This window comes from Asterias amurensis, chromosome 20 (genome assembly GCF_032118995.1).
Source record: "Asterias amurensis chromosome 20, ASM3211899v1".
NCBI classification, from domain to species: Eukaryota; Metazoa; Echinodermata; class Asteroidea; order Forcipulatida; family Asteriidae; genus Asterias; species Asterias amurensis.
The window spans coordinates 13,486,337-13,629,297 of NC_092667.1; the positions used below are offsets into that span (position 1 = coordinate 13,486,337).

The window sequence follows — 142,961 nt, forward strand, 5'->3', positions numbered from 1 at the left end:
ACAAGTCAATGGGAAACTACACAACCATACACAAGTCAATGGGAAACTACACAACCATACACAAGTCAATGGGAAACTACACAACCATACACAAGTCAATGGGAAACTACACAACCATACACAAGTCAATGGGAAACTACACAACCATACACAAGTCAATGGGAACCTACACAACCATACACAAGTCAATGGGAAACTACACAACCATACACAAGTCAATGGGAAACTACACAACCATACACAAGTCAATGGGAAACTACACAACCATACACAAGTCAAAGGGAAACTACACAACCATACACAAGTCAATGGGGAACTACACAACCATACACACGTCAATGGGAAACTACACAACCATACACAAGTCAATGGGAAACTACACAACCATACACAAGTCAATGAGAAACTACACAACCATACACAAGTCAATGGGAAACTACACAACCATACACAAGTCAATGGGAAACTACACAACCATACACAAGTCAATGGGAAACTACACAACCATACACAAGTCAATGGGAAACTACACAACCATACACAAGTCAATGGGAAACTACACAACCATACACAAGTCAATGGGAAACTACACAACCATACACAATGCAATGGGAAACTACACAACCATATACAAGTCAATGGGAAACTACACAACCATACACAAGTCAATGGGAAACATACACAACCATACACAAGTCAATGGGAACTACACAACCATACACAAGTCAATGGGAAACTACACAACCATACACAAGTCAATGGGAAACTACACAACCATGCACAAGTCAATGGGAAACTACACAACCATACACAAGTCAATGGGAAACTACACAACCATACACAAGTCAATGGGACACTTCACAACCATACACAAGTCAAAGGGAAACTACACAACCATACACAAGTCAATGGGAAACTACACAACCATACACAAGTCAATGGGAAACTACACAACCATACACAAGTCAATGGGAAACTACACAACCATACACAAGTCAATGGGAAACTACACAACCATACACAAGTCAATGGGAAACTACACAACCCTACACAAGTCAATGGGAAACTACACAACCATACACAAGTCAATGGGAAACTACACAACCATACACAAGTCAATGGGAAACTACACAACCATACACACGTCAATGGGAAACTACACAACCATACACAAGTCAATGGGACACTTCACAACCATACACAAGTCAATGGGAAACTACACAGCCATCCACAAGTCAACGGGAAACTACACAACCATACACAAGTCAATGGGAACTATAAAAATACACAATTCAATTAAAAACCTGAATACATACATTCAAAGAAAGTAGGTTTGTATCATAAAATAGCTTAAAAAGAGAATTACAACTATAAACTAAAACAAAACAAATATTTGCCACAGCCACTCATCTCATAATTTCTAAATGATTTTATTAATTTCAACTAAGTATGTATTTCCTTTTTGTATTCTTTCATTTGCCTGTTCCATTGGATACAAACAGATGGGTGTTCAAGATAGAAGGCCAAGTTGCAGAGCAGATGATTTCATCCTTCCAACGCATCAAAGTTCAGCTTTCATTAATGGCTCAAGACAATTTTGTGTGGTATTATCGTTTCTATTTGTGGAAAAAGGGAACAGTTAAAGAAGCTTGGTTGTTTTTAAAGCAGTTTCTGTAGTATCATTTACATGAACCTTTACATATTAAAATAATGTGCAATTTCTTCTAGATTATACAAGTTGGACATGGACAATGTTGTACTGCTATGTATTGTTGTAAAAACGAATTGTACAAATGCATACATTTTCTTCTCATGTTTAGATTAAAGTTCCATACTTTTATGATGTATGTATGTACTTTGAATTGTTGAAATAACCTTTGGTGGAAAAAAATTCGTCGAGGGAGATTGGTACCACTTTTACTTTTTTTAAACTTCTTTTAACAAATAAAACAACTCGTCATCAAAGATATGTCAGCAATATGGTTTTATAATCCTCGTTATAATCAAATTTCAACATTACAGAAATAATAGTTAAAATGGCTGCAACCACAACTTTGAAAAGGGATTGTTTCTTTGCATCATTTTAACCTTTTGTACAACGTATTTCCAACTGCAAATTAACAATGTTTTTTATAAACAACAATGGAAAAATACGGTATTTGCCTATCATTAAAGAAATAAAGATTGTGCGAATAGACGCACCAAATGCAATATTAGCTTCCTCTAATTTATTTTCAACTTTGTGTGTGAATCTTCATTTCATTCACATTCTAGAGTTAAGTTTTTGAGGCAAAAGTTATTGTCAACGGTGGAGGAAGGGAGACAGTTTGTTACATCAAAGTTTTTAATGAAATTTTTCGATGCAAATTGTCAACCAATGGATCTCCATGTTCAGTGTACTTTTGTTTGTTTTATACAGCACTCATTAAGTTGACTGATATTTGGAAGGGCAAAGGAACTCCGCATATGTAACACGGAGGCAGGAAATATTGTATTTTCCTTCATCCAGAACATGTTGCTGCGTTTATGCGCATGTATATGTTTGTGTTTATTATTAGATTTCGGTTCCTTTTTCATTGGAAAATGCAACTTCTGTTATGACAAACAAGAGAGGAAAGCCTAAAACCATTCGAACCGTAAAAGGCCTGTAACTTTAACGCTTTTCTGCATTTGAAGACAACTTGATATTCAAAGATTCAAAATATTTATTGTCATGGTAACAGCATGAAATTTGTTTTCCCTGTGTTGGGCCTATAAGGAGAATCTAATACAAGTAGAGGCATAAAAACAATAGACAACAAGAATATATTTATAAAATAAAAGTAATAGAAAGGGGGATAATACAGATCATAAAATACACAATAATCAACAAATTTTAAAAATGCACCACGTTATCTCGACCAACTATTGTTACAAAGGTTAATATTGCGCTAAGTAGAAAACGAATTCTTAAAACTGTTGGTCTTGAGACATAGTTGTCGGACCCTGCCTGAGTGGTTCTGAAAAAATTGATGGTTAAAACTTATTAAACTGAGTCATAATGTAATCTTCCATGGTTTCTTGCATGCTCTTATAGTGTCTGCTCCAATAATCCTGCTGGCCTTTTTGGTGATGCGCTGGAGTTTCTTACAATTTGCCTGGGAGAGTGAATTATACCAACAAATACAACAGAAACTTAAGATAGATTGAAGATATTCAACATACACGATACATTCCTTACTGTCGAGATTATTATGGATCGGTAAGAATGTCAATGTCACGGTAAATAGTTGCGTGGTTTCAATGAAATTGCTTCACTGACAACTTTTCAAAAGTTTCCACTAGTCACAAACTTTCAAACCAATATTGATATAAACTCAATTTATTTATGGATTTAAGTTAGCCAGTAAAGTAAAGTTTAATTCATGCCGTGTCATTTTTAATTTGTATACATTTACCTAAGACGACTCTTCTAACTGAAAAGCGCATCGAGTTGAAAATGCTTTTAAAACATTATCCAGTGTGGTGATTTAAAAGTTGAGTTGACTTATATTATTAAAAACAGGTAAGCCCTATCTATTTCCTTTCATCTATTACACCGAAGCCCTGCTTAAAGTGGCAATTGAGTTATTGCTTGACATGACAACACTTTGCTAGAGGTTAAACACTGTACAAACGGTTTTTAATTATCAGGAAAGAAAGAAACTGTAATTCAACGTAACAATAATTACTACCAAAGCCTACATCTTATAAATATTCAAGTAAAAGTCACAATAATGACTTACATTTCATTTAAACTATAGCCCCCCCTAATACAACTATCATGACTTATTATCTATCATAGCAGTTATTCGTAAATGAGATATACCGGTTCGTAATAATTATTACGATTAATACTTACTCGGTAGTGATATTCCTGGTAATTATTATAACTTTGTGTTCCCGTATTCTCCTGTCTTTTCAAAGCCCCTACGTATTTTATTGTCAGTGCTAAAAAGTATTGGTATATTTTGAAATTGCTCGCGCCCGAACACTAAAACAAATTATTTAGATCTAAAAAGAACACAATTAGAAGGGCGTGGCCGGAACGGACCAAATATTAATAAATGACTTTGTGTCTCGGTTTCTGTTTACAGTATTTGGGCTTATTATTGTTGCTTTCTTCTGAAAAGAAAAAGGTTTTTAAAAAGGGGGAATTTATATTATTGTTTATGCTTGTTCGTGTTCTGTTTTAGCTACATTATCTTTGATGGAATATATTTTTACAATAGCCAAGAGGTGACGAGAGACGAATAAGCCCCATTAGTTGTCAGGGTGCCAATATAGGCCAAAAGTCATGCGCAAAACAGGGTTATCATTCCATGCCCTCAAATTCTGTTTAATAATATTGTTTTGGGGTCATGCAATCAATTGTGTCGCTAGGGGCCTATAACAATTTATCACAACCTGGGTGCTATGTGCTTCAGCTTTTGAGGAGATGTGATAAATGTAGGCTTTGAGGTTGGTCCTATTTGGCTTGGGAAGTGAAAAAGTGATCATACTTGCAGCGGTTTAGGAAAAAACAGGAATCTATGAGCACCTTTTAGAGCTTTTTGGCGCCCTCCCGTGTTAACAAACTGAGATGCAACACACTGGGTTGAGCTTCTGCCTAAATGCATATTCATGAATATGCAAATCACACTGTTTATTTGGGAAATAGTGCGAACACAGGGTAAGAAAACCTCCATTCATGATCCAACCATTAAAAGGTGTCAGTTCAGTAGACAGTTTACCCAAGGCAGTTACGTTACAAAATATGACGGGGTTGAACTTTAGATGGTTTAATACAGAAAATAGTATTGGCTCAAAAATAAACTCAACATTACGACTGCAAGAGACTAATCACAACTTGCGCATGCGTATTTTAATCACAACCATCCGCGGTTTAGCTTCATACGTCGTGTTGGTTATAATTATATTATGCCTCCAAAGAAATGTGTCGTGCCTTAAAAACATTGTCTACGTGTAGTTGATTATGGCGTGTCAAACGTTGCATTATTCGATAATGTACAATATATGTGCGATGTTTCTCATATATATGCGATAATTGTCACATATGTGCGATATTCATTTGATGTATGCAATAAATGTAATATATATGCAATAAATGTAATATATATGCAATAAATATAATATATATGCAATAAATTGTAATATATGTGCGATAAATTGTAATATATGTGCGATAAATTGTAATATATGTGCGATAAATTGTAATATATGTGCGATAAATTGTAATATATGTGCGATAAATTGTAATATATGTGCGATAAATTGTAATATATGTGCGATAAATTGTAATATATGTGCGATAAATTGTAATATATGTGCAATAATTTGCAATATATGTGCGATAATTTGCAATAGAGATGCGATAAGTTTTAATATATGTTTGATAATTTTGTAGTATATTATATGCGATCATTTGTATGCGATGTTTTGTGACGGTATACATATGCGATAATTTAATATACATGTGCGATGTTCATTCTTATATATGTGCGAAAACGGAATTGTGGGTTATAGTATGGCTTCCTGTCCACTTGATCCCCGTATCCGTAATGTTTTAGATCGGGCCAGACTATACTCTGGACGGTATAGTATGGTTCCTATGGTTCAATGAGATTGGCGTAGGGTTTATAGTGATGGTCAGGGTACGAGACTCGAGCAGCGTATTTCCGAAACAGCCAGCCAGCCGCGTATTCGGATAATAGAACACATACAGTACAGGGAGGTGACAAAATGTTGCATTTTGCTCAAATCTGAAGGTGAAGATCTGTTTTACTCGAACGAATTCTGCAATATTAGCATAATTTAGAATTTGTAATTGATAATATGTCAATTTCATAGCTTCACATGATTAAAAAATAATTTTTAAAAAGTGAAAAACATTAACAAAACGTCAAAAAATGACCCGCAAACGAAAAGGCAAACATTTTTATTTTGTATTTTTTGCATTTTTTAATATGTCAAAAAAACATCACTGTGAAATACAAAACCATACCTTGAAAAGAATTTATACCCTTCGTTAAAACAAAACATTTAATTTGTAATCCAGAACTTTCAAGACTAATATAGTGGGCGTATCAAATTTTGGAGCTGGGTAAATTTGGTTCACTATCTAGTGGTTAATTAACCACAGTTATTCTGACGCCATTGTCAATGTACATTCCGCCCAATTACATAGACGGTGCACTTAAACACAATTTGAAAAGAATTTGAACCCTTCGTTAAGACAAAAAGTTGCTTTCTTGTTCCAGAACCTTGAAGGAAGATAGACTGGACGTATCAAATTTTGAGCTGGCTAAATTGGTCAACTATTATTGATTCTGCAATAAAAAGAAAATGTTTAAAGAAAATGTTTAAAGAAATTGTTTGTCTTATCGAAGGGTGTCACCACTTTTTGCTCGCGGCTGACATAACTATAAATGTGGTGACTAAGATTCAAAAAATTTGAAAAATGATTTTGCAAACAAGACACAGTTGAATTTTTATAGCACAAGAACTTTTAAATTTTATTGACAACAATTAAAAATAATCAATCATGAGTGTTTCAGATATAGCTCGGTAATTTACTAACTTTAACTGTTCTACGATTTAAAGTCACCTGGAAATAGAAGTGTTTTTCTTTCAAACATAAGAGTATATGCTTACGAACAATAAAACAATTTATTTAGTAATTGATAAGACAAACATTTTCTTTTTATTGCAGAATCAATAATAGTTGACCAATTTAGCCAGCTCAAAATTTGATACGTCCAGTCTAGAAAGAAGAAAGCAACTTTTTGTCTTAACGAAGGGTTCGAATTCTTTTCAAATTGTGTTTAAGTGCACCGTCTATGTAATTGGGCGGAATGTACATTGACAATGGCGTCAGAATAACTGTGGTTAATTAACCACTAGATAGTGAACCAAATTTACCCAGCTCCAAAATTTGATACGCCCACTATATTAGTCTTGAAAGTTCTGGATTACAAATTAAATGTTTTGTTTTAACGAAGGGTATAAATTCTTTTCAAGTTATGGTTTTGTATTTCACAGTGATGTTTTTTTGACATATTAAAAAATGCAAAAAATACAAAATAAAAATGTTTGCCTTTTCGTTTGCGGGTCATTTTTTGACGTTTTGTTAATGTTTTTCACTTTTTAAAAATTATTCTTTTAATCATGTGAAGCTATGAAATTGACATATTATCAATTAAAAATTCCAAATTATGCTAATATTGCAGAATTCGTTCGAGTAAAACAGATCTTCACCTTCAGATTTGAGCAAAATGCAACATTTTGTCACCTCCCTGTACTGTATGTGTTCTATTATCCGAATACGCGGCTGGCTGGCTATTTCGGAAATACGCTGCTCGAGTCTCGTACCCTGACCATCACTATAAACCCTACGACAATCTCATTGAACCATAGGAACCATACTATACCGTCCAGAGTATAGTCTGGCCCGATCTAAAACATTACGGATACGGGGATCAAGTGGACAGGAAGCGTACTATATCCCACAATTCCGTTTTCGCACATATAAGAACGAACATCGCACATGTATATTAAATTATCGCATATGTATACCGTCACAAAACATCGCATACAAATGATCGCATATAATATACTACAAAATTATCAAACATATATTAAAACTTATCGCATCTCTATTGCAAATTATCGCACATATATTGCAAATTATTGCACATATATTACAATTTATCGCACATATATTACAATTTATCGCACATATATTACAATTTATCGCACACATATTACAATTTATCGCACATATATTACAATTTATCGCACATATATTACAATTTATCGCACATATATTACAATTTATTGCATATATATTACATTTATTGCATATGTATTACATTTGTTGCATATATATTACATTTATTGCATATATATTACATTTATTGCATACATCAAATGAATATCGCACATATGTGACAATTATCGCATATATATGAGAAACATCGCACATATATTGTACATTATCGAATAATGCAACGTTTGACACGCCATAGTTGATGTGGGACGGATGGGGGTTAATAAGCCGACCGCTTTCAACTGTTGTCAACTTTCATATTAAAAGCTTGGAACAAATTATTAATCTTGAGGATTGATATAACTAATCTCATTATTTTGTGTGGTTTGATTTTGAATTGCAAAATGTTTGTGTTTTAATACATTTTTAGCAGTAAGTGTCCGTTCTAAATATGCAAATTTCAAAGAGCTCTTCTAACGGGGGCTGTGATTGGATGATTGGTCCGGACATGGCGCGCCATATTACTGAACCCCGCGAACTCAAACTGCGTTGTGTCCGTAGAGATCGTGGAAAGGCTTACGTTAAAATTCATTTTTATCATCTATTGTTCTAGAGAAATCTGAGAAGAAAATGTGGAACAACCAAGGAGGTAATTTTGTATGCCTATTATCTATCCGGTGGATAAATCACTATTTTTAATTGGAGAAAAACATGTGGGAACTTTATGGTGTTTTCAAACAACGTTTTGTTAAGTGGGCCAATTTCCGGACAATAGAGGGTATTGTTTTTAATTGAAATGTCAGTCAGACAGTACCATTGAAATGTCATTATTATCACTGTTTGTGATCATGGTAGGGTCGTTGTTTGTTTTCTGAAGTATGCTTTGTTTAATTGAAGCATGCTGGGTTGCTAAACTTCTGTGTGTGTTTTTTATTTATTTTTTTTTTTGCAAATCTTGTCTTTTTTCTTTGATTTGAATGAAAATTGGGATAACTTTCCGTATGGCGCCACCACTTTTTCACTCATTTTTACAAAAAGGGATATCTCATTGAGGTAAATTAGATACTATATTATTTCATATCGAATGAAAAAGTGGTGGCGCCATACGGAAACTTTTCCGAAAATTGAAATGATTATCTACTCTACTGTCGTCATGGCTGTGCTGAGGCCTGTGTCACTGTCATGTGTGCCTGTCATGGATGTGCCTGTGTGCTGCTGTGCTAGCTCTAAATTACAGCCTCCTTTCAGTGGACACTACTGACAGTGACAGTGACACTACTAGGCCTACTAAACAGATCGGATAACTTTCCGTATGGCGCCACCACTTTTTCACTCGTTTTTACAAAAAGGGATATGTCAATCAGGTAAATAAGTTCCTATATTATTTCATATCGAATGAAAAAGTGGTGGCGCCATACGGAAACTTTTCCAACAGATCTGTCTCACCATTTTTCACTACCATGACTTAGACTACGCCCCAACCCAATGATCTTTCCTTAGCTTAGGCTTAACTTAAGTTTAGCAAACTCTGAATAATAAATAACTACACTAGGCCTAAGTGAGTCTAAGGTGCCCAGCCATTGACTTGGCTCTGGACAATTATTTCACATTTTGGCTAAGATCAACCTAAGGCTACGCCATCGTTAGAACATGCCGTACAGGGTGACAATGACATCTTCCAAGTTCCGCGGTGGACTCGACAGCACTCGGTCAGCAGCAGAACACAATTCACTCGTCGCAAAGCAAAGACAAAGGCCCGAGTTCGTATAGGGAAGACGACTGTACTAACTAAGTCTTTTTTAGGTGTTCGGGCCAACAGCCCGGAACACCTCTTATTTTTGTTCGTTTTTTTTTTTTTATTGATACTTCTTCTTCTTCTTCTTCTTCTTCTGTACGTCCCTTGTCCCCCTACAAAAACATCTTTCCAAACATCGTATGAACTTGAAACTTCACACATAGTTAGATATTTATTAGGAGAAGAAACCGTGTGAGTTACGTCATGATGACGTCATCAATTCTTGAGTTATGAATATTCAAAGTTTATTAATTCAAAAAATCATAACTTTTGATCTACATGAGGGATTCTTACAATCGAAACATCATCGGAATCGTTATTGCAAACTCCGTAAACGCCCCACAGACATGACCCCATTTTGATGTTGTCTTCTGGCTCAAAAAAGAGGTTGGAAATTTCAAAATTCACGTCTAAAGAACAGAACGTAAATCCCCATTATGTGCATAAACATTGCACGTAGGCATACACACAACGTGTAGTGTATTAGTGGTGCAACAGAGTCACGCTCCGTTGATCATCCATAGAGCGCGAAAAAGCTTCATGAAGAATAGTCTTCCTTCAAGGCGGTTAAAACATACATGCCCATTACAATCTTTTCTACAGTCGTCAATATTTCCTAAGTTCATATTTCCAAAACTACATAAGCTATTTTGACAATCTATACATCATATGAAAGGGCTTAACGTACTTTACAGAAATTGATATGTTGGTGAACTTTCGTTGACCTTTTGACCTGTTTAAACCGGAAGTGACTGTGAAATGATTTGAAAGGGCGTTGTTTAATGCCTTTTAGGTTGAAATCATGGAGGAGTAAAGAAATATACATCCTTTGATGCTTTACCATCACAGCATACAAGTCTGGCAAAGGTCTGGTTTAAAACAAATAGTACCGATGACATCACCAAACATCTTTTACTAGAGTAATCAGGTTGTTTTGACAGTTTTTGCAATTTGAATCATTTATTACAAATCTTGAGAACAAAGCAAGGTGTAACTATTTGTTTTTTAATCCAGGCTTTTACTCCCGGTAACCGAACACCTTGAGTTTGTCCACAAACTCTCAATCTCTAGTTTTTCTTCAAATTTCCCACACAGGTGGTTTCTCTGACCAAGGTCAGAGCAGTCAGGGCGGTGGTTACTATCAATCACAAGGAGGTAACGCAGGACAGTTTAGTTCACCATCTACTGGCGGAGGAACTAAGGTACATACATGGCTTTTACTTGACAGCCGAGTCCCCCTCCCACTCTCTCCACCTTACCTTCAGCTATCCCATGTCTAAGCCTGGGCGACTAGTGAAATTTATTACTCCACTAGCCGTGCCTCAAATAGTCGCGACTTAACTGAGCTATAAAAGCACAAACCCAACTACTAATTTTGCTTACCACTACAGACTAAGGAAACCGTGCCATGTGTATACAAAGAGTTACTGCAAAGGTTTGCTAGAACCAGATCTAACTTTACGAGCCTGTGTATGGCTGCCTCCCTCTTAATTTCCCTCACAATTTGTTCCTCTGAAACAGCACTATCAAATTTGAAACTGTGACAAACAATAAATATTTCAGTGTCATTATTTATTACTTTTTTTGTAACTTTTCTTTCATTTAGGGTAAAAGAGTTCAGAATCTCATTCCTTGTACCATCGCACAAATCCTTCAAGCAACACAGATTGATGATCACTTCAAAATCGGAGAGGTGGAGATATATCAGGTAAAAGGCCATCGTTTTTTGTGTCCTTATTTTTTAACTTTCTTGACCTGCTGGCCAGCGTCCAGAGATCCTACTGTCCTGTGTTTTCCCGAAGGCAGTTTTCTAGAAACTTGAGCCCTGGACTATCCTCTGATATTTTCTCAGTTGTGCATTGTGTACCTGAACTTGACCTTTTGACCCTTGATCTTACAGGTGTCAGTCGTTGGGCTAATTCGAAGTGTGGAGATGGCGGCCACCAACATACTTTACAAAGTAGACGATAGGACAGGTCCCGTACTGGATGTCAGACAATGGGTAGAAAGTGATGTGAGTACAATGGTGTTATTGGAAGGAGGGAGGGTAGAGGACTGTAATAATCAGTCTGTATATTTTTGGTAATTACTCTGAAAATGAATGGCAATAAAAACTTACTTGATACAAAGTTCAGCAGCTTAGGCTAGTATAATGTATTTTGAGAAGCTTTTTACTTTGAAGTTCTGTCGTTAAGAAACAATGTAGCCTGTTAAATTGCTTCTCAATATCATGGCGTATGTTAAATTTGAGCGAATATTTGTGGATAACAATGTTTCTTGTTAATACTTCAAAGGAGAATGCAGAAGAACAGGTTCAGCCGAATGTACTCGGTGAGAACACCTACGTCAAAGTCATCGGAAACATCCGGACGTTCGGCGGGAAGAGGAGCATAGCACCGTTCAAGATCAAACCAATCACAGACATGAATGATCTGACACTACACATGCTGGAGACGGTTCACACACACATGCTTCTGACTAAGAGGAAACACTCGGTAAGACGGACAAGAACAAGTTCAAAATCTGAATCTGAAATATTTAGGTGTGATCCCTGGCTACACGGCAGTTAACAGTCATACGGCTTCTGACTGGCACCCCTGAACAAAGATATTGACAAAATCTGGAGATTGTCAACATAGGGCTGGATAGCTCAGTTGATAGAGCACCGGCAGAGGTCGTTGGTTCGAATCCCACTCTAGTAAAATTTTCTTTGTTCAAACCAAAACCATCTGAATTACTCAGTCCGCAAAGCATCTTAATGGAAACATCATACCAAAATTTCAAACCCTATAGAGCAATGAATTAATTGAGCCCCAGACCTAACCCAATTTTGACATCATAAATCTAAAGGTTTGTTTCGATGTTTGTTTCATAGCAGGCGAGCGGTGATTTTGGAGGCAGTATGATGACGCCGGCAAAGGGCGGAATGGGAAGTACTTCTGGTTATGTTTCTGCCGCTCCATCAAATGGACTTAATGACACACAATCACAGGTAAATAATAAATAGTAGTGACTTCTACTATAATAAAATGTAGAGTGCATATCCATCACTCAGTGACGCTTTAGGCGCTTTAACATTGAGCATTTTCCTACAAGGTATGTGGGATTGCGTTTGAATCGTGAGACCTACTCCTCTCGACCATGAAACGCTGATAATCATGGTTTCTTTTTTATGTTTAGGTTCATAAACTCATCACAGAATGTAACGACGACCAAGGAGTAAGCGTCAACTACCTAGCATCCAGTATGAAGAGAGTTTCTCAAGATAAAATCAGGTAAGTAGGACTGGAGGATAAACCTCCATAACTACATTTAGGATTTAAAAACTGTTCTTGAACAGACCGTATTGAATATGACAGCACCATTCAAAAACCTGCCCTACCACATGGCATCTGAGAGCGTGTGCGTGTGCCATAGAAATCAAACTGGGAACGCTGCGTGCTTCTTTGATGTACGCACTACGGAGGCGCACACGGTTTCGCCCTACAATATGGCGATTTTCATAGCAGCAAAGGGGTTAGTCAATACGGTCTTCATGCCAAGTGAGTTTGAAAGTGTCACAGTTTCAGGGAGTTCCAAAGGTGCATCAAAGACAAGAATGTTTGTGAGACATCAGTGACAGTCCAAGCTTATCGAAGGCAGCTCGAGTCGTATGTCTTGTATTGTGGTCCTCATCTTTTTTTTTCCTCTTGTTTTCTTGAATACAGAGAAGCACTCGAGTTTCTTAGCAACGAGGGACATATTTACTCAACGATAGATGATGATCACTATAAGTCAACGGACAGCTAAATATCTGAGTGAGCAATACGTGATGAACCTTGATGACAGGGTTGGGGAGGGGCAAAACCTTACGGAGGGGGAAACCTTGGACTAGGGAGGGGGAAAACCTTGGGGGAGGAGGGGGAACCTTGAACTAAGGGAGGAACCTTGGACTAATGAGGGGGGAAACCTTTGACCAAGGAGGGGGAAAACCTTGGACCAAGGAGGGGACCTTCGGATTGTTAGAGGGACACCCCTGGTAATGAGTTGGGAGGACCTGGGATATTTCAGTGTGACTCAAGTATTATATGCCATTTTTCCAATTGTAAATATACCTGCTTCTCTGAGCTGTTTTTAAAAGCAAAAGAATTGCTTAGAACAGAAAAATCTCAAGGGAAACTGGTTACCGGGTAATGTATACCGAATAGGACTGGTCCCACAGAGGTTTTGATTTAATAGTATAACAGGAACAGAGTAAAAAATACCGTACAAATTAAAAGGTGTACTTTCCCTTTAATAGAGTTAGAGTCAGAGTAAAAGAAATGTCCACTGTCACAAGGACTCTGTCTATTTAGGAAGATAAAGAAATAAGACCTAGTCCGAAGTTAAGTCCCTCTTTAAACTAAACTTGCCGACAGAAGTGGATTTTTTTTATGCTGGTTGGTTGAAAAGTACAGGATGGAAATATTCTCTCAAAAACAATGTTGTAATTAGCTTTTTTTATGACGTTTTCTAATCTAAGTTTTTTCTGCATTCAAGGTTTCTTTGGAAAGCTCATATAAAATCCAACGCATTTCTCTGTTGTGCACATTATGTATTTACTCAGCGTCAGCAAGGAAATTTTGTTGAAAGTATTCATACTATTAAGTTCAAACTTCACCTTATTTGTTTTTTTAAGAATCCAAAATTATAAATAAACATTTTGTTTATTTACAAGCATGTATCCAAACTATTCTCATGCATCATTGATATTCTTCCTTCTGAAGTTTGATTTCTGATTGTTTGGCCCTCAGAAACAAAACTGCAAAGTTGTTATAAAAAATGCCTATAGGCCTACCATGTAGGTTAACCTTCGTACACTATAAAAAATCCCATTTTTTTGCTCCAAATATCATGCCTGTGTTATTAATAGGCTTTTTTTATATGATCAAATCATGTAAACAGTGTATGTGCCTTATTCAGAATGAATACAGTCAGTGTTTTTTGAAACAACACTAGTTTGTTTGAGTTCTTTCGTTTTTAAGTATTTTAGGACTGATGATCAATCCTTTGGTACTATTTCCAGGCAAATGAATGTTGTAAACAAACAAAAATCATTCAATTCAACGTACAGCTCATTCAATTTTGATTAAATAAAAAGGTGCAAAATTTGATCCATATGTTAGGAGGTATATTGGAATAATGGCATTTCAACCTTTTGATAACCCCCGTGATTGATAGATACCAAGGAGCTTCGAGGAAGAGTATCCTCAGCACTAGAGAAGTAGATTAAATAGCAGGATGTATTCAAATCTGGAGAAAATAACATCAGATTGTCTTCATCATGCAGACATAAAAAGTCTGAATTCAGATAAAAGTTTGGGGTTGGGCTGGGGTTAGAATTGTGATAAGGAACACAATAGACCGATCCATTAAGCTCCGCCCCATTGCGGATTGACCAATCACAAAGCAACGAAGCTCCGACATGCGTACGCATATCTTGGCGTGCGCGGCAGAGTTGTGCAGGAAGGCAGTGCAGGAAGGCATTGTAGAGCCCCACATGTTTTTGCTCACACGTAAAATGTGGGCGGGAGCCTATTGGATCGGTCTTTTATATCATCTTACTAAGAACAAACGGTTTTTATAGTAAATTACAAGAGTTGAAAATTTATTGGTCCGTCCGATATATGAATGCTGTGTACAGAAATACATCAAATAATTACCTATGAAACTGATGCAGTGATCTTGATTAAATGATCAATAGAAAAATTACAAAATAGTAGAATACAGTGGAAGTTATAGGTTTTTGTTTTTGCATTTGAAAACAATGTAAGTTGAAAATTTCTGAGCAGTCCTAAAATTTAAGTTTAAAGATTGCACTTTGCAAACAAACTCAGTACAGAACCTTTAAAACTACAACAATGTTTGACATGTTCGGACGCACAAACAGCTTAATTGTTGTTTCTAAACGTAACTTCATTAAAGGCCTGGTCACACAGGACCCGGTAACGAAAACGAATATGAGAAGGATAAAAATGCACGCCCTCAATTGGTTGAATGCGCTTAGGCGTATTCGGCGTGGAGCTTTTCAACCATTCGAGGGCGTGCATTTTTATCATTCTCGTTTTTGTTCTCGCTATCAGGGCTTGTGTGCTGACCCGGCCTTAATTGTAAACGCTAACACTGAATGCAAACTAGTAATTCTTAACAGCTCCAAAAAAGTACACACCTTGATAAAAATAGACCCATCGCTGTTTCTGTGTAGCTAAACTATTCTGTGTTTAGCAAGTTTTTGTTCTTACAGGCTTCATTAAATATGGCTTAGGTACTTTGATTGAAAGGGGGCAAAGACAAGGTCAACAAAGGACAGACCAGGTCAACAGAGGTCATGGCGTCCGTGACCTCTCGTTCTGAACTATCAACAAACTTGAGGGGAATGTTTACACAAGTGCACGGTGGCACAAAACTTTTTAAAACTTGGAAATTGAGTTTCTCAAAGATGGGAGCCATATTTTGCTACACTTAAAGGGGCTTTGTCGTCAAGATCAAAACAGGTCTCTGGCTGTACATGGACTTATCAACTCTTACCCAGTTATTAGTAACTGGGTGAGAGTTCACAACTCCGTGTACAACAGAAAGCCTCTTTAAAAAGCTTAATTTACACAGTGGTTTATTATCAATACTATTTTTGAAAAGAGATGAAATTTGGCAGTCTTTTTAATTATGCAAACCATTAATTTATAAAGTTCATGTGGAACTTGCATTGTTGGTTAAAAAGCCTCAATTTACATGTTTTCAATACTATTTTTGTCACAAGAACTGAAACTCTCTTTTAATTATGCAAACTGCTTTACATATTCATGCGAAATTTGCGATTGATTGTGCACATTGTTGGTTAAAAAGCCTCACTAGGTATCCTCTATAAACTGCAATTACCATCTACCTCTATAAAACTAATTACCTTGCACAGTTTTATAGCAATGTATATGGTACTAAGAACGATAATCTAAGAACATAATTTACACACATTTAAAGGAACAAGTCTATTTCATAATTTTGCCCTTTTCTTCCCTCATAAGCTTATGTGTTCACTGGTTTCTGAAAAATACATAAAAATACACAAATATGTTCACATTCCAATTAATTTTTTTTAGTGAGGGAGGGGCGTGGTTTATTGCATGTCCTTGGATTTGCCCAGTGCAATTTAAGCTGCTTGATGCAAAAAATCTGCTTAGCAGAAATATGTTACCAATCACCTACTATGTGATAATAAACATGTTTGTATTAATACCGTACTAAATTACGCTTAGCAGTTAGACATAGTGGGACTCCTAATCAAAAGTCAAAAATTAACATCAGCTGGTTTTCTTTTATGAAAATCAAATGCTTCAAAATTTATACAGAAAATTCCTCAGCTCCATCGTGACACCAATTGTAACAAAAACCTTCAATCTATGTATGTTAAAATGTAGTAAGGAATGCACTTTGAAGATAACTTGTTAATTAGCAAAAACTGTAATCGGCAAAAAAACTATAATTAAAAAAAAATTACTGGGGAATTTTAACATGGTGCCACCAAACCATGGCTTTTCCAGTGAATTTGAGACTCGGTATTACTCGCTTTTACACACAGGGAGCAAGATTTGAAATATGGTGGCATTATAATAAAAGACTGTACTGTAAGGCCTATTAAGCATCTTTCTGGAAACAAAAATAATGGATAACCCCCTTGATTGATAGATTCCAGGGAGCTTCGAGGAAGAGTATCCTCAGCACTAGAGAAGTAGATTAAATAGCAGGATGTATTCAAATCTGGAGAAAATAACATCAGATTGTCTTCATCATGCAGACATAAAAAGTCTGAATTCAGATAAAGGTTTTTGAAAGTGAAGATTGGCAGTTTACATTTTGGCATCTGAAATGATATCTGTTTCTATGTCATGTTTTTATTACAATGAGAGAATGAAGAAAAGTACATAATTTCCAAGGCAACCAAATACTGTTAAGTAATAAAAGCACCATGAGTCAATACATCATAATGGTGCACATATTTTTGAAAGCCCAGTTCATAAAGTTAAAGAAACACTTGAGAAGTCTGAACAGATGAATAACGAATTGGCAAATTGCAAAAACAAGAAATTTGATGATTTCGTTACTACTTGGCAATACAAGTTGTATTCCCATGGTAACATTTTACAGTTTTTAAAGCAGACAGGAGTCCTCTGAATACAGTTTCCCAAAAAATAAAAACTTATTCTTACTAAAATAAAAAATAACATTGACTAATCCTAAAATTTATTCTAACTCATCTTTTATATAATATTTTCAAATTTCTTCAACACAACTTCCCTTGATCTAGCCCAATAAAGAACAAAACAGAGTTGACCAGTATTTTAGTATCAAGTAATAAACCACAGGGGAAACTGACTGGGTAAATTTCAAATAATTTGGGGTTGTACCAGGAGAAATTTACTAAAGTGGGGTTTGAACCAACCACCTCCGGATTAACGTGCTGGTGTGGCAGGAGATTTTGTCCACCCCCTCATACGGCAAACAGTGTTCAAACTATTCCATGTTACCATATGTGACCTGTCACCACAAAATGAGCTAAAAATCGGAATTTAAAATAAATTAGCTATTGGTATTTCTGAGTTTTGCAGATCAAGAGATTTCCAATGGTATATTACACTTGGGGTAACAATAATCATCCACTCCAACAGAGCTTGTGGAAACACGAGAGTTCTCACTTATCTATAGAGAAAGATTTGACTTTGACCAGCTGTAATGGGAAATGGCACAGTGCGACTTTTTAGCTCGTTTCGTCGAAACAGGTCACATTTGGGGGACAGAACTTCGACGGGCAGGTTCCCCCAAGCAGTGGCACTCTACCAACTGAGCTATATGTGTTGGCGGTCTCCTTATATTTTAATGTATTCGTCTAGTCCATTTTCCTTCCCCCTGCTCTACAGTACTCCATTGGGCTACCTAGAATGACTCTGCAGAATGACTTCACAGAATGACTCTACAGAATGACTCTAACAGAATGACTCTAACAGAATGACTCTAACAGAATGACTCTAACAGAATGACTCTAACAGAATGACTCTAACAGAACAACTCTGCAGAACGACTCTACAGAATGACTCTACAGAATGACTCTAACAGAATGACTAACAGAATGACTCTAACAGAATGACTCTAACAGAATGACTCAACAGAATGACTCTACAGAACAACTCTGCAGAATGACTCTACAGAATGACTCTAACAGAATGACTCTAACAGAATGACTCTAACAGAATGACTCTAACAGAATGACTCTACAGAACAATCTGGTTGTGCAATCCCGACCATTTCTCCACGTCGGGTCGATTGGCGAACAGAACCTCAACGACCGTCGAATCCGCCATGGTGCTGACGTCTCCCAGGTCGTGGTCGTTACGCGCTATCTTGCGTAGAACGCGGCGCATGATTTTCCCCGAGCGCGTCTTTGGCAAGCCCGGAGCATTCTGAAGAACGTCCGGCGCAGCGAATGGGCCGATTTTTTTACGCACTATCGAAGAAAAAAAAAACACACCAAAACAAAACCATTTAGTCACAGAGTAACACAACGTAAACAGGTATTTATATTCCAGCTATGTAAAAAAAAAAAACAGAGACAGTTTGACAAATAATTAGTACATGTTTGTTACATTGATTACCACAACTATATTAAATCTGATGAAGTGCCCTCTCCATAAGAGAGGACAGTCTATAAATGAGAGCTAGTTAAAAGCAAACAATATTTCATCTTTAAGAAGCTTACCCATATCTTTGAGTTGGTGAACAAGTTCCTCTGTGAACTCAGCTCCCTAATTAAAAAAGAAAAAGTTACATGTACTAATCAATATTTTTAAATACACATTGCGGGATATTGTTCCTACACAGCAAATTAAATATACACATGGTGTATTTTTTATTTTTATTTTTTTTGGGGTGGGCAGAAAAAAAACCCTGTAATTTTCTTCTTTTCGGGGCAAAAAAGAAAAGAAACAAAATTCTGTTAAAAAATGGAAAAATCACATCTCTTTAAACTGACCTCAATCAGGCTGATGAAGCAGTAGCAACATTCTCCTTTAGTCTTGTGTGGGTAGGCCACCACCGCAGCCTCCGCACACTTTGGATGCTCCATTAGAGACGCTTCAATCTGAGCTGTACTCAAGAGATGACCCGAGACATTGAACATGTCATCAATACGCCCAGTGATCCAGTAATAACCGTCCTCGTCACGACGGCAGCCTTAACATGACAAGATAATGGGGTTTGAGTTTTATGTACAAATATGTTGGCAACCTAAACATGACAAGAAAACCAAAGTTTGAGTTTTATGTACAGATATGTTGGCAGCCGAAACATGACAAGAAAACAGGGTTTGAGTTTTATGTTCCGATATGTTTGCAGCCTAAAACACATGACAAGAAAACATAGTTTGAGTTTTATGTACAGATATGTTGGCAGCCTAAAACACATGATAAGAAAACAAAGTTTGAGTTTTATGTACAGATATGTTGGCAGCCTAAAACACATGACAAGAAAACAAAGTTTGAGTTTTATGTACAGATATGTTGGCAGCCTAAACTTGACAAGAAAACAGGGTTTAAAACAGCGTTCTTGGTTACTTGTGTATTTGGCTAATGAAATGTTAATGTGTATTAGAAAGGCATCAAGAGAAAATGAAACCGGCCGCTTATATCATGGCTCTGCTTAACACCAATCTGCACTTACGATTACCATTCTTGGCTTACTGTGCAAGCGCCATATTACTGCCTAAGCGTAGGAGTACGCACACCAGCTGACGCACACACACGAGCACAAACTTCCTGTTCTAACCGTAAAATATGCTTGACGTAAGCGCAGAGTTCCCTGCTTCCGTAAGCTTCTTTGCTTACGGTAAGCAGAGCCTTGAAATTGGGTCCAGTTGAGTTTCTTACCGTCTCCAGTCTTGTAGTATCCAGGGAATTGTTTGAAGTAAGTTCCTTCATAGCGAGCGTGGTCTCTGTACACAGTCCTCATGACTCCGGGCCATGGTCTCTTGAAGACCTAGTGACAAATTATTTGACAATTACAGAAAAATTTGTAATAATAATAGTAAGCAGTTCTTGCATAGCTTCTGTAATTAAAAAGATGGGTTTAAGTTTAGATTTAAATTGTTCTCAACATGGTACAGTCTTTGACTATAAATCATCCTTCAAAAACGAAGCATACAGGCCTGCCTGCTTTCTAACTTACCAGATATCCTTCGCACACTCCACTGAGTTCTTCTCCATTCTCGTCAACCACAGCAGGGTCGATCCCAAAGAATGGAAAGGACTACAACGCAAAAAAAAAAAAAAATGGAGTTTTTAATTACCAATCAAGATTTCTAAAAACACTCAAATTGTTTGATCTCTTTTGTTCAGCTGATTGAGTTTTTCTACTATTATTATTTGTTTAAAGGCCAGTTTTTAAAATAAAGCACTACTTTTAATCCATCAAAGCTTGTAATGACATGAACGATCGACTGTATGTGCCAAAGCCCCTGCACTGAACGCAATGTTTATTCACACTTCTGATAATATTTATCTAATAAATAATGCAATCACCAACAAAAACACTTTGTTTTATAACGTTATACCAGACAAAATTATATTTTTTTATGATGTCAGACTTTCTCACGTCAATAGGCGTCATAATGATATAGAGTTAATGGACAAGACAAGGAAATTAGATACTTGAATAACTGAAAAAAGAAAAGTTGCTTCTTGGATAATAGTAAAAAATACTGAACATACACCAAATTTTACAAGAGTATCATGGCTGGAAAGAGTGTTTCCTCTACAAAATGATACATAACTTTTTGACATTAACATTTGAACGTACACAGCCACAACAAAATCTGAACAACTTACAGCTGATCCCGGTTTCATGGGTGTACAGCCAGGTAGCGCAGTCACAGTATGACCTCCCTGTAACGACAAATGGTAAACAAATATTTAGACCTCAAAAAATGGAAAACTCTAACGTATCATGTTTTTGAAAATAGAAAAAATAGAATTAGCTGTTTAGCCTATGGTATAAATGCAAACAATATGTAGCCGGACGTTTCGACCCTAGCCTGCTGTATAGTCTTTCTTGAGGGCTAAATGAGAAAGACTCTGCTAGGGTCAAAATGTCAGGCAAATAAGAATGTTGTGCATGTTTTGTAGTAGTGAGACATGACTGAAACTTGGGATGGAGTTATCATTCGATCATCTTACCATCTCTGTCTTGGGGTGGGGGTTGAACAAAAATGGATTTAAGGTTAAAAACGGAAGATCACATCCCTGCTTCAGTGACTAGATTCATGATTTTGGGATGGATTTATCGTTCCATCGTCTTACCGTTTCTGTCTGCCAGAAGGTGTCGCTGATTGCACATCTACTGTCTCCGATGACGTTGTAATAAAACAACCACGCCTCTGGGTTTATGGGCTCGCCGACAGTCCCAAGAACTCTCAGGGACTTGCGACTGTACCTACAGCACAAAGAGTAGAAATGTACGGTACAAAATTGATTTTAATTTCATTTTGTTTTAAGTAATTAAACCACAAGGGAAACTTGACTGGGTAAGTTGTAAATAATTTCCAGTTGAACAAAGAAAGATTTACCAGATCAGGATTAGAACGACTAACCTCCAAATTAATGTAAAACTAATTTGCTCTGACTGGCTTTAAAATTAAAGATATTGACAAAATATTTTGTTAAATAAATGACATGTATCCAAATTGTGACTCCTGGAGCAAAAAAAAGAAAGAACAAGAAAAAGAATATCCCACCGATGTTGTTACTCACTTTTTCACTGGTTCCTCCCCAAACTTCATGAGAGATCGGATGAGGGTGGGCGCCGTGTAAAAGAGATTTACATTATACTTATCGGTAATCTCCCAACAGCGCCCTGCGTCTGGGTAAGTGGGTACCCCTTCATACTGTGGACCGAACAAATAGAAAATGTGAGGAACTATATAACAAAACAGATTCTTCTTCTTAATTACAATAACAAATCAAAAATTTATAAAGCACCCAATCCATAAAAAAAACATAATCCATGGCGCTTACAGAGTAACATTAAAAAAAAACTTCAAACACAAAGTAGTTATCAGAATTACAAAACTACAAACGAAAAATGACACGCAAATCTAGGAATATTTTTAAATGCAAAGGCAAAGAAAATATGTGGTTAAAGAACTTCTGGAAAATCTCAAGTGTTAAAGAAACCAACCATAACGCTGGTGGCCCCGTTGGCCATCGGCCCGTACACCACGTAGGTGTGGCCTGTAATCCATCCAATGTCTGCCGTACACCAATAAATATCTCCCTCGTGGTAGTCAAAGGAATACTTGAAGGTTGTCGCAGCGTAGAGTAGGTACCCTGCTTGAGTGTGTACAACACCCTTCGGCTTCCCAGTTGAACCACTGCATGATAACAAATCAACTATTTTGTTATAAAAACTATCAACGCACTAAAAGACCCACAATTCTAACAAAGAGAAAGGGAGTGCCCGGTGTGTCTGGCAGTGCGTCTATCTCTAATAATGAAGGCTGCATAAGAAAGAAAGAAAGAAAAAAAAGAAGTTTTTTGTACCTTGTGTAGAGCATGAAGAGAGGTTCTTCCACTTCCAGCCACACCGGATCACATTCATCGCTAACGCCAGTCATGACATCATGCCACCAACGATCACGACCCTCAACAAAGTTAGTCTGGGAACGAAAAGAGACTTTTACTTAGTTATACATTCAGGCTTCACAAAGCAATAAACAGAAGACTGAGAAAAAGCAATCCGACAAAGAACTACCAAAAACAGAGAAATATATCTAGACCTGTGGGGTCCCACACGGTGAGATAGTTGAGTTGTGACGGTGCTATGGCTGTATGGGGAGATCACTGCTCTCACGCGAACTGCGGGTTGCAGCAGTAGTAGATTACCACGGGAATCAAGGGAGAGAGTTTGAACGCTATCACCGCGACAGAAATTAAACGACTAGTCCACAAGTCTAGAATATATCTAAAACAGCAATCGCCCTCCAAAGAGAAACATAACAACTGCACAAAATATATTTTTAAAAATGGACAAATTATATAAATTAATGGCAGAGTTCCAATCCATACTTGAATCAGGAGGACACAGTTCATATCCAACGCTCTTAAATTTTGTCTTTGTTGGACTCAAAATTGGATGAAACCGTCTTACTTTCAGGCTAAAACAGGGCCTCTTAGCGGCCCCATGATCGGCAGGAGCTTCTCTACTAGGACTGTCTGGCGACAGGTGACGTACAACCACTACAGTGTCCACAGTAAAGTTCCTACATAACAAAACAAATAGATTTCATTTATTGATTTCAACTTTTTAAAAATAAGAACGAACAAAACAAAATTGTACATTATGGATTTAAAAAAAAAGTTCTGACAGGAAATTAGATCATGTGTTTATATTTTAGAGGTTAGAGATTTCAAAACAAGGTTGAATATTGAAACGTTGGATAAATATAAAGAATTGTTTGTGAATGGAAAAGTGAAACACGAGTTTGGGTAAAACGTGCGAAAACAAAAGGAGTTAACATTGAGGATAAAAAAAAATATAAAAAAAAATTTGTTTTAATTAGTGAGGAGAGACTAGATATAAAGGATGCCACATGGGGGATCAAGTTAGCTCTATGGTTTTTCTAACCTCCCCCTCTGTGGTCCCTGACTTGGACCCTTCCACTGATTTGAGGGAACCTTTCAATGGTTTTCAGTCCCTTATTGCTTTTTTTGCTCCAAAAGGGTTTTCTTCCCACATCGAAAACTGAACAAATTTTCTTATTTTTGTTTTTCTTCGCGCTGCGCTGTTCGGTGTGTTACCATGGTAAGTGAAACAATAAACAAAATGTATTCCCATTCACATCTTAATAACTATGTAATTTTTCCCCCAGGAATTATTGAGAATATTGCTAATGGCTCACTGCACTTTTTTGTTATTGTCACCAAGGCAATACATTTGTCTACTAATAGGCTTAATTAACCATTCGTTTTAGGAGACAGCTCATAACTTTGGTACATGTATGTAGATTATCAGCACCACTGAACGTCTCCATAGTTATAAGCTTACAGGTCAATGCTAAAGGTCTATATTAAAGAGACACGTAACACACGTTGCATTGGATAGGTCGAGCTTGTCTGTGAAAAGTGTTTGAAACCATTTCAAATGCAATAGATGTTAACATTAACATTTCAAATGCATTTGGTTAGAATGGATGTTTTAAAAGTAGAATAAATAGGTCCTAGCGTGTCACACAAAAAAAATTATCTGCTTTTACTTCAAGTACTAACACGGTCTGCCAGTTAGTGCAGAGTAAAAAAAATTATTTTACTCAAAAGATTGGCATACCATGTTGGTTCACAACTTAGGAAAACCGTGCAATTTCCAGGCATGTTTGTGTGGATTATTAATTCTACTTTTAAAAACATCTTTCTAACCATAACATAAAGGCATTATTTTTACAAAACACATTTTCCAACTCTTTTCGTAGAAAAACTTGATCCAAGGCAACGTGTCCTTTTTAACTGTCACAAGCATAAATGAAACTGAATTTTTTTTTTATCCATTGCTAATTTTGCATCACCATGGTAACATTCATTTGTTCATGCACCATGTACTTTTTTTTTACCAACAATGAACAAAAAAGTGCAGTGAGATTATCTTTATAGGTCGACATGAGCAGCCTCCCTCACCCCCCCCCCCCCCCAATGAAAGGTAAATTACGCATAGTTCTGGCTGGTGATCAATTTGGTTGTGCAGAGTAAACTACTCAATGCACAAGGGCCTTTTTCCAAACATGTACCCGTTCAAGGTAACTCAACAAGCAATTTACCCGCATCCGATTAATTTCTTAAGAGAAAACCCGTTAGAAACATCAATACTTAATAGGGGCAGCGTGGATGAGCTGAATAAAGAGGGGAAACAATGCAGCGTTTACCAACGACTTTGAGGGGGACACCGACCAATCAGAATCAAGCGTGAAGCTGACATTTTGATCAGCGAGGAAAAAGAGACAAGAGCAATAAATGAAGCTGACAAGAACTGATCGAAACATTTAATTGGCTTATTTGCCTTTTTTATGGTTTAAACCATAAAAGCTACTGATGTATGTCAAATCTTCTAATCGCAATTCACCTGTTGGACTATCTCTATAGAGCTGTGTCATTGGTTGAGTGACAATACATTATCAAATATAAATGGGTGTGTTTCGTGCATGGTAATATTTTGCAAGATGTTAATGGCGAATGATCGTCAAACTTCAGTAACGACTGTTGTACTTTGTCAATAGGAAAGTAATCGAACCATTGGCTACCACTGTTGACAAATATATTGGCTTCTGATTCAAAAGGACACTTCATCTTATTTTGCCAGATTGGAGAAGTTTGTACGAGTATTGCTATCATCTGAAAGACACTTTTCAGCCTGTTTGAGAGTGAGGCTTGAAGGCAAACTAACACGGCAGCTGTGATGTGGAGAGAAAACTTTTCATACACTTGAAATAAGATCTACATTGTAGTTTTGGACGTCCGTCGACAGTAACAATCAGTGTTGTGATGGAGACAATGTAAGTTTGTCCTCAAACATCAAGAACGAAGACTTCTTTCATCTCATTTTATTTCCATTCCAACAGAGAATTAAAATAAAGATAAGAAAGAACAGTAAGCGGAGAATTGGAAATGGGGGCATAACCAGAAAAGCCAATGCTTGTGGTAGGTATGCCCAGACAAAACAAAAACACAAATGGAGTAATATAAACAGTCTTTGCTGAATGTCAAGTGCCTATGAAAGAAAGAAGAAGTTAGGGAACTAGACTTTACTTGTACTTTTCTTAGGAGTTGACGTTTGAGGAAGCTATCTTAGTAAGTAATCCAAGTGCTTAAGAAGGGAAAGCTTTTCTTTTGAGAACAGAAGGATTTGCTTCTTTCAAGAAATCAAGAGTTCAGGATGAATAACACTACAACGGAAGAATATCTGTCGCCGTATTTGATTGCTCTGCGGACTTGTTTCGTTGCCGCTGTCGTGTTCATGATCATCACAGGAAATGCGTTATCAATCACCGTTACGCGCAGTATGCCCGAACTTGCAGACAGCACAAAAGTTCTCATGATATCTCTAGCAGCTTATGACCTTCTAACCGGTGTTATTTCCCTACCGAATGTCATCGCATCGGCGTTCAACTTCTGGCCTTTCGGTGAGTTGTACTGTTCGATCAACGCTACTCTGGATGCAACCTGTTGTTGTATGTCGATCATTCTGATTGTATTGATGAATGCTGAGCGATACATCGCCGTGACGATGCCATTCCAATTCCCGAGTCTCTGCGCTAAGAATCGCGTGATCATCCTCGTCGTTCTCTTGTCGATCTTATCCTTCGCACTTCAGATAATCCTTTCGCTAATCCAGCAAGACTCGGACCAGTTCATTTTTAAAGCTGTACTTCTCTGTATCGTGGGCTTCAACGGTCCACTGTATGAAGTCTCTATTTTAGTTTTCTTCGTGATCTTACCGTTGATCGTTCTGATTCTTATTTACTGGCGGCTGATCAAGCTCAGTCGAAATCACGCCGTGATGTTGAACAAAAACAAAGACTGTAAAAACGATCCTAATTTCCTCGACAACAAGGCACTGCGGTCGTTCCTCGTTATAACTGTTCTGTTTGCCGTCTGCTGGACGCCGTTACGAGTTGCACGGATCTTTGCTGCGATAAACCAGAAACAATTGGAGAACTGGATCATTTTCATCACGAAGGGTTTCGCGATATGTAACAGCTTCTTCAATGTGTTTATATATTGTTTTTTCAACCATGCGTTTCGTTCTGCCACAAAGCGGTTGTTGAACCCTTACTTCCCGTGTTGTAAGGCGACCATTGCCCCTGCTACAGCGAATCAAACATCGCAAGAAATGGATTATAAACCTGTCAAACGTCGCGGCACAAAGGCAGCATTTATTGATGTACAGCTCTAATAGGATGCCCAAAAAAACTTTACTTTTAATTTATTACTTTATATTGCGATTCAAGAATGTTGTACATACAAAAGGCTCTGAAAACTATATTGGTAATTAATTAAAAATACATGTTAACATAAAAAGTTACTTGTGAATGAGCAATGAAGAGCTGTTAATAGTACAAAACATTGTAGAAAACTACCCCCTCTGAAGGATCATATTTTTATAAGACATGTAAAAGAGAAGGAGGTAATTTCTCAAAATCCTGGAAACTTTTATTAGGCATGTATCTGAAAGCACACAACTTGCGCAACAAGGTTGTTTTTTTCTTCCACAATTCTCTCAAAACTTTGACAACCAGTTGAGCTCAAATTTTCACAGGTTTTTTATTTTATGCATAAGTGTGATACACTAAGTGAGAAGACTGGTCGTTGACACAAGGTGTCCAGTGGCTTTTTATAATAATAATAATAATAATAACTATAACTATAATAATAATAAATAAATAGCTTTATATGCTTATTAATTGCAAAAATTAAGTGGATTTTTAAATGTTGACTTTTACAACCTCTGCAATTGGCTCACTGCACCTAGTTGAAGATTAATGTGCACAATCTTTGTCTGGTAATACTTGGATGTAATTTTGATTGTCTGGAGGATGGTTTTTAACTTTACAAGATGTAATTCTGATTGTCTGGAGGATGGTTTTAACTTTACAAGATGTAATTCTGATTGTCTGGAGGATGGTTTTAACTTTACAAGATGTAATTCAGATTGTCTGGAGGATGGTTTTAACTTTACAACATATTGAGTTCACTTTTGTGTTACCAGCAGACTTTTTAATTGTATACAAATTTTGTCTAATAAAGTTGTCAGAAATGCCCCAAGATAAACAATAATGTAAATAAAATTAAATGAACGAAGATGATCGTTGCAGTATTTCTGGAAGCCTTTTTCAAAGACGGATAATAATTTCAACACCATTTGCACCTCAGGATGAGGAAGGGGCAAATAACTGGTTTTTTGTTTGTTTGGCATAAGGCTTTGATATATATCTTGCTTGTTTTTACTACCAGTGTACTTTTTCTTAAAGCCATTGGACCCTTTCAATTCAGAAAAAAAAAAAAAAAGTTCACAGATTTACAAATAACTTACAGGGTTTACAGAAGGCAATGGTGAAAGACTTCTCTTGAAATATTATTCCATGAAATGCTTTACTTTTTGAGAAAACAGCAAAACAATATAAATTCTCGTTAACGAGAATTACGGATTTATTTTAAACACATGTCATGACACGGCGAAACGCGCGGAAACAAGGGTGTTTTTTTCCGTTGTTTTCTCCCGACTCCGATGACCGATTGAGCCTAAATTCACAGGTTTGTTATTTGATATAGAAGTTGTGGTACACAAAGTGTGGGCCTTGGACAACACTGTTTACTGACAGGGTCCAATGGCTTTAAAGGAACTTTACAGAATTGGTAAGAAACAAAAATCAAGAAGATCACAGATTCACATAAAACTTACAGTCTAAAGATGATGATAGTGTAACAAATGTCAAATTTGTCTGTAATGTCAAATTTGATGAGAAATAAAAAAATCCAACTGAGCTACCTGAGCTACGTTGCCCTTGACCGTTCAGCCATGACTCGCCAATAAATTAACCAATTTGTCAAAAATATTGCCCTGTTCAGACGTTTCTTCCAGCCAGACTACACAGGTGTAATTACACTTTGTCATCAACATTAGCGGAACTTTACGCATGTCTCACTTAAAGGAACACGTTGCCTTGGATCGGACGAGTTGGTCAAAACAAAAGCGTTTGTAACCGTTTTTTATAAAATGCATATGGTTGGAAAGATGTTTTAAAAGTAGAATACAATGATCCACACAAGTTTGCCTCGAAATTGCGTGGTTTTCCTTCTACTGTGCGAACTAACATGGTCGGCCATTTATGGGAGTCAAAATTTTGACCCCCATAAATGGCCGACGTGTTAGTCGACGAGGTAAAAGGAAAACCACGCAACTTCGAGGCATGTTTGTGTGGATCATTGTATTCTACTTTTACAACATCTTTCTACCCATATGCATTTTATAAAAAACGGTTACAAACGCTTTTCAAAGACCAACTCGACCGATCCAAGGCAACGTGTTCCTTTAACGCTGCATTACCTGCAATACATGTTTATTGGAAATTGGCTTTGGGTCGTTAAAGCTTAATTACACTTGAACCTGAAAGAGAATTTAGACAATCATTTTTGGACATAAAAACAAGCTTTTAGTTCAGCCTCAGTGGTTTTTAATTTCCACGAACGAAAAAAAATTCATTTTCATCTGCTTATAAATGTCAAGTCCCCTCCCCAAAAATAAGTTAATAAATAAGAATAAAAATAAAAACAAGAACAAACACATCAATTTAGTTGTTTTATGTTGTAATAGAAGTGATCCAATATTAATAGCGCCATAAAAAATGATTGCATTATTGATTTGTTGTGTTTAAAATTATGCAAACAAAATTTGTTACATGGCCTCGTTCAAATGTCTTGAGTACCTTTTTCCGAATAGGACAATTTTTCTGCAAGATAAAAATCCTGATACTTCAAGCCTGTATGCTTTGTTGATGAAAGGGCAAGAGCACCAAGGCATTTTCTTTTCAGTAAACTAAGGGCACCTTATGAGAAAATTGTAGATTTGCTACTGGAGTACTTCTAGGGCACCAAGGCTCTGACCAGGGGGCATGGAGGCAACCGCCTTCGTCGCCTCCATGAAGTATCACGCCTGATACTTCATTCCTCATACACTTATGAACGTTCATACTGCTTCATGTTTATTCAAAAGGTCAAATTATTTATTCCCAGACGCCTTGACCACAAACTTCTCATGAATATTTAACAGGTTGTCTGAATAATTAACTCCACGATAGCCACTAACCACACATTGTGAGAAGCTTCAATGAATAGTTCAACACATCTTGTGCAGACTTTCAAGGAAAGCATGAAAGTCAACATTAGATTTGTGACGGTTCCCTCTAGTTTTTGTGGAACACACAACTTGCAAAATAAAACTTTGAAAATATTGAAGCTCGAAATTTGTCACCAAACTGTCTAAAAAAACTTACTCTTAAATATGTGCAATCTTAATTACTTTTTACTGAAGCAATCTGTCTAATGCAGCTCAACGTCTATGCACGAACGGAAATTTATGATGAAATTATTGGATATTGACAAAATAGGGAGACCGCCAACACAAGTCTACAGGCATGTACACACATGTAGCTAAGTTGGCTAAATGATGGCATATTAATCTATACATCGCAGGTGTGCATCCTGCTCTAGTCAGTTTTTTCATTTGCTCCACCCAAAATATTTTATAGGTTGAACAATTAGTTCTAAAGAAAGCCATTGGTGTTATTTTTGTTTGCATCAAACAATTGAACCAACTGATATCACAAATACTCATTCAAATTAATATTAAATAGGCTGTATAATAATTTATTCATAAGCCATTTTTTTGCATTGATCAAGCAAATCATCTGGCGTAGGAAATAAGAATAAATTAACATTTTAGGCTGAATTATTAATTCAGGATCCATTTTTATTTTGTTTCCAGCCAACTGAATCAACTGACATATGAAATACTGAATAATGAATATTCAATAAGCTGAATAATTAATTAGAAATCCATTTTAGGTTTGTGCCCCAGCCAACTAAATTATCCAACATGTGAAATACTGAATAATGAATATGCTTATCAGCTGAATAATTCATTCATAAACTACTTACTGTTTTTTGCAGAGGTCGATTGCGTCATCTGCTATCTGTTTCAGATCAACAAGCTTGGTTCCTCGATAGACCCCATCTGTAAAATAACCATTGCTGTTTATTTATTTGCAGACATTTGCAGTTTAAAGGCAGTGGACACTTTTGGTAATTACTCAAAATAATAATCATCATAAAACCTCACTTGGTAACGAGTAATGGGGTGAGGTTGATAGTATAAAACATTGTGAGAAACGGCTCCCTCTGAAGTGACGTAGTTTTCGAGAAATAAGTAATTCTCCAATAAGTAATTCTCCATGAATTTGAATTCGAGACCTCAGATTCAGATTCAGAACTTGAGGTCTCGAAATCAAGCATCGGAAAGCACACAACTTCGTCTGACAAGGGTTTTTGTCTTTTTCATAGTTATCTCGCAACTTCGAAGACCAATTGAGCTCAAATTTTCACAGGTTTGTTATAAATTATGTTGAGATACACCAAGTGAGAAGACTGGTCTTTGACAATTACCAATAGTGTACAGTGTCTTAAAAGTAGTTAACATGGCCTTGAACTTCGCTCTTGAAGGGACACAGCAATTTTCATCTGGTAAGGTGCACTTCTAAGAGGAAAATGTAATATAATATTTTTTTTTTTTTTTTACCCATACACTGATCAATGTGTCTTAGCACTGTATACTCAGTACTTTCCCCCCCGAGTCCTGTAAAAAAATATCACAGGCATACTTACTCGTGTGGGATTCGAACCCACGACCCCTTGCAATTCTAGAGTAGTGTCTTACCAACTAGACTACCGAGATTTTCCCGGTAGCTAGAGGCAGGAAAAATGTAAGTTTGTGTTGAAACTTTGCAGAGAGCACCACAGCAAATTCAGAGAGTGTCGTGGGTTTTTTCAAGGCCTTGTATAAGAATATTTGTCAGTATAATTCAATTTCTTTAGGACCGGCACCTTGGACTTTTTTTTGAAAGCCTCACAATTGCCATCTTGTTTATTATTTATACCTAATTATTATTTCTGGTTATTTAAAAACAACGCAATGTTTAGCTTGGAGAAACAAGCCAACAAAAAACATGCTTACAGTGGTAAAATAAAACAATATAAAATAAAAACAAATTAAATGCCAAAATATATTTAACAAACATTTCAGTTTGCTTGATTGCATCACAAAGTGAATGAAAAAGCCATTATTGTTTGAAGTTATTGTCATTCCTTATCATTTACAGGGGGTGTGGACAATTGCAAACCTTATGTCCTGGCTACACATGTCGATAAAGGCCAAGGAAAGCCAGATAACAGCGTTATTTTAAAAGGCCATTGTACACGCACTCATGTACCATGGTAATACCGCTAACATTTCATTCTGCTCGGCTTAGTTGCCATAGAGATTTGTAAACAACGAACGCCCACAGAGAAAAATTATCAGACCATAAAACAGAGCTGGTAATTACTCGAAAAAAATTAACGACCGTGAAAACTAAATGTAAAGAAGCACTGCAGCTAGTGATAATGAAAAACATGTTCAATCCCTTTTAAAGTTTTAAGGATAGTGGTTGAGGAAATGTAAGTCTGAGAAACAATTCTGGATAAAAATGCTTTTCTCAGATTTTTCATTCCAATAATGGACCAAACTCCAGAGCTGCCATTATTTGCATTTTGATAAAGGGAGATTTTGTACAAAGTTCAGGAATATATTGTATGCAGAAAATTACATTCAACATAATACAGAAAAAGTTTCCATAATTGAGGAGACTTACTCTCAAATTTGTTCGCTAGAATATTGAAAGATTGGTTTGTTTTGAGGTCCTGTGGAATCAAGGAGAGTTGGCACTGTTAATACCCCTTTCACCACCCGTATAAGGATGTAGGCATGGGTATCATATCATGTTTATGAAAAAATTATAAAAATGAGAAAACTTTTGAAGTTTTTACTCACCTGCTGTGATAAGAAGAGTAGATTGAGCGTCTATCATTCGACCGGAGAGAGAGTCCGCTGAAAAACCACCAAACTATGAAAAAAAAAAACAACAGGGGATTTATTCGCATGTCCTGACCGAGTGGTTAAGAGCACCTGACTCAAGCTCTGGGGTGCGTTTAGGCGGTCGTAACCAATAACTGTTTGGTTGACTTGGCCATTGGTTAAACACTAATCAGTGACCGCAAAAACGCACCCCAGTTGTTTCTGATCAACAGAGTGTGGGTTCGAGTCCCGGTCATGAGACTTGAGCAAGATTACCATAATTGCTTATTAGCCATAGGTTCTGTGTTCCAGGATTGGTAGAGACATGTAAAAGAACCCAGAACACTTATCCTGAAAGAGTCGCTGTGTTTCTGGTTCACATACAAGTAGCAAGCACCCTTGTTCACAGGCTTGCGAGCTACAATGATTAAGTTCAATTGTGAGGCATCCCTTGTTTCATTTTGAGTACCACATGTAACAATAATATTGAAGGACGGTATCATCCAATGCAACAGAAGAAAATCAAACAGTTTGTTCTCTAAGCCATTTGCTCTAAAAGTTTGGCACTGGGACGGAGTGAGGCCTATCACGAATGCGAAACTTATTCTGCAACTCTAAAAGGGGCATGGAGGCAAAAGTTTCAGTTGCCTCTGTGAAGTTTCAGCCGTTGATTTCACCAAACTCTTCCAAACTTAGAATTAATCTTAGGACTCAGGACGAGTTCAGTTCCGTATCCAAAGACGTTAGGACGCATAGAACCCGTCCTAAGTTAGGACGGGTTACTCGTCCTAACGCGAGATAGGATTAATCCTAGCATTTCGTGAAATCGGCTGCAGGTCTCATATACCATCAAATATCAATTGTTTCCAATTTTAAGATAGTTTTTAAAATCTATGTCATTGAGTAGAATAAAAAATCAAACACAAACCACTATAGAATGGATGACTCCAAGTCGTGCACACGCCAGCATGGCCACAACAAGCTCAAAGATCATTGGCATGTAGATGGCGACTCGATCTCCTTTCTTTGCACCTGAATATAAAAAGAAGAAATGAGAATGTAGATGTCATTTTCATATAGATAAAAAGTCTTGAAGGACTTTTAATGCACTGGACACGTTTGGTAAAATATCAAAGACAAGTCTTCTCATTTGGTGTATCCCAACATATAATAAAAAATCTCTAAAAACTTGGGACTCCTTTTCCTCATCGAAGTTGCAAGAGAATAATGAAAGAAATAACACAAATTTGTTTATTGGTTTGTTTGTTGCCTTATAAAAGTCAGGCTTGAGGTCTTTTATTATTTGAGTGGTAAATTACCTCTCTCTCAAAACTATGTTACTTCAGAGGGAGCCGTTTCTCACAATTTTTTACGCTATCACGGCTCTCCATTGCTTTTTACCAAGTAGGTTTTTATGCTTTAACAATTATTTTGAGTGATTACCTTTTGAAATAGTGGTGTCCAGTACCTTTTGGTTGCTATTTGGATCTTATTATTTTGCAGCACCCATTGTTCTGAGAAAAGTGTGAACAATGGAAAGGCTGCAGTCTGCTGCCCCCAAGTGTCCTAAAAGTGTCACATTATTATAAGGAATTGTAATTTCTGTTTTTAAAACTCAAATGTGAGTTTTAAACACAGAAATTTCTGGGGGAAAACTCAAAATGAGTGATTACTTACCCATATCCTTGAGAACATTAGAGAATTTACAGACTTCTTTAAGAAGTTGTCCATAGGTGATCTTTGCTGTGTCACTTGGGTCGTTCCCTTGCCTAATCCAAAAACATAAGTTAACAAAATAAAATAGTTGATTCAGAAAAAGTTTGAGAGATGGTACAATAGAATGGACCCCCCCCCCTGCCCCATAGGAAGAAAAAGAAGGGACAAATTTCATCAACATCGTAAGTATTAATAATTACCAGTAATAATGTATGCATAGTGAATTTCCTTCATGGTAGGACTGGTATTAAAGTTGAATTGATTTGAATTGATTGAAATAAATAAATAAATGAAGAAAAAAAAAGAGTCGTATCTAAATAAGAAAATAAATAAATAAATGAAATACAAATTGTAACCCAGTGTTGTAACCAAGCCGCTCGACCACGACACTTCATACAGCCTCCTTAGTCAGGCCTACATGGCCCCCCGTTCCTGTTCAGAATTAAATATTTGCTTGAGTTCCCCATTGTTATAGTTGAATGAATTCTGAATGGGTTTTCTGCAGCACTGAATGGGTCTTCTGCAGGTCTATTGAATTCATATTCACACTAGGGCCAAGTTTCAAAGAGCTGCTGCAAAAAGGTCTGCCTTAGCTTACCAGAATAAGGTCACCAGCCAAACCATGTGCCACAAGTAGAATTTGTGACTGCTCATTTCTGCTTAGCAGAAAGTTGTTAAGCAATATTTTCTGCCTGTGCAGCTCAATGAAATTGGGCCACTGAGATCTGAATTTGTTGTGCTTTGTAGAACCATGGAGGTGTGTGTTTGGGACCGGGCGCGACCGGCCAGAGGCGCTAATGGGATTAGTGGCTGATGTTTACTCCTGCGTTTTTTACGACCGGGGCACTAGACATTGAACCTTTGATCCCTGCTTCGTTCCAACTCCTTCTATTTCTACCTCCATAGTATAACTGATACAGGTTACTTCTACTGTAAAAATGACTGCACCCCATGGGCTTGAGTGCGTTTTTACATGCTGGAACTAACCGTCTTTGCCACACAATAGTTACTGCTTCATGCATTGTTATCAAAGTGATTTGGTTCACGGCCAATTTTATACATGTATGAACTAACAGTAAGTAACACAGAGTAGAGCATTTTGTTGAAACAAATTTTGACTTGTTTGTGGCTTCAGAATGTTATGAAAAAATGAAATGATGTTACTTGTTTTTTGTGGTCACATCAAACATAAAGTTGTCCCATACCTAGATTATAGAACTATATGATATGATGACTGAGGTTCGCTTCCTCCAACCATGGAGGTAGGATTACCTCCATGCTCCAACGTGTCCAATGGTCCGGCTATTGTCAGGATAGTCTTCAACAAATTTCATATCATAGTCCTAGCTATGCATGAGAGTTTTGTTCTGTCAAAGTGCTTTTCAATGGGGAATTATTTGTTGTTGTTTCTTCTAAATCGGTTAAAAAAGGGGAAATAAATCTGGGAAAACAAATCTCGGAAAATGTTTTTTGAGGATGGAAATTCACTAGATCATAACGTCACCCCGCATCTCGACCTCCGGCTTTGCCGTCGGCAGGAGGGTTACGCTATCACAACTAACTAAAAAACAGTATTTTCTGCATAAACACTGCTCTATGAAATAATATGTGCCCAACAGACAGACATCCATCCATCACGGTGTCACTGTCAGTAGGGACATTGTTTAAGATTGATTGACTGCCCATGATCATGATGATGATGATTGCCCATGAATGTGACCTTTGGAGGACCTAATTTATTCGGATAACTTTCCGTATGGCGCCGCCACTTTTTCACACATTTTTACAAAAAGGGATATATCAATCGGGTAAATAAGATACTATATTAATTCATATCGGATAAAAAAGTGGTGGCGCCATACGAAAACTTTTCCATTTATTCCTCCATGCTGTGACAGCTGAATGAACTTAAAGAAAAATCACGCCCCCCCCCCCCAGGCCAGCCCCATTTTATATTTCTGCTGGGTAATTAATTTGACCCAACCTTAAATCAATGATGAAGGGAGATCCTCAAAGGGGTGCGGATATCGGATGCGGAATGTCAGCAGGTTCAGGGTTATACCTGTATACCTACCAATAAAAAGCAATCTTGTCACCCTTGCCATCTTTAACATGTCTGTCCAAAACATTATAGCAAACATTAGTGGTGGCGCCCTGCATCCATTTGATAAACACCGGCCCGTTGTTGACGTTGAAGTTGTACTCCAAAAATTTCCCCTCAGTCGGCGGCTTCTCGAAGTGAAATTGCTTGGCTATATCGCCCCAAAATACCTCAGGTTGTTCGATGGATTGCTTGTGCATCTCACGGTATTGTTCCATGGAGCGAACATGGGCCCCATTTTGAATGTCAGGGTTGGGGTTAAAAAGCTTTGCAGAAGTTTCCATTGAATCGCCTTTCCCATTCGACGCCATGTTGTTGGAGGATTGTATTCGGGTTTCTTTTCCTACCGCTGTTGCGGACCGTGGTCGTACTGCATTGTGTCGGTTCATTGGTCCTAACGGCGCGTGGTAAACTAAAATTTGAGGTTGTGTTTTTAGGCGGACTCAAGGGGGCGGGCTACCACCAAGGTTCTGGTAGATGGGTGTGGCATGTGCGGGTTTTTTGATTGGCCAGCCAGGGTTTGTCAAAGTACCGTGCCGCCCCCCCCCCCCCCACCACAATTTTTGTTCTGTCGAAGTGCTTTTCAATGGGGAATTATTTGTTGTTGTTTCTTCTAAATCGGTTAAAAAAGGGGAAAAAAATCTGGGAAAACAAATCTCGGAAAATGTTTTTTGAGGATGGAAATTCACTAGATCATAACGTCACCCCACATCCCGACCTCCAGCTTTACCGTCGGCAGGAGGGTTACGCTATCGCAACTAACTAAAAAACAGTATTTTCTGCATAAACACTGCTCTATGAACTAATATGTGCCCAACAGACAGACATCCATCCATCATGGTGACTGCTGCAATCTCTAAATCGCCCCCCCCCCGCCCCCGCCTATCTCCAGCTGCCGAGCACTCTGCCACCGTCTGACTCCATAAAGGCGCCAATGGTTAATTTTGACATAAAGCATCACGCAACCATAAGACTTAAAAGGGCCTATGGGAGAGTGAGTATTAATCGAGACCGATTCTGTAAACTGGTAAAGTGATACAATTTCCCGGAAATAGTTCCAGGGCTGCGAAGATCGTACAAGGATATGATTGTCGACGAAGGAGGGGTTGGAGCCAAACTATACCCTTGGTTTTTGAAACCGTTCGATCGTTGTAATAATATCCTAAATAACTCTAGTTGTATACAATAAAAATTAACATGTGGAAATTTCATTTCAAAGGGTTTTCGCATTTTGGGAAATCGCCGAAAATCCAGAGCGAATAATATTAATTGTCAATCGCAGGAGGAACAATCCCTGGTAACAAAAAGTACGATCTGAGAAGCGTTACCGCGGTAACAAACGCTTCTTATAATTGGGATAATATAAAGTCATATCTTTGTCCATAACCGCAGTGCTTCTATAGGAAAGCACACACACTGTTGTGCAACATAATAATCATGTGTTTATCTTTCATTATTCGCTTGCAACTTTGATGACCAATATTATATTGAGCAAAAAAAAAAAATCATCGATTTGTTATGCATAATGTTGTGAATAACAACTAATTTTTGACAGTTATTACCAAACCGTGGCCAGTGCCTTTAAAAACTGAATTGATTTCCAGGACTTCCCTTTTTCAATTGATCATCATTACATGTGAACTTGCTACACCGAGGTTATAAATTGCTAATGAGAAGAAGAGGCGCCATTCGATCGTGAAGTCTTCCGGGGCTAATTTCATAAAAACCTCCGAGCAGTTGCAATCTCAAAAATGTTGATTGAAAATACTTCTGCGCCACGATTTAGTTAAAAAAAAAAAAAAAAATACAAAATACAAAATACAGACATAAGTAACGAGTTTGCCAGCTTGATTGATTATTTTGGGAAGATGTAAAGACATAATGCAATCTAAAATTATTCTTGTCCAATGTTTATCTTTCACAGAACAACATACAGGCCTGATACATCACGTAGAAAATAAAGGTAAATGCCTCGATGCCCCCTGGTCATCGCCTTGGTGCCCATGAAATGTTCTAGTTTACAAATTCCTCATAGGGTGCCCTTTACCGAAGAGAAAATGACTTGGTGCTTGACCCTTTTCAACAACGAATCATACACTGCAGGCCTGAACATAAGACTAGCCTACTTTATATAAAAGTAGCGCAAAATATAGAATTTTTACGACTAAAATCTCTGGGGTAATAATTTCTTTTTTTCTATAACCTCTCAGGTATGTGTGTTATTTGGCAACTACAAAAACATTTTGTTATCTGCTTTAAAGTACTATTTAACTATTAGTAAGTTTAAAATGAATACATTTATTTGGCCTATTGTCTAGGTCTAAGCTTTGAACTCTTTGTTGTAACTCCAAGCGCCCTGTATGTGGGTTGTGGAATAAAACTTTGAATTATTATCCGGAAACGAAAAATAATGCTATTTTGTTAGACTGCGAAAGCCAAAACGACCATGATAACATTTCCAATGTCTTTTTCCTCTTCAGTTTTCTATGGCGCTGTTCTATAAAAGCCAACAAAAGGTAAATAGCTGATTATCTAAAACGTTGCATGTCTGAATACAATCAAACACGAAACAGTCGTATAAAAAAGCAACACATAGTACAAAGTAAAAAAATTTTATCACAGCATTCAACTTGAAATCTGTTTTATTAGACACACAATTATACAAACCCAAGTGACACAACAAGTACACACACTTTAAACAATCACATTACTTAATGTGTCCCAAGTACAAAGTTATCAGCAATAACATTCAGGGGAACCCAAATGACTTCAAGGAAAGTGTCTGGAGTGTAAAGGATTCTTTCAAATTTTGTAAAAGCTTCATAAATTTCACAAGTTGTTTATGTCTACTATAGTCGAAGAAAACAAAAGACAAACAAAATAAAACTACCTTTTGGTATACTAAGATCAACTTAAATTTTTACTAAAATATACACCTGACTTAACAAAATGTACATACTTATATATTTTATGTTTATATCACCGATTAAAAAAAAAAAAATTAAGGTAACAAAAGTTATGTTTTTGAATGTTTATGTAAATGAGTAAGGTCAATAGACCTCAATCAGGCTGACTCCATCTTGGTCATGTTCCCTGTATCGAATAACAATTGCATCATCATTTTGAGAAATAGGAACCAGACTATGTTGTTCTTTCAGCCTCGGTTTGATATCATTGATACCAATTTGAAACAAATTCAAGATGGCTGCACCATGATAAAGGTCTATTCCAGAGAGTTTCTACCCACACTTAAAATACAAAGAGATAACAAGTAACGTGTTTGACAAAATAGTGAGAAAATAGAATTAGCTGTTGCAAAATGCCTACCATCCAACCGAACCACAATAAATGCAAAAGAATAGTGGCCTGATGTTTTGTAACAAAAGTCTTACAAAGGCAAAATAACATTCAAGAGCTGTGGATGCTATTATTATATTTTTGTACAAATTGCATATTATTTTTTTTAGAAGGCTTTCGTCTTTGAGTATAAAGAATATAACATCAAATATCCAGACACGAATAGTCACATCTTTACATTTTACCCTTTTAACTACATAATGTTTTGTATACCTTCTATAAAGGTCAATGAGATACTGAAATATCAGAGGATCGAATAGTCTTGCGCCCCTAAACAAAATTTGAAACTATAATAATGACATAACTTTTGAATTTTACAGAAAACAGGGGTGGATTTCACAAAGAGTTAGGACTAGTCTTATCTTGAGTTAGGACCAGTTGCTCGTCCTAACTTAGGACTACCCAGGGCGTTGCATTTTTATCGTTCTTCTTTCCGTTCTCGCTATCAGTGTGTAATCGGGCCTTTACTATTCACAGACATTTTGTTTCCCACTCATGATCCTCTGACATTTACTGGGACACCTTTAACAAAAATAGAAATAAAAAATAGAAAAGCTACAAGTATCTGTATGTATTTGCTTTTAAAAAAAATGCGTCAAACTTGTCTTTGCGTAGAAAACTAACCTTTACTTGCCACTTAAGGGCATCACATGCAGACTCACAATAGAAGCGACAACAATGGAATTCTAACCACATAGCCAGCTTTTACCCAAAATATGATCGTCAATTATACAAACACCACGCTAATAATTGCGTTTGCACGTCAAATCAATTCGGCTAGATGTCAAGCTGCTTGTAGGTAGTTCCCTTTTTCTAGCTTGATTTTGGATAGTAACCAAATGTAATCCTAAAAATATGGAATGAAGGATGGGGGGGGGCGGGGGGAGGGGGTGTCAGCAGTACTTGTCATTCATCACACAGTACTTCAACCTCCTCCACAACCAGTCCATTCGCAGCAGTACATGTAGTTATCCCATTTTTATACATGTACCTCAACCTCCATCCCTATTCCTTTCACACCTGTATGATCGATTAAGTTATCAGTATCAAAAACCCTAAACTTACAGAAAATAGGACAATTAAATCTTTTGTACATGTCAAATGAGGATATGAGTTATACCAAAAAGTCATTTAAATATGAGTCAAATCAAAAAAGGATTTGGTTCAAAATTTCACCAAATTAGTTTGAAAAATCTAGCCAAGATGCTATTTTGTTTTTGTCACACATAGGTGTCCAACCCAAAAGTGGGTGTCCCAATTGAGCAAACAATATGACAATTTGCTTACAGAAGTTGGCTCCTCTGCAAAGCCCTTCAAAATGACACACAAGGTTTTCGTCCTGATGCCCCTTACAAAACCACCATCTTATTCTAAATTCTACAATCAATTACTTCCCAAAGGTTATTATCTGCATTTTTCTGCTCTGAACTCTAAAGAAAGCTACTAAAGCGTACTGCAAAACGATTCGCACTCCCAACTCAAAACACAATTGCACTAAATTTCTAAACACACTTAACACTAGCACTTTAGAGAAGAAATCTAAAAATCACACCATGAATTTATATATTTTCAAAGAACCATCACCACAAAATTAACAAAAATAGATGGTTAATATTATCATCATAATCGTAGCATTGAAAATGTGTAATATTATCCAAAAACAATTTATATTTATACAATAAAATAGAGTTTTTCTTTAATTCAGTTGCTTTCTTTGTCTTGTTTCGGGAGAGTATTTTGTATCACATTTATTTCTATCAGTTTCAGTGATAACTGACCATAGTTTCCATAATTTCAGTGGGCAGACAATCTTTATAAATTATACTTTGATTATTTCAGTCAGATTATGCACTAGAGGCCAGCACTACTGCAACATGAATAAACCACTCTCTTCATTAGTATGTTGTTTTGTAGCCACAGCCAAAAAGCCGTTTCTGGCTGCCTTCGAATTGGTGACTGCGACTAGGTCACTTTGTTCTGAAGCATAGAATGCCCATAGTAACAGACATAGCCATACATAGCAAAAGCCGCCAAATCAGACATGGCTGAAGTAGCCGGGCTTCGACACTGCTCCAACTGAAAAGTACTATTATTAGGTTACAGCTGAGATATAACTCACTCTTGACCATTATCACACTGTGTCCATCAAAGTCAAGCCCCCTGTATACACAACACAATCAGGAGGTACCATAAGCATGCACACAAATGGGAACAGACTAAACAAAATCCCTCCCAGCCTCACTTTGGTTTGTGTACATTCCTATGGGAAGCAAACAAGATGGCGGATGTATGTGGTAAAGATCTTGACTCAATAAGCTGTGAAAGTACTACTTCAAATACCGTTACGACTACAAATAAATTAGTTAATTCTTTCCATACTCACAAAAAAAAGTATACGCAATAATTTAATATCTTATACATTCTTCTCGAAAGAAAATTAACTTTGACATTATATCTCATCTAATAATCTCGAAAATATCTAAAAATACAAAGACATGGTATCCTGCTTATTAGGTGGTTCAGTGTGCGTGCTACTATTGGAAAACCAACTGTGTATAGAGTGTATGTGATTTACCGTGCCTGATTTACTTACACTGTCTGCAAATTAAATTATTTCTCTTGTGCCTAGATATGCATGCACGCTTCATCGTTCAATCAGTAGTATTAGGAGCAGAGTAGACGATAATTGATACACGTACTTGTGAACTGCACGCAGACAAACAATGCCACATTAGTCAGCAAATTTCGGATTTAAGATTTGGATTGCTCAAATCTTTTAACAAAATAGATTTCAGGTTTTTTTATTATTTTTATTTATTTGATATTTGAAGGTACTACAGAGAGTGAATTTTGCACTTAAAAACGTACTAGAGATTTTTTACATGGATTTCTCAAATCTTTTAACAAAATAGACTTCAGGGGTTTTCAGAATCTTTCGGAATTTGTCAATGGTTCTATGATATTTGAGGGTACAGTGATGTTGCATCTGTATAATTTACATTACAAATAATGCATTGACATTGTGATGTGTACACCATTTCAAAAACCATTTCGGGCGCTTTTTAAATAGAGATTTAAATTCAAAAACAAGTCACAGTTTCTGAATATTTTACGGAGCTCAGGATGTTGGGTTTAAAAGGACTTGATACAGACAATTAAAAAAAAAAGGTTCGCTCAAAAGAAAGTGCGTAGATTGTACACTATGTCAAAGGTAGAGTTGTTTGGTTTTGTCAATGTACGTAATGCTGATTTATAGACACAATACCTGCAAACAAAACTACTCTAGTATTAATAAACCAACAGACCTTGCCACAAAAATAACAACATAAAAACTAAACTGCAGACGTGATAGTTCCCGGGTATTGTGTTTGTTTTTTTCTTCTTCTATAATTAGATTTTTGTGATTTGGCCATTTAGATTACATTATTTTCCCAGGGGTAAGTAACTCCAAGAAGGCCGTCCGTTTTAAAAGACAGGGTTCAGCAAACAGCAGCATCTGTTAAAGGCAGGGGACACTATTGGTAATTACTCAAAATTATTATTAGCGTAAAATCTTACTTGGTAACGAGTAATGGGGAGTGGTTGATAGTATAAAACATTGTGAGAAACGGCTCCCTCTGAAGTGGAGTAGTTTTCGAGAAAAAAGTAATTTCAACGAATTTGATTCTGAGAGCTCAGAATTTGATTTTGAAGTCTCAAAATCAAGCATCTGAAAGCACAAAACTTCGCGTGACAAGGGTGTTTTTTTTTTTTTTCTATCATTATTATCTCGCAATTGAGTTCAAATTTTCACAGGTTTGTTATTTTTTGCATACATAGATGTTGAGATACACAAAGTGAGAAGACTTGTCTTTCCTTTGACAATAAGTTACCAATAGTGATCAGTGTCTTTAATTAAATACAGGAGTAAACCATTCATTGGGAACATTATTTCTGGAATATAGAAATAAAAATTCCGTGAAATCACTTCAACGGATTGAGAATGTCTCGCACATAGCCTGAAGGATTTAATTCATCATTATTTTTTCATGTGGAATTGGTTTGCTCTGTGTGCTTGTGTGGAATAAAGGTGATTGCGTTTGCATTAGAACTATGCATTCACTTTTTTAATGACAAATATTTATAAGTTGTGCAGTGTCCAGCCCAGGGCCAATTTTCATATCCCTGTTTGCGCAGAACATTCTGCTTAGCTAAGCAAGTTTCCACCGGGGTACCAGTCGCAGCAATGGTTACTGTGTCTTGAACACCCAGCAGGGTGGATACGTGCGCATTATAAGTCTTATTATTATATGTATGATGTTCTTGCTGGTAACCTATTTTTTGCCAAGATAAGTTTTTTAATTTTTCTATGATTTTCATTTTGTGAATCTCCACTGTAAATAAAAAACATCCCCCCCCCCCCCGTACAACTTCCTCATACTTGAGGGTAACTCAACACACTGTGACATCAATTAAAGAAATTTTTCAAATTCCGACACAAATCAAAACATGAACAGGCGTCTTGTGCACTATGTTAAATACGTACAAACAGTGGGAATCTGAAATACCTAAAATGATGAAATACATCTCCGTATTAATGTATAATGCAAGTTCAGACAACCATTATGCAGTGAAATATTTCATGATGAAAATCCCAATACCCAAAACCTCAGCAACATGAAGTAATACATCATCACCATTTTTAGGTTTTGAATAATTCGCCAGTCAACCGCGGCGAGCAGTCAAGCATAGCCTATACTCAAACAAACATGTTAATGGAACTTTGACTAATCATGGTATATGAATTCATAAGTAAAAAACGAAGCAACGACAAATGTATCTTGTCTACAAGGAACAGCTGGTGACCGCGACTGATTTCCTGCGAGACAATTTAGGGTTACTAGGCAGCCATTAGTTTCCATCCTGCAGATACAAGTTAACAGCGGTATTGCCGATAAACAAGTCAAGAGTAGAACACAAGCTAGTGAGCACACACAAAATGACTGATATCACTAAGCTTTTACTATCACAAACAGCCTTTGGCTAAAGTAAAGGAAAGTCAGTGCAACGATGTAAAGGAATAACTCCTAAACATCCATGGATGTGCCCATGGGCTAGTTTATTGCTCCATGATGTGCCCAAGTACGTAGCTGCATGAGAAATTACTTCTTTCTCAAAAACTATGTTACTTCAAAGGGAGCCGTTTCTCACAATGTACTTTTACTATCAACTGATCACCAGCTCTCCAGAGCTCGTTACCAAGTAAATTTGTATGCCAACAATTATTTTGAGTAATTACCAATAGTGTCCAATGCCTTTAAATGACATTTTCAAGGTGATAGCAAATGGGGAAAATTAACATTTCTCATTTACAAGGTTTGTCTGTCGGAGAGACTTCATGACAAAGTGTTTGATCTGACACTTATATCTAACACTAGGCAAACACCTTTGGTTAAATTTCATCGCACAACTGCCAAGTAAGAAATAGTTGGTTAACATAATTATGTGTGGATGGTGAGATGGCATAGGCGTGGAACCTCCAGTGGGGTGTCGTGTCGTGGCCGAGTGGTCTAGCGCACTAGACTTAAAGCCAGTGGACACTATTGTTAATTGTCAAAGACCAGTCTTCTTGCATATAATTACAAACCTGTGAAAATTTGAGCTTGATTGGTCGTCGGAGTTGCAAGATAACTACATGTATGAAAGAAAAATCACCCTTGTCAGCTTGTCTCACGAAGTTGTGTGCTTTCAGATGCTTGATTTGGAGACCTTAAATTCTAAACTTGAGGTGTCTCGTAATCAAATTTGTGGAAAATTACTTCTTTCTCGAAAACTACTCCACTTCAGAGGGAGCTGTTTCTCACAAAGTTTTGTACCACCAACCTCTCCCCATTACTCGTTACAAAGTAAGGTTTTATGCTAATAATTGTTTTGAGTAATTACCAATAGTGTCCACTGCCTTTAAGCTCTACAAAAAGTAGAGTCGGGAACCACCCGTTCTTTGCAGAACGAAAACTACTCAAAAGGAGATATTCACATGGTGTTCACATGGGGTTAATGCAAACCTCTCTTTCACCCTGCAAAGTTTCAAATCCTACTTAAAGAGTAGCTCAGCACAACAAAACTATGCTTACCAGATTAAGGTTACCAGCCAAACTACATTGTATCTCGCCGCGTGTACAATTTGTAACTGATATAATACTAAATTTCTCCTTAGAAAACAATTATTTTTAAAAGGAATATTTTTCGCATTTAGAAGCGATTCTATGAAACTTGGCCCTGGTGTTATTTCCGATCAGCATACTGTGAGTTCCAGTCCAGGCCTTGAAGCATTGATAAAAGCTTTGACAGTCGTATTTTAAGAACAAAAACTGTCCACATACATTGTACATTTTCACATAATTAACCATTCATTTAGAGGCTGTAGTAGTCAAAACAAAATTTCTGCAAGGTAGTATTTTGATAACGGTGATATTTGTCTTGATACAAAAAAATGTATATGACAAAACACAATTTTTTTTCCAGAGTTAGTTTTGCTGATTAGGCTAAGGCAGCCTTCTTGTCTAAATAATATGATTGGCCCGAGACAAAACACAGCTCTACGCACAACGCACGCTACGTTAGTTACAATTTTTATTTTGTAATAAAAATTGCCTGCAGGATATCTCTTATGTCCCTGTGTCATTAATTTCCCTGCATGTATGTAACTCGCTGCGTCAAAAGAATTGCACTTATTTATAAGAGTACAAGAACCTTAAAGCTTTCACTATTATATTAAACTGCGCTAGGAAATTATCATCTTGCTGACAAAATCCAACCAACATTTTTTTGTACTCTCACAACTTTAAGATTGATAGGTCTGGCCTGATGCAATGCAGTACTGCTAATGATCTCACATAATTAAATGTCAAACCAGTTGATGGGTAATTATTACAAGGACTATATGCATGACGAATGCATATTGTACATTCTACATACAGTACAATAATAACTTGAATAATACAAAAATGCCAAAATGAAAGAAAAAAATGAATTCCACAATTTCACATGTCTGCCTTCCTGCTTATTTTACTAAGCAGAGAATTGTTTTATGCTTAAAAGCATCTCTGTGCAATAAGGCCCTGGCTTTTGTTTTGTTTTCATATCAGACACGCTTAGCACAATCTTCTTGCTTACATGAAGTCAGTAGATAATGTGGAAATCATTTTCCTGTAAGCAGAAGATGTTTCATGCTTAAAAGCATCTCTTTATGAAATAATCCCCTCGCTGTTGTTTTGTTTTCAGACATGTGCTTAGCGTAATCTTTTTGCTTACATTGTGAAAACCATTTTCCCATTCAACTTGGCCAGTTTTCATTCTTCTTTTTCCCTGTCTAACCTAGCCTTAACTTTATGTCCTAATACAATAACAACGGTGAAATTAGCGACCACAAGTAGAATAAAATAACCATACACAAGTGATGGTGTGGGGGTAAAAAGACTTGAGTAGACGTTCCTCCGGTCGATGTAATCTCGATACACCGCCTCCGCTTCCGTGTACGACACCAGCGCCATGAAAATATGAAAGAGCTGATGCCCATGACCGACGATGTCAAAGTTACCAGGCGAGAACTTCTGCGGGAAGGGCGCGGCGAAGAAGAATGATCCAATCAGAAAACAGGCAACCTGGATTACGTGGTAAAACATCGCGATATCATGAAAAATCGAGAATCCCTGGAAGAGAAGACGCGTAAAGATGGGTAGAATGGCGACGATGTACCCCGCCGCGACCGACGACATTTGCCAGACTTTTCGGGCAAAGGGGTACGGACGCTTGTAGCGATACTTTGAGTAACTACAGCAGAAACAGACGAGGAACGACAGCAGCCAATGCAGCGGTACGTAAAACCCCTGGAGGAGGTTGTAGACCCAGGGCAGAGAGCAGAAATGAACTTGAGCCATCCCGGCGGCAAAACAGTAGATGCTGACTCCCATGTAGTCGATGAAGAAACACACGTGGTGGCCGATCTCGTTGATGGACTGGAACAAGTGTGCGCATGCACTGAGGAACAGGTACGTCACGCTGCTGATCAGGAACATCCGGAACATCGGAGCGTACGGATCCCTCTCCATGTCGATCATGGAGCACAAACGGATTCCTTGGAATACGATGGCGATGCAGGCGATGGCGTGGGTCCACACATTCAGGCTTTCGTTGTGAATCTGGAAGAAGCTCTTAAGGTAGAAGGTGAGAGGCTGGTAGGGCTTCCGGTAGCCGACCTCCACGTACGGCTCCCTAAACTGGAGAGGCACCTCTTCGGCGCGTAGGCCGGGCGGCTGGTTGTCATCTCGGTAACCGATGGAGATTTTCATCTTGCCACTTATCAACTGACTGTCATCTAATGAGAAACTGCAAAAAGAAAACAGATTAAAAAAAAAAAAAAAAAAAAAAAAAAAAAATTATTCATGAAGAGCTTCAATGCACTTCTGGGCCCAATTTCATAGCGCTGCTTAGCGACCGATTTTGTGCTTACTTTGCAATTTCTATTTCATAGCGCTGCTAACTGTAAGCACACGAAAAGGCATGCTAACCTTCCGGTGACGTCACAATGCAAATCCACGGTAAACACGCAATATGGCCGCCCAATTTTTTCTGCTAACCTGTGAAATCCACTAAGGCTTAAGCATTTTTTTCTGCTACAGTAAGCACGCAAATTTGCTTACCGTTAAGCAGCGCTATGAAATTGGGCCCTGATGTTTATTGAAGGCCTATTGGCTTTCCATAATTTGATCCCAAGTTGGTCCCATGTGTTGTGTAACGCATGTAAAAGAACCCAGTGCACTTATCGAAAAGAGAAGGGGTTCGTCACAGTGTTCCTGGCTGTAGCACCTTGTAAACCCTTATAAGGTGCTAAATATTTGGGTCTCAGAAATCATCACTGCAATTTAACCTATCTTTCTGAAAGTTTGTATTCTATACTCAGCGCCTTGAGTACCTTGTCTGGTAGATACGTGCGCTATAAATAAGACTTCGATGTTATTATTATTATTAACTCTAAAATCACTGCCCTCCAGTGTTAATTTCAAGCGCTGAACCCCAATTGGAAAACCCACTCAATCAGGTAGGGACTGTATGGTTGTATTATGATTGTAGGGACTCATAAGCCATAGCCTGGACCATATGCCATGTGTATTGTTTGATCAGGACACGCTGCATGAGGCCCTACAGTTTAGCTCAATACAAGTTCACTTGGTAACAGCGGACTAAACAAACAAAATCTTTCCTCATGATTGATGATTTACAAAGTAAAGCTTACTTTACATTTAAAACAATCTGTCATGTCTGTTGACAGTGACTCAATGCTATGGATGTGGTTCTTGGGGTGTTGGACAATTGACAAACATACGCTGTACAGTTCTTTTAATAGAGTCTGTGCACTAGAAACTTGGCTTGAAAATTTGCAAAGATGCACCTGTCTTCTTTATTTTTAGTTGTTGCGAAATTAAATATTAAAGATTCAAGCAAAGGTTGGGTAATATTGATTACACTTTTTTCCCCACAACAATAACCGAGACTGTAAACAGGAGTAGCCTTGGATACAACATGAAATAGACAACCTATATTATTAAAATATTAACAAGGCTTTCTCACAACACAAAATGTATCTTGCTGATTTGTGTTGCCTTGGAAAATAGTTATTTTAGTAATTATTGAGTGATAATGCCCTCTTGTGCAAGTAGGCCGACAGTATATCATTAAGTCACCGTGGTCAAGTGGTTAGACTGCAGGACTTGCAATCACAAAGTTGTGGGTTCAAATCTCCCAGCTTACCGCTGACTTCACAATGACTAGAATAAATATTGTCGTCTCGTTAATGAATCGCAATTTCTTGATTTGTGTAACTCATAATCATAGACATTAAACCATTGTTTGTAAGAGAGAGATTGGCCGTTGCCAGCTTGGTGTTTATATCCCTTGTAGGAGTTTGCCGAGTTCCCTTGATGGGAAGATCATTCAAACGAACAAACAAACAAACAAACAAACAAACAAACAACATCTATGGGTTATATAATGTACTATTGATGACACTCTTTCTGAGTACCGTACATAAAACAGATTACGATAATGGCCCTTTTGGAAAACATAAAATAGATTGAACACGTTCGACCTTGGCGCTAAATAAAAGCGTGAACAAAGGCACAGCAATTAGTGCTGGTATGTACGTGATGCGATCAGGAAAAATGATTTATTTTGATACCAGTGGAGAAACAAGCCCAAACAAGCCAATAAGGGTGGGGAAAAAAAAATGGAAAAAAATAAATTAATTAAATGCTGAAATATATTGCATTTTATTTTGGAAACTTCCTTCCTGATAAGTTACATCCGAAAGTGGTTAATCATTGAAAACAAACAACTTAACATAAAACCCAGTTTTATTTTCTTGCATTTCTTTGTGTTTTTATTGTACTTTCACAACTTTTTAACCTACCTGTAAGTTGGTAGGCCTATCAACACGCGTCTGGGAACCACAAAGAGTGTATTCCCAGACGCGTGTCCATATGTCTCTCCACGTTTTTCCTCGAAAAAAAAAAAAAAAAACGCCATGGTCGGGGACAATTGGAATTTATCATTTTTAACAATTTGTAAAACTGCGGAGTTGATTCTCTCATGGCCCCAGGGCCAATGAGAGCTCAAAGGACACATAGAGCCTATTTTTGGCAACATAAAAAAAAAAAAAAAAGAGATTTGCATTGCCAAAATCAAAAATTAGTTTATAAAAAAACCCAGAAAAAAACAGACTCGTTATTGTCGTGAGAGATGTACGTCTATGAGGTTACGGGGAGTCGATAACGGATCAAAACCACATAGTTCTAGGAGTAACTAAGCGTAGTATTATAGGCAGTAAATTGGAAATACATAAATGGAGTCAGAAATCATACAGAAAAAGCAGGGGTAAACAATGAATAGGAAGGAAAAAGGGGGGGGGGGATGAAGGGAGGGGCTGGTTTGACCACAACCACGAGAAGAAGATAGAAACACAAAGGGAGATGGGAAAGTTTACGTATGGCGCCACCACTTTTTCACTAATTTTTACAAAAAGGGATATCTCAGCAAGGTAAATTAGATACTATATTATTTTTCATCGATTTGAAATAATAATATAAAGTATCTAAATTACCTCAATGATGAGAATGAGATATCCTTTTTACATGTTTTTAAGTTTTTTGTACAAACAAATGGGTGAAAAGTGGTGGCGTGATACGGAAAGTTATCCAAAGAGAGTGCTATATGAGTATATAGAGCAGGGTCTCAGTTCATCATCCATCAATCGTACCATAGTTATCAGCAGATAGGTCAATGAACTGTCCGACTCCATTTATAAATTTAATTAAATTCTAGACAATTCACTAAGCCTTAGCTAAGCCTACTCCTAGAACTATTTCGGTTTCGTCCGGCTATCGAGACGATAGCCGGACGAAACCGAAAAAGTTCTAGGAGTAAGCTAAGCCTATCATCCTGCCTAAATAAAGGACGGTAAATGAACATTCGACATGGAAACAAAAACACCAATTGTAAACACTCATCCATGGATGTAAAAAGAATTCTACAACTTTGTATAGCGCAAAACATATCAAAATACTAGCATTAGAAATTAGCAAACAACGTTCAGTAAACACTGTAAATACATGTTGCACAGTGTGTGGTACTGAACTGAACGACCCCGCCCAAACAAAAAACAAACAGTTTCACCCGGCCGTAGTAACTACTCGAAGCACAGAAAATATTAAAATACTCTTAGAATTGGGTGGAAAAGAGAATACTACTTACATGGAACGTCGTACCGCTACACTGTCTCACAGTTACCATATCTTTGGAAGAGTAAATTGAGTTACTGGTTGTATAAATTGCACAATTTTGCGTGGAAAAACACAGGCGGTTAAAATCGTCCACGGACGGCCTGTGTGTGTGTGTGTGAGATAGAGATTCGATTCATCGAGCACAAAACTCAAGCAGCAACTAGGTACTAGTTACCGGTGATTGGTTATAGCGCCCTCCAGTGAGTCGGACTGAACAGTGCAAGCCCCCCCACCCCCCCCCCCCCCCGCCCGAATTCATGAAACCGAGAATGTTCTGAAGAATTGTAGACAATGCAAAAACAAATCTTATCAAATAATTGTCTTCCTTTCCCCCAGTTTTTCTAAATATACTTCATCTGGTTATGACTTGATTTGACACTACTATTGTGATCGTCCCGACCCGACATTATTGTTTTACCCGACTAAAAATATAACTATTATTTTGCTCATCAGCAAAGAATTAATACTATTGTGTCAAGCAGTTTTTTTGAAATTCGAGCACTCCTGACTCTCTGTTTTTAAACACAGATTGCAGCCAAAATGTCGGGTCGATTTTTGTACAATAATTGTTGTAACTTTGGCTGGTAAACTGTTTCTGCTGAGCTAGCAATAATATTCTGTGCCAAGCAAGTTTTTTGTGCATAATGAAATAATGGGCTCATTATGTTATTGCTGGTGTTTTGAACACGCTTTTTTTTTTTTTAATTCCTGCTTCGTGTTTTCAAAAGATGATCTTGGTCCTTGGCTTTAGATGTTTTTAGTCCACTTTGTGGGATCACTTGGGAACTTGCTTAGGTCAAGTGAAAAAAAAAAAAAAAAAAAAAACCAACAACAAAAAACACCAGCTGCCACGTCCGGGATTAGAGGAGTGGATGGGGGCCTTTTTATTTTTTTTAGTTCAAAGGTGGCCACCACTGTTTTTTTTTATTCAAACTGCTGGTCACCAATATTCTTCAGTTTAAAGTCATCGCTTACTTTATGTTTACAAGTTCTTCAAAGAAGTAAGTTTATTGATATATACACAGTAAATGTGTCTTTTTTAACAAACAAAAAAGTAAAATAAGTACAAAAAGGATGCGGCCTCAAAAAAAAAAGGATGAGGGAGTGGGTGGGGGGGGGGGGGGGGGGGCGATCAACTGATATTTTTTGTTTGTCTTTTAGTTTTTAATTATTGGGACAGGGTTAAGAAAACTTCATAACATACTTGTCGTCAGCAACAGCCCATTTCCTCCGCCCTCTCTTGTTTCCAAGTTAAAACTACACGTCTAATTAAAGCGCTAAATTCATGGTTTTTTTTAGCAGAGGACGAACTATGAAATTACTAATAAATAGTTATTGACATTAATGTTTCATTCATAAAAAATTCATGTTTTTATTGTAAACAAAATTGAACTTATAACAAACCATGATCAATTTCAAAAGTCAAATTGTAATTTCATTTCGCATAACTAAAATTATTTACAATATTATTTCCATGACATTATAATGCCAAGTAAATTTAAGAAGAAACATGTTTACCGCCCCCGCCCACTTCCTTCAGAGGCCACTTTCCCCCTTTTCTTTTGAGCAAAATATTTTTCTTAAAAAGGTATAATAATAAATTAAAAAAACGTTTTTTTTTTTTTTTTCTCAAACCCTGACGCTAAACATGTTTTTTTTTTTACTCGGCCTTTTATAGTATGCAAAAATAATTATTGAGTGGCTCAGAGTGGAATGGGAGGAATATCGCAAGGTAAAATTTGGACTGTTCCATTTCACGTGGCGAAGCCGAGTAAAATGGTACAGTCCGAATTTTACCGAGCGATAATAATCCTTCCACGAATTAAAGCCACTCAATATTTGTTTTATATAACTGACATAATTATAGATCCTTGTGTTTGACAATGTTAATAATTATTACATTCACACGTGCGCATCATCCACTAGACGTATACACACGCGTAATAGTATACGTTACGCCACATGAAGACCGAAAAGTGCTATCAGAATTGCCAGAAAAAGACAGATTTAACGTTGAAATGTTTGCACTTTTCTATTTTTTTGCTACCTGGAAATAAGATTGAACGTTTGTGAAAGTGCATTAACTTCCATTTTGTTTTCTGCTTTTCTGCTACCGGAAAAGCAGATTTCACTTAATTTACTCTTTCATAGTCATATAATAACCGCAAAAGTAGAATAAAAAATAATGATCTACATTACAATATGCCTCGAAATTGCATGGTTTTGCCGACCGTGTTAGTTCGCAAAGTAAAAATGAAAACAACGCAATTTTGAGCCATGTTTGTGTGTATAAAACAGCCAGTTGTAACAATGGATACAAACGCTTTTCATGGACCAACTCGACCGATCCAACGTGTCCCTCTAAAACGCTTGACTTGTACTACTCGACATGTTTTGACAATACCTTAAACTATTTAAAGGCAGTGGACACTATTGGTAATTACTAAAAATAATTATTGCCATAAAACCTTTCTTGGTAACAAGTAAATGGGGAGAGGTTGATGGTATAAAACATTGTGAAAAACGGCTCCCTCTAAAGTGCCATAGTTTTTGAGAAAGAAGTAATTTTCCACGAATTTGATTTCGAGACCTCAGATTTAGAACTTGAAGTCTCGAAATCAACCATCTAAACGCACACAACTTTGTGTGACAAGGGTGTTTTTTTCTTTCATTATTATCTAGCAAGTTCGATGACCGATTGAGCTCAAATTTTCTCAGGTTTGTTATTTTATGCACATGTTGAGATACACCAACTGTGAAGGCTAGTCTTTGACAATATTACCAATAGTGTCCACTGCCTTTAAGAATTATAAAGTATTTAAAAAATAAATTAATGGACCCCCTCACTGTGAAGTGGAGCATTTGATTTAATAGCTTGATCATGGAAATAAAAATCTGAATTATTTTAATAAATCCAATCAAATCGCCTATTTAATCCAAACTCACGTTGTCAATACGTTGCTAAGACTATCAATTCATCCGATGGGTCCATTGGATCGACAAAACGACAGATTGTCGCTATTTAAAATAGTACAAGGCATGAATGGGCTTTTTAAGGTTTTATTCTCGACAAAAAGTTCAAAATTATTGTTCGTCGAAAATGGCTGCTATCCTCCTTGAGTCCACCGAGCGTCATGGCCGCTTGAGTGGAGTAGGCCCCCTATCCACAAAGAACAAAAGGCGCCAGTCGATCTATACGGAGCGGGAAAACAAAAATAGGAAATAATGTATTTTAATTCTTATTCATGGAGATCTATTCTAAAAGGTTGCAAAACGAAAAAATTAAACCACAAGAAAAGTTTTCCTGATAAAAGTTTTCTTTTGACGCATGCAACCAAAATGTTTGCATACACTTTGAACTTGTTTAAAGAGCCTAATTAATAAGCTTATAAACGAAAACTTGATTACACGCGCCGTTATAGACTTGTGGACAAGTCGTAATGTCTGTCGCGGTCTGAAACGGCTCTTATGCAAATCTCGCGAGACTACGGGACTGCGCGGGACTGCTGCTCACACTACTGCTATCTTATGAGAACATAAAGCCTGTCAGCACGAAAACTTGCTAAGCAAAGAAAAGTATTGCTTAACACAAACAGGTTACCAGCCAAAAATTAAGTTTACATTGTTGTGGCTGGTGCCCACTCAATTTTTACTTAGCAAAGAAACTTGTCACGCAGTACTTCCTGCTATTGATGAAATTGGGCCCAGCAGTATCGCGAGTGAAAATCGTTTCTCTCGCCGCTTTCAACGAGGTGTCCACAAGTCTAGTCTACGTTACTAAAGGAGTTATACCTGCCTTGAACTTGGTCGTATGTCGACGAGTATTGTGCTATTCCTCTCACTCCCGGATTGGGTGTTCCATGGTTGGTCTTTCGGCATAGGCTGATGCATGCCCTTTCAACCGTCCAATTCTCCCGTTCTCCTGTGTTGTGTGGCTGGGGCAGAGGTGACTTTGCGGACCATCCGACCGAAACATTGAGGTAGAATCGAAGTGCCAAGGAAGCCCAAAATGGAGTTCCCACCATCACAGCTTGCTGTGGCTCAAGACAACAGCCCCATCAGATCGGTGTCTCTTCCAAAGTTTGAGTGATCATCTTTAACAGTTTACAAGAAAAGAGGCACTTCTCGACACAAACAAATTAGTAATCCAAGACAGGTTCCTATCTGTGTACGAATTGGCGACTACAGCTTTATGACTACATCATGCATTGAGGTATTGCACGTCCTTAGCATAACCCTTCTGTAACCGTAAACAGCTGTAGACGCCAACTAATTCGGATAATGGTGTTGCAGGAGATTCTGTTCCTGAAAGATTCTGTCCCCGCCCCTCCCCCAAATTGGTTAACTGTGTACACAACTACTTCTTATAGCGCCCTCTTTTGAAACATCCTCCTGTAGCCCACGTTACTTTTCAATGGGAGACTTTTGGGACGCTTGGTGGCAGCAGACTTACCAGGTAAAATCCATTGTTCTCGGTTATGTGCGCACGCGTTTAGAACTACGTAAACAATGGAAATTTACCTGGTAAGTCTGCTGCCGCCTAGCGTTCCAAAGTCTCCCATTGGGGGACAGAATCTCCAGCGGACAGATTTCCATTGGAGACAGGTGTCGCATGCAATTATGTCATCTATGCAATACTATCCGGAGGACATTATTGCATATGCAATAATGTTGCCGGACGGTTTTGCATATGCAATCGTGTCCGCCCGGACGCTGCTGCATAAAGCAATTGTGTCCGCCCGGACACATTTTGTGTGTGCATATATGCAGTTGTGTCCGCCCCATGCAAAACCGTCCTTGCAGTACTTAAACGCCCTTGGTCGACGGAACACGTTCGCAATTTTTCTACAAGCTTAGTGCATGTCATGAATGACATGGGAAATGTTCGGCTGTTGGGTATTCGCTGCAATCATAAATACGTGAATATTCATGCTGCATAATACGCGTGCATGCACGCTCGCTTACTACGCGCGCACTACACATGTACAGTCATGTGCATGTCCACCTGACGGTTTTTACATAGCCCCGGACACGATTGCATATGCAAAAGTGTCCGGAGCGGACAGTATTGCATGGCGGACACAATTGCATTTGACACCGGCCTTATTCACCCTAACATCTTACCTTCATACCGATCGTCTTCAAGATGTAACTTCCCTGTAAGAATAATCCCAAGATGATCCAGATCTTGCCGAATCACTCAGAACTGAAAACTTAAAAAAATCCCTAAAAACGCAAAAGCGGCGCATGCAAAAGAGGAATTTCACCAATCAGCGATCACCGTGTTGTTGCTACATGAACAGAAAGACAAACAGACAGACAGACAGCCCAACATATTAACGGACAAAAGGACGGTTCTTGATTTATTAACAATCTACGGATTTCCTTACAGTCCACGCTTGGGGTTACAGTTGCTAAGGCCGCTGAGGAGACCGCCGAGGGAGAAAACTGCCCAGGAGTACTTGCTGAGGATAGGACAACAGAAAAAAAACCTAAGTATTCTCGATATCGAAAGCTGTTGATAGGAGAAAACATTAATAATAGTCATTTTCCACTAAAATAACTTGAATTTGATTCCGAGACCACCATAGAATTAGATTTTGAGGTCCCGAAATCTAGCGTCTGAAAGCACACAACTTATTGTGGCAAGGGTGTTTTTTTTCTTCCATTATTAAATCTCGCAACTTCGATGACCAATTGAGTTCAAATTTTCACAGGTTTGTTATTTTATGCATATCTTGAGATACACGAAGTGAGAAGACTGGTCTTTGACCATTACCAATGGTGTCCAGTGTCTTTGTCCAGCATTTATTCAAATCCAACTTCAGCAAATGGCTTCAGAAACCCACCTGCATAGACAAGCGGATCCACGACACACAAAATTCCATGGAGACCGGTGTAACAATCGTCGTCGAGCCATTCACCACCATTAGTGACGAAAAATATGCAATCTACCTCACCGTCCCGTCCGCCCCAGAACGATGCTTCCCATTTCGGGTTGTCGAGGGCCTCCCCGTAAACACCCTTGAATTCACTGTCAACTTCCTGGTCTGTAACCCCAAGCCAGAAGTTAAGCACGCTGGGATTGGAAACAAAATATTAAAGATTAAAGCCATCGGTACAGAAAACAAAAAGTTCACAGATTTACAAATAATTTACAGGGTTTACATAAGGTAATGGTGAAAGACTTCTCTTGAAATATTAGTCCATGAAATGCTTTACTTTTTGAAAAAACGGTAAAACAATAAAAATTCTCGTTAGCGAGAATTACGGATTTGTTATAAGTACATGTCATGACACGGCGAAACGCGCGAAAACAGGAGTGGGTTTTCCCGTTATTTTCTTCCGACTCCGATGTCCGATTGAGCCTAAATTTCCACAGGATTGTTGTTTTATATACAAGTTGTGATACACGAAGTGTGGGACTTGGACAATACTGTTTACCGAAAGTGTATAATGGCTTTAAACATTGTACGTCATGATAAAAACAAATATAAAAACAAATGATTTTTTCGTGCTCCCAAAGAGGTAAGACTAGTCTTATCTCGAGTTAGGACGAGTTACTCATCCTAACTTACGTTTTTTAGTATCAATTCTTTGTGAAATCGACCCCTGTGTTTAAGGAGATTCAAAGGCAAAATAACATATAGTGGCAAAGCTAGGAAAAGCTTTATTCACATAAGCCTTCGAACCGCCCTCAATTTTACCAAGAAATGATTTCATTTTAGAAACCAACATTTTGGCTGTTTGGTCATGATATGGCCGACCAGGGGCCGATTTCTTAAAAAGCTAAGATTGATCTTAACTGAAAATCAATCGTTGTTATAATGTGTGACGTCACTGTCACAATAAAACTCACTATGGATGGTGGTACTGACAATTTGTCTTACAATGGATTTTATTACTTTGTTAAAGGCAGTGGACACTATTGGTAATTACTCAACATAATTGTTAGCATAAAACCTTTCTTGGTGACGAGTAATGGGGAGAGGTTGATGGTATAAAACATTGTGAGAAACGGCTCCCTCTGAAGTGCCATTGTTTTTCGAGAAAGAAGTGATTTTCCACGAATTTGATTTCGAGACCTCAGATTTAAAACTTGAGGTCTCGAAATCAACCATCTAAACGCACACAACTTCGTGTGACAAGGGTGTTTTTTTCTGTCATTATTATCTCGCAACTTCGACGACCAATTGAGCTCAAATGTTCACAGGTTAGTTATTTTATGCATATGTTGAGATACACCAACTGAGAAGACTGGTCTTTGACAATTACCAATAGTGTCCAAACCCAGCCCGCCCCCCCCCCCCCCCCCCCCCCGTCGTGCCGTTGACCTACCCTGACAGAAAGGCGTAGCGCGTCACAAATTCCTGCATGGTGCTCGTTGGTACTACCATCCTGCCTCCTGGTAACCCTTCACAGGTTGATCTCGCCGTGGTAAAGTTGACGCCAGCACCAGATAGAATGTGAAAATCGTAGCACTTCCCTTCGAATGGTACCATTGTTGGTGGACAACCTGAATTTCGTGCACAAAAACAGATGTTGTTAAACTAAACTGCAAACTCTCCCTGATTCTACAGAAAGTTCCTTGAAAATAATAGAGTCTTGCGCGGCGCGTATCACGTGCACGTTTCCATCCAAGATGGCGGTCAATGACGTCATGTGCAGTCGATCTTTATTACGCACTTGCATGCATCCAATAGTATTAAATTAACCACTGTTAATCACTTTTATGAAAATATGAATTTTCTAAATTACTTTGTGAAAGTTCTGTGAATTTTTCTAATTCACTATGTAAAATATTATGACTTTTCTCAAAAATTTACTATGTGAAAATTGAGAGGTTTCTAAAAGAAGCGCGGGAAAAAAGTTTGTTTCTGTTTTACCTGTGTTTGAGTCAATAGGGGAAGGTTGCATTGGGAGACGGCAGAGAACACCATAGAACTTGGATCCCGGGTGGCACTCCTCGTCTCTCCATTTGTTGTCGTTTATTTTCACGGTACCACATCTGTCGGCGTCAGACTTGGGCCTACCAGAGTCCCACTTGTCAAACGTTAAGAGCTGCCCTGTTTGAAGGGACGCGGTGAAACGTGCCGATGGAGGTACCTCCAAGTTGTGGATTCCGAGCCAATAGGCTGGGTTCCTGACGATCAATAAATAATAATAATTGTTTTTTATATCGCACTTTTCCCAGCCGAAGGGCTTCTTTGCTCCAAAGCGGCACTCCAACATCATACACATGTCACTTGGGAATTAGTTCAGTCCTTAAAGGACACTTTCTGAACAGAACAAAAATTAAAAGTTCACACAGATTTACAAATAACTTACAGGGTTTACAGAAGGTAATAGTGAAAGACTTCTCCTGAAATATTATTCCATAAAATGCTTTATTTTTTGAGAAAACATTGAAACAATATCAATTCTCGATAGCGAAAATTACAGATTCATTTTTAACACATGTCATGACACGGCGAAACGTGCTGAAACAAGAGTTTTTTCTTGTTATATTCTCCCGACTCCGATTACCGATTGAGCCTAAATTTTTACAGGTTTGTTATTTCATATTTTATCAGTTGTGATACACGAAGTGTGGGCCTTTGGACAGTGTCGTACTGTTTACCGATGTTGTGCAATGGGAGACTTTGGAACGCTAGGTGGCAGCAGACTTACCAGGTAAATTTCCACTGTTTACGTAGTTCTGAGCACGCGCAGATTACTGAGGACAATGGAATTTACCTGGTAAGTCTGCTGCCACCAAGCGTCCCAAAAGTCTCCTATTGCTTTAAACCATCCCGTCTCCCTGGGGAGAGCCTGTGCAACAATTAGATGCGCAAAGCTATATCAATCACAACATGCCCTCACTCACAGGTACCCATTCACCCATGGGGATGGGGAGAAGCAATAATAGTTAAATAACAGAAGTGTCACGAAGTGGACTCGCACCCACACTCTGCTCAACAGAAACACCAGTGCTTGAGTTCGGTGCTCTTTTACCTGTTCAACGGCCACGACAACCCCATAAGATACGTGTAGGGACTTAGACAGAAAGAGAAGTTTATACTGTCTGAAATGCTAATGACACACGTGTCTTGACCAGGATTCGAACCCACACCCTGATGAATTTGCCATCAGAACTTAAGCCGCTCGGCGACAGGCGTCCCATAATCAATGCCGTTTTGGTGAATGAACATAAATAGTTCCATTTACTAGTTCACTATTCACCATAAACCCGAAATGTGTGCTTTACTTTGAGCAAATTAATAATTCACTTACGAGGCGCCCGAAGACGAGAGAAGATTTGCCACCGTCGTGACGTCACTTTCGTCCGTTATTTCTGCCAGGTCGGCGAACGGGGACACGTCCGTGCGGCATAGTTTCCTAGCATCAAACCAGGAGTCTGTGTCGTAATGACTATCTTCGAACACTACGAAGGTGTATCCAGTGGCACTGTTATTTAGCGAAGTGAAAGACTTCACGCCTATATAAGTAAAAAATACAAATTGATATAATGTTAGTTTTGGATCTAGATAAAAGTATAATCTACTCGTGTATTGTATACTCAGTCCTTTTTCCCATATGAAAATCACTCAGATGGGATTCGAACCCAAGACATTTGGTCAAGGATCGTTGCGGAACCCGCTGCTAAATACTTCGAACTGCATCCAGCCACCTGCGTAGCTCGATGGTCTATACAAAAAATACATGTAGTTATGTGATCGAGCAGTGCAAAGGTCGTGGGTTCGAACACGAGTGATTTGCCTGAGAATCGTTTTAACAGAGTTCGGGAACGTATAATATTGAGTACTTTGTATACAGTGCTTGAACACACATCAATGTAAACAAAAATGTTGAAATACAATTGCAAAAAAACATAATTTGTGGTATAGGCGGGAAGTTCATTACCGAGTCAGGGTTTTTACAGGGAAGACGAAAGCTCGCGGAATTTTTCACCTGCCGCTGAGTCGTCACCACGCAAAACACTGTGTTGTTAAAAAAGTCACACTCTGTGAGTAAATACACGTTTTTGTTTCTTACATTTTTGTTCCGAATGAAGTGGGAAAAGACTGTATTTTAACATCCGACAGTCAATTTTGTATCATCCCATTATCTTTTCATAAATTTATGTCTTAATTTGTGGTGACACCATGCCATGTTTAGAACGGCTACGCACGGAACCGCCGCTTTGAAGTTGTTCTTCCTACCCTAAAACAAAGAAATGGAACTACCTACCTGACATAAAGAGAGAGCCGACGATAAGAAACAAACAGCAAACCAGTCTGCCCATTTTAAGCCCCGTAACAGAGGCACATTCCTGTTTCTTTGTAAGACTAAGAAATGAACAAAACCTGCGCGAAGGTTTTATTGTTGAACTATACGCTGTATCGTCAGAACATCGAATGTAGCTTTCCCGCGGCCCCAACTGTTTTTATAATAAAACTAGGAATGTCAATAAAAGCCAAGCCAGAAAATCATTATTTTTTTTATAACCAATGAACTAAAATGAAATACCGCAATCGATGGTGGAAATAATTATAGTACCATGCGAGACGACAACAGACGCCATGTGGATGTATCGTCAATTCATTAAAATTAAAGGAGTGGTGCGCATATGCCGTATATGAAATTAAGCCCACCAAATAATTGATTTAAAGGCAGTGGACACTATTGGTAATTGTCAGAGACTAGCCTTCACAGTTGGTGCATCTCAACATAATTCACAGGTTAGTTATTTTATGCATATTATGCATAAAATAACTAACCTGTGAAAATTTGAGCTCAATCGGTCATCAAAGTTGCGAGATAATAATGAAAGAAAACACCCTTGTCACACGAAGTTGTGTGCGTTCAGATGGTTGATTTCGAGACCTCAAGTTCTAAACCTGAGGTCTCGAAATCAAACTCGTGGAAAATTACTTCTTTCTTTAAAACTATGGCACTTCAGAGGGAGCTGTTTCTCACAATGTTTTATACCACTAACCTCTCCCCATTACTCGTTACCAAGTAAGGTTTTATGCTAATTATTACTTTGAGTAACTACCAATAGTGTCCACTGCCTTTAAGAACAACCAGAGTTCCGTGTTAACGAATTTTCTATGCATGATCTTTGCTCCCGCGAGTGAAAGGGCAATACACACCCATGCTGTGTTAAGCATTTATTTTTTCATAAGCTTTCTCCTTATTTAAAAACAAAATGCAAACAGACTTCAAAGAGAGGTTATCATTTCGGTTATTGTCCCTATTAAATTTGATCCAACTTTTCTACCCCCGAAAGCTACCCACCCTCACCCCCCCCAAAAAAGAACGGAATTTTAAAAATCATTCCCAATACCATTGTCATTATTATTATAATGGCGAACCCATTAAATTTCCTCCTCAACCGTTAATATTGCTCAGTGAAGATTGGTAATCAACGTAATTGCATTTGTAATTATCTTTATATTAGATTGGTAATCAACGTAATTGCATTTGGGAATTATCTTGAAATTAAATTAACATTTTCGTTTTTTTTTATTATAAATAGCCCAGAAAACAAAAAGATAACTTTTCAGACTAGCGGTAATTATCTCTCTTTGGAAATTGTGGTGGCTCTGAGAAGAGCCGTTGGGTTTGTTGGGTTGACGCATCGTCTACTTCTTGCTCGACTTTTTGGCGCCCTTGCTGGCCTTCTTTTTCCCGGCTGCCTTCTTGGCCGCTGGCTTGGCAGCTTTCTTTGCTGGCGACTTGGCGGTTTTCTTGGCAGCAGGTTTCTTTGCCGGCGACTTGGCAGTCTTCTTGGAGGATTTCGCTGCTGGTTTCTTGGCGGGTGATTTCTTGGCCTTCTTTGGGGTTTTCTTCTTTGGAGACTTTGGTTTCTTCGTGGTCTTGGCAGCTTTCTTGGCGGCTGCCTTGGCTTTCTTGGCAGCTTTCTTGGCCTTGTCCTTCTCTTTCTGGGCAACCTTCTTTGCCTTGTCGGTGGTCGACTTCTTCTTGGCGGCGGCATCGGCCTTAGCGGACTTGCTGTCCAGCTTGAAGGAGCCGCTAGCACCCTTGCCCCTAGTCTGGGACAGTTTGCCAGCGGCGACCATGTTCTTCACGCACCTCTTCACATGGATGTCGTAGTTGTCTCCAACTTTGTAGTTGGCTTTCACGTACTTCTTGATTGCCTGAAGTGAAGAGCCTTTGCGATCCTTCAGAGCAGTGACGGCCGCGGTGACCATTTGCTGTGGTGGAGGGTGAGAAGCCGGTGCCTTCGGCTTGGGGGCCTTCTTCGTCTTTACTGGGGTTTGTTCAGCCATGGCGATCAGATTTTCACTTATTCACAACAATTTCAACTTGTCGTACACGTAGTTCAGAGAGTAATGCCAGGGAAACGCAACCCTCTCCTATTATACGTTGGTTGCGGACGTGTGGGAAATCACCCAATTAGGCACTCGCACTACCCTTGAACCTGCCGCAATTTACAATGTAAAATGGCGTTTTTAGAAATTGATGTGTTAGTACCTTCTTTTGAGGCCAGATTTTCTACTAAATTAAATCGCGAAAGGGGCATTTTTTAGTGCAATTCGATAGAATAGGCTTCAATGCGTTTTCTGGTGTAAAGATTTCCAATGGATTTATTCACGTTCAATTGGAAAATTTACGTGCAACTAAAAATCAGAAAAAAAAATAATCACAACCTAAAATTAACTGAGTTTTACTACAAAATCCATAAGTTTTCATTTTATTTACGTTGACACAATTATAACTTGATATGTAATCTTCAATTTTTGAGAAATACGTCAAAAAACAACATCGACTTCAGGCGGAATTTAGAGTATAAACTTGGTGGTCAAAGTAACAAATTCTGCAGCCGACGCCATGATTTTTTTAAGTTTCGTTATTGTTTTTGTTCAACTCCAAAACATTATTCCAGAAAATCGTTGGTTTTTAGTTTACATGAACTGTTAAATGACCAAAATACTCACAAATTAGTATTTTGAAGTTGCATGACCTCAATGGATGTTTTCAAATATCGTTTAATTCATAGTTTTGAAAGTAGTTTTTGACACTAATAATATCCAGGCTCAACGAACGACGACCGGAAGGAGTCACAACCGGCGACTTGGTGCACCCGGGAAATAAAGTAATTCCCTCCCCGGTTGAAAACTCCCCGAACCATCCCAGATCACTCATACAATCCCCAAATTAGCCAGATGGAATCCAAGATTAATTTCTAATATACTTACCGATCTAAGAAATAAAATAAAAACATTTTTCTTGTTTGATTCACATTCATATTGGTTTGGACAAAGGGAAATGTGGAGGACCCAACACCTGACTTTGATTTTCTGTTTCTTTAATTTGGTCTCGGCCAACAAAGTACGTCCCGAGTTTATCATTGGCTTTTAACATGAACATGGTTATTTATAGACTTAAGTGGAAGCAAACAACATTTATAATGGCTATACTATTTATAAATGTTAGAACATCCATTCTATTTGCAGGAATTATGAGGCTTTTGTGGGTAAATCAGCCGATATGCCTGTGGATGATGTAGAGCCCTAGTTAATAATTGAGCTCAATAATCTGTCGCCGGAAAAAAAAAAAAAATGTTCTCGGCCCGGTGCCAGGTCTAGGCACAATAAGTTTTAAAAAAGGTCAGACCTTAGGCCTATATTTATTATTTTGTTCCAACTTATTAAATCTCAGGTAACTATTTATTGCAATTTTCTCCGATATGTGATATAATTACCGGTAATTGATAAAGAGATGGACAGAAAGAGAGGCATATGGGAAGCAAGCCTGACCTGTTGACGAGCAGGTCAGAGAGAATTAACATTAATTTTTGTTCTGTATGAGTGCATCAAAATTTTCAATGTGTCGTATAGTGCTTTTCAATGTGGAATTATGTCTTCTAAGCCAATTAACAAAGGGAATCCTTGAAAACAAAAATCAGGAACAATAATCTCAGTTTGGCAATGCTATATACTTAACATAATAAAAATAAATCACCCGGGACAATATTGGGTGTTGGGGTGGGGCCGCGGGGAGATGTCTTAGACAAGGTATTGAATAAAACCGTTTACAAAATCTAGTCGCCGCGTGAAATTGTTTATTTTGGTGAGGAATTGGGTCTAAATTTGACAGTTCCTTATCATACATGTATAGCTCAAGTCAAGCTTCTCTCGGCAAAGTTTAGGTCACGGCCGCCGCTGATGACCGTGCGCACCGGCTTGCAGAGCGGTCGGCCGGGCCCAATCGAGGAACCTCGAGGAACCTTGTTCCTCTTTCGCAGTGACGCACACCACACGTTTTATTTCTTGGGGCAAGTAGGGCAATTATTTTATTTCTGACCTCCCTCCATGTGCAGAGACGTGTTTTTCCGCAGTGATTTTTTATTCTAACAACACCATAACTGAAGTATTTTTGTTAATTCGATTATGACCTACTAATCACACTAATTATAGATCACACAAGTACAACTGGTGGTTTCCTTTATTAATATTATCCACCCGATCAGATCAGACACTATTATTAGACGACCAGTGAGCACCCAGCAAAATGATTTTAATGGAATTTAAAAAAATACTGCAAATTTTCAAATTACAGCATGATCCATTATCCACACAAGCGCTGGTTTGTGCATGTTTTCACAAGAACACGCACACAAAGTTTAAGTTCGAAAATTACAACTTTTGGCCTACCTTTATTCTTGAGTAACGTCCAGGGACGCCAACATCACAGCCGCCTTGCATGCCGCCGTCGACATCGATCAGTTTCGACCAAGCTGTATTGTGGGGACGAGGCTGTATGCATCTGATGCACCACTCTAGTCTGTGCTCCTCCGTGTAAAGAACCTGTATTGGGTGAATAAGACGCCGGGTGCCGCGCAATCGCGCATACTTCAAACGCCCAAAGCGCTCCAATTTGTTTTGACCAGCGCATCTGACGTACAATAACAACAGACTATACGAAATAAACAAACAAACAGAACGAACTCATATAATATTTGCAACCAAACATACCTTGGAAATCCTTACACACAATGCCGTGATTTTCTGTACATGATTTTGCTTTGAAGAGACTGCTGTCAGTTTCCATGACGACGCAGTTATCGCGGCCAGTGTTAGTATTGGGCTCGCCGCTATCCCAGTTGAAATAAAGAGTAGCTCCTCCGGACGAATAGACGCTGCTGTAGTTTCCTGTACCGTGTTCTTTATACCAAATACCAAGCCAGATACTTGAGAGGCTGTTAAGAAAGAACAAAATCACAGTAGTCCATTCTTATAAAAAATAGTTAGTGTTTACAACAGCTAATAATTATTTTATCTATTTTAAAGGCAGTGGACACTATTGGTAAATACTCAAAATAATGGCATAAAACCTTTCTTGGTGACGAGTATTATTGGGGAGAGGTTGATGGTATAAAACATTGTGAGAAACGGCTCCCTCTGAAGTGCCATAGTTTTCGAGAAAGAAGTAGTTTTCCACAAGTTTGATTTCGAGACCTCAGATTTAGAACTTGAGGTCTTGAAATCAACCATCTAAACGCCCACAACTTCGTGTGAGAAGGGTGCTTTTTCTTTCATTATTATCTCTCAACTTTGATGACCGATTGAGCTCAAATTTTCACTGGTTAGTTATTTTATGCATAATGTTAAAATACCCCAACTGTGAAGGCTAGTCTTTGACAATTACCAATAGTGTCCACTGCCTTTAAATTGTTATTCTTTATTTACCCAGACAACTGTCCATTCAGCTTCAGAAAGTTGACATCTTCTGGCGAGTACGGGACCATCATTTCACCACCCTGACCCATCATTCCACCACCCTGACATTCTAAAATGACATCATCGAAGTTCATGTTGTTCCCACGTGGATGGAAAAAATAACAGGAATTGTTGTAGGGTATCCATGTTGGTAGACAATCTGTACAAAAATGACAATGTTTCTAGAGATAAATAATTATACCTATACAGAAAGTTCTCATGGATATCGGTGTACCTTTACACGAAGACAGTTTGGGGTTGATAAAGACAATTGACTGGAGCGGGATTGAAACAACGCCAAACTGCGCTAGCATGACGGTCTCACTGTTTGTCAAAAATTTTGTGCGGGTGTGGCTTTAAAAAGATTTAAAGTCACTAGTGACTCACTACGTAGTTTTTTAGAATATACAGCCTACCGGCCAAGCTGAGACTAATAGTTAAGTTGTACAATGACCCGCAGTAGATTTAACCCATGCATAATTATGCTCCAAATTCTATACATCCTCCACACCGAAATAAAGGATTTTGACGTCTGAGAGGCTTTCAAACGTTTCATGCCAAAACGTTTGTCAGATTGAAATGTTGTTGACTCCCTGTCTCTGAAACCACATTCCTTCAGGAGTGAATTGTTTATCGAAATGCTTCATAAGTCAGGCCCGTTTAACCAGGCCGGGTAGACGGCGGGGGGGGGGGGGGGGGGTTACTCTCTTAGAGTGAAAATTTCACCCTCTTGTCCGAGTGGTGTCAGGTTCGCTCTATTGGAAGTGAAAGTCAATCTGTGTCACTCCTTTTGAGCGAACTTCACTCTTATAGAGTTGAAAGTACCCGTCTTTCACTAATATCACCCGTCTTTCCCTATTACCCGTCTGTCACTCTCACTCGAGTTATCCGCCATCATGCTCTTTGCAAGAGTGGTACGGCGGACAAAATTAGTGTTTTTTTCACTCCTTTGTTCTATAAAAAAAGAACCATGAAATGAAGTCAATGTATTCAGGGTTTGGAAATTGGAATACCTTTTTGTGGATCATCACCGCCAGGTATCAGTGCCTCACCGATCGGGGGGATCGGGTCAGGAAGACTGCAGAGCACGCCTTTCCCGCCGTGGCAAGCATCGTGATCCCACTCCCCGTTTTCGGAGTTTCGGACAGCGCAGTTCTTGTTACTGTCTACGGGTGCTGCGCCGTCCTTCCAGGCGGTGTAGGTCAAGCGCTGTCCGGTCCGGAGAGAGGTGAACGTCCCTTCGATCAAGACATCGGAAATACCGAGCCAGTGGTTGCCAGATCTAAAAACAGACAATAAGCAATTCAAAAAGTCGTCAGCTTTTAATAAGCCGAGACTTTTAAAGGCACATGGATCAGTTTGGTTATTGTCAAAGACCAGTATTCCCACTTTGTATGCCAACATATTATGCACGAAATAAAAAACTCTGTGAATTTGGACTCAGTAGGTCATCGAAGTTGCAAAAGAATAATGAGGGATTTTTTTTGGTATGCTTTCAGATGCCTATGAAAAACTTCAGGCCTGAGAAGACTTTTAGTAGTTGAGTGAGAAATTACATTTTCCTCAAAAACTACGTTACTTCAGAGGGAGACGTTTCTCACATTATCAATAGCTCTCCATTGCTCGTTTTACCAAGTAAGTTTTTTTGATGCTTGCCAACCATCGGGTGCGTTCGTTTAGCTTCCCTGGGGTCGATTTCACAAAGGGTTAGGACTAGTCCTAACTTAGGACTAGTCCTAGGAGATATACAAATTGCATGGATAGTCCTAAGTTAGGACGAGTAACTGGTCCTAACTCGAGATAAGACTAGTCCTTACTCTTTGTGAAATCCACCCCTGGGTCGACCCCGGTGTGTGGCGTGTTTTTTTTTCCCAGGACAAACGTGTGCAGATAATTACCTACGTTCGTCCTGGGATAAAAAAACGCCACACACCGGGGGTCGACCCACAGGGAAGCTAAACGAACGCACCCATTATTTTGAGTAATTGCCATTAGTGTCCAGTGCCTTTTAAGGTAAAGTAATTTTTTGAGTATTTTCGTTTACATTTTTTGTGTGTACAACCATCAAGTTCGTTCAGACTAAAACATTCAAAAAACTGTTAAAAAAATCTTTCAGCAAAAATCGGGTCATGAAAGTTTAATGAACAAGTTTTTTTTCATCAGTTGTTAAAAGAAAACATAACTACATACAGATCATCAGCAATACTCATTAGTCGTTGAACAATGACGTCATCGCTAGCATTGGTGAGTTCTGCCACGTCCGCTAGGATGTGAATCGCCCTGCATTTCACTCTCGCCTCGGTCACAGTGTCGGCGTCGTCTGCCTTGTCCAGGACCATAAACCGAAGTCCTGTTTCGTTGTTGGTCATGTTGTATATTGGACCAATGGCAAAACATCCTGCGAATAAAAGGTGGACAGAAAGTCTCAAAAAATGTTTACATTACGCTAAACAAATACAACAGGGGACCCACTCTCCCACCCCCACCCCCAACCCAACCCCAAGAAGGGGGGGGGGGGATAAGAAAAACAATAACAATCTGTATCTCACTAAACGACTTCATGCCACAAAAGGTAAACAATCCTGCAAATGAAAAGTACAAAGCCTCGAAAATACATCATAAAGTTCTAAACAGATGCTGCTTTGAAAGGCTGTCTTATCATGTAATTGCTTGCATGATTGCGTTATTTGTGTATTTCTAATGCCACTTTAAATTATTATTTCACAAAAAATTTAAACATTGATTAAAGTCCGAGTCTAAAAGAAAATTGTTTAAATATTTTTAAGAGTTTATACCTGGTGCAGTCAATAAGACGATATGCAGAACTGCCACACATGTGAATGTTCCCAACTTCTTCATCATGCTTTATAGTGGAAGGAAAAAAAAATTAAAAACCCAAATTACAATAAACCAATACAAAATAAAGAACTCAAATTGTTGCAGTTTGCGCAACCTCCGTAAACACTTTAACAACTACACTGCGGACAATCTCATATAAATATTTCTATTTAAACTCAGTTTTCCGCGGCTACTTTCAATGAGACTTATTCAATTTTAAGACACTGGACACCTGTGGAAATAATTGTCAAAGACCAGTATTCTCACTTGGTGCATCCCAACATAATGCATATACAAATCTGTGAAAGTGTTGACTCCATTGGTCGTCGAATTTGCCTTTGAGCCAAAAAGGCTCATTAGGGAGACAGCACATCAGACAAACTCAAAACACTGAAACGTAAATTAAAAACCCACATACCTCTCGAAACCGTCACTCTCTAGTCTAAGTTGTGTCGTTTTTGTTGATCTTAAACACACTCTGAACTATAGTCGGATGGTTAAAGACAATGATCTGTCGTATTTAACTTGTGTCACTTTATTTTATATCTTGGGGCAGGCCTTGATCCACCCACTTAGGGTCGGAGGGGGGGGGGGGAGGGTTCGATCACACTCAAGGGTGAGGAGGGACCCTGCAGCTGGATCAATAAGCCACGCTGCACAACACTCAATGTCACTCCTTCACTGCTGGGGGGAGGGGGGGGGGTTAATTTTTTTCTGCCACTAATATTTTTTTTTGCAGTAAGGTATTTGTTCTGCGCTACGAAATTGCCACTGCTTTTCAATCGGGAAATTATTTTGTTCTTCTAAATCGATCAAAAGAAGGAAATCCTTAAACAAAAAATCCGGACAACATTTGTGTCGGTGTCAGATGCAATTGTGCCCGCCATGCAATACTGTCCGCTACGGACACTTTTGCATATGCAATTGCAGCGAATACACAACGGCCGAACATTTCCCATGTCATTCATGTAAACAAAATGGCGAACGTGTTCCGTCGACTAAGGGCGTTTAATTTACTGCAAGGACGGTTTTGCACGGGGGCGGACACAACTGCATATATAAATGTGTCCAGGCGGTCACAATTGCATCATGCAGAAGCGTCCGGGCGGACACGATTGTATATGCAAAACCGTCCGGCTGACATTATTGCATATGCAATAATGTCCTCCGGATAGTATTGCGTAGAGGACAAAATTGCATGCGACAACGGCAATTCTATATCACAGAAACCAGTGGCTGATGTGGGACACCAACGGGTGAGGAGCAATCAATAAACCACGGTGAATAACCCTCAATGCCTTGCCTCAATGTCACCCTTCACCTGGAAGGTTTCAAAGCCTCCCCGTATAAAACGCCCACCGAGTAGAGTACTAATATTAATTGGTTTTCGGGAGAGTGCCAGGAGAGTGTACGATCAGTTTATTGTTCCGCTCGTTGGTTCACAATACACAAAACATACTGGATTTCTGGAAATTTTATCCAATTATGTGGATACGTCTTATGAAGACTATTAAAAAAAAATAAAAAAATCGGGCATTAAAGTTGGGGATTTTTTCTTCTTTAATTGCGATAGGCCTAGTTAAGAATAATAAAACTATCAATATACATTACCTTGCCTTAAATTAAATGGACGTCCTTTCAATGGTTGTTATAGCCACTTACAGTATCTCATCAAGTATGAATTTAATAGCAGTTTCCTGCAACAATGCTAAATCAATCAAATTAATTGCAAAAGTTAATTGCTGGAGTCGAGGGTCAATTATGCATCACTCATCCGGATCCTTGCATGTTTATTGAGCGTTCGCAGACAGAGTCAAGTGGAGAATAATACAATTGATGCAGGGGCAAGGATGGTTTCGGCAAAACATCAATCAACAACAATACCAACAATAAACTGGGCACGTGACTGGCTATCCAGGTTGCCATAGAGATATATAATTACATTTTGAAAAGGTATTTGGTTGACTTGAGCAAGTTCAAACCTTTCATCGGCAATTGTCAAAGACTATCTTTCACAGTTAGTGTATCTCAATACATGCATAAAATAACAAACATGTGAACATTTGAGCTCAACCGGTCGTCGAAGTTGCGAAAATGAAAGAAAAAACACACGAAGTTGTGTGATTTCAGATGCTTGATTTCGGGACATCAAATACTAAATCTGTGGTCTCGAAATCAAATTACTTCTTTCTAGAAAACTACTACACTTCAGATGGAGCCGTTTCTCACAATGTTTTATACTACTAAACCTCTCCCTATTACTCGTCACCAAGTAAGGTTTTATGCTAATAATTACCACATAGTGTCCACTGCCTCTGCTCTTGGCTTCCATTTAACTTTAACGCACGGTCTACTGCACAAAGGGGGGGGGGGCTTACGAAATAATGATTCATTGTGGACAATGGCAGTTATTTCATAGAACATTTTGCACCATAGCAAAATCTTTATTACAACCATGTTTGTAATCAATCAAATCAAAATAATCAGAGATATAAACACAGTTGGAGTTATCTATCATGTTCCGAAATCATTGAACTCACTCATGATCAATAAAGCATAATCACGTTAAAATAATTAACAGTTAATTAGTACTGTTTTAAACTAGTGATGTCTGCTACAACATTAGGCTATATATAATAATATTTTGAGTAATTTTACGATGAAATAATATGTACAACAGTTGTCCTTTATTTTTGTATTTACAGTTCATGGATAGGGTGGGGTGGTAGTAATATAGGCACTACACCTCATACAACAGAAAACACTAAGAAACATTTGACGTTTCTGAAATACTTTTCTCTGAAAAGAAAACTGCCCTGGAATGCTATCAAAAGGGCGCTAACATTTAAAAAGTTGAAATGCTTACAGAATCGCACAGCAGGAATGTTTCTAGTCTGTCTTCTTCACTCGTTACTTCTTTTAAATAAAACCTGTCAGTATTTCATAATGGGTAAACGTTTCATTCTATTCATTTTGGTTTCTACCCATATACATGTACACCGATGTGTGTTAGCACTACTCACTACCCGAGTTCTGTGGAAAAAAGCACAGGCATATTAAATCGATTCTATAATGATGAGGCTTTGCATCACACCCGCGCCTGAAACTAAAAACTGCGTGCGCAATTTTTTTGCCTGTCACCGCTTTTTAACTTAGAGTTACAAAAATGGCTCATGTTTTGTATGTTGTACGTTTTGTTTTTAACAACAAATAACATCGTTAAAGACATTGGACACTAAGACAAGTCTTCCCACTTGGTGTATCTCAACATATGCATAAAATAACACACCTGTGAAAATTTGAGCTCAATTGGTCATCGAAGTTGTGAGATAATAAAGAAAAAACACCCGTCACACGAAGTTGTGTGCTTTCAGATGCTTGATTTCGAGACTCTTATGTTGCAAGTCTCCCTTTCCAATTCAAAATGTCTGTCCTCATTTGAGTCAACCCCATAAATACTTCATAATGTGTAAAGTAAGTCCACAAATTATGTTCTGCACATCAATTCTCACAAACAACCTAGTTCAATGAATTGTTAATGTATTCTCCCTCTACCAAGGCCTTTTAATTACCAATGATGTAGCTGTAGTAATGAAAAACTTGCAAGTCTCTTTACATGGCTTAAGATGTTTGTTCTCATTTAAATCAATAAACCCATACATGTTTCATAGTACTGCTAATTTGGCGTGAGAATTTGACAGATGTGCATGTCTTCAGGAATTCTTCTATTCAAAAAGGTTTTGAAAATGCATAAAAAGGGCAACTACCACAAGCATTGAAAACAATACAACAGTGTGGAGAAATGAGAAGCTGCAACTATCGAGTTCAGGTTCCTTGCATACACCCATCGATTTTAAATGTTGATTCTCATCATACGAACAAAGGTACCAGTCTATTTTTCCTCTCAGCCTCACTTTAGTTTTATTGATTTTAAATGGGAAAGAAAACATGTCCGCTTCTTAGAAAGAGTGCATATTATTTCTCCTTCACAGTGAATAATTTGTGTAATTATTAATTGCGGCCTTGTCTCGGCAATCAATAAATATAGACTCACTGGAGTAGACTTTAGGTTGGCAACCGCGTAATTGCTTGGTAAAGAAAATTGTAAAGGGCACACGAAATTGCCACAACGATGGTATGTGTATTTTTAGGCATGATGTTTGGTCCTTTGGAAAAGAAGTAGGGAACATTTTATCGAGTACTGTACATGGACTGACATACATGTACACATGATATTGACTTTAAATATACATTCCAGAAAAGTTTGTCCCAAGTAAAAATAAAAATAAGAAATCGGACTCAAAGGGTGTGTACATTATTTATAAGATGAAAATATAAATGTTCACAGATTTGGACATTACTTAAATGGTATAAATATAAGGCCTAATGGTGGGAAACCTCCCTTGAAATAGTTTTGATTAAAATGCTACAGTTTTTAGGAAAGGAGTAAATCAATAATATTGTTCTTTGTGACAGGAGATAATTTTATGTGCAACCAAAAGCCTGCTATAATCATGGCCACACATCCCCCTTTAAACAGCACTGTTATACTTGGCCCAACTATGCAATAATAGTGCATATTAACTTTCAAAGTTGTTATATTTTTAACAAAAACAATAAATAAACATGAAATACATGTAGTTAACAGCACACTCTTATCATGACCAATCCAATCCCCACATAATACACATCTGTTATGAAAATCCAGACAAAAACAAGAATTGGTTGTCGCCAAGGGATTGATTGAGAGATACTTTCTGTTTTAAACAGAAGAGAAAAAAACAAATCATAAAAAACATGACTTTCATCAATACACTACTAATTCTGGATTCCTGGAAATATTTATGTTCTTTTTGAGGGCAACGGCCTGCTGTGTGACCCCTAGAGGGTGCAATAGAAACGGCAGTTAAGAAAGTCACATTCTGAAGATACACCTTGATAATCAGATTCTCATTTGAACTTGTACTTCAACGCCTTTAGCCCAAACACTTATAGATTTTGTTAATCAAGTGTTTATTTATGATGATGGTACAAGAGCCCAACACTCACTGCTTTGCAAGGCCGGCACGAAAAAAACCCTAGGATTACTCAGGTGGTATTCAAACAGCACATTAATTAACGAGGTACCAATTCTACTCCAATATTTCATCACACCAGACCAACAAGGACGCCCACCATTGCGCTGGAAAGATCAAGTCCAGGAAGATGTCCAAATTCCACTTCCTGAGGCGGAGCAACTAGCGCCAAACAGACTTGAATGAGGACCGTTACCCAAGGAGGCTAAGGGACACCTTGTCCCAAGGAGCTAAGTCTCAGGTACCAAGTTGTCTTATTCCTGAAATTAAAAGTCACCTGAATCATCAAAAATAATCTGCTGAACCCTTAGAGGTCAGAGTTCAAAGGTTAAATCCCAGAGCACCTAGTCCGGTGATGATGAGCACGATGAGGAGGAATGCACCGACGAACATCAGCCAAGCTGGAAATTCCACTGCGGAGAAAAATGAACGAAAGACAGAAACATTTGTAAGCGTCAATGTAAAAAATGCAAGAATGAATAAATAAATCAAAAATAAGTTTCTCAGATTGTGTATTCTACCGGCTGATTACTCTTTCTGCAGGGACAGAACCACTCTGGAGTTTCAGCGATATCTCAAAAACGCTACCACCTTATGAAATGAAATTTTCACATGCTAGTTCTATTGTATTTATTGTTATCTACATGTATATATTCATTTACACACCGATGTGTGTAAGCACTGTAAACTCAGTACTTTCACGAGCTCTGTAAAAAAAAATCACAGGCATATTACTCTGGTGGGATTCGAACCCACGACCCTTGCAATTCTAGAGCAGTTTATACTAACTAGAGTATTATTATACTTGTGATGTTTTTCACAGAGCTCCGGAAAGTACTGAGTATACAGTGCTATGAAGAACCAATATAAATATTCTTTATCCCTGTTGCAAATTTCTATCTATTACAGTTAAATAGTATTTAAAAACAATTGAACGTTTTTAAAATCTAAAGGTACGTATTGTCTAAAACAAAACTTACTTGAGGGCTCGATAGCAACAACTGATACTTTTTTATCGGCTGAAACACTCAAGACGGCCGTTTCCAAATCACCAAGTAGCTCTCTGGTCGTCTTGGTCATCGGAATAAAACACAGACCCGTCACGAATATCCCATGGACATCCCTCACTAGGCGGAGTTTCTGCAAAATAGAAATGTCAAGAAATAATAACAATAATAATACATTTTATTCCAAGCTGTAAGATAGAAAATAATAAACAAGAGCATCGGAAGGTTTTTTCCAATACTGTTAGAAAATAGTTAAAATCAAAATCAAAATGTCAAAATCATGGTCAAAAAGCAAAATAAAAATGACAAACACAATGGACAATTCAAATGCTCAAATACACACAAGGCTTACACATTCTGCTTGTACCAGCCTTGTGTGCGTTTATTTTACAGTACTGTTTTTAAATGGGTTCATACCAACTTACTTTTAAACTGAAAGAGATGTAGATTCCAATAGAACCTCCCATTGTTCCCACGCCTACATAATTACCGCTATGACTGCAATGAATTAGAACAAAATTATTATTATTATTAAGTATTATTTTTACAGGGTAGCCCCATCGTTGTCAAAAACACTGTTTTCATGGGGGGGGGGGGGGTGGGGGCTGTAGAAAAGCAACACATAGAACAAGGAGGAAGTGGGGTACACATCCCAACATCCCCCATGATCTAGTGTGGTGATTTGGTCAGGGCCCAATTTCATAAAGCGCTAAGCACGGAAATTTGCTTAGCAAGAAATATATTTCGTGATAAAAACAGGATTACCAACCAAATTTCCATTTGTTGCATTAAGCTTGTTACCGGTATTTAGCTGTTGTTTGCTTATCCTGAAAATCACGTGGAAATTTGGTTGGTAATCTTGTTTTTATCAAGGAAGAAATTTCACGCTAAGCAAATTGCTGTGCTTAGCAGCTCTATGAAATTGGACCCTGGTGATCTGGATGAACACAGCCTAAGTGATGATGGCCATCTTACCTAATGTTTATTGCTGACAGTGCATCTGTTCCTGTACAGACTGTCTTCTCTGTGGTGAACTTGAGGGAATTCCATCGTGTCAGATAGGAGCTCTTCTTTTTGCCTTGGACTCGAGGGACGTGAATTGTGTACATACTGGACTTACTGGGGTCATTCTCTATGAAACCAAACCTAGAAAAAAAAGTACACACAAAAGGTCTAACATGAGGGGTTAAAATTTCAGGAGGCATGTTGAAATGATGACATTGCTGTTGATGGTTAACCACTCATCTTATATACCGCCCTCTATTGACAAAAAAACAAGTACACACAAAAGGTCTAAAATGAGGGGTCAAAATTTCAGGAGGTATGTTAAAATGATGACATTTCCACCTTTTGGTAACCCCTAGAGTTATATATTTATAGGACGGGAGGAGGAAACCTGGTAGACCTGCACTAACGTACACTGACATTCTTAAAATGGACACGGGTCTGGAATCAGCAGATTCTAAGTCGGCAATGGGGGACATAAGGCTTGGGGGAACCATCGGATTCAAGGACATCACTCGACAAGCAAGTATGAAAGCAAGATAAAAGTTTAACTATAAACAACGAGAGAGACCTATTGGGAGCATGACATGATTTGAACAGAGAACATAAAGTTTGCTTAGCTGTATTAGATAAAATTTGCTTAGCTGTATTAGATAAAATTTGCTTAGCCAACTGTACTCACCTACAACATCTGACCCTGTACCCACTGGCTTGCTCGGCAGGTAACCCATCCCATTTCAGATCGCAAACTTTGCTTCCGTCTATTGTTTTCCACACTGAAGCGGTTGAATCTCTAGACACGGATACCAGCTATAGGGCCAAGTAAACGAAAAGATTTGTTGACGGTCTGGGTTCTATAACGAGAGCCTTTCTTCTGGGAATTTTATCTTCTTTGATTAAAAGCTGGCCGCCAGTAGTACCACAATTTAAAGTGGCCAACAACTGTTCTATTTTTGCTACAAAGAGAGGATCAGAAAAAATATCGATGGCCCATTCCACAGAAAGTGGTCCTGGACATTGAAACAACTGTTCTATTTTTGCTACAAAAGAGAGGATCAGAAATATATCAATGCGGTCTCTCATAAAAATGCATTTACTGATACATTTGTCACTCGGTTCCTCTTGTCCTCGTTAAGACTTTATGTTTGTCAACTACTCCTGCCAACCTGACAAAGTTACAAACATAACACCCAGACGTCGACAACCACCGATAGAACCTGTACAAATTTAATTTGTGTATCTCAAGTCAACAGTGTTGAAGGGTCACTGAGCGAGACAGCGCTATCATTTATCTACCGGGGTAAAATTGAACCCTGCCCAGGACTAGGGTTAAGCCACTACTTTTGGTGTTAGCATGGAACTGGGTTAACTTTTCTCTGTGTTAGATATTGTAGTGTGAAAGGAATTATAACATTCAAAAACGAATAGCGTTTGAGGTTTACAGGTGAAGTATGTACAGATAAGGAATTCCGAAGAAACGATTGTTTATCCTTACCCTGTTTCCTAGGGGATTAATGATGATGTCATCCACCTCTTTAGAGTGAGCCTTGATCTCGTACAGCTGCTCACAAGAAGGATACTTAAAGAGGAACAAGAAGAAGACATTAATTGAAAATTGTCTAGTAAAAGAAACGTCCTTATCCTCCTGGGCAGAATTTCATAAAGCCTGTTAGCAAAAAAAAAATAAAAAATTGCTTAGCACAGAAAAGTATTGCTTAACAGAAACAGGTTACCAGCCAACTTACGTTTGGTTTACATTGTTGTGACTGGTGTCCCACTCAGTTTTTTGCTTAGCAAAGAAATTTGTCAAGCAGTATTATCTGCTTAGCAGCTCTGTGAAAAATTGGGCCTAGATTGTGGGTTCTCCCCGTTTTGGGTTTTCCTCCCGCATCTAAAACGGAGCGTTTCTTCTCGTATCATACTCATCTGTTATTGGCGCTAATTGTGCTGGTGGTGTGTTATAAATAAAACACTTTACTTACAGACCACATTCGTATGTGCCCATCGGCTCCAGCCGCAGTGAAAAACAGTCCATTTGGAGAGAAGCAGACTGTCTTCTGGTACTTCTCACCCTCGGTGAAGTCCGTCTGGACCGACTCTAACCTCTCAATCTCAAACGTTGTCACAAGGGTGGGCTCTTTGGAATTATTGTCCGATGGTTTAGAGTCTTCCTCCGTCTCTTGGGGCTTAGTACTTGGCTTGGAGTTGTTTGCGTTGGTGGGTTGTTTGGAATCCTTTCCCTTCTTTCGTTTTCTTGTTCCTGGTACAAAAAAACGTGGACAGGGAAACAAAGCAATCGCAATACTTATTGGGCAGTATACACATTTGAAACTACTGCTTTGCGGTTAGACATAATGCTTAATTTACATCGGAACAGTTTATTTCCATGAAAATATTGACCTGTATTTTCACCCTTTTCTCAAAAACTTGATGACTAATGAAGCTGAAACTTCTAGAGGTAAATTATATTACAAACATCTTCATTCACAGTAAATAGGGAGTCATGTCATGGTCAAAAACTGGATCTACGAAAGGTATCAAAACCCTTTAACAAGGAGAAAAATACAGCATTTTAATGTTGACCAGGCAGGCTTGAAAAGATCTAACATACAGAAAAAAGTCTGAAAATTCTCATCTCTGAATCAAAATGTTGTCTCTCACCTGCATCGTTTCCTTTATCGTTTTTATGGGTTGTTTGAGAAACCCCTACGTCTTCCCCATCTTCTTCCAACACTTTTGTAGCTTTGACAAATTTATAGAATTGACAGTTTTCTTCTTTTCCCGTTGCTAGAAGGTACTCCTTGCCATCAAACCTGTAGAGTGAATCAAAGGCACTGGACACTATTGGTAATTACTAAAATAATTGACTTACTTTGTAACAAACAAATGAGAGGTGTTGATAGTATATACCATTGCGAGAAATGGCTCCCTCCAGTCTGAAGTAACATAGTATTTGAGAAAGAGGCAATTTCTCACTCAAATAATATTACAAGACTTCATACCTGACAAATTAACTTGTCAATTTAAGCCTTACTTTACCTACCGTAAAGCAGCGTTCATGATGGCACTTCTGTCTTCCCCATTGTCTGTATCATATCTCAACTTGCTCTCGGTTAACAAACGGTGACCCCGTCGCTGCACCTCCAATATTTCCTTTAATAATGAAAGAGATATTTATTACACCAAGATTCTAAAAAGAAATTGTAATTTTTTAAATTTTATTTATTTATTAATTTATAATTTTTGTTTTTGGGGGGAGAGGGGGAAGCAGACCCACTTCACCATTGGGGGTGCACCCTGATGACTGAATAATGTAAATAGGTTAGATGTATGACTATGAAGTTCCGACTGCCGATGTCAAAAATCCTTTGATGGCATTCCTGACATTGACAATGACAATACAACTTCTATGACTTTTATGAGAGGTCAGCATGGAGACGGTAGTGAAACAATATTAATAGTCATTTAGACCTACTCATTCGTAGTTCTTTAAAAAAAATTAGGGGATTTGAATATATAACTTTCTCACTAGTCACTGGCATTGGGAAAAAGTTTTCGTATGGCGCCACCACTTTTTCATTCGATATGATTATGAGTGAAAAAGTGGTGGCGCCATACGAAAAATAATCCAAAACCAATGCACACAGTGCCCCCAGTGGGAATCGAACCGGGTCCCAGAGATGTAAGGCTAGGGACATGGGACAACCAGCCAGGGACAACTGACCGCGGAGCCATGGCATTGGAGTAGTACGCCCCGCCCACCTCGATCGTCATTCGATCCTCAAACAAGTGTCGGAAAAAGAGGCGTTTGGGTTAAACACATGATAAACTGTCAAAAAGAGCTCCCTTTTGAAGCTCAAATTGAACCTTTAAAAATTGATTTCTTTCAGATCTTAACAACAATTAACTCACTATTGCATTGGGAACACCCGTTCGTGCTTGACCACCTCCTCCGGCAACCAGAAAGTGTGTTTCGTCGACGCATTTTATGACATAGGGAGGAAAATCCAGGTCAGCTAAGTGGGTCGCCATCTTGCTTTCGCCACGATTACATCACTGGTACGCAGAGAAATTTTATTTCAACTGCAATGATGCAGTTTACTGAGCGTTTACCAGCTAAAAAGTCCGTTCTCCTCTTTCAGCGTTTAATAAAGTTGGTGTTTATTTTTGTATTATCTTAACAAATGTATAAATACAGTTTTAGAGTTGAATAATACATCAAAGATTTACTTATAATTATTAAAAACGCATTTATACAATATAATATGGTTCAATGTTAAAGTTTCTGAAGACAACCCATTTCCGTAGCAACGTTTACACATATCACGTGACTGACTGGGCAGCAGCTCGCCTGGTTGCCGTCGACAGACACGTAAAGTAATGGATTTAAATCAACCGGGAGCAGTGTAATGAATCATGATCAAAAAGTCAGGAATTTTAGTTGGAGCTAGTTGCGATAATCGTAACCCTCCTCCCGACGGCCGCCCAGGCCGGAGGGTTACGAGACTCGTTCGAGCGTAAACGGTTGATCTGGTCCAACACGTACAATTTGGACAGCTAGTCACCAGATTTGCCCCATTTTTACCACTTTTAAAAATCATGACACAAATTCTGAGGGTACTACCTTAATCCGCAACGTCTAATGCAGCCTGCCATAATACTCAAAACACCATTGAGGAAATATTTCGAAGAAAAATGGACAAAAACTTACCAGAATCGGAGCGAATTCACAGGTTCAAATGTCGAACCTGCGTGGGGCGGAGCTTCGGCTGTATGTGTGGGATGTGTGGTTCAAAAGGTCGTGGCAGTGCGTGGGGTGCGTTGTGTAGCCCGGCAACTGTGCACATATGTGCGGTCCGAGGCTATTCCCGCTTGCGGACTCACATCACTACACGGGCGGACGGGATGTTATACTTATCAGCAACAACACAGTACATGTGTATGTACATTTACATGGTGTACAGTACTGTGGTGCATATCATATACATGTACAGTGCATTGTCCTATTTTATATACGGGCCCTGATGACATGTCTTTTGATTTCCTTTTTTTTTTTTCATCTGTATTTTCATCAATTATTTATTCGTTTGTCCAGTTCCATTTTAATCTTTTTGGATTTTATATAGTGTCTTTTTTTATTTAAGAAAGTGTTGTGAATACACCATGAACAGACCGATTGCGATACCAATGTTTACGTATGATCACGTGACCTACATGCCTTTCGATTTCATAATTGTTTTTATCATTTGTATTTTCATTAATATTTCTGCTTCGTTTGTCCAGTTCAATTTGTTCTTTTTGTAATTTATATAGTGCCCCTTTTTTATATAATATTTTTTAAAGAAAGTGTTGTGAACTGCCTGTTTGTTTATTTCTAATCGAGGCCTACTTTTGTAAATGTAAAGCGCCGTGAGCACGTGAGTAATAATAATACAATGTAAAAAGTACATCGGAAGAATAAATAAGGAATAGTAAACTTGCGGCAAGAACCGTAAGCCGACGCCATGGTTTCGAAATAAGGACCTCTAAGTTTCTGTGCTCGCTTTACTTTTAAAAAAGCTTCCTCGCTCTATGTCTATAGATATGAAAATGACCCGCTAAAACAATTGTATTATACAATCTTGTATTTTAAACTTATCTGTGTATATTTATGACATTTTTAAAGTCTGTGCTTGATCTCCGACAAGCTTATTTTTTTCTTGAGTGATTTCGTTTGACCATCCCAGGTACATGTATTGGGGTTGTGATCGAGTGCGTTGTAGAAGCTCTGTTTATTTAGGGTTTTAAAATATCGTTAAACGTCTACCAACCTAAGGTTGTTTTAATCAGTTTGGAGCCACTATAAACAACTAAATTTACATGCAATGATATGCAAGCAAGTATGTAGCAAAACGAAATCACAGCTATTGTTCCAGTCACTGCAGCATGGTTACCGAAAATTAAAATGGAAGCGGCATATGACAAGTTAAAAAAACAGTATCCCTTGACCCCTACTATCCTTTAAAAAAATAATATTAATGTGTGCATAACACCGTTGAATAAATATATGGAATTCTGGCTTTCCTTCCCTCCTTAGTTTTTGAAATGATCTTCCAATAGGGAATGTGCGACCGGCCTTACGGATAATGTATTTTTGTCGCAAAACAGGATACGCGATGTTGTCCAAAACCCTGGCCGTGGTGTAAAAACAATTCCGCCCGCTTATTGTTAGTTGTACAACGAAGATAATTAATACTGGTAGGACACTTATTTCGCGCACAGTTCCCTGTGCTCAAGGCGCTTTACAAAATAGGCCTAAATTATAAATAGTGAACCAATAATATAGACCAATTGCGCGCAACGTCACGTGACCTGTAAGAAAGTGTAATTTCTTAAAATCACTGAAGAATATTCAGGGCTTTGTAACATGCGACCTTACCGCGGTGGCTGAACAGTGATGGGTAAACACATTTTTCCACCAAGCTAGGAAATTCCACGAGAATGTTCACACGGTGTCAAGTGTTACCCTCATTGTAAAGAATTTGCTGCCAATACTTTCAATAAAATTCCTCTCCCGAAAAAGCTGCCAATCCCTTTATTTTAATCCTCATTTTTTTTTTTAGAAGGGATAGCTTTCATCTAGAGTCGGACAACTTCGCTCACGGCACAGCCCGACTTCAGCCGTGCACAGCGCAAAATCTACGGCGCGTGAGCTTGCTCAAACATCAGTAGCTCACGTAGTTTATAATCTCAAAAGAAACCTATTTTTTAATAGAATACTGGAAATATAGAACAGCAAGTGTGATTTAAATTTATGTTACAACATTCAACTTTACAAAAAGGGTTTCGTTTTTAGCTAGACAAAGTTATATACGGCCGATTTCTTGTCCATTGGTACGAGTCTTCCCATCCTCCCGTGTCTTTGCTGTGTATCTGTCCTTTTCTTTGGGTACTGTAGGTCACGTGATCATACGTAAACATTGGTATCGCAATCGGTCTATTCATGGTGTATTCACAACACTTTCTTAAATAAAAAAAGACACTATATAAAATCCAAAAAGATTACAAATGGAACTGGACAAACGAATAAATAATTGATGAAAATACAGATGAAAAAAAAAAGGAAATCAAAAGACATGTCATCAGGGCCCGTTTGTAAAATAGGACAATGCACTGTACATGTATATGATATGCACCACAGTACTGTACACCATGTAAATGTACATACACGTGTACTGTGTTGTTGCTGATAAGTATAACATCCCGTCCGCCCGTGTAGTGATGTGAGTCCGCAAGCGGGAATAGCCTCGGACCGCACATATGTGCACAGTTTGCCGGGCTACACAACGCACCCCACGCACTGCCACGACCTTTTGAACCACACATCCCACACATACAGCCGAAGCTCCGCCCCACGCAGGTTCGACATTTGAACCTGTGAATTCGCTCCGATTCTGGTAAGTTTTTGTCCATTTTTCTTCGAAATATTTCCTCAATGGTGTTTTGAGTATTATGGCAGGCTGCATTAGACGTTGCGGATTAAGGTAGTACCCTCAGAATTTGTGTCATGATTTTTAAAAGTGGTAAAAATGGGGCAAATCTGGTGACTAGCTGTCCAAATTGTACGTGTTGGACCAGATCAACCGTTTACGCTCGAACGAGTCTCGTAACCCTCCGGCCTGGGCCGTCGGGAGGAGGGTTACGATTATCGCAACTAAGTTGGAGCTAGCTATGAGCAGTGATGAGTCTGTTAATAATGTGTGATTACTGAATTTACTAAATGGAATTAGTTCAAAAAGGTAAGCTAAAATCAATCATGTAATGTTATACTACACAGATTGAAACATTTTGCTAATTTTCTGTGTTTACTCATTTAGTTGTCAACGAACAATATAATACAAGTTACAAGTTGTTCGTTCAAGTTGATATTTGTTGATATTTGTTTTTAACCGGTTATTTATTTATTTTATTTTTTATTTTAATTTAACAAACCATCATCCATCAATCATGGTCATGATGATGGAGGTAGAGAAATGGTTTCAAATCAAACATCAACTATGATTGTTTTGTTTTACCATGTTTACCTGAGAATGAATCTCCCATAAAATAATCCTGCACTGCGTCACTTTCCTTGAACTGATAAAGTCAATTTCCTCAGCAGCGCAGACATTTCCCAGGCACTGGATAACTTTCCGTATGGCGCCACTATTTGTTCACCCTTTTTTACAAAAAGGGATATCTCATTGAGGTAAATTAGAAACTGTTTTATTTCATATCGAATGAAAAAGTGGTGCCGCCATACGGAAACTTTTCCCCAGACATTATTTATATTATTATTTTTATATTAATAAATTAAATTGTAAAAAAACTACAAAAAACAACAACATTTGTCATTGCCATTCATTTCTATCATTTGCTTTAATTGATATGATTAATTCATTAAAGCGAAATAGCAGCAGAGGCCTTTGATTTTGATTTGATATTGAATGGATCTGTTAAGTGTTAGTGTTAAAAACATACTAGTGTTATTTTTTATGTTTAATTTCAATATTTTGGTTGTTTTTTAGAAAGACGAGATCTACTGAAACACCTGGGATTAGAAACACGTATCTGCTTATTGAGATCCAGTTGTCAACTCAAAACAACGTCATTGCCAAATAAAAATTGGGTAGACCTGCATTTTAAATTAAAACAATCCTAGATGAACCAAATGCGACTTATCACATGGAAACCGGTTTCAACAAGATCGGACCGGATTAAACCAGTTTGACATTATGGTAAAGCTGACCATAGATTTGATTGCAAGGGCGTCAAGTAGCACGAGGAAGAAACGAGAAGAGAGTGTGCCGCAATATCTCAAGAGGTTAACACACTTATCATTCGCAGAAAGGAACATACATGAAATTGTAAGTAAAGTAGTCTTGACCGCAGGGTTAGACTTTTGGACAAGGCGTTTAGAATGATTTGTCACGAAGATAGTCGGGTCGTGGTTGTCAGGTAATGATTCAAGTCTCCGCGATCGAACACTGCTTTCGCGAGATCACTGCTCTTGCTTGTACACAATGTGAGCATACTAAAAAGTAGAAGTATTGCTGGGGCCAGCAGTCTCGCGAGAACATCGTCAATGTCGCACGAATCGCGGAGAGAGTCGGAACGATATCACTGACTTTAACGACTTGTCCACAAGTCTACCTCAGGGTTTGCCCTTAACCTCTTTAGTGACTGGCCAGCAGGACCAGTTAAAACTTGTCATTTTCTCTAGTCCATAAGATCTTTCAATTGTCCATAATTTAAATGAAACAGGGATGTTTTTAAACAAAACATTGAACTAACCAGCTACACCACTCTGGTCTTTGATTGAAGCTTCCTGAAGCAATTTGCCCACCGCTATCGCTATTCAAGTTTTGTGCTCTATCACTGTCTATGTGGAAAATTCTTTGGGGCCCTGGCAACAGCGGGTTGCCCGGATTATATTTTGGTTTCCCCGGGCAACCAGGCAACTGTTAATTTCACACCTTGTTTTTTTTTACCACAATTATTGAGCAGGTTATACGATAGCATCTAGTAACAATGGATTCATTTAATGTTTACATTTCTATTCATGCCACTTTCAGTCGGGTTTTGTCCATCACAGTATATAGTTTGTGTACATAAGTGTAAGAAACCTGAATCTGAGTAAACCTCCGCTAACAATGGAGTAAAGCTTACAATGGAGTGTTGGAGACTGTTAAAGTAAACGTTAGAAAGTTTCCAGTCCCAACCTCTTTCTGAATTTGATAGTGTTTAGGATTTGTGAGTGAATTCCTACTCAAAAAGGCTCTCAATTTATCAAACTAGGAAACCTCTCTGCCAATGGAACACACGCTTGTTTTTTAATCACACCCCCCACCTCCCTCCTAGTTACGCAACTGCCGATGGAAACTTTGTTTGCTTCGGGAAAACTTATAAATCAAAGCATGGACGGACTCCTTCCTCCATGATCTAAGTGACAGTTTTTGAAATAAACACTTATTCTGAAAGAGCTGTTTGGCAAGGATATGACTTAATGCCGACATACAAGCTTTAACATTCTACAAGTTTTATGTTACATTGCTAACTTTGTTTGTCAGGAGTGAAATAGTGTCTGGACCACACCAAATGGGCCATAAAATGGAAATCTGCTTTGCCGAACATGCTAAAACAGTAAAAATATTTATAAAAATTCAGCCTCTTTATATGCTCTTGAAGTAAACAATATACACTATGAAACTTAAAACTGTAAAATTTACAAAAGCGCATATCCCCCCCCCCCCAAAAAAAAAAATGTTCATCATAAAAGACCACAAGAAAGAACAAGAGAAAAAGTTACTGGCTGCCAGTAAAAATACGATGGGAATTGGATGGTAGAAAGGAGTTTGAACAAGTACATAGTATCTGTTACGGGTGCAATATGATCTGTTACACGCATTTATACAGGGCAGATATTTACAATAGGTTTTATACAGGCTGGTTTTATAGTCTACCTGCGTTTGTGTTTCTAGTTTATGTAAATAAAGGCTCTATTGACCTGGGTGAGCTGTTTGTTATAAATGACTGAGGAAAGAATCTGGTTCCTAGGTAACATAAGAAGTGAATGGGCAAAGTAGCAAATCAAATGCATTGTATTGGGTTTGTCAATAAGTTAATAGATCTTTTAGAATTCAAATGTATGGACTACATGATAGTATTAAGATAACGTGTATGATTTTAAAGATAATAATATTAATAGTAGTGGATTCTACTTTTCCCACTCTTTCCTTGATCCTTCCCTTAGCCATTGAACACTTTCGGTACTAAAACAAAAATAAAAAATCACAGATTTACAATATTTACAGAAGGTAATGGTGAAAGACTTCTCTTGTAATATTATTCCATGAAATGCTTTACTTTTTTTCAGAAAACACTAAAACAATATAAATTCTTGAGTCTAACTAAAAAACTATGCTACGTCAGAGAAAGCTGTTTCTCACAGTGTTGTATACTATCAACAGCTCTCCATTGCTCATTACCAAGTAAACCTTTTATGCTAACAATTATTTTGAGTAATTATTAATAGCGTCCAGTACCTTAAAGGGTTACTTAAAAGTTAAAAACACACCCTTGGACTTAGTTCAATCACAATGCAACTCTGACCAAAATTAAATTGTAAACAAAATTAAAAAAGTAAAATAAAATTAACTGTTTCTCCCTTTTTTTTACAGGATGACCTTTCACAATGTCGGAATCTCTCGGTGCTGTATCTCTATGACAACAGTATTAACAAAGTCCCCAACTTGGGCTTCGCTGCCAACCTGACCCATCTGTACCTGCAGAATAATCTCATCTCACAGATTGAACTGTTATCACCGCTGCAAAAACTCTCAAAATTGTAAGCAAATCAAACTCCTCATTTTTTTTTTAATTTTTTTTTTTTATGCAAGTCGTCAGACACAGAAGGCCTGAAAGCCACTACAAGGTGTGGGCTACCAATCAACTTTTTTTAATAAACCCAAATTCTTTATCCCGTTGCAAATTAAACATACCATAATTTTGATTCTTATATTTTGATTCTTATATTGACAGGTATCTTGGAGGTAATTGCATAACAGTTCTTGAAGGTTTTGAGAAATTGCAGCAACTGACGGAACTTCATGTAGAACAACAGAGGATACCCAAGGGTGAAAAGCTTCTATTCGACCCACGGTCTCTTGCCGCACTCTCGGTAAGCAGGCATTGCTCTTAAGCTTTTTGTTAAATAGTCAAATCGGGCTAATAATTTCTGGGTGTAGCTGGCCCACATTAAGTTTCAGTAGTTGTCATAAATGTATCTTGCTGATGTATTAATGGTAGCAATCAAAACCAGCTGTAGAAAAAAAAAAAGTTACACTCAAACACTCAAAAAAATATTAACACTTTTAAAACATGTGTTATTCACATCTGAATAGAATCAAATTCTGTTACGAGCCTTCTAAACAAGTAGGTTGCGCAGTTTTTAGTAGCCCACAGGGCAAGTTGAGAGGTGGTGTTAAGCCCATAGCAGTCTTAAACTGCCATACCCTGTCCAGTACTCTTCTTTATGTCATTCATCGATGATGATGCTGGACGACCTATCCTTCTCTTTCCTGGATTATTTCTTTGCCAAACATAAATACTTCCAATAATTAACTCTGCGTTGTCAACTTTCCAGTCATGTCTGCAGGTGTTCAACGTTTCCGGAAACCGTCTCGATGACATTGCCGACTTGCGTCTCCTTCAGAACCTGACGCAGTTTGTCTGCACGGACAACAAGCTACGAGACCTGAAGACGCTCGGCAATGTGCTAGCCTGGTGGCCACACCTTTGGAGGCTGGACCTCACGGGGAATCCACTATGTCAAAAGGCAAAGTACAGGGACAGGGTGATTGTTATGAATGAGTCGCTGGGTAAGTCTGGCTGTCAGGCTATCATTCCTTAACTTGCTGAAACTTTTTATACAGTTATAGTTTATAACATTGTTTTTCCAACACCTAAATTACGCAAGTACCAATGAACTTGTTTTTATTTTATTGGTTTATTAAAAACATTTCAAAAGTCACAGCAAAAAGCTGAAATGTATTTGAATAACAAACATTAACATTTAAATATTTATATAAAAAAGGCACAAAGGCCACAAAAGACCTATGATAAAAACATGGAACACAAAGACAATTTTTGTTATTAACGTTCATTAGGACATTCTGCAAATAAAAACCACACTGGTATCTAATAAATGCAAAGAAAGATAACAATATAAGTTCCCAACTAAATCACAAGAAGGTTTGAAGTTCTTCTTGAAACTTGGCTAAGATGGAGAAAGATTCACCTCCTTAGGGAATGAGCTCCTTCTTGTTTCCGCATACCTTGCAGGAAAAAATACTAAGCGCTTTGATACATCCCTAGGGGTGCGATAAAGCGCTATATAAGAAGCTAAAAGTTATAGTTATTATTTTTATTCTTTGAAGCTGTCTTGGATGGGAAGGAGATCAACCAGACTGAGAAGGCTTTCTTAATGAGTTGGAAAGAAGCAAAGGAGATGAAGAGGAAACAGAGAGAAGAGTTAGAGCAGAGGAGACCAGATCTTGATGGCGTCGGTCAACCACCACTACCTATCAGTGGCTCAGGTAACTGCTGCTACCCAAACCCTGTACATTATACAATTGTTGCTTGCTGTGGCGGGATCCATAGGTGTTTTGTACACCCGAGCGGCCAATTGTCACCCGAGCCGACCTGTAGGCAGACCATACTGCGCCGGGTAGGCCTCCCTGTCTCAACACATGAGCACTCCACTTTGCCTTCTTTTAACCTTCCAACTGTTCCAGTGTTCTCAATTCGAGTTGTTTTCTTCACATTGGTCCAATCACAAACAATGGCACTTTTACAGGTTGTGTAGTAGTGACTTGCCTCGATTTTCATGTCTGGGACCCCGTGTTTGAATCCCATCAAGGTTACTATGTGGATTGGGTTTTCAGTCCCTACCTGACTACATGGGTTTACCCTGAAGTGGATTTCTGGAGTTTTTTTGAGTTTTCCTCCCATGTCTAAAACCATTTGGTCCTTCTTTAGTATAGTGATTAAGTCAGCGCCGTTTGCTCCATACTCAGAAGCAATAAATGAAATAATATTTCTCCAATTAAACTTCCTTCAGGTCGTGAGCTACCTCCGGTCATGCCACCCAAAGGTTCCAAATCCAAGCATAGTGGACTGAAGAACATCTACATCATGCCAAGTATGGTCGGCGGGAAGAAACGTTTTGAAGCCGTCTTGGCCAAGTCTCAGAGTCTACCGAACTCGGCGTCCAAACTGAAGGATTCTCAAAGTTATACGACCCCCATGAGGCAAATAGTGGCTCCTGGACTACTAAGGAAGAGTCAGAGTGACTTGGAACGATCAGCGAGGTAAGAACAAATTTTTAGCGGCATGAGATGCAGGCATGATAATATTTGTCCTACTTAAAAGTCTGATTTTTTGCTCTTGGAAAAATCTGAAAAATTGTTATTATGCAGCCTGAAATGTCTATTAAAGCCAACACCATTTTGTACAAATGTTGGTTTAGCCCTTGTACTTGATAAAATATTCCTACAGGAAATTGCTGTGCCTCTTCAAGAACGAAACAATTTCTTCATCTCTATTTTTCTTCCACCGTAGAGTAATGATGATGCACGACTCACGACATCCTGTTCATCATCGTGAGACGACGTCTCTTGGTCTATCCAACGGTGATGCTTCTCACCTGATTATGAACGGTAACCACACAGTGCCAACGACTGTACTCTTGTAGACCTTTGACGCACCCCCTTAAAAGATCGCAACCTATGGTTCAGACTTGTGTCATCAATACTGTGTGCTATGAGCTGTGATTGTGGACTTTTGCAAAAAAACGAGATGCTGTGGTGCAGTATGCTGCCAATCAAACCAGGAACACCGGACCCCTTCTCTTTTTCGATAAGTGCACTGGGTCATTTTTTGTGTGCAACACAGGACCAACGGTTTTTTGTCCCATCTGAAGGAAGAAGCATTATGGTTAAGTGTCTTGCTTATAAGACACAAGTGTCAAGACTGGGACTCGAACCCACACTCTGCTGATCAGAAACGCCAGAGTTTAAATCCGTTTCTCTTAACGGCTTGGCAATGACATGCCACATTATGTATGTACACTGTTTGTCTGTCAGATATTCAAAAATTTAAAGATGAAACTGAAATGAGTGTCCTCCGTCCAGTAGCGTATTTAATGGCGTTCATGGGTTCAACTGAAACAAGTTTTTGTTGTGTGCTCAGGACAACATAGTGGGTTTTGCCCGTTTTCTACAGCGGTTTTGTTGATCTTCACAGCATGTGTAATTGACGCCCTATCGCAAGTGTGCAAGCCTGATACTTCACAGAGGCAATTGCCCCTATGTCATTGACTTGGTGCCCCTTGAAATGTTCTCATTTCTTCATAGAGGTGCCCTTTACCAATGAGAACATGCCTCGGTGCCCCTTGCCCATTCAGAAACAACAAAGCATCAGGGCTCAATTTCATAGCGCTGCTAAGCACAACAATTTGCTTAGCATGACATTTCTTCCTTGATAAAAACAGGATTACCAACAAAATTTCCATTTGTTGCATATTGCTTGTTACTGGTATTCAACTGATGTTTGCTCATCCTGAAAACCATGTGAAAATTTTGTGGGTAATCCAGTTTTTATCGAGGCAGAAATTTAATGCTAAGCAAATTTTGGTGCTTAGCAGCTCTATTAAATTGGGCCCTGGTCTGAGTGTGCATGTTTCCACAGTATTGCTGTCTATAATTAGATGGCACACAATCTGTGGCATTTCGTACTACATGTACAACAGGAAGATTCGAGTTGGGTCAGAGGAGCGTTTGACCATTTTAGTTTCTTGTTTGGTATTAGGACGAGTACTAGGACAGAATTCGTCCAAGTTGTGGAATGAAAATCTCCCTTTGTTTACAGGGTTTGTATTCTGTGTTTTTAATTCAAGATTTTGTTTTATACAGATCACATCTAAAAGATGAAGCAGGCTTTTTCTGCTCTTTTGTCACTTCGGACGGATCTATTTTGATGGTCCAACCGTCGCATTGAATCGTTTTAAACTACACTATCATTCAGCAAATTTTGTTCGATGTGCATCTTTTCCTAAACTTAAAAAAAAATTTGTATTAGTTCATAACTAAATCTAACAATGAAATTTAACAATAATGTGACCCATTACATTGGTTTTAAATAAAAAACAATAGTTTTGTCAGATTCTACTAAAATGAAGTGTTGGTACATTGAAATTTAATACCAGAAAAATTTATTAGTCACAGATAAATGACAACATGACAACAATCTGTAAGGCAGTGGAAACAATTGTCCCGTTTTTATACTGGTAGGTAATAATACAAAACAGATTAGTAAAAACACGTAGATACAAAAGAAGTGCATCAGTACCTTATCTTTACTTGGCTTATTTTCATGGCTTTGTAAATGTCAAAGTAGACTGTGCATGTCTCGCAAGGAATTCAAACATTTTTGGGACCACTTGGGTCCCCCATTTGTTGCTTTGAGGTGTGAAGGAAACAAACTCTAATGGGACTCAATGTTGGAACACTTGCTAGATTTACAGTCTATTCTGTGTGCCGTAAATTTGTGCATCTTTCAGTTGTGGCCAGCGTTATGGAATTAGGCTTTGTACAGGGTCCAAATTCGTGGCTCTGCTTACCGTCGAATTCTGCGCTTACTTTCACCACACCCCGCTTACTGTGTAAGCACCAAATTTTTACACTAACTGTGTAAGCGAATAATGCCTTGTAACTTGGAGTATGCACACACACAAGCAAAAATTCCTTGTTAACTTGTGAAATAAGCTTGATATAAGCATCAGTTATCTGCTTACGGTAAGCAAAGCCATGAAATTGAGCCCAACTTTACAGGACTACGCAAAAGTACAATGTAGAATTTTCTAGAGAGAAAAAAAGCACACAACTAATTGCACAGTAGTAAAAGATTATCATTTCTTACATAGTCAGTAAGACTTCAGACTCAAATTAAAGGAACACGTTGCCTTGGATCGGACGAGTTGGTCTATGAAAAGCGTTTGAAACCGTTTGTTATGAAATGCATATGGTTAGAAAGATGTTTTAAAAGTAGAATATAATGATCCACACAAGTATCACACAAAATTGCACGGTTTTTATTTTACATCGCGAACTAACACGGTCGGCCATTTATGGGAGTCAAAGTTCTTTCTAACCATAGTGATTTTATAACGAACGGTTATAGGACGCTTTTCAAAGACCAACTCGACCGATCCGAGGCAACCTGTTCCTTTAAACAATGATGTTTTTTATCGTTACCATTCCGGTATACTACCTTTGATAAAGCAACCCTTGTTGGTATCACTTTTCCGACGTAAGGAAAGTAAATAATTTGAACTTTATACAATTTGATTTTTATCCATGTTACCCTTGCACCGATATGTAAAATACACTCGGTACTTTCACAAGTTCTGTGACAATTCAGCTTTGAAAGCAGCTAATTAAGTGCCTTTGATAATAAATTGATACTTTTTAAAATGCAAAAACTTCCTCTTAAAAAAGCAATGTTTTCCCCCAGACATGCCAATGTGTTGACCGTATGCAGAACTTATCAAGTGATTTCTTTTTTACTTTGGAGGCATACTGAATTGGTTATTTTTATTTATTAAGCATTTATTTAAGGCCAGTGTTTTGTACAAAAAAAACCTTTTGCAACATCTTAACTTTGACTTTATTTAGTAGCACACTGCAATAATTAATGCCTTTAACAAAGTTTAAAAATGTGTATAAAATTGTTCATGGTGTATATAATAAAACGTTTCTAATTGACAAAAAATATAGCACAAAAAATTGTGTTTGTTTATTTAGTTGCTGTGTCAAAGTACGAAGTAGATAGTGCCATCAGAACTATTGCGAGAGGAAAAAAGGAATTGTTGACCTTGTGACATCATTTGGAAGGCTAAATATCCTCACTTTCAGGGCAAAAAAAATAAAATAAAAAAATTGCTCAGCAAAAATAGGTTACCAGCCAGAATACCATAGAGTTACTATACTATCGGCTGGTACCCTACTCATTTCTTGCTGAGCAAATTTATCATTGAAAACAAATTAATTTACCATGAAGTTTTACAGGAGGTGGGGCTTTTTATCTAGGTGGGTTCAAGGGAATGGTTGTGTGGATGTACAATCCAATTACATGGAGTATATAAATCGGTGTGAGAATTTAAACCTTGTCCAGAAAAACAAAACCAGTCATTTACACAAGTGAGCCTCAAGTTATTTTTTTCTGCAAACGTTGGGCAAATGTAAGAAAAGGCGAGACATAAAAAATGTCCACAAAACAAAGATATGCCTCAAACCGGGGACTCTCACCGTTTCTACATCCATAACCCTCGGTGAATTAAACTTTGTTAAAATAAAATATATTAAATGATGAAAACAATAAATAAAAAGTACATGATCTTTTAAAAATATTTACAATATTTACACTGCGTTAATCACAAGCTTTTGGTGGTGGCCTTGGTAATAGTTCAACAAATTCTGACGGCTGAGGGAAAATTCTTATAAAAATCGACTAAACCCTAAACCATTTTGAGACCTTCCAAATTTTCAGACCAAATTATTTCAGATAATGGTCCATTCTAAAAAGCAAGATGAATAAATTTCCAGAATACACTTCGCAATTAACTCAAAATTAACACAATAAATACAAAATAAAATCAGAATTTTGTTTTTTAAATAAAATGTTTGATGTTGCAGAATACCATCATGCAAGCTATTAATTAAACCACTTTAATCTTAGGATTTGTACCGTGGAAAAATTCATAGAGCTGCTATTTAAGCAGAAAATACTGCTTAACAAATTTCTGCTAAGAAAATATTAAGACAGAAATTAAGACTTTATTAAGACTTTATATTTTCTCTCTTTCCCCTTTTATTCCTTTCTTTCATTGATCTGCCTTCAATCCTCCTGTCCTCTTGGTCGGAGTCTTTCCATCAACTTCCAAGATGTCCACTGCCCTTGATAAATTTGCAAAACTTCTTTCCTTGAAGACGATTAATTGGACAGAAGTCTAAACTATTTTCTCAGTATGATTTGTCGTCTGTTTCCTCTTTCCCCCGTTGTTATCCTTCGGAAACCTCTCCCCTCCAACCCCTCCTCTTGGGTCTGAGAGTCTTTCCATTGATTTTCGAGATGTTGAACTCCATCACAAATTTGCAAAACTCAAGGCGTTTAATTGGACAGAAGTCTAAACCGTTCTCTCAGTATGATTCGTCTTCTGTTTCCTCTTTCCCCCTTTCTTATCCCTCGGTGATCTTCCTTCTACCCCCTCCTCTTGGTCTAACAGTCTTTCCCTCGAGGACGTCTTGGCAAGGCGTGGAGCTGACCTCGAACCCACCACAGTCTCATCATTTGAGAGCAAACCCTCGGTGCTCTTTGATCGTTTCTTCCGTGGCTTCGGTGGGATCCCTACGTCCGACCCATCAACAGAAGATGGTAGTTTTCGTTGCGCGCTGTTTGACCGTGTTCTCAACCGTCGACGACGAGGCGTGTCCGCTTCGTCAGTGTTTTCGCTCATGTCAAGAGCGAGCTCCCGCGCCAATGGTTTCCTCTTCTTCTTTCTTTGGCTAAATCAAAAGAAATGAGAATATAATGAACAATTGTTGTACAAGATTTACCCATCCACCAAAAGCACTGTTTACTTAGTACTTTCCAGAGTTTCTGGATTCCCCTGGGATAGATTCAAACCCGCGACCAACGCATTGCTTTAAACATCTTCCTCTAGCAGCTTCTACTTTCTTACTGACCTTGTGGCTGGGGTAAGATCCGTCTCACTGTCCTCCGGCGCAGACAAGATCTTAAGTTGACCGCTTTGGCTCACTACTGCTGTCATCTAAGGGAGTAAATAACCATGACAACCATTTAACCACAGGACTCACCAGTGTAGGTCAAATTGATGCGGATACATTTTATTTTATTATTTTATTACTTTAATTATTGTTATTATTAATGGTTTATTAAAAATACTGCAGAACACTAAACACTGACAGGGAGACAATGTCTTTATCCGACTCACCTTCTTTCCTTTCTTTGTCTTGGTCTTCCTTCGTGGTGTGGTGTCACCATCCATCTCATCCACTCCCTCCTCCCACATCTCAGAATAACTTCCTCTATCCTCCGGGTTGTCCTCTTGAAGATCTAAGTCAAGATTTCAAAAGATTAATCAAAATTTTGCCCTTTCAAGTAACTTCCAAAAAACCCAAAGGTCAACTTTCCCTTTCGAAGGCCTCTAAGGTCAAATTCAGTTTATGATTAACAAATTTGCAAATCAAACTTAGCCTAGAATTTATTCCTTTCGCTTCCCTACTCAGGGATGTGATAAGCTGTTGAAAAAAAAAAAAAACCCTTGAACCGTGAGCACAAAGTGTGAAAGCTTGCGAGCGTGAAAGCTCGTTTTAAAAACCCTACTCTTCAAGCTGGGGGCGTTCTACCTTTTTTTATAAATTTGATCTCAATGGGATACTTTTGAACTGTCCTTGCAGTTCTCGCAAATAGTGCTCGCCAGTAGCGCTCAGTACTAGGTGCGCAATACTGAGCATTCATACGTATGCTTGGAGCTGGGGGCGTTCTACCTTTTTTTATAAATTTGATCTCAATGGGATACTTTTGGACTGTCCTTGCAGTTCTCGCAAGAAGTGCTCGCCAGTAGTGCTCAGCACTAGGTGCGCAATACTGAGTATCCGTACGCATGCTCAGAGCAGCAAAAACGGCTGTTATGTCTTCCCCATTATTATAAGCAGAATTTCGTTATTTTATTTATCTATTATTTTTTTTATTTTTTTTATGTTACTTTATTTTATTATTTTTACTTATAAGTGTATTTTTTTCTTATTTATTTATTTGTTTATTTATTTTTTAAATTTTTTTTTTTTTTTTTTTGGGGGGGGGTTAAAAGAAGAATGAAAACTGAAGAATCACATCTGTGCTAATACACTCTTACGTTCTTCAGTGACGTAGTTGGCTGGAAAGTAACCCTGCTGTCCGTTTTCCAGCTGCCCCATCCACCAGTTCTCGTTGTCTTCGTGGAGAACCACGATCCAGTCGCCCTGGCAGAGGTTCAGCTCGTCAGATCGTTGCGAGGTGTAATCGTAGAGCGCCACCACACGCCGGTGGTCGGTAGACTTCTTCTGCGATGCCGGCGGGTTGAACGTGAAGTTGGCCGTGCCACCCTTACTCTATTGGATGGGGGAAATTTCATGACAAAATCAACTTTTTAAATCATTTCCCCAAAAACAATGAGCTATGAACAATTCTAAGTACTAAGTACTACTTAATGCCAGTGTAATACAGATCAAATTGCTCAAAATGGTCAGCTGTACAATTGAGCAGGTTCGAGCGCGCTCGGTGGTTAAATAAAGGTTGACTATTTTTACTCCAACTCAGGCTGGTTGACCATTGGTGACTACTGTGGGCGAACATTTGGTTTCTTGAGTGGTCCCGATAGCCTGTTCCATGCTAACATGTGTAAAGTACAGAGGGGAACCAGTGACTCTTTAGCGGTCAGGCAGAAGGCAATGGAAGTGTTGAAACCCATGGTTGACTAGATTTCCAAACGAGTCTTTCGAGTGAGTTCGTCACTGCGCATGTACATTGAGCACTGTGCTCAGAACACAAATCGACTAAATGTGTGCACTCGAACTTGCTCATTGCTATAGCTAATGTCTAGCCACTAACCAACCAAGCTAGCCCGTTTGGGATATTTAGCAATAATCTTGCTAATTTTCTGACATGTGGGGGGATTGGAAATCAGAAGGTCATGCCTGAAAGGGTGAATTTGTGAACTTACTGCTTGCAGTGCAATACTTGGAGTCGACGCTCTGGGGAAGTAAGCCGTGGGTGGAGTCCAACCCGTCCCATTCATGGACATACCGAGGCTTCGTACTCCCTTTGCCGATCGGGTAGCCAAGAAGGAAATCTAAAACAACATCAAAATATTGTTTGTCATTTATACAAAGAAATAATTAATGGCCAGACATTTTAAGGACTAATTTAGTTGTGTCTGTTTTCTTTTGTTTGTTTTTGGTTTACTGCGCCTTGAGCACCCAGCAGGGTGGATATGGGCGCATTAGAAGTCTTTAATATTATTACTAGCAGAGTCTTTCACAAAGGCTTTTTAAAATTAATTAAATTTTTTATCAAAACAACTTTCTGCTAGAAATGAGCATAACAGTCACAATATGTACACGTGACATATGGTAGTTTGACTTGTAACCTTATTCTGGTAAGCACCATTTTGTCGCGCTTAGCAACTTTATCTGCTGAAGCAGCTCTATGAAATTGGGCCCAATCTGGAGCAGTCCTTAGTTCATGTCCTTATTAATGATGAACTTTAAGAGCTGTGTGTATATCACCACAATGATGCAACTTTTCTTTTTATGTGGATCAAAAAGAAAACATGATGATGGCAAAATCAGAAAATGGTGGTTGAAGAAAATTCATAATAAAGTAGTAGAAAACATAATATTAATTACACTTCATGATGTATGCAAAGAATTGTTAGAAGAAAAAAAATTCTTTAGTAGATGAAAGTTAGTTACAAATACAGATGCATAAGGCACAACACCAATGTTATTTTTTAATACTGTGACTCTTTCTTAATCATATTCTTCTACAGTTCAGTTTAATAAATGTGTGCATTGCAGGTGGATTTGTTAGTCACTGCATCCTACCATGCCTTATATATGGCAGAGAGGGTGGTCCCCCCACAATGTTAAGCTTGGTTCATACTTCCTGCAAATGAGATACAAATAATGACGTCACAAATTTGCAACAAATAATTCGCAGGGGTTGAGTTGTGCTCAACCCTCTTGTGAATATCGCAACGAAAATAGAGTTGTGACGTCAAAGTCACGGCAAAGTCGCATCGCATTTGCTGGAAGTATGAACCAGGCTTTAGTGTACCGCAAAGTACTCTTTTCCTCTAAAGAGTTCCCCAGGTTCCTAGAGCACCATAAAGACACAATAGAAGAGAGGGGGGGGGGTACAACATGCCACATAAATGCTGTACATGTATCTTAAAAAACAAAGCTCAGAAGAAACACAATAAAGGTGGTTGGGAAATTTCACCCACTTTGATTATAAATGAATAACAAAAGAAGTGGAGTTAATGAAGTGAACCGAGGTTTCAAAAGTTGACTGGGTATACAGCACCGTGGCCACCGAAAATCAAACAAAATCTAGAACTCAACAAGTTGGGCTGAGGCTGAATTGGCGGCTACAGGTAGGGCTAGAGCTGGATCGCCGGGTCTTCTTGGGACCAGCCGTATTTGTTACCATGGGTCCACCTTGGAGTTATGGCCGATGGTCCCTCATCTCAAGTAATATTGTTTTTCTTTTAAAGTTTGGAGATTGCACTCTACTTACAAACATTGTTTGTATAGACCAAATAACTTACTACAAAAACAGTGACTATTGTACCACTCAGGATCTTTCTGGCAGACAAGACACTACAATGGTCATATTGAATGAGTAACATTTTGTGGTATAATTTCCACATAAGTTCAAGAGTTACGAAAAGTAACAGCAGAGCAAGTTTTGAGATGTGCCGACTTTCTTCATGTCAAAAGTTGATAAAAAGTAGTTACTTGATTAGTAGGAAAAAACAAAGATGTGCCGACTTTCTTCATGTCAAAAGTTGATAAAAAGTAGTTACTTGATTGGTAGGAAAAAAAACAAAAACAAACCCAAAACCCCAATAACAACAAAACACCCCGTCATTAGTCAAAGTTTAGTTGTAACCGCCAATTCAGCTACAATCTTAGGCTGTTTATGGATGAAGGGGTGGGTGGTTAGGTGTAACAAATTGTCACTGCGAAGGTTAGTCACACAACGAAGGTTTGATGCCTGCTCTCTGGCTCAGCACTGAATACATACCACGCCGGGGGATTCAAGTTGGGCAGGGGTCGGTGTGGGCATCTGTGGGCCCTGGGGCTGGTTCGGAAACGAAACGTTCAGCTACAAATTGTACACACACACATATACATACCGGCAAGCAAAATTCAATTAGTGTCAGAGATTTGTACTTCTTAAAAATGTGCAATCCCCTCTTAAAACATACATGTGAGGGCCATGTCACACGAGTCAATTTACAGGCAACCAGTTCCAGGCAATTGCCAAGAAGAAAAGGCAGTCACATTTGGATTGTTAAATTTTGTTCTTGGGGATTGTAAGACTGTTTGAAAAAGTATCCATGTGCTGCCTAAAAGCCTGGTTCTTACTTCCTGCGAATGCAATATGAATTTTGACGTCACAAATTCGCAATGAATAATTCGCGTCAGTTGACTTGTGTCAACTCCCGCTGCAAAAACAGTCCTGTGACGTTGTATTGTTGTAAAAGTTGTATTGTATTCGTAAGAAGTATGAACCGGGCTTTCAGTGGTCCTGTTGCAAGCACTGAAGTTGGTTGCCTCCAAGTTGCCTGCGGCCGATTTCACGAAACGCTAGGATTAATTTTAACTCGAGTTAGGATGGGTAACCTGTCCTAACTTGGGATGGGTTCAATTCGTCCTACGTATTTGGATACGGAACTGAACCCGTCGTAAGTCCTAAGATTAATCCTAAGTTAGGAAGAGTTTGGTGAAATCGACGGCTGGAAAATTTGGCTAGTGCAACAATGCCTTAACATTACGACAATCTCATGCGGATTCCTTGCTTTGTTTTGGGTCAAACTACAAGCGTAACGTACTTTTATGAACAATATTCATGTCAGTAGTAATTAATGAACAATCATGCCTTGAACAAGCACGCATCTGGAACTCTCTACCACTCTTAATCTTAGATCTTGTCTTTGTACCACAACATTCAAATCTCTTCTCAAAATTTATCTTATGTCACAGGTTTTCAAGTTTGTTGTGGATTTTATTATTGTTTTTTTATACTGCGCATTGAACACCAAACAGGTTGGATATGTGCGCATTACAAGTCTTTCTAATATTATTTACAAGGGCAAATTTACTGGAGCAGGACTGAAACTTGCAACCTCCAGGTTAAAGTGCTATCTAGCAGTCTCCCTTTTTTGTCAATATCTTTAATCTTTTTGTAATAAATCTTTTGCATTTTGCTTCTATTGTAAAGCTTGTTGAGGAATCTGTGTTTTTAAAATCCTGTTTATTATTATTTACAACAACAAACCTAACTCACCTGTTTTTTGTACTGGGTTGTATCAAATGTCGATCCCCAAGTGCTTATTGTTGGCTGATGCATAGGAGTGGTTCCCCCTGGTGTGAATGCAAACGAGCTACCAAGCATGGTTTCCTGCTGTTGTTGATAGGGGGTACCCTGCCTATCTTGTTTGTCCTGTTACAAAAAAGGGAAGTTAATTCTTTAATGTATACTCGAGAATTTAAAGATCATTGTACAAAGAGAATAAAATACTTATTCCTAGAAAACAGTATTATTATTTCCATCTATGCATTAATAAAATCAAATAAATCCAGAACTTTTTAACGAGATCTTCATATGTCATGTTTAATTGAGTGATGGCAAAACAAGACAAATTAAATTTCAATAATTTTGTTTTCTTGAATGACAAGGAATTATGTGTGTTATAAAAAACAAACATTGAATGCATTTTGTTTGTGCATTGTCGCAGAATACAATCAAATGGCGAAATCTGGCTTTTCAATTTCACACACAAGGTTAAAAGGAAGGAACAGACCAGATTTCAGCGAGTGATTAAAACAGGGATGTGATTGGCTGTTGAAAAAAAACCTGAACTATTAGTGCAAAACTTTTGAGCATGAAAGCTCAAAGAGTGTGAAGCCTGCTTTCATACATTTATCTTTGGTTTTGACAGCCCTACTCTGCAATATGGGGTGTTCAATATGGCTTTATCTACATTTTCTTACCAAATTGATCTCAGTTACAGTTATGACTAAGATCAATTTGGTAAGAAAATATAGATAAAACCATATAGAATACCCCATATTGCAAAGTAGCTCTGAAGTTGATCTTAACTATTAGTAAAAAAAAAACAAAAAAAAACAAAAAAAAAATTACCTGGATTTTGGAGATGGAGAAATTACATCCCTTTTATAATTCTGCGACATTGCACTTACACGCATCCAATAGTTGCTTATATAGGAATACATTATGGAGACCAGGTTACCTTAGCCAGCTGTTTCAGAGCCTGTGGTCGTGCGGGGAATCCGAGTGCAATAGCAAAATAATCGCCAGAGCAAAGAACATCACGATGGACCAGCAACAAGAAGCCATGCAACATAACAATAAAATAGCAGAGGGATTTGAAACAATGCAAGACAGAAAAAAATCATGCAATGAATATTTAGTGATAAACACCATGTACCTCTGAACCTGACGACCTGTAACTCAAAATCATTTTTTTTTCTAATTTGGGGTTGAACAAAGAAAAAAATTAGCGGTATTTGAACCAACAACCTCGGGGTCAATGTACTGGCACTGTACCAACTGAGGGTGCGTTCGGTTACATGTAGCTTCCCTGGGACGACCTTGCGGTGCTCACTCAGGTGAGCCCCTGACAAGAGCTAATCGTAAGATCATACTCGCCCTCTCGAGGTGACGTTGTTTACCTGGGGCCAGCCCCCAAGTGACCCAGCATCATAACAAAGGACGAAAAAACATTATACACCATTGAACTTCAACCACACTGCTACCACATTGATCAAGTTCCCTGCTTGCAATAGCAGTAATGACTGGTGATTCCCATAATACCAAAAAGGGATCTGACCATGTTTAATCTTTCCAGCCATTAGTTGGTGACATTGAAAGACAGAATAAAGATTGCTACCACTGTGATAGAGGTCGTTTTGCGGGGAGGTGCAAAACAAACCCCCCCCCCCCAAAAAGAAAAACCAAAAAAACAAAAAAACGAAGACATAGTTTATATCACCTAGTAACATACAAAAGCTACATGGCAACATGAATGCAAACTGCAAAACAAATGAAACAACATACATGAATATTAATTATTGTTCAATCAAATAATGACATCAACTGATTACACAAGAACATGATCTGAAAAAGATGTCTACAAAAGAATTTAGTTTGCAAAATAACCTGAACATCCGACGTTACACTTTGAGGCTCGTGAATTACTCCAGAGTCAATCCCTGTCCAATTGCACCTTTGACGTTACATTCAATTCAAATTCAATTCAAATTCAGTTCACAGTACAATCCTCATACATGTGTAAACATATAAAACAACATTACATACATGTACATGTACATACAAACATTACTCATGCTGCATGCGGACTACGAAAGTGCAGCTAAATAAAATCAGCTCAGACCAAACAAAACACATTATCACTGCACAATTACCAATGAAATCACTGGGTCTGCAAAATCAGCGCCTGTCTTTATTCTTGCAGATAAAGACAAGTAAGGGTGAGCGACTAGTGAAATTTACTACTCGACTAGTTGCGCTTCAAATAGTTGCGACTTCGACACTAGTAAGACTAATTTTAAATTCCAAAGATGTATTGTGGCATATTGTTTGCCGCAGGTGCAATATAGTAAAATTTGTGCTGAAAGGATTGTGTCACTGACTGTGTTTTGTAAGTAAACTATGTCGTCATGAATAGTCTTGAGCGACACAATTGGTTCACCAAGCAGGAAGTCGCAACTATTTTTTGTAGTAGTCCTGGCAGCACAATAGACCGATCCAGTAGGCTCCGCCCACAACGCACGTGTGAGCAAGAACACGTGGGGCTCTCCAATGCCTTCTGCACAACTCTGCCACGCGCGCCAAGATACGCGCACGCATGTCGGACCTTATTTGTCGGACCGTTGTTGCGCTGTGATTGGTCAATACGCAATGGGGCGGAGCTTAATGGATCGGTCTATTAAGCGAGTAGCTGTGCAACACGGTAGTCTTGACTCGACTAAGGAAACAATAGTCCCGGCTTCGACACTAGTCAACCAGGCTTAAAGACAGGGGCACAGTCTACCCAAATCTAAGTCCTACCATGACAGTTGCTAGCTTTGCCTTGACCCTCTCCATCCTTAGGGTCTTGCTGGTGTCCAGTTCCTCTTTCAGTTCTCTCTTGGCCTCCAGAAGACCCAAGAGTGACTTTTCTGATTTAGCAGTGCCGGCGAGGAGTTCTTGTTTGTCTTTAGCATCAACAGTTGTCGTCGTCTTAAGTCCGACATCCAATTGGGCAACTAGTGATCAATGGTAAACATGAATTTTTTATTAAAGATTGTAGACACAAAATTGTTTATGAAGGACAGAGTAAGTAAAAAGTTGAATGGCAAGTCAACCAAATTCTCCAGTTTCTTTTCCATTTTGAAAAAAAAAATTAAAAAAAAATTGGTCCACTTGTGTCTTTTAAGCAAAAACTTAACCATTATTGCAACATCCTTCCGATGGGACGTAATGCCACAAGTCCCGTGTGTTGTGTAATGAACGTAAAATAACCCAGTGCACTTATCAAAAATAGAAGGGGTTCGTCCCGGTGTGCACCACAGCACCTTGTAAACCATTACATGGTGCTATGTGAAGGACATACAGAAAATAAAGGCTGTTGAATTTCCAGAGGGGTTTTATGACCTACCTTTTACATCATAAACATAGACCTGTATGGGATGTCCCTCCCCCCGGGAGCAGAACGCTACCATGTGCTCATGAGGATGGTAGTCAACGTCAGTAACAGGAAACTTGTAACCAAGACTGGAGTATACTGCTATTTGGTCACCTGTAGAAAGGATTGAGCAAATATAAATCATAAAATGAAGTCTTTATAATTGATTTGTTTTTATGATTGATAAAGCCGTCTTTGGCTTTAAAGGTACTGGCCACTATCTTGCGAGTGCGAAATGTTTCGCATGCCCTACACTGCAATCTGGGGTGTTCCAAATCGTTCTATCTTCATTTTCACTATGAATTTGATCTTAGTAAAAAATGGAAAAAAAAAAAAAAAAAAAAAAATGTTGGGTTTGAAATAAAAATAAAAAGCAGATTTCCGTTTAAAAATGTAGAAATCACATCCATGATAATAAGAATCCAGACTGACCAGTGTCGGTGTTCCAAACATAAGCCTGGCAATCCTCACTGCCTGATACAACAAAGGATCCGCACTCAGTCATCGTACTGCGGATGTGCTCACGGAAATTTAAAGCACCAAGATAGCGCTGCATAATGGTGTACCTGAAAAAAAAATAGAAAAATAACATCAAATAAAATTTGCTTCCTTTCTTCTAAACTTCTTACAAACAGACAAAAGATCGATGTTGTAGGAAAAAAAAAAACAGTGTTGATAATGTTGTTAACATTGTGAGAAACGGCTCCGTTTGAAGTATTGTAGTTTTTGGTAATTTCTCACTCAAATATTTTAATATAATAAAAGACTTCAGGCCTGAAGCCTTTTGTAGCTCCATCTGAAAACGCACACATTTGTGCAAACTAATGGTGTTTCTTTCAATATTTGAGTGAGAAATTACCTCTTTCTCAAAAACTATGTTACTTCAGAGGGAGCCATTGCTCGTTACCAAGTAAGTTTTTATGCCGACAATTATTTTGAGTAATTACCGAAAGTGTCCAGTGCCTTTAAAGGTTTTAAGGAAATGAACGCAATGACCTGGACTTGACCCCACAATGACCTCAGGGTCATAACTTACAATCTGAGGTCGATCATTCTGAGGTTGTTGTCTCGTCCGTGGATGAGAAGACGTCTTCCACTAGGGTGGACCTTGAGGCTGTTAATGGTCACTCCCTCCAGCTCCTTCTCTTTGATCAACTTCTCTAGTGACCACTGGTCTGGAGAACCTGAGAAGGGCAAGATTTAAGATTAAAATAATAATAATGATAATAACAATGATGAGGTCATAATGACATTCATTAATACCAGATAGGATTGAAATACTAACCAGTCCACGACCAATTCATTTAAATATAAACGTTGAACTGACACTACAACCAATTTCATAAAGCCTGTAAGCACAAAAACTTGATTAGGACAAACAACTTTTTGCTTCGTAAAAATAGGTTGCCATCCATAGAGTTACCATTGCTTCGACTGGTGTCACAGTCATTTCTTGCTTAGCCTAGAATATTGCTTAGCAACATTTTTCTGCTCAAAAGGTTGATGCCATGGTTCTGCTCACTGCAAAGTTCTGCACTTATGTTCACCATTCTCTGCTAAAAAAGTGTGTAAGCAATGAATGCGAAGTAAGATGAAGCAAGCATGAGCACAAGCTAACATTCCTTGCTAAGCATGCTTCTCTGTAAGTGCCTTTTGGGTTCCAGTAAGCAGAGGCAAATGACTGGGCAAGGGTCATTTTCACAGGGCGTATCTTACCTGAGGTCGCAGCCTTCACCATGACCGATGCATTCCATTTGATGATGACTCCCGTACTATCGCCAGAGTACATAGCTTTGCCATCCCGGGAGAAGCACAAACAGTTGACGAACCCTTTGTGACCATCAAGTTCTTGGAGTAGCTTCACAGGAGGAAACAAAAAATGATTATGATTTGATTTTTTCCCAACACAAGATGATAATTTTTGGTTAATTTGTTTTCTCTGTATGTCTGTTTAGCATGTCTTCTTGTTTGCCTGCTTTTGTGCTTGCTTTATAAAACTTATTTGTAGGTGTGTTTGCTCGTTTGCTGTTTTTCATTTGTTTGTTTGCTGACTGCATGCTCTGTTGTAATTGATCAAGTGCTTGTTGGTAAATTTGTGTTTGTTTGTTTGGGGTGTTATGACAAAGGACTTGTGGAAGAAACATCTGTTGGATGACAGACGTTTTGTCACAATTTTGAACTTTCTCCATGACTATAAGTTAGGATGCTTTTAATGTCTGAAGATTCAAAAATAAAAAAGGGCAATGCCAACTTCCTAATTTTCTTTGAATTTGTTTACCTCTCCAGTTTGGGCGTCATTCTTGGTGTTCCAAACTCTAAGCACGTGATCATAGCCTCCACTAACCACCAGATGATCGGCCTGAGGATGAAACTTAGCCGTGTAGACAAACGCCGGGTGAGGGAACACCTTCTCCGCGGCACTGTCCGGGGTGTCCAGATTCCAGATACGGGCTGTGCCGTCCGAAGAAGCGGAGAGGACGACGTTATCGTTGGCCCCCCAACAGAGGTCATAGATAAGGCTGTAGTGACCGGGGAATTTGCATTTGAACCTTCCGGATGGAATCTGTGTATGAGAATGAGTTGTTAATTTTACTTTTATTATTATTTTATTCTGCGTTAAAACCTGCACTCTGATGACTTAATCACAATAACTTGAATTTGATGCTCTAAACCACTCAGTCATGACCCCCTACAAATGAGCCGCACTAATTTGTAAGATTTAGTACTCACCTCATACACTATGATCGGGTATCCCTCCCTGTCCTTGCATCCACACGCTAGAAATCTAGAATCAAATTTAGGAAAGCAAAAACAAAAATTAATAGTGCATTTATAAGAAATGAAACCAATAATGATTAATGTTCTGCACTCACACACATGGCAGCCCAGTGAGGGTTAACAGGGATGTGATAGGCTGTTGGGGAAAAAAACAACTGAAGTTGTATGAGTGCAAAGGGCAAAAGCATGCAAGCTTGAAAACTTGGGAGCATGAAGCCCAATATTGACATCTGTCTTTAGTTTAAAAAGCCCTACACTGCAATCTGGGACGTTATTATGTTTTTTTATCTCAATTTCTTTTAGAAATTAGAAATTGAAGGAGAAATGGACCTCCTAGGGACCCCCCCCCCCCTAAAAAACAAAACCCCACAAAACCCCACCTCAAAAAAACAGAACTTCATTTTAAAATGAAGGAACCACATCCATGAAAAAAGAGAAAAAAAAAAAGAAGGGTTTTTGTATAAAAACGGAGAACTCTCATCCCTGGAAAACTTCTCACCTTCCGGAGGGAGAAAACTTGATGACTAAGCAGCCTTTCTTATCACCAGCTAGAGTCAGACTTAGCTTGTTTGGAATGCGACACATCTGACCCTGAAGGCGAGACCAGTTTGTTGGCGCTTTCTTCTTACTAAAAATGAGAATGAAAAATATGCCATGATTTGAAAGGAAATTTCTACAGGTTAGTTAACTGTAAAACATATCTATATTTATACAGCTTACCCAATGCCTTGCTTATTCCCCCAGTTGATGGACTGTTTCAGCTCATTATACGTCATTTTACCTTGCTCCTGCAAAGAAAATAAAATATGAATTGAATCTTTCAAGCATTCAGTGTATAAATTTCATTAAAAACTCATTAAATATTTAAAAAATTAAATTTTGAGTTGGTGGGTGGGTATAACCAATTTTGACTAAAAAATAACACACAACTTTTTTACAATTTCCCATTCTGATTGGCCCTTACATTGTGTTACAATTTCAGGGGATTAACAGACTCTTTTCACAACTGAAAATGGGGAAAATTCCTATGAAGGTAAAAGGAGCCGAGTGAACAGCGGACAAAATTGCGTCGATCCCAGCTTTGTTTTTACCTCCTGAGTTGCAAAGAGAGAGCGGACGGCTGGCTGAACCTGGTCTGGTGTCTTGACTGCTTTGACTGTTATGTAGAGTGTGGAGGGATAAGGGTGCCGTGTTGTGTTCATCCACCACTGGTAGACCTTAAGGAAATTAGATTTTAAAAGAACTCAATTATAATCCAGTGCCAGTATTTTTTATCTTAGAACTGGAAATTTGAATACATATCTTTTTTATGTTACCACATAGTACGACATTACTATAGTACAACATTACTTGGGAGTCACCGAACTTCTAAGAGGATCTGGGGTCGATTTCACAAAGAGTTAGGACTAGTCTTATCTCGAGTTAGGACGAGTTACTCGTCCTAACTTAGGATAACCCCTGGAGATGTAGATTCCAAGGAGCCTCTAAGAATGATATACTCAGTGCTGGAAAAGTAGATAATTTTTGGAGCCCTCACGGCACGGCAAGTTGTTTCCAATGGCACCAAAAACTGAAAACGGCTGATCAGCTGAAAAGTTGAATTTCTGTTTTTGAAATGAAGTGCTTTACACACAACATAACTTTCAAACAGATTTTTACTTTTATTAAAGACTGGTTCATACTAAACATGCAAGAGAATTAGAAGTTTTTCAATTGTGACTCAAGAAAATTCATTTCGCTTTTGCAATTCGCGTGAAGTATGAACCGTGCTCTAGTGAAGTATTTGATAATTAGTTCTTACATCTAGCTGTCCAGGCTTAGCCTTGTAGCTGAACGGCGGATGGAACAACTGTAAGCGGACTTTCTTGTCTGTGTTCGGAGTCCCATTGGCACCAACAACCTAAAAGAAGAAACAATACATTGTCTATATCACTATACATCTTAGACATCTGGGCCTAATTTCATGGAGCACGAATTCCATGAAAATCAACTCTTGGAAGTAGACCATAACATTATCTACCTAGCAAGTACAAATACAAATGTCTTTACCGCGAAACCTAACTATAAACTGAATTCTTCCTGTACCTTCAGGAAACCCCAAGCAATCCTGTGCCATCCACCTTCTCCTTTTAAGGCCTTGGTTTTGGTCGCAGCAACATTCATACTAACGAAATCGAGGAGCTGAAAAGCAAGACAAGATAAAAAAGATGGTTTAAATTAAGAATTCTTCGCTCTAATATATTTGCCTCTATTTACAACGTGTACTGTTAAAGTTACTTAACTATTCATTGATTTTCTAATTACTTTGTAATTTACGATTTTAACTTTGATTGTTTACACACTGGGCAATTAGGGATAGCAGTTGTAAAACCGATAAGGCTACATCATCATCATCATGTCGCTCGCTGGCTGGATCCCCGGGCGACATCTCCAATCTTTCCTGTCATTTATGTAAGCAGCCAACTCTGATGTAGTCTCTGCCCCAGCATCTCTCCTCAGGACACTGAGGAGAGATCTTAATAATTAAGTAAATAATAAATGCAGAACATACCTCAAAGAAGACGATGACTTTGGGATAAGTTTCCTCGGTCTGAATGAGGTAGAGATAACTTTCGTTGAAGATGACCTGCTCATTCCAGCAAGGTATCATGGATCTGAAAACAAACAGTCGAGCAAAACATCATGTTAAGGGTTTGACCTTCTGAAAAAAGGAAGGGATGGCCTTGTTTTCTGTTCAAAATGGTCGCTCAACACAAAAAAAACAAATAAAAAAAAAACGGTCTGGCTTTTTTTAAAGATGGTTCCAAGCTTTATTGTCGATAGTTTTTTCGGTGTGCTGTAGTCGGTGAATACAATTTTGTTTGAGTGTGTTGATGCATTGACCACATGATATCAAACTATAAACGTACACTGATAAACACAGTGGATACAATATTATTTTTCTAGTAATTCACTTCAGCCACAAGAGGGCTACAATGATGGGTGACTGGGCCATATCCAAATTGCCAGCGATGGCTACAGCTGTTGCTAAGAGTGTTGTTAAGGATGTCCTATACTTTCAACAAATGATGATGCCACAATCCAGCCGTAGCCGTAGCAATTTGGTCAGAGTAAACATGGTGGGAAAGTATCTCTAAAAGTCCTTGAGTATTTACTTCATGTTACTTACTTTCTTTTCTTGAAGTCAAATGGTTGAGTTAGTACTGGCAAGATATAATCAACTTTGGCATTCTGGTTCTCGTAGTAAGACGTCACGGCTCTGTCCCTGTATGTCACAAATAAACAAAAAGTTTGCTGAAACTTGTCTTGAAATATATATATGATTCAATTAAACAAATATTGTTTTTACGCACAAAGAACGGCTATCATCCAATGATTTGCCTCCTTCGGCCTCAGTGAGGGCGCTCTTCGGCCTCAGTGAGGGCGCTTTTGATCCCGTGGCATCATACGAAGGGGTCTATACTTCATGCTCCACTGAGTTTTTATCCACACTTACAATTTGGATTTCTTGACGTAAGTTCCCGTGTCCGAGTCAATAATATGAACCCTGACCAGAGGGTGGGCGATGTAGAGGTCAGTCTTGAGCCGGTCACTCCGGTGAACGGTCACTCCGAACACCCGACCGTCGTCTTGAATCGGCTTCTTCTGTTTCTTCTTTTTCTTCTTTTTGGTCCCTTCGGCATCTTCGTTGGCCTCTTCACCTTCCAGATTGTCGTCATCGGAAGCTAAAGATATAAATTTTTAATTTTTAATGCCCTTAATTATGCTTTACAACAGAAAATGTGTTATTTCTTTAAAAACTCAAGTTTTGCTGATAGAGTTTTTAGGTAGATAACACGGGTTACCATCTTGGGGATTCAGGTTGGCTATGGGCCCGGGATTGAGCCTTAGACGAAGATTGTGGCTTTTGTTCCCTAAGTGTTAGTGTGATGTTTCCATGAAAACTTTGATTAATGCTCTAAAAACTAATGTAAAATTGGAAAATACATTTTGTGAAAAAAACCTGAGGCAAAGAAACAAATCTTACATATTTTACATTTGTGGCTAATAATAGACTGGCGCAGTCAATAAAAAAGATATCCGCTTAAAAGCAGAGAGTTCAAAGGCCTGAACTGAATAAAAACTTACCCTTCTTTTTCTTCTTCTTCCCTTTTATCGTCTTCCCTGCTCCTCCTCCTACATCCTCATCTCCCGTCTCTTTCCCTGGTTCCCTGCCATCCATCTCATCTTCTGTTCTACTCTGTACATTTTCTTCATTCTCTTTGTCGTCCTCCTGCTTGGGTACCGACTTCTTGCGCCTCCTGACTTTCTTGGGGGTGTCTTCCAATTCTTGCATTGTTAACGGACCACTGAGAAATTAGGGGAAAAACAAATACTATTAAAGAATAGAAAATGCTATCCAAAAATCACTTTATTCAAAATGTTTTCCTACTTTACAGGAGTTTAAAGAAAAGTAAAGGAAAGGGCTACATCTTCAGACAGGGCTTGAATTTTAAAAATCTGAGCCCTGTCAGATACAACAATTTCAGGACGACCATCTCACCTGTCGATAATTGACGTCGTCTCAGATTTCTTCTTCTTTTTTGTCCTCTTTGGAGTTTCTCTCTCAACGTCTTTTCCTTCATCGTCGATAAACCCTCTGTTCTCGACCCCTTTTTTTGGAGGGAGTTTCCTCCTCCGCTCGTTGGTCATATTCTTGTCGAATCTTGGGCTGTCACTGCCGTCGTAGGTGTTGTTAAGGATGGACTGGTCCTCGGTGTCTTTCCGGAGATTAGCACCTTGTTTTAAAGATTCAAGCTGCGAGACAACGACAAAACAAAATGATAAGAAGGTTGTGAAGATTTCTCTGAACATACTGAATGAATAAAGTTTAAGCAAGACGGATGTTGTGATAAAAAAAGATAAGTTTAGCATGGATACAATGACCCAAACAAACTGATGAAAAATTGAGAAAATTATTTGGATACATCAACAGGATGAAGAGTTGAGAACTAGGCTTGAACTTCGCTCTTGAAGGGGCAGAGCAATTTCCCTCTGCTAAGGGCACTTCTATGAGGAAAATGTAAGATTGTATTGGAACCTTGCAGAGGGCACCACACCAAAAGCACAGGGCACCGCAGCATTTGCTGTGGGTGCCGTGGGTTATTTCAAGGCCTGTGAAAAATGAGCAATATGGAATTTAAGAAGAAATATTCTTGATTTGGGCTGGGGCGGGGACTGAAGGAGTGTTGAGCTAGATGCAGGGAGAAAATGGCGAGATGCAAGGAAAGGAGCCAGGACTCATCTACAAGTAAAATTTCTTACCACAGCATCTGCTGTTTGGCTTCTGGCTTTCTTGCTCTTTTTCTTCCCAGATTTGTTCTTTTCCCTAAAATCAAAAAACAACAAAACAGTTTAGAACTTCAAATATATCAATTTACATATCTATCAGTCCTCAAAAAAAATATATTGATAAATAAAAGCAACAAAAAGACAAACCAGATAAAGATGTATTGTCAATTAACGTTTTAGAGTTTTGAAACTCTAATAAATTCTTTGGCTTATAAGATAATATTGCAGGTCTGAATTTAAACTTTAAGAGGGCGAGGCCATTTTTATTTTGCAAAGGGCACTTCCATTTGACTTTTGTTTAAAGTTTATGGGAAACTTTAAAGGGGCATCAAGGCCAAGATCAGGGGCAACAGAGGTCATAGACTTTGTTGCCCCTGTGTAGTTTCAGGCCTGATATTGATAATTATAAGTTTTAAAGAAAGTAGCTACCACCACAAAGTAAAATGAGTAGGGCCTTCAGAAATTGTTTTTGTTTTAGGAAGTGTTCATAAATGTCTCACTCTGTTGTTTGTTGCATCGCAGCCAGAAGTAGTTTGTCTAAACTGGCTTTGCTTGGATCTTCGGTGGAGTTGTGGCCCGACTGGGGAGCTGTAAATAAAAACACGTTTTAAAGGCAGTGGACACTATTGGTAATTACTCAAAATAATTATTAGCATAAAACCTTTCTTGGTGACCAGTAATGGGGAGAGGTTGATGGTATAAAACATTGTGAGAAATAGCTCCCTCTGAAGTGCCATAGTTTTCGAGAGAGAAGTAAATTTCCACGAATTTGATTTCAAGACCTCAAGTTTAGAACTTCGTGTGACAAGGGTATTTTTTCTTTCATTATTATCTCGGAAGTTCGATGACCGATTGAGCTCAAATTTTCACAGGTTTGTTATTTTATGCATATGTTGAGATACAACAAGTGAGAAGACTGGTCTTTGACAATTACCAATAGTGTCCACTGCCTTTAAATATTCAATATGTTAACTTTGCATTGGGATAATATTGTGATTGTATATTTGGTTTGTGGTAGTGTATATCTACTTCCTAGGTGGACTATGCTCTTTTGAGAACTTGTCTTGCTCTTTTATTCGAATTGGGGAGACTTCTCTGTTCTCAGTTTTAAAAACTATCCTGGGCCCAATTTCATAGCGCTGCTTAGCGGCTGATTTTGTGCTTACTGTGCAATTTATATTTCATAGCGCTGCTAATCGTAAGCACACGAAAAGGCATGCTAACCTTCCGGTGCTTACCGCACGAAAATAAATGACGTCACAATGCCAATCCACGGTAAACATGCAATATGGCCGCCCAATTTTTCTGCTAACCTGTGAAATTCGCTAAGGCTTAAGCAAATTTTTCTGCTACAGTAAGCACAAAATTTGCTTACCGTTAAGCAGCGCTATGAAACTGGGCCCTGGTTATAAACTACTACCTGGGCTGAATGTAGGATCCATGGTTCTTTCTTAATAATCACAACTACAGAAACTTTTACTTTGGCTGCACATATTATAGGGACAGTCATTTTAAATAATTTGATTGAAGATGATATGGGGAAGCATTTCTATGTAATCTTTGAGACACTTACAAAAAGGTCTGTCATCATCATCTTCTTCTTCAGTTTTCGTCGACTTCCGGATCTTCTTTTTTACCTTTCCTGTATTTTGTTTAAACATTGGTACAGTTTAATTGTTTATTCAAGAAAATAATCAAGATTTTTAATCTTTATATTTCTGTATCCTGCCGGGCAACATCTTTCTTTGGTTCACTCATTTTATCGGTTGAGGTTTGAGGAATGAGATAAATCAACTACTCATCATTTTCATACTCATTGACATTAATTATAATAATCACGTGTCAAGGGTTGTCTTGACATTATAATGAATGAAAAAGTGTTTGCAGACATGCGACAATTTTCCGAAAACAAAACGCAACCCTCTTCCTAAATTCTAATTTTACCAATTAAATGAGCCACTAAACAATTCGCCCCACACAACCTGTACTGCGTTCGGGGCGACCACAGCTGCATTCTTCTTCTTTTTATTCAAAAATCAGCCAAAAACAAACAAAACGTTAATCTTACCTTTCGTAGCCATCGTTATTTCATCTGATGCTTGACATAATTCTCATTATTTACTTTGAAGTCAATAAATCTGTCTCTAGCGAGTTAAAACTGAATCAAAATGACTGATCATTAATTTCCAAACATTCCAACCGTTCCCTTTTGTTTACGAACACGATGGTGATTTTTAACTGCTGTTTTAGCCTTTTGTCAAGGCTGCATCTGCCTCTCGCGTGTGTGTTCTCCCGTTCCAGTCGCTTGGGATCGCGGCTCTCTAAACCACGAAGGCCTTGACAAAAGGCTACTGCTGTGTGTGAACGAATTAACGGCTGACGTGCGAATCAAAGTGAGCCCGCTGTCAAAACACCAAATTGGGGTTGAAAACCAAACATGGAATACCGCACAAGACCGTCGCTCAATATCAGTGGCATGCAATTACGTCCTCTATGCAATACTATCCGGAGGACATTATTGCATATGCAATAATGTCCGCAAGACAGTTTTGCATATGCAATCGTGTCTGCCCGGACGCTGCTGCATAATGCAATTGTGTCCGCCCGGACACATTTGCATATGCAGTTGTGTCCGCCCCGTGCAAAACCGTCTTACAGTAAATTAGACACCCTTGGTCGGTGGAACACGTTCGCCATTTTTTTTACAAGCTAAGTGCATGTCATGAATGACATGGGAAATGTTCGGCAGTTAATTATTCGGTGCAATCATAAATTCATGCTGCATATACGTACGTAGGTCCAGTGCATGCACGCATAGCCCCGGACACGATTGCATATGCAAAAGTGTCCGGAGTGGACAGTATTGCATGGCGGACACAATTGCATCTGACAGCGGTACAAAGGTTGTTTAAAAAAATGCCTGTGACTAATACTTTAATTAAAGGCCACTTCAAATATAACTACAGCTGCAATTATGAAATGTGTCCATTATTTATACAGGCTACTCGATGTTCAAAATCTCACTATTATTAATAATTCACGTTGCCATATTGATTGACAAGCATCATGATTATTTTTTGTTGGGGCTATTCCAAAAAGGCAAAGCATAAAAACTTGCTGTGAACAGAACAATGTTTAGCAGAAGTCAGTAAAAAATAAATTACGTAAAGTTTGCATTGTTATGGCTGCTGGTGCCTAGCTCGTTTTTTGCTTTAGCAAAGAAATTTGCCAAGCAGTATTTTCCCATTGGGTCTGGTTTATTGCTAACGGAGACTTGACTGTCCACCATTGTCAACACTTTGTTCTACCCATCGGAAATGTTAGGGCCATGTCACACGAGGCAATTTACGAGCAACCAGTTCCAGGCAATCTCCAAGAAGAAACGCCATTCCCATTAAAATGTTAATTTTTTTTTCTGTTGAGGATCATAAGACAATGTTTTAAAATTGACTCATGTGCTACCAAAGTGGTCCTGTAGCAAGCACAGCAGTTGGTTGCATCCAAGTTGCCTGCAATAGTTGCCTCGTGTGACAAGGCCCTTAGGTCCAATAAAAGAAGAAAAATAAAGAAGAAGGCGACCGGACTAATTGTTTCTTTCATTCTCGTAAAAAATAAGAAGGCAATTCAAGATGAATAGCAAATGCAATTTTTGTTTACCCTTTCCCTGTATAGTGACACAACTCAAAACAAAGAGCTTTCAACTAATTAAACAAGTGGCGCATGTGGTGATGTGTTGGGAGACACTCACAAATTCCAAGGAAGGTTTAAAAGGTCACTGATGAAACATGGCAGAAACGGATGTTTTTTTTAGGAGAAAAAAAGAAAGAAGTAAGCTACGGTTAAACTGACCCAGGGCACGTGTCACCTGGATCGGAACCCAGGCCATACCGTGTACGACTCCACCACCAGACTATCGATTTCAACGCACAATACCACTATCAATATAACATAAATCAATTATTTACCAAATTAAAATTACCCGCAACTATTTAATAGAAATTTAAAATAATTTTTATGTGTTTACGAAACTGTCAATCCTCATTGATCGATATCATGACAACGTCACTCAACTGTCCGCCAATCAAACAGCTAGAAAGTGGATCGATAAAAACAGCGGGAAAGGAAACAAAAAATATTAGCATGCGCTCATGAGGTGCAACTATTCTCTGATGTGGTAGTCGCTTATAAGAGTCGAGTGTTTGAAATTATTTTCATTTCTTGAATTGCTGGACTCCTGATCAGAATAAGGTGAGTAGGTAAATAACTTTTAATATTGTTACGGCAGAGAATAATGGAATGAAAACACCCTTGCTGCTCAAGTTTGTGCGCTTTCATGTGCCTTAAAGGCGTCAGGCCTGAAGTATTTTATTATTTCACATAATCTTTGAGTGAGGAATTACCCGTTTCTCAAAAACTATATGTTACTTCAGAGGGAGCGGTTTCTCACAATGTTTTATACAATCAATAGCTCTCCCTTGCGCGTATAAGTAAGTTTTGAATGTCAACAATTATTTTCAATTCTTCCTACAGGTCAGGATGGCGCGTTCACGTGTATTTGTGATGGTCGTGCTCTGCTGTTTGTTGCCGTGTCATGCCGGACCCGATGGTAAGACAAAATATTCCTCCTTGAAGCTATTTGCTTTCATCAGGGCTAAATTTTATAGAGCTGCTTAATACATAGTATGCTTTTTACTTGCATCACGTTTTCTCCAATGTGATATACAAAAGAAAAGTGTAATTTTTGTTTTTAATTGCTCCAATATAATGGTTAAAGCAAAATTTATTTTCATTTTACAACGCAGTGCCGATGTATGCCAGAGCTTCTTCACCCGTTGGTAAGTTAAAGATCAATTTTGTGACGTTTAGATTCCTTAAAACTTTCACTGCCACACGTAGAATTAAATATCAACCCCTAAACCCATCATTATCCCTATGCTAACATACCATAACTATGTTAAGAAGGAGATTTAACATAATTATTAGCAACATGACATCAATACATAAAATGTTTTAAAACCACTTTTTATTTTTCGTTTTTCAGCAGGTGTTGTGTGTGACGAATTAGGTAAGAAATTTCAAAATAACAATCACCGTTCTGATATTTCTTTCATAATGCCCATTTGCTCAACACAACTCTGGCCCATTTCCCTTTGCAAGTTTGTCCTTAACAACATTGATATAGACCTATACACAATATGGAGAACTTTATTGCATAAAATAATAATCGCTTGATATATAACTTCTTTTCAATTGCATTTCAGCCGATGCCATCGAAAACGCAAAAGGTAATTATTCACTTTTAATGCAACATTTACAGAATTAATGTGTTCCCAAAAAGATGATATTATAATGGCCAACCCCCTTCAACACTTGTTTCAAGCCCACCCTTGATTGTGAACATTTTGGTACTATATTGGTGACGCTCTCTCAACCCCCCACCCCCCCCCCCCCCACTAACGCATCAAGTTTGATAGATTGACACATTTGAGTGACGCCGATCGAACCAAAATGTAAACATGAGCAGTTGTGTAATTAATCGCAAAACGACTATAGGCCTAATGACAAACAATGAACTGTCAGCACAGAACACAAATCGATATCGACTAAATAATCAATCGATATACAGAAGTGTTTTAATTAAAATTGTCGTCGAATTCACAAATAACATTTTTGGCGGATACAAAGTGATGCTTTGTAGACTACGTTGGCGAAACCATCCTTGCCATTTCAAGTGGGGGATATTTGGTATCAATGCCCCCCCCTACCTGGGCCCAACTTTCATAACGCTGTTTAGCAGAAAATAATGCTTGACAGGTGTCTTTGCTATGCAAAAATTCATGTTTATTGCAGTTCTAATACGTCAGGTGTTGTCCATTCGAAATGTTTTTTTTTCTTCAATTATTTGCTTAAATTTAAAATCAAATGATTTACAGAAGTGTTGTTCCTGACTTTGCAACTTGAGTTTGACTGTCCTCCCGAGCCAACTGAAGCCCCGCCTGCCCCTCCCACCCAAGCTCCTCCCACCCAACCTCCCCCAGAACCAGAACCAGAACCTACCCCAGAACCACAACCCACCCCTCCCGAACCCGAAGCTACCCCACCCCTGCCCCCACCACCACCCCCACCCCCACCACCACCACCGCAGACAACCCCGGCCACACTGACCGATGGTGGTGAAATTATCATCGATGAGAGTTCATACACCGAGTACTCATCGTTCCAGTCCGGTGGTCCACTGTCAGAAGGTTCCGAATTAGGTAAATATTTAGTATAGTTTGAATAATTATTCCTCTTCCTGAAATGGTTCCAGTACAGACTAATTCACAGAATTATAAGCACCAACAATTTTCCTTTCAAAAATCAACAAGTTGTACTCGAATGCTATAGCTTTTGAAATGAGGCGTGCCATGACCTGACATGGCTAAGAGTACCGGATACAAGCTCTGGTGTTTGATCAAGAGAGTGTAGGTTCGAGTCCCGGTCGTGACATTCCTCTGTCCTTAAGCGAGGCACTTAACCATGATTGCTTAGTAAGGTTGAGGAGGTGGTGCTCTTCCAGCCAGGCTTCTGATGGATGGTACCCAAGCCTACATCCGTATGGACTGTAAAAGGGGGTAACCCTGTTTAAGCCCCAAGAGTAGGTGGCAACGTCCCCTGGAAAAATAGTTGATTGTGGCCCATACCTAAAAGTGGCATTCAGGCCGTGATTGGGGTGAGGTAACTTGCAACAAAAAATAACAAAACAAAATACACAGAAATTATGTGCACGAACAATATTTATTTTCTTATTCAAATTAAACAAGTTGAACATTATTTATGTTGGCCTACTTTTTTTGTAATAATGAAGAGGAGACTCTTATTTCTTGTTTTGCTCACGTGCCGCTACAATCTCTTGTTGGACTGCATTAGCTTCGTTGATTACTCAATGAGGTATTCATTTTGGTATAATGAGAGAAGAAGTGGTGGCAGGATACGGAAATCTGTACCTCTGAAGCATTATTTTGATGTTTCTTTTTCTTCCAGATGAACAAATCGGAGAAGGAGTTGAGTGTTTTACCCGTCCCGATGCCGCTGACTACCGTGGAAAGGTTCACGTTACGGTGAACATTTATACCTGTCAGCATTGGGACTCTGATTCACCTCATGATGTCGACTCAACGTACAGGTAAAATAGTAAAAAAAGAGTGGTATTAATTTTTATAATGCGCCATGTCTTTCTAAAGACACTCCTGGTACACGAAAGATGCAGAAGCAACTAGGCATTGAGATACACAAATTTAAAGACAGTGGACACCTTTGGTAATTGTCAAATACTAGTCTTCTCAACAATGTTATGCATGCAATACCAAACCCGTGAAAATTTGAACTCAATTGGTCGGGTTTGGAAAAAAACACCAGTTGGGGGGTTAGGGAAAACACCCTTGTCTGTGTGCTTTCAGATGCTTGATTTCGAGACCTCCAAATCAAATTCTGAGGTCTCGAAACCAAATTCAAATATTTTTAGTGAGAACTTCTTTCTCGAGAGCCGTTTCTTACAATGCTATATCAGCAGTTCTCCATTGATCGTTAACTAAGTTTTTATGCTAACACTGATTACCAATAGTGTCCAGTGCCTTTAAAAATGTTAATACATTAAGAGGGCCGCGTTTTTTTTTTTTTTTATTGTATACAGACATAAGTTCGGTCAGGATTCTAACTTCTGTCGTAACATCCCAGGCTCGGGAGAGGGCGCTTGGTGCTACACTACCAACCCAAACGTGGAGTGGGAATATTGTGACGTAGGAGAGTTCAAAGATGAATGTGTGGCAAAACCAGATATTCCAGATTTAGGTAATATTTATTGCAATGATTATTGATGTTTATAGCCTTACAAACATAATCACTTAATATGGATATTGACAACATGTATTTGATATCACCTTTTGTCATGCGATTAAAATTCTGCTTTGAAATTCAATTATTTTGTAACTCAAAGTACTTTTAATTGTTAAGATTTTAAAACAAGTAGGCATTTTATTCATAATTTGTTCGAATTATTTGAGGTCAAGGAAAACATTTCTAGAATGGGATTTGAGCCAACAACCTTCGGTTGATAGGGCCGAATTGCTCAGTTGGTATGAACGCCGGCATGTGACCAGAGGTCGTTGGTTCAAATCCTGCTACAGTCATTATTTTTGTCTTTGTTCAACCCCAAATTATTTGAAAATTTACCCTGTCCGCTCCCCTTGTGGTTTATAAAGTTGAATGTTGTTTTATTCATACAAAGCTTTTGTTTAAAGATGAACATTTTCTTCAATTAACAACCTTGGTCTTTATCCCAACTACGAATAATTACCCAGGTGAGAATGTCTGCGACGGACAGGATCCGGAGTGTTACACAGACCGCTATGGAAGTGACTACTTGGGCCATGTCAGCGTGACCGAGAACGGGCGCACGTGCCAAATGTGGAACATCGACTATCCACACAAGCGGAAGAATAAGTACAGGCCGGCTAGTGATTCACAGCGATTTGGTGATCACAACTACTGCCGGAATCTCGGTTATTCGACGGGTAATGGCATGCAGTGAGTATGGCACTCAAAAAGTTGATCGTAGAGTATTTCTTGTTTTGCCCCAATAGCTTATTTCCTGAAGGGCCTGTATGCTTCGTTTTTGAAAAAGGAAGGGCACCAAGACATTTACTTCATAGGTAAGGGCACCTTATAAGGAAATTGTAAATTTCTACTGGAGCATTTCAAAGGCACCATAAGGGGGCATGGAGGCAATCGCCTTCGCTGCCACTGTGGGGGTATCAGTGGCAAGACGTTTTGACCATAGCAGAGTCTTGCAAATTTACATATGAGACTTTCTTGTCTACCAACCCACACCCTATATAAGAATCATACACTACTTTTGATTGGTTCACTTGCTTGCTATATTTACATATTACTAGGCTTTCCAACCGACGCCGTCCATGGTGTTACACAACTGACCCAGATGTATTGTGGGAGTACTGTGATGTCCAGTTGCCCTGTGACGTATGCGAAGGGAGGGACTTCGACGAGAATGCAGGTCGGTAGTGTAGATCTTTAAACTTAAAAAAAAAAAATAATAATTAGTGAAACCATATCTCTTTCCTTACTCTATGGTGAAACTAGTTTCGAAATCGTGTGCCTTCAATTCATTTTGCTTGATTGTTTGTTAGACGATCTTCCCCGCCAAGGGAACTAAGCAAACTCACACAAGGGGATATAAACGCCAAACTGACAACAGCCAATCTCCCTTAATAACATTGGTTTAACGTCTATATTGCAAATCAAGAAATTGTGATTCAATAACTGGACGACAACATCCCTGCGATGTCCCGTCCCCGTCAGATTTACTTGATTGTATACCCCGGTCTGCCCAGCACATGGGCATACCCCTCATCAGAGTAGCCACCCTTGCTCCGGGGTAAGGGTGAGCGGTAAAACTGCGGGTGTTCCTAAAACGTACAACCGGAACCCAGTGGAATAGGGACAGTGGACGTGCGCCGCGGATATCCGTGGGGTAAAAAAGTTCCGGATACTTGGCCCCTAGCACAGCCCTGTTTTCAACAACTGTCATCAGGGACTTTTCGTTTTCGACGACGGATGGTTCTGCGACGGTTGTTCGGCTAAACGTTGTCGTTTTCAGCACAACGAAGATTCATTCCAAGTACTGTCGTAGAAATTGAGGGACGACCGTCCTCAAAGCCGACGCGTGCGCAGATGACGCCAAATGTCATCTTTACCGTCGCAGAACCATCCGTCGCCGAAAACGAAAAGTCCCTATTATTCCCCCGACAACGGCAATCTTAGTTCAATTAAACTATTATTTGTGATCTTTACTTCGGCAGATGTGCTGTACGCAGGCTCGTACCCAGAGTGTTATCTCCGAGCTGATGCAAGTGACTACCGTGGATATGTCAACCACACCCGGTCAGGTAAATAAAACTGCATCCAGGTTTATCATTAGGCGGCTAGGTTGGCGAAGTTGTGTCTTGCGATGTCTTTCACCTCTGGAACCCCGGTTAAAATCGCACTGCATGTGTGTTGGTTTTCCCTGGGATAATTCTCTTGGGTTTTCCTCCCAAATCTAAAATTGAAACTTCCCTCCTTGTCTTCTCTGAGTCTCTCCATTTTGGTTATTGTCTCTACAATTTTAAGGATGAAGTTCGCTTTTCTGAGAATCCTGTCTTAAAAACAAGAATGAATAAAATTATTATTAACTTAACATAATAATATTTCTAGGTATTCCATGCCAACGCTGGCTCGACCAGGTACCACACCCTGTTGCCAAGGGCAACGTAAAGTTGTTTGGTCACCATGACAACTTCTGTCGCATCAGGAGACACGCCTACCGCACCGGGAAGAAGCCATTTTGTTTTACGACGGACCCGGATGTTGAGTGGGAGTACTGCGAAGTAGGAGACAGACACGAGATCTGCCTGAATGAACATTTGAAACCTGTTGGTAGGTAGATGGGATTTGAAGCATATCCATGGTGTTACAAAAATGTGTCAGGCGAACATTTTGAAGAAAAAGAACAAAAACAAAAAACAACCCCTCCCCGCCTTTTTTTATTTTAGAAAGACAGAAGGCTCAACATGTTTTTCTTATTTGGTGCTTATGAATCCTTAATTATTTTAAATCATGTGATACGTTCAATGAGCACGATTGGCTTTTTTCCAGGGCTTATTTGAGTGCGTAAAACGGTTGACACCATAAGTATCCTAGCCTCTTGAAAACGAATCAGACACCATTCGGACAACTCAACTTTTTTATTTCATTTTTCTAAATTCTTTCTAGCCCCCAAGATTGGTTTGAACCCTGAATGCTACACCGAGAAGGACGGCATTGACTACAAGGGTTTCGTCAGCACTACGGTGTCTGGGTACACGTGTGAATTTTGGCGGGATCGAGTCAACAACAAACGATTCCAGTAAGTTCACTATCTCCTTGTATTTCGGTTTTTGGTTACAGTTAAGGAGTATGGACGAGAAAGTGGAGGTTCGTTGATAGAGATGAATGTACAAGGCGAAGGCGAGCCGGCGGCGAGAACATTCTAGTTACGAATCTACACTTTCGAGTCTGTTCTCTGACTTGGACTATTTTACCCAAAACTTTGTACTTTATCAAACGACATTTTGGTTTAAAGTGCTTGCAGCATTATCGAGTACCATGTTTTAATCAGTTTACAATTATGTTTTTACTAAAGTAAGTTAATGAACAACTTTGAGCTGTGGAGCGGGGAACGGCAAGGGTATATCCAAGAATTTCCGTTGGATAACAGGTTCTATTTCTTTGATTGTTACTCTGAGGATTTTGTCTTTTTGATGTGCAGGAAAGCCTTCCGCAACGAGGAGAATTACTGCCGTACATTGGGGATACTAGCTTCCCCTTACGGTAAACCTTGGTGCTTCATCGAAGGGCACCCAACCCTTGCCTGGGAGTACTGCGATGTAGGACCTCGGTATCGAACCTGCCGTGATGACGATGAACCATAAACTCCGCATGCAAACAGCTACCATATCGTCCACATTCAAGCTCTAGCAACCGTTTCGCAAAATTATTAATTTAGTTTATCTGTACATTTGATAATGACTCTGGAAATTAAATAAAAATTTTCTCGGATAGAAGTGCAGCATCATTGGATAGTGTTATGCATCTTGATAAACTGTGTCCTCCCAAACTAAACATGAGTAACAAATTCTGTTGTATGATCCTTATCAAACTGTTTTGGCTCAAAATTACTTCTGACAAAAAGCAAGACGACTTGGCAAAATGCACTGAGCACAATTAAAGGGTCAATTATTTTATTATTATTTGAAAGCCGATTGAGGATTTTGTTTACATGGTGAACAATGTGTATAACTTATTCTTCCTGATCACACAACGGATTAAGCCATTATTTTCACAGGTTTCTCATTTCATGGTTGATCACATTAAACAGGAACGCTGTTAGCAACTACTGTGTCAGCTACACTCAATCCTGTATATTACCTTTAAGCAGCTGCAGAAGTCATTGATTAACAACATTTATTTGCTTAGCGAAAAACTTGGAACTGATGGTGGTGCATAGAGTCAATATGTATTGTTTAACAACTAGTGTGCAATAAATGATTACAACCTTTTCGCCTGAAATAAGTTTCAATATTGTTCTCTTTATTATAAAATTCATCTTTTCAACAGAAAAATACATAAAGTTATTACACAAATTTAATACCAACAAATATATATAATTTCATTTTCTCATAATTTATAAACAGCACCATAAAGAATTACAGTTTATTTTCAAGTTGTAACAACAATCTTAAATAGTGCCCTCAACCGTAGCATGAGGCCAGTCATCAAACTCAAAACATCAGACTCAAAACATTTTGATTTTAACTTCTGTTAAAATTCTCCTGAAGACGATTAGATCATGCTGACCGAAATGGCAGCATAACCAGGTTCCTTGGTCGAGTCATTTCACACGGCCGATCAATGCGATTATAACGCAGTTGCAATTTTCTGAAGTAGGTCTCGATCAAGGTTATTTTTTAGTCAGGGTCCTTTGCTATTTCATATCTAGGATACCTTTCACACGAGTGGGTTTTGCTAATTTTTTATCCTGGATGCGAAAAATCGCAAAACACGTTGGTTAAAAAACTCTCGTGTGAAATGGGCTTAAGGATACCAAGTATTTTTTTGGTTTGAGATTTTCTGAAGGATTATCTTGAAATCATTTTATGAAGATTATCCTAAAAAGATCACCTTATAGGCTTATCTTGCCCTCTCTGATGAGATCCTGCCATACTAGTCCATTTGGATATTCATAATCCCTCAGTGTTTCCGCTTTAAGCTCGGTGTTGTAGCCTGGCTCCTGTAGATAGATAACCATGGAAAGGTACAAGGAATAAGGTTGGGAACTAGAGTTCTTTGTAAGAAACAATGCTGAGAAAATTTGAGTTATCATAATGTTATGACTTGATATGGCTCAAAAGTTGTGAAAGTAGAAACACCAAGAAATTCAATGAGAAAACATCGACACTTCTTTTGTTTCAATGCTAATTTTAACCCCTCTCTGATTTAAAAAAAAAATCAGAAAATTTCACCTCTCCTGTTGGCCTATTTTGGCTTGTTTCTCCAAACTGATATTTCTGACAAACGGCTCAATAAGCTTGGTCGCATCGTATCATGTTGGGGTACACCAAGTGATTATACTGGTCTTTGACAATTACCAGAGGTGTCCAGTGTCTTATAAGCATTCTCTTTGAAATTGAGCCTAGCTGCACTTACTCGGGAGGGATTCAAACCCACAACCCTCTGCTAGAGCAGATGTCTTACTACAGAGCGGTTCAAATCCAATATTTGTTGCTTAAGCAACTCTCATCAGGCCCAGCTTCTCTTACCTTAGGTGGCATGTAGCATGTGTTCTTCATGATGACTGGGTACTTGGCATGCTCATGAAGATGGTCCACATACTCTATCACTCTAAACAGAAATAATGATTATACAATCAAATTCATCATAATTTTACACAGTTTTTTTTTAAACTGAGTGTTTTGTTTCATCTGGGCCCATACGGCTGTTACGCAGAAAAAAACTGATCGAGCAATTTCTTTGCTTAGCAAATATTGAGTTGGGCACCAGTCACCCAATGCACACTTAGGCTGGTAACTTCATTCTGGTAAGCATAATTTTGTTGTGCTTAGCTACTTTTTGTGCTAAGCAGTTCTATGAAATCGGGCCATGATTTTTCACTTTGGCAAGTTCATACTTATTCATACATTCATTAATCCTCCAGCATTGACATCCTCCAGCTGCAATCTTAGAGGTAAACCGGTGAAAAATATTGGAAAACGTACATATTTGTACACGCAGCGCACAGGATTGGCATTTGAACAACCTTTTTTTTGTTTCTTTACCTCTACATGAGTGCATCCCTAATTAAAATTATGACATGTGCGTAAGGTTTATTATAACAACGTTTCCAACAAATTAATTGACTTGTCGTCACCTGTTTTCCTTGGTTGCCGACACACACAGATAGTCAAACATACTGATGTGTTGAACTAACTCGCACAGAGACACGCCCCCAGCGTGGGGACAAACAGGAACTGCGCAAAAATAAACAAAGGTGTCAATTAGTACAAAATAATATAAGACACTTTAAACTTGTTTTTAAACATCTGGTAATTTAAAACAATTTGTAGTATTCGTCAAATCTGCAGAGTTGCAAGTAAGTTTGCGTAGGTATTTTACAATATCAAGAAAGCTCAATCACAATGAAACATTAAAGAGTTTAAAACAAAAACAAAGCAAACAAAAATTGCACAAGGAAACATACTTTTATTAAAGCATACAATAAATGCATTAATTAGAAGCATAATCAACTACTGTTAAAATTACGGACAAGGGAAGGCAAGGAACTGTTTTTCTGTCTTTCAGTTTTACAGTTAAACTCAGGAATTTTGATTTTCTGCCTAAGAGTTTTTGAGTAATGGGTTGCTGGCAAGTATTGTAGAAAGGATTGAAGCAGGCATTGTCGGAAAAAGATAAGATCCCTCGGACTCACCATCAAATTTCTTGGCCATTAGTATGATAGACAGAAGCTCATTAACACTGCCAACGCGGCAACTATCAATCTGGCAGTACTGAAGTGCTGAGGCCTGCAGGAACTGCTTGAACATCACACGATTCTGACAATGTTCACCGGTCGCTACTCCAATCCCAATTGGCTTCATGGCCTGGGGTGCAAAAATAGACAAAAAGGGGAAACTCTAATCATGAGTTGTTGTCATTAATTGAAACTTCGCTTTTGGAAGATATTAGGTATAATAATAATAAAGACTTAATGCGCACATATCCACCCTGCTGTGTGTTCAAGGCGCAGTAAAACCAAAAGCAAACAAAAGAAACCAGACACAACTAAATTAGTCCTTGAAAACCTGTGACAGAAGATAAGTTTTGAGAAGAGATTTTAATTTTGTGGTAGAAAGACAAGATCTAAAATTAAGTGGTAGAGAGTTCCAGATGCGTGGTGCAAAGACCCGTCACCCCATGAGTGTTGAGACTGGGGTTCATTGAGAAGAAGGATGGAACTGGATGGAAGAGTCCTTGACGGAGTGTAAACTTGAAGTAGTTCTGAGATATATGATTCAATGAGCATCAGCTTGAAGATGATTCGTTGAGAGATAGGGAGCCAGTAAAGTTGTTTGAGAATGGGGGTGATAGAACAAAATTTTCAAGACAGTGTCCTGATGCAGGCTGGATATCAAAGACTCTGGACACTATTGGTGATTTTCGAAGACCAGTCTTCTCACTTGGTGTATCTCAACACATGCACGAAAAACAAACCTGTGAAAATTTCAGCTCAATTGGTCGTTGAAGTTGCGAGATAATAATGAAAGAAAAAACACCCTTGCCACACGAAGTTGTGTGCTTTCAGATGCTTGATTTTGAGACCTCAAATTCTAATTCTGAGGTCTCGAAATCTAATTCATGGAAAACTACTGCTTTCTCGAAAACTACGTCACTTCAGAGGGAGCCGTTTCTCACAATGTTTTATACTATCAACCTCTCCCCATTACTCGTTACCAAGTAAGGTTTTATGCTAATAATTATTTTGAGTAATTACCAATAGTGTCCACTGCCTTTAAGGTAGAAGTACACTGGAGTGAAGCTAGCAAGGGTGGCAAAATGATGATGACTGAGTTGTGAGAGTATTTTCTGACGAACCTTCGAGATTGTAGCATGACCTAAGACATCGTCTGGGGAGGTTGGCTCCTCAATCCATAGAGGTTTGAATCTTGCTAGATGAGACATCCACTCGATGGTCTCCTCAACTCCCCATCGCTGATTGGCATCCATCATCTTTAGATTGAAAAGAAGTGAAAGTTTTCTTCAGTTTAGATGTCTAATATTGTAACCACAATTCCGCAATTCTTAAGTTTTAGCTTAGTTTTGTTTATTAGCAGATGTGAAAAAGGGATTAACCTGCTAGCACTGGTACCTCCGAAAAAAAGACATTGACAAAGTAGGGAGAACGCCAACAACAGGCTAGGTAGCTCAGTTGCGGAGTGCCGCCACGTTCGAAGGTTGCAATATCAAGTCATGATTAAGTTAATCTTCCAGTTGTTCTATTCCAAAGAAATGTATCAATAGCACACAAACTTGAAAGGGAACTGTTACACACCAATGTCTTATCGTAGCCAATTTCTTTGCGAAGAAGTTCCGCTCTGTGAATATCATCTTGAAGATCTGCTCCCACTTTCATCTTGAATTTAGTCCATCCCTCCGAAAGTGCTTTACGGCATCGCTACAACCAAGAAAATATGAAAAGGAATCAATTTTATGAACAATTTTTTCACATAAAGCTCATTCAAGGTATTAAAGATACATTTGGTTATCACTTTTAAAATTAACGGCAATAAAAACTGTTGGTTAGAACGTTTGTATTCAACAAGTTTCACAGTGAGGTTATTATTCTTGGTTATTCAAGTTAAAAACACAAGACCTCCGGACTTGTCCCGTCAAAAGTTTACTGGCCCGGCATTAAAACTAAGTAGTTTGACTGCACGGCTTGACTTTTACACAGGTCCATGGCCAGTACTGGCCATGGACCTGTGTAAAAGTCAAGCCGTGCTGTTTCTGAGTTAGAGGCAAGGGCTACAGCTACGACTGTTGCTCAGGGTGTTGCTAAGGCAACCTAATACTTTAAATTGTGATGACGTGGGATACTAGCTGTAGCCGCCAATTCAGACTTGGGCCTAGCTTCATAGAGCTGCTTAAGCACAAAAAGAAGCTAAGCAAAACAAAGCTAACCAGAGTAAGGTCACCAGCCGAAATACCATATCATATTTACAATTTGTTACTGGTATCCTGCTCATTATAGCTAAGCAGGGATTTTTCAAGCAGTATTTTCTGCTTAAGCAGCTCTATGAAACTGGGCCGAACACGTACCTGAAGTAATACTTCATCAGTGTACCCAAGCCAGGCTGTGGATGTGGTATACGCTTGGTAGCCATCTTGAAGTAAATTCTTCTCTAGGATGAAAATCAAAATCAAAATCAAAATCAAAAATAAAACAATCAAAATTAAAATCAAAATCAAAATCTAAATCAAAAATAAAATAAAAATAAAACAATCAAAATTAAAATCATGATGCAACAATATTCCTGAAGCAAATCTATTAACTGTTTTACTTCAATTATAAGAAATGTCGTGTATTTTTCAGGCATACCTCTTTCTGACTTTGTGGCTTGGTTGTTCTGAAGTATTTCAACTGCCTCCTTCTTTGTCAAGGCATCTGTGCTGAGATTTTAAGAAAAATAAAATTGAAAAGTTAAAATAAAATCGTTCAAAACCAACTAAAAAGATGAAATAGCCATTTAAAATTTTCTAAGAATGAAAGGAAGAACTTATACTTACATATATCTAAAATCGATGCAGTTGACCAATTGTTGAGGTTCCTGAAAAAGCGAAATTTGAAAGAAAATAAAAACTGAACTTACAGAAAATGTTACTACTGTATCGTGAATAGAACTGATTTAATCAACCCGAAACACCAATTGGGTCAACTTACCATGTCAGCGAGAAGTTTCCATAATGGTTTCCCTTCACGCTTTGCCCACAAATCCCATAATGCATTGAGAATGGCTGCTGTTGCTAGTTGTATGACGCCCTTCTCTGGACCAATCTGTGATATACAAATCCAATTTGGAATATTTAAAACAAAAGCTGTTGCAAGATGAATGTCACATAATTATACTTAGACCATTCCTGAATAAAATCTCCCAATCAAGTTTTGCAAAACAAAACACCTTTCAGAGATGAAATTCCAGGCCTGGTTTGTTTATAAAAATACAAACGAGTTGAACGAGGCATATGCATCTACGTACCCATCTTAGCTGTGGTTCGCTCGTCAGTTGACGGTAGAAGTCGGCAAAGTTATCAAAGATATCGGAGAGTTTCTTTTCAACAACAAACTGTGCCAATGCCTTGACTGCTGCAACAACTGCACAAATGAAGAAGAAAATGACAGAAAATCCTGTACATTGAACCATTGTAAAAAATGAGTAGCAAAAAATATCAATAATACCAAGTTCTTAATAACACCTTATTCACACCCGAAAGCGCTCAGTATATCTTCCAGCAAGGATTTTGGAGCAAGAAGTTTTGAAGTATAAGACCTATTGATAGCACCATGTAATGGAAACAAGGTGCTGTGGGGTACGATGCTGATCATCAGACCAGTAAACACCGGGGCAAAACCCTCCTCTTACCGATATTTTTAGCACTGGATTCTTGTAAATTCATTACACAACACAAGGAACCTATGGCTTTACGCACATCCAAAGGACAATGCTTAAATAATTTTGCCAAGGACACAAGTGCCACGACCGGTCCTCGAACCCACACTCTTCTGATTAGAGGTGTTCTTATCAGACAGAGAGTAAACAATTGAAAAAACAACAAAGACCACTGGACTTATTTTGAGTCCTATTTTGAGTTTACGGGTCCGACATTGAAATCACAGGCCTCGGGCCGTTGGTCCAGTGCAAACTTTTAGCCCATGTAGTGTATTGCTAGTATTAGTATTTAGTAATAATGTTAGGCCCTATATTTATTTTACCAATCTCAGTGCCTCGTCCGATGGTGAAGGTCAAACCATGACCACAGATACCATCTCCAGCATTCGTTGTGATGATGACGTAGGCACAAGAATAATCTGGATCTGTGTGCTGAATTGTAATCAAATTATTACATACACAAGTTTATATTTTAACTAAAATAAACCACTCTCTACCAAGGGAACACATACCTATTGGGGGTTTGGAACAATACGCTTAAAAAGAATATTTTAAATTTATACAGACAATAATAAAAAATTATAAGCTGTTTGTCATTACTCATAGTGTTAAGATTTCATTTCAAAAGTGTGGTTATGACTTTTCACATTCAATAAAGAGGAATAACCGGTAATAAATTGAAAAAAAACAGAGTAAGCCCGATCTGAACCTCAACAATTCAGTAATATCTCGATTTATCTAAACATGCTAAAAGTTTCAAGTCACTTGAAAAGTTTCCGTATCATTCAATCAATCACTGCGTAAAGATCATAGATGGCGCCACCACTATACTATTTCATAGGGCAGGGGGCCTATCCCTTTTTGTAAAAATTAGTGAAAAAGTGGTGGTGGCGCCACATGGAAAGTTATCCTATCTCACCATTGCATCAGACCCATGTTGCTCTAAAGATGTTGGAAACCGGATGTCCTTTACTTCAACTTTAGCAACACTTATGGAGGCTGCCATCTTGGATGTCGAAAACACTCACGCCCCTTTTTGATTTCACAAGAGGGCGCTATTCAATCTTTTACCAGGTCTCATTTTCATAGCGCTGCAAAGTTCCAAAGCTCTGAGAAAAAAATGTTAAAAAAATAATGAAATTCAACAAACTTCTCAACCATTCATGTAAAAGTCATTTTTGTTTTCTTCAAATAGACGACATCGGCTTCGGCTATGGCCTTATTTCGAGTTGATGGCAACGATTTACCTAAAAAGAAAACAGCTACAAACAGAAGCCGATTACAATTCATTCATTCAAAACTGGAACATCGGGCTATGAATGTGAAGGACATTCTACTAGAAGTCCATGTGGGTGTTCAACATCATAAAACATGGTCCAGTTCTGAATTAAAATAATTATAGTACAGTCAACTTTAGGCTGTCGGTTTAAACTCCACAGACGAGTGGAAACATTTTCATACAGAGTGCATCCTCCCGTCCAATTACTTCTACCCACGCATTGGCAAGAAGATATTAAACCAATGTCAATTGTTGTTAAATTGAGACATGTAACATAGAAGGATGGATCCATAATGGCTGTACACCTTAAAAACAGACCTTTGGTTAATGAAATTGAACTTTCAAATGCGTGGGCCCGTTGGGTTCGTACTGATTAATTAAATTGTACTTAAATTAACCATTGGCACACATGCGACTTTTTAGTGTAAAGCAATGGGGATGTGCTCTCCTTTTCCGTTCATGGATACCAAGGACTATATAAACAACAATACGAAAACAAGGGACAACAATACGAAAACAAGGGGACTTCTTAAATGCACACTGGGGTGGATTTCACAAAGATTTAGGACTGGTGTTATTTCGAGTTAGGACCAGTTACTCGTCCTTAACTTAGGTCTATTCATGCAGTTTGCATATCTCCTAGGACTAGTCCTAAGTTAGGACTAGTCCCAACTCTTTGTAAAATCGACCTCTGGACACTTGGTGACCCAACAAAGCAGGAAAACGTACTTGGCAAAATGCAAAATGATGGAGATCTGTTGATGTGATTCTTTGTGATAAATGGCTCCCTCTGAAGAACGTAGTTTTTGAGAAAGGGGTTTCTAACGCATTACTTTATTAGGCATCTAAAGCACACAATATTGTGCAACAATTAAAAAAAAAGAAGTTTTGTTCACCTTGCAACTTCGACAGACCTACCAAGTCTCACGCATTAGGCGTGAGACTCACGCATTTGGGCTCTGTCTCACGCTCACACGCACAGCAACCATTATTTTTCTCACGCATTGGGGCCAGACCGGGAAAAACAAAATCAAAAATAACGTCATACATCCACAAATCGGGCTCGTGTGTACAAAAAACGCAATCTACAATGTTTGCACAATCTTCAGATTGCACACAGATTATCAGAATCGTCATTTTTTTTGTACAAAATTTGTAAAAACAGAGCACACAAAAAATTTGCAGACTGCGCACGCTTTTGCTCTTCCAGCAGGTACAACTAAAATTCGGCAGAGCGCAAAACGCTTATTGCGCACAAGTTTTTTTCCCAATTCGTTTTAACAAGCTCGTTAAATGCGCTCCACTAGCGAAGACACAACAGGCAGAGGAGGTGAGCGGAGGATTTTGGACATCATTTTTAGTCAATCTTGTTTTAGTTTGGGAGGAAATAATCTGACACAATCGTACCTCCCGTTAACCATCAACATATTCTGTGTATAAACTCATGTAAGTTTTAATTATTCTGAAGAGGTTTTTGATGCATTTTGGAACACTTTTTTGTCCACAATTAAATTTCTGATTATTAAAAAAAAAAAAAAAAAAAAAAAGGGGGGGGGTGTTGAGCTTTAAAAATCTCACGCATAGCTGGCCTCTGAACTTGGCATCTCTGGAATTGTGTATGGTTGTGTATTCACATTGACTTGTGTATGGTTGTGTAGTTTCCCATTGACTTGTGTGTGGTTGTGTAGTTTCCCATTGACTTGTGTATGGTTGTGTAGTTTCCCATTGACTTGTGTATGGTTGTGTAGTTTCCCATTGACTTGTGTATGGTTGTGTAGTTTCCCATTGACTTGTGTATGGTTGTGTAGTTTCCCATTGACTTGTGTATGGTTGTGTAGTTTCCTATTGACTTGTGTATGGTTGTGAAGTGTCCCATTGACTTGTGTATGGTTGTGAAGTGTCCCATTGACTGGTTGTGTATATTCCCATTGACTTGTGTATGACTTGTGTATGGTTGTGTATATTCCCATTGACTTGTGTATGGTTGTCTAGTTTCCCATTGACTTGTGTATGGTTGTGTAGTTTCCCATTGACTTGTGTATGGTTGTGTAGTTTCCCATTGACTTGTGTATGGTTGTGTAGTTTCCCATTGACTTGTGTATGGTTGTGTAGGTTCCCATTGACTTGTGTATGGTTTTGTATATTCCCATTGAGTTGTGTATGGTTGTGTAGTTTCCCATTGACTTGTGTATGGTTGTGTAGTTTCCTATTGACTTGTGAGCGGAGGATTCTGGACATCATTTTTGGTAAATTTCTTTTGAGGTTGGAAGGAAATAATCTGACACAATCGTACCTCATTATAACCATCAACATATTCTGTGTACCTCATGTTGGTTTTAATTATTCTGGAGAGGTTTTTGATGCATTTTGGAACTCTTTTTTGGGCACAATTAAATTTCTGTTTGTTTTTTTATGAAAAAAAGAAAAAGAAAATAAAACAAAGAGATGGGCGTCGATTTCAAAAGGCCTAACAAAAATGGCAATTTTTTTCGGGGGGGGGGGGAATGAGCTTTGAAAAAAACTCACGCATAGCTGGCCTCTGGACTTGGCATCTCTGCTTCGATGGTAACATGAGTCTAAATCATTTCATAGATTTGTTACTATTGTGTATTATGTCGGGACACCAATTAAGAATAGGCTTGAAATCTTTTAATATCAGGAGTGAGAAAAAAAAAAAAACTTTAAAAAAACATGGTCGTTGTTTGGTCTAGACACTATTATCAATGTCGGTGACCAATGGTATTGACATTAATTTCAAAATAAAACATTCAGTAGCAAGCTAATAAGCTTGCAAGTCAAGTTCTTGCCTTGGAGTCTATTTCTTCCGCCAGACGTGCATAAAGGCACGGTCGATTTCACAAAGAGTTAGGACAAGTCCTAACTTAGGACTAGTCCAAGGAGATATACAGATTGCATGGATAGTCCTAAGTTAGGACGAGTAACTGGTCCTAACTCGAGATAAGACTAGTCCTAACTCTTTGTGAAATCCACCCCAGAACACATTTAGTAAAGGGCCAGTGTTCTCCGATCACTTGGTGTATCCCGGCTCACACAGAACATAGCTAATGTGGAAATTTTTGGCTGGACATTGCTCACTGGAAGTTGCAAGCGATCAGAGAGTAAAAGAACACAAAAATGCACCTGTAGATGCATACTATTATTAATGAGAGGCTTCAGGCTTAACAGTCTTGTAAGTATTTTAGTGAGAAATTACCTCTTTCTCAAAAACTACTTTACTTCAGAGGGAGCCGTTCTCACACTATTTTACACTATTATCATCAACTCCCCATCGCTCGTTTCCAAAATTGTGCTAACAGATGTTTTGAGTAAAAATTAATACTATAAACAATAGTGTCCAGTACCTTTACAGACAGTAGATAACCATATTGTAAAAGTACTAAATAGAAATTGGAAAATAACTTTTTTGGACATTACACTTACCGTGTTTACAGGTAAACGACCATCACCCCAGGTTCATTTTTTGGCATGTACTCTTCAAAATCGTGTATAAATCTGGCGACGTGACTTGGTCGACCTCGCTTTTGTTGGTGCTAAACCTATAGTGTACCCCACTATACACAAAGAAAGTTTACGGGACAAACCCCTCTAATCGCACCTCAGAGGAGCAGTATAGGTGCCGTCAAAACACAACAATGCACCCGTGCTCTCCCCGGCACGTACGCAGTGTTTTGTTTGGGTAAAAGGCGATTTGCCGCCAAGGTGAAACGAAGTTTTGACAATGGTAGACCGGAAGTTGTTTATGTAATCGGTCGCAAACAACTTTTGTTCAGGGATGAAATCTGCAATGTCTTAATACACAACTTGTTTACGATTTTTTAAGATGATTACAAGGGGCGGAATTGAATGTGTTTTTTTAAAGAGGGGATGATATAAGACTGTACTAAGGGACCTTCAGGTTTGTGTTGTTGCAAGTTATATCATTTTGGTTAAGCATTAAACACTGAGATTCCTTGAGGAAGCAATTTGTTCACCGAGGGAGAGAGAAGGGGCAAGATTGGGGGTGGGGGCACGGATCATGAAGGATCATTGTTGTCACAGTGATATATTTATAAACAATGTTCACAAATTTAAAATCAACTCGTAAAATATGTTTTGGTTAGTTTGTTAAATTGTTGATGTTTTCAGGAGAGGCTGAGATGAATGTGCCGAAAACTGGGAAAGAACCCCCCACCACCAAGCCGAACCACAAGCCCTCAGACAAGGTTGACAGTGACACCCCAATTATATCTATCACGACCTTCGCCCTTATGCAATAGCCCTGGTACCAAAAATAAACACATTCATCAAGTACAATTTTTGGATTGGTCTTCATTTTGACCACGAGTAGAATCCGGATACGGTTGTCTCCCTCATGGGTGAGCCCTTGAAAGCTCCTTTTGTGTGAACACTGACACATTAAAATAAGGATATCTCGATAATTAATTAGTGTTAGAGGCCCATTAGGTATTGGGGGGGGGGGGGGGTGGAACCTTCTTCTCTTGGAAGTTATCCACAGCATAACAAACCGGATTTTCAATTGTAATTGCAAGGACACCGTTACGAGCTCACGTTTCATTCATAAATTTCACCAGTGTTGGCGAGATGTGGATTATGACGGCCAGTGTATACAAACATTACGTTTTACCCAAGGCCATCTAGTATCATTCAATCACGGCTCACGTCAAAAACACATCCCTGTTGTTAATTACATAAGCCTTGTAGATGTGGATCCGCTCACGTACACATTCAACTCAGGTGTATTCGAATTTCGGACAAATCATTGACCTCTGGGGAACCTGCTTTTTGTCGAGATCTTGAGAGTGAAATTTAGAAAATTTGTGATCCCATTTGACAGTCTGGCATTAAATATTTCCGTTATATACTGCTCAAGTCTCGTGTTTTTTTTTTGTTTTTTTAACCTTTGGGGTGTTTCATGCATTGCGTCAACGTGTGCAAGTCACGCTTTTCAACGGTTAGCCTTATTGACAAGTCGTTCTTTATGTTTGTCCCTGTAACTGCTCTCGTGTGATTTTACCGCTCTTGCGAGAATGCATTGCAACAGAAGCCACGAGAGCAAAAGTCTCGATTTACCAGATTTTCGGCGTTGTCTCAAAAACGCGAAGTTGATTGTGATTATTATTAAAATAGGATCAAAACAATGAAACGTTTCCAATTATGGATATTTTGCCCTTTAATGTATCCAGTGCGACATGGGAAGGGGAAATAGTATGGTTCCTATTAAATACTGCATTAATTACTGCTATTGCACTACAGGGTACATTACACACAATTGTGGCGACAGAATGGTGTATTTTTTGGAAATTGTGTGTACTCAAGGGTGTCACTCGGCAGTCACACCGACTAATTTTTACAGACCAAACATCTCAACTAAAACGCTTACTATTTTTATTGACTTCATTTTCAGCTTAAAGGGCAAGTATATCATTGGGTTTGCATGAGTACTAATTATGGTTTATATATATTTTTTTATATAATACAAAAATGTCATCGCTGAATTGCGACATAATAAGCAATCGTTAAAAACATTACAATATTGTTAAAAACATTACATTAGAAAACACACTGCGAAAGCACGATGAAAACCCAATACAAAGGCCGGGCAGAAATGCAAACAGAATATCTACAATTATCGGCAGATCACCGATCTATAATTCAATTCTGTATTCTTTATTCACCTGAAGACGAGCAGAGTGTACTGTTCGAAACTTCGAGTAGAACCACATCGGCTTTCTTTAGAGCCAACACTCCCTCATAATAGATCTTATACCCGCAAGTTTTACTATTTTTGAGACACTGGACACTATAATGGTTTTTGTCAAAGACCATTCACTTCAGAGGGAGCAGTTTCTCACAATGTTTTATGCTATCAACCTCTCGTTACCAAGTACAATTTTATGCTAATAATTATTTTGAGTAATTACCAATAGTGTCCACTGCCTTAAGTTCTTTATACATTGACTTTAATATTCAATGACTAATATCATGAGGGTCATGGTTGCCTGGAATTGCAATTAAGTCCATACTACCCACATACCCTCGCTGTTGCTCCTTTCGCTCCGGATGAACCCAAAAAAGATAACATTATTCGTGGAAACCATGACAGTGACCTTTGAAGAAGATCGAGGTTGCGCTATTATTAAAGATGACGCTTTGTATGCATCGGAGTAAGGCGGGGTCGATGGGGCGGATCATTAAAACAACGTGTTTGTTTAGAATTAGGATTTAAAGTGATGGACACTTATTGGATATTCAAAATAATTGTTGGGATATACAACTTTCTTGGTAGGTAGCAATTGAGATTTATTTATAGTATAACACACTGTGAGAAACAGCTCCCTCTGAAGATTAAAAAAAAAAGGGAATTTCCCACTCAAGACCTCAGGCCTGATTGGGAAGCCTTTTATTAGGAATCTGAAAGCACAGTGTGCAACTATTTTTGTTTGCTTTTAATGTTCTCTTGCTACTTCGATGACCCAAAACTTTCCACAGGTTTGTTGTTATTTTGCATGTTATGTTGGGATACGCCGAGTGGGAATACTGGTCTTTGACAATAATTATTATCAAACGTGCCCGGTGCCTTAAAGGCACCTGTCAACTCAAATATTAGTTCTAAATTTTGCTGACTGTTAACCTTTCACAATTCCCTATAATAGTTACAATATGAGACATCGCACTTGTGGTTCAACCAAATGAGTGAAATACCGGAAACAAATTATACTGGGCTTTCAAGTCACCTGGAAGTGTTTTTTTTCAAAATAAAGCGTTTGTCACTAATATGTGTGTTTTGATGAGTGGAATGTGAATAAACAGTTAACTAAGGTTTTAAAAAATCAGTTCTTCTGTTATTTACAAATTTTAGAATAGACCACGACCCGAGAGGGCGCTGTACGTGACGTCAATCGAGGCAGACTTTGCCTGTAATGCGTAGAGTAAACACAATTGGAAAGTACATGTACGGACCAAGTCGTGAGTTTGTACTTTTCAAAAAAAATGTTTTTGTTTTTTTCCGGCAATGCCGACCAGGTGTATTGCTGCTGAATGCAGAAAAACACTTTTTGAAATGTACCAACTCACGACTTGGACATACATGTACTTAGCACGTGTGTTTACTATACTCATTGCAGTCAAAGTCTGCCTCGATTGACGTCACAAAAGGGGTAGGCGGAGTCAGCCCCCCAAACAACTTTATATATTTTTTAAACATATAAATCGTGACAAACAATTACTAAACAAATTGTTTTATTGTTCGTAAGCATATACTCTTATGTTTGAAAGAAAAAAAAAATCTATTTCCAGGTGACTTTAACCAACACACACAAGACGATAAATTAGGAGAAACAATAATGTCCCGAGTACCGGTAAGGTTATTACAAAGTTAATAAATAACCGAATTCCAACTTTGAGGGACACGAGGATTTTCGGCAAGGTTGAGTTGGACGTGGGTGGCGAGAAGTATTGTCCTTGAACTCATCACGATCTGACCACTGGTCACTCTGCTGACCATCATGGTACAATTTCACAAAGCCTCTAAGTAAGCACTGACTTGCTAAGTATGGAAAAGTATCGCTTAACAGAAACTGGTTTCCAGCCAAAATTACATGAATGGCAATATTTCATGAAGGCTTTTATAAGCACATAACGTGCTAAGCACAGACAACGCTTAACAAAAACAAGGTTCCCAGCCAAAATTACATTAAGTTAAAAAATGTTTATGACTGGTGACACACTCATTATTCGCTGAGCAAACATATTTACTTAGCAATATTTTTCTGCTAAACAGCTCTGTGAAATTGGACCCTGCAGCCGATTTCACGAAACACTAGGAATGATCTTATCTCGAGTTTTAGGACGAATAACTCGCCCTAACTTAGTTCAATGCGTCCCAACATCTATGGCTATGGAATTTAACTCGTTCTAAGTCAAGATTAATCCTAAGTTAGGATGAATCGGGTAAAGTCGACGACTGGTTCCTTGTGACACGCAATGTTCGCCTCTGTGTTGAGCATTATAGCACCAGGGGTGGATTTCACAAAGGTAGTCCTAACTTAGGACTAGTCCTAGGCAATGCTAAGAGATAGGACTGGTCCTAAGTTAGGACCAGTAACTCATCCTAACTTAGGACTGGTCCTATCTCCTAGCATTGCCTAGGACTAGTCCTAAGTTAGGACTACCTTTGTGAAATCCACCCCAGCAGACTGTTCTTTTCAGCCTTGCTGAAGGTGGAATTCGTCGTGTCTAACTTTTTTTGGGGGGCGTCCCCAAATAGGGTCACTGACTAATACAACACCGAGAAATAGTTTCTAAGTTGGGCGGGGATTTCTGAAAGGGAAGCTACGGACTAGAGGGACAGGGGTGCGACGTGTTTCGGGGACATTTACTTATTAGTCGATTTCCTGTGGTTTTTAACTGAAATGCCAGCGGATATTAAGTTACGCTGATTGATTTTTTGATTGAGGTTGAAACTAAATACAATTAAATAAATACATTAAAGACGTTTGTAAAAGTAAAGACGTTTGTAAAAGTGATAATGTCTTTATACATCATCATGCACTATCCCTTCCCTATCATCCTCGACATTTCATCCTTCTTTTCAGGCTGTGTCTCATCCCTTCTCGGATGAAGCCCTCCTCCATCAATGTCCTTTCTCTTCTGTCACTTATCTTGTCCAGTGTTGCCATGGTTATCATCTCTCCATCTCCCTTTTTGTCTTCCTTGTCAAATAGAAGTATTCTCATTTGGTGTATCCCAGCATATGCAGAAAAAAAAAAAAAAACTGTGAAAGTCTTGATTCAATTTGGTCGCTGAAGTTGCAAGGAAAAACAAACCACCCTGTTGCACCGAAGTTTTCATATGTTAAAAAGGCTATAGGGCCTAAAGTCTTTTAATAATTAAGTGAAAAATCACCTTTTTCTCAAAAACTACACTCAAAAACTACTACACTGTTTTTATTTGGGTAAAAAATTACCTCCTTCTCGAAAACTACGTTGCTTCAGAGGGAGCCGTTTCCCACAGTGTTTTATACTATCAACAGCTCTTCAATGATCATTACCAAGTAAGTGTTTATGCTAACAATTATTTTGAGTAACTTACCAATAGTCTAGAGTGCCTGTAATACTAATTATATCGTCACGAATGACACAACTGTCTAGGCTGGGACTCGAACCCACATCCTGATGACTTTGTGACCA

At 38.4% G+C, this 142,961-nt stretch overlaps 12 protein-coding genes across 17 annotated transcripts; 4 read left to right on the top strand and 8 right to left on the bottom strand.

The window, feature by feature from the left end:
- The first annotated feature begins 8,297 nt into the window (after positions 1-8,297).
- LOC139952129 (replication protein A 32 kDa subunit-B-like) lies at positions 8,298-13,443 on the top strand. Of its 2 annotated transcripts, none has more exons than XM_071951097.1 (8): positions 8,298-8,435; positions 10,677-10,783; positions 11,188-11,289; positions 11,482-11,595; positions 11,876-12,076; positions 12,457-12,573; positions 12,762-12,856; positions 13,289-13,443. In XM_071951097.1, exons 1-8 carry the CDS (start codon positions 8,417-8,419, stop codon positions 13,368-13,370), a joined length of 837 nt encoding a protein of 278 aa, XP_071807198.1. In that variant the 5' UTR covers positions 8,298-8,416; the 3' UTR covers positions 13,371-13,443. The 2 variants fall into 2 exon arrangements, with proteins under 2 accessions (XP_071807198.1, XP_071807200.1); XM_071951099.1 differs by having other exon boundaries at positions 12,460-12,573.
- Positions 13,444-17,280: 3,837 nt separating this feature from the next.
- Positions 17,281-37,479, bottom strand: LOC139952127 (acetyl-coenzyme A synthetase, cytoplasmic-like). The gene is made up of 16 exons (XM_071951095.1): positions 37,078-37,479; positions 34,965-35,056; positions 34,216-34,319; positions 33,264-33,336; positions 31,337-31,412; positions 23,784-23,895; positions 23,177-23,292; positions 22,815-23,007; positions 22,388-22,521; positions 21,938-22,070; positions 21,467-21,523; positions 20,808-20,888; positions 20,510-20,618; positions 19,618-19,817; positions 19,345-19,390; positions 17,281-19,092 (listed from the first exon to the last, which is right to left on the bottom strand). The coding sequence occupies exons 1-16, from the start codon at positions 37,413-37,415 to the stop codon at positions 18,860-18,862; spliced, it is 2,097 nt and encodes a 698-aa protein (XP_071807196.1). The 5' UTR covers positions 37,416-37,479; the 3' UTR covers positions 17,281-18,859.
- Positions 25,763-27,625, top strand: LOC139952128 (histamine H2 receptor-like). The gene has a single exon (XM_071951096.1). It carries the CDS (start codon positions 26,556-26,558, stop codon positions 27,573-27,575), a length of 1,020 nt encoding a protein of 339 aa, XP_071807197.1. The 5' UTR covers positions 25,763-26,555; the 3' UTR covers positions 27,576-27,625.
- Positions 37,480-39,721: 2,242 nt separating the features above from the next.
- Positions 39,722-52,446, bottom strand: LOC139952192 (membrane progestin receptor beta-like). Its single transcript, XM_071951241.1, has 2 exons — positions 52,249-52,446; positions 39,722-48,828 (listed from the first exon to the last, which is right to left on the bottom strand). Exon 2 carries the CDS (start codon positions 48,789-48,791, stop codon positions 47,793-47,795), a length of 999 nt encoding a protein of 332 aa, XP_071807342.1. The 5' UTR covers positions 48,792-48,828; positions 52,249-52,446; the 3' UTR covers positions 39,722-47,792.
- Positions 52,447-53,643: 1,197 nt separating this feature from the next.
- Positions 53,644-62,658, bottom strand: LOC139952307 (macrophage mannose receptor 1-like). Of its 2 annotated transcripts, none has more exons than XM_071951399.1 (7): positions 62,508-62,658; positions 61,551-61,755; positions 60,164-60,420; positions 59,616-59,793; positions 58,127-58,356; positions 56,074-57,742; positions 53,644-55,469 (listed from the first exon to the last, which is right to left on the bottom strand). In XM_071951399.1, the coding sequence occupies exons 1-6, from the start codon at positions 62,560-62,562 to the stop codon at positions 57,555-57,557; spliced, it is 1,113 nt and encodes a 370-aa protein (XP_071807500.1). In that variant the 5' UTR covers positions 62,563-62,658; the 3' UTR covers positions 53,644-55,469; positions 56,074-57,554. The 2 variants fall into 2 exon arrangements, with proteins under 2 accessions (XP_071807500.1, XP_071807499.1); XM_071951398.1 differs by having other exon boundaries at positions 56,070-57,742.
- Positions 62,659-63,810: 1,152 nt separating this feature from the next.
- LOC139952479 (uncharacterized) lies at positions 63,811-64,589 on the bottom strand. Its single transcript, XM_071951617.1, has one exon. It carries the CDS (start codon positions 64,550-64,552, stop codon positions 63,905-63,907), a length of 648 nt encoding a protein of 215 aa, XP_071807718.1. The 5' UTR covers positions 64,553-64,589; the 3' UTR covers positions 63,811-63,904.
- A 304-nt stretch (positions 64,590-64,893) lies between these two features.
- On the bottom strand, positions 64,894-70,374 carry LOC139952724 (macrophage mannose receptor 1-like). Its single transcript, XM_071951925.1, has 6 exons — positions 70,196-70,374; positions 69,019-69,287; positions 67,976-68,165; positions 67,262-67,485; positions 65,483-65,486; positions 64,894-64,903 (listed from the first exon to the last, which is right to left on the bottom strand). Exons 1-6 carry the CDS (start codon positions 70,372-70,374, stop codon positions 64,894-64,896), a joined length of 876 nt encoding a protein of 291 aa, XP_071808026.1.
- Positions 70,375-73,284: 2,910 nt separating this feature from the next.
- LOC139952749 (guanine nucleotide-exchange factor SEC12-like) lies at positions 73,285-82,661 on the bottom strand. The gene is made up of 11 exons (XM_071951975.1): positions 82,642-82,661; positions 81,843-81,986; positions 80,974-81,083; positions 80,592-80,743; positions 79,913-80,190; positions 79,426-79,509; positions 78,613-78,740; positions 77,901-78,071; positions 77,351-77,423; positions 76,899-77,058; positions 73,285-76,331 (listed from the first exon to the last, which is right to left on the bottom strand). The coding sequence occupies exons 2-11, from the start codon at positions 81,960-81,962 to the stop codon at positions 76,240-76,242; spliced, it is 1,368 nt and encodes a 455-aa protein (XP_071808076.1). The 5' UTR covers positions 81,963-81,986; positions 82,642-82,661; the 3' UTR covers positions 73,285-76,239.
- Positions 82,662-85,626: 2,965 nt separating this feature from the next.
- On the top strand, positions 85,627-92,343 carry LOC139952750 (protein phosphatase 1 regulatory subunit 42-like). The gene is made up of 8 exons (XM_071951976.1): positions 85,627-85,708; positions 86,477-86,815; positions 89,129-89,295; positions 89,490-89,628; positions 90,094-90,328; positions 90,887-91,045; positions 91,570-91,819; positions 92,070-92,343. The coding sequence occupies exons 2-8, from the start codon at positions 86,684-86,686 to the stop codon at positions 92,200-92,202; spliced, it is 1,215 nt and encodes a 404-aa protein (XP_071808077.1). The 5' UTR covers positions 85,627-85,708; positions 86,477-86,683; the 3' UTR covers positions 92,203-92,343.
- A 1,983-nt stretch (positions 92,344-94,326) lies between these two features.
- Positions 94,327-116,397, bottom strand: LOC139952748 (jouberin-like). Of its 4 annotated transcripts, none has more exons than XM_071951972.1 (29): positions 116,246-116,397; positions 115,751-115,819; positions 114,678-114,765; positions 114,151-114,214; positions 113,390-113,643; positions 112,975-113,195; positions 112,343-112,571; positions 112,016-112,111; positions 111,398-111,500; positions 110,932-111,027; positions 110,648-110,746; positions 109,938-110,063; positions 109,567-109,634; positions 109,346-109,474; positions 108,799-108,853; positions 108,347-108,631; positions 107,785-107,926; positions 107,105-107,252; positions 106,501-106,634; positions 106,042-106,182; positions 105,453-105,649; positions 103,612-103,632; positions 102,645-102,800; positions 101,379-101,435; positions 99,292-99,420; positions 98,446-98,680; positions 97,522-97,643; positions 97,253-97,338; positions 94,327-97,072 (listed from the first exon to the last, which is right to left on the bottom strand). In XM_071951972.1, the coding sequence occupies exons 1-29, from the start codon at positions 116,256-116,258 to the stop codon at positions 96,694-96,696; spliced, it is 3,942 nt and encodes a 1,313-aa protein (XP_071808073.1). In that variant the 5' UTR covers positions 116,259-116,397; the 3' UTR covers positions 94,327-96,693. The 4 variants fall into 4 exon arrangements, with proteins under 4 accessions (XP_071808073.1, XP_071808071.1, XP_071808072.1 ...); XM_071951970.1 differs by having other exon boundaries at positions 101,379-101,459; XM_071951971.1 differs by lacking the exon at positions 103,612-103,632 and having other exon boundaries at positions 101,379-101,459.
- A 2,009-nt stretch (positions 116,398-118,406) lies between these two features.
- On the top strand, positions 118,407-126,298 carry LOC139952472 (hepatocyte growth factor-like). The gene is made up of 14 exons (XM_071951609.1): positions 118,407-118,425; positions 118,708-118,783; positions 118,980-119,012; positions 119,222-119,242; positions 119,439-119,462; positions 120,111-120,434; positions 121,201-121,342; positions 121,850-122,007; positions 122,517-122,742; positions 123,111-123,229; positions 124,035-124,121; positions 124,429-124,650; positions 124,987-125,119; positions 125,522-126,298. The coding sequence occupies exons 2-14, from the start codon at positions 118,714-118,716 to the stop codon at positions 125,682-125,684; spliced, it is 1,722 nt and encodes a 573-aa protein (XP_071807710.1). The 5' UTR covers positions 118,407-118,425; positions 118,708-118,713; the 3' UTR covers positions 125,685-126,298.
- A 23-nt stretch (positions 126,299-126,321) lies between these two features.
- On the bottom strand, positions 126,322-137,327 carry LOC139952473 (mitochondrial enolase superfamily member 1-like). Its single transcript, XM_071951610.1, has 14 exons — positions 137,194-137,327; positions 133,393-133,582; positions 132,797-132,905; positions 132,063-132,178; positions 131,747-131,860; positions 131,593-131,633; positions 131,405-131,475; positions 131,125-131,207; positions 130,358-130,480; positions 129,901-130,035; positions 128,738-128,909; positions 128,180-128,279; positions 127,572-127,653; positions 126,322-127,042 (listed from the first exon to the last, which is right to left on the bottom strand). Exons 2-14 carry the CDS (start codon positions 133,477-133,479, stop codon positions 126,935-126,937), a joined length of 1,341 nt encoding a protein of 446 aa, XP_071807711.1. The 5' UTR covers positions 133,480-133,582; positions 137,194-137,327; the 3' UTR covers positions 126,322-126,934.
- Between the last annotated feature and the right edge of the window lie 5,634 nt (positions 137,328-142,961).

Coding starts and splice junctions, on each gene's coding strand:
- LOC139952129 (XM_071951097.1), top strand. Junction 11,596..11,875: donor GACAATGGGTAGAAAGTGAT/GTGAGTACAATG, acceptor AATACTTCAAAG/GAGAATGCAGAAGAACAGGT. Junction 12,857..13,288: donor GTTTCTCAAGATAAAATCAG/GTAAGTAGGACT, acceptor TCTTGAATACAG/AGAAGCACTCGAGTTTCTTA.
- LOC139952128 (XM_071951096.1), top strand. CDS start 26,556: ATGAATAACACTACAACGGAAGAATATCTGTCGCCGTATTTGATTGCT.
- LOC139952127 (XM_071951095.1), bottom strand. CDS start 37,415: ATGGCGTCGAATGGGAAAGGCGATTCAATGGAAACTTCTGCAAAGCTT. Junction 23,293..23,783: donor GGCCCTGTTTTAGCCTGAAA/GTAAGACGGTTT, acceptor TTTCGTTCCCAG/ACTAACTTTGTTGAGGGTCG. Junction 23,008..23,176: donor CTCTTCATGCTCTACACAAG/GTACAAAAAACT, acceptor GTTATCATGCAG/TGGTTCAACTGGGAAGCCGA.
- LOC139952192 (XM_071951241.1), bottom strand. CDS start 48,791: ATGAAAATCTCCATCGGTTACCGAGATGACAACCAGCCGCCCGGCCTA.
- LOC139952307 (XM_071951399.1), bottom strand. CDS start 62,562: ATGGGCAGACTGGTTTGCTGTTTGTTTCTTATCGTCGGCTCTCTCTTT. Junction 61,756..62,507: donor CGGCTCTCTCTTTATGTCAG/GTAGGTAGTTCC, acceptor TTACTTATATAG/GCGTGAAGTCTTTCACTTCG. Junction 58,357..59,615: donor CGCTACGCCTTTCTGTCAGG/GTAGGTCAACGG, acceptor TTCCAATCCCAG/CGTGCTTAACTTCTGGCTTG.
- LOC139952479 (XM_071951617.1), bottom strand. CDS start 64,552: ATGGCTGAACAAACCCCAGTAAAGACGAAGAAGGCCCCCAAGCCGAAG.
- LOC139952724 (XM_071951925.1), bottom strand. CDS start 70,374: ATGACCAACAACGAAACAGGACTTCGGTTTATGGTCCTGGACAAGGCA. Junction 69,288..70,195: donor ATGAGTATTGCTGATGATCT/GTATGTAGTTAT, acceptor GTCTGTTTTTAG/ATCTGGCAACCACTGGCTCG. Junction 67,486..67,975: donor CTGAATGGACAGTTGTCTGG/GTAAATAAAGAA, acceptor CTTTCTTAACAG/CCTCTCAAGTATCTGGCTTG.
- LOC139952749 (XM_071951975.1), bottom strand. CDS start 81,962: ATGGCGACCCACTTAGCTGACCTGGATTTTCCTCCCTATGTCATAAAA. Junction 78,741..79,425: donor TTAATCCCCTAGGAAACAGG/GTAAGGATAAAC, acceptor TTGGCCCTATAG/CTGGTATCCGTGTCTAGAGA. Junction 77,424..77,900: donor CTGTCAGCAATAAACATTAG/GTAAGATGGCCA, acceptor AATTCATTGCAG/TCATAGCGGTAATTATGTAG.
- LOC139952750 (XM_071951976.1), top strand. CDS start 86,684: ATGGTAAAGCTGACCATAGATTTGATTGCAAGGGCGTCAAGTAGCACG. Junction 86,816..89,128: donor AAAGGAACATACATGAAATT/GTAAGTAAAGTA, acceptor TTTTTTTTACAG/GATGACCTTTCACAATGTCG. Junction 91,820..92,069: donor GACTTGGAACGATCAGCGAG/GTAAGAACAAAT, acceptor CTTCCACCGTAG/AGTAATGATGATGCACGACT.
- LOC139952748 (XM_071951970.1), bottom strand. Junction 111,028..111,397: donor AAGTCATCGTCTTCTTTGAG/GTATGTTCTGCA, acceptor CTTGCTTTTCAG/CTCCTCGATTTCGTTAGTAT. Junction 101,460..102,644: donor CAACCCAGTACAAAAAACAG/GTGAGTTAGGTT, acceptor TACAATTTGTAG/CTGAACGTTTCGTTTCCGAA.
- LOC139952472 (XM_071951609.1), top strand. CDS start 118,714: ATGGCGCGTTCACGTGTATTTGTGATGGTCGTGCTCTGCTGTTTGTTG. Junction 124,651..124,986: donor TGAACATTTGAAACCTGTTG/GTAGGTAGATGG, acceptor AATTCTTTCTAG/CCCCCAAGATTGGTTTGAAC. Junction 125,120..125,521: donor GTCAACAACAAACGATTCCA/GTAAGTTCACTA, acceptor TTTGATGTGCAG/GAAAGCCTTCCGCAACGAGG.
- LOC139952473 (XM_071951610.1), bottom strand. CDS start 133,479: ATGGCAGCCTCCATAAGTGTTGCTAAAGTTGAAGTAAAGGACATCCGG. Junction 131,476..131,592: donor TGCATCGATTTTAGATATAT/GTAAGTATAAGT, acceptor TTAAAATCTCAG/CACAGATGCCTTGACAAAGA. Junction 131,208..131,404: donor AGCCACAAAGTCAGAAAGAG/GTATGCCTGAAA, acceptor TTTTCATCCTAG/AGAAGAATTTACTTCAAGAT.